Source organism: Heterodontus francisci, chromosome 6 (assembly GCF_036365525.1).
Source record: "Heterodontus francisci isolate sHetFra1 chromosome 6, sHetFra1.hap1, whole genome shotgun sequence".
Taxonomy (NCBI): domain Eukaryota; kingdom Metazoa; phylum Chordata; class Chondrichthyes; order Heterodontiformes; family Heterodontidae; genus Heterodontus; species Heterodontus francisci.
In genome coordinates this window covers 106,237,255-106,381,433 of record NC_090376.1, presented here as the reverse complement: position 1 = coordinate 106,381,433, position 144,179 = coordinate 106,237,255, and the positions used below count along the sequence as shown (strand labels likewise).

General features: G+C 44.1%; 1 long non-coding RNA gene across 1 annotated transcript; it reads left to right on the top strand.

Moving 5' to 3' along the window:
- The first annotated feature begins 75,426 nt into the window (after positions 1 to 75,426).
- Positions 75,427 to 142,848, top strand: LOC137371002 (uncharacterized). The gene is made up of 3 exons (XR_010975160.1): positions 75,427 to 75,556; positions 127,707 to 127,741; positions 141,696 to 142,848. It is a non-coding gene; the product is annotated as an uncharacterized lncRNA (long non-coding RNA).
- The last annotated feature ends 1,331 nt before the right edge of the window (positions 142,849 to 144,179 follow it).

The window sequence follows — 144,179 nt, the reverse complement described above, 5'->3', positions numbered from 1 at the left end:
GAGAAGAGAGTGACTGCACTTGACATCAAGGCAGCATTTTACTGCATGTGGCAGCAAGTTTCCCAAGCAAATTTGAAGTAAATGATATCTAGCACAAAGGAAGATGATTGTTTTCCAACAACCACAATCATCTCAGCCTCAGGACATTTCTGCAGGAGTTCCTCAGGGTAGTGTCCTAGGCACAACCCATCTTCAGCTGACTTTATCAATGACGCTCCCTGCCTCATAAGGTCAGAAGTGGGGATGTTTGCTGATGACTGGACAATGTTCAGTATCATTCGCAACTCCTCAGATACTGAAGCAGCCTGTGCCCGCATGGAGCAATACCTGGACAACATCCAGACTTAGGCTGATAAGTGGCAAGTAACATTCGCATCACACAATTGCCAGGCAATGACCATAACCCAGCAAGAGAGAACCTAACCATCTCCCTTTGACGTTCAATGGCATTACCATCGCTGAATCCCACCATCAACATCCTGGGGGTTTCCATTGGCTACAAACTGAATTGGACCAGCCATATAAATATTGTGGCTACAAGAGCAGGTCAGAATTCTGCAGTGAGTAATTCACCTCCTGATTCCCCAAAGCCTACCATCTACAAGCACAAGTAAATAGTGTGATGGAATACTCTCCACTTGCCTGGATGAGTGCAGCTCCAACAACAGTCAAGAAGCTCGATACCTTCCAGGACAAAGCAACCTGCGTAAACATTCACACCCTCCTCCACCAGTAAATTGTGTTTTCAGTGTTTATCATCTACAAGATACACTGAGGCAACTTGCCAAGGCTCCTTTGACAGCACTTTCCAAACCCATGACCTCTACCACCTAGAAGGCCAAGGGCAGCAGGCACATGGAAACACCATCACCTGCAAGTTCTCCTCCAAGCCACACACCATCCTGACTTGGATCTATATCACCATTCCTTCACTGTCGCTGGATCAAAATCCTGGAACTCCCTTCCTCATAGCACTGTGGGTGTACCTCCACCACATGGATTGCAGCAGTTCAAGGAGGCAGCTCACAATACCTTCTTAAGGCCAATTAGGAATGGAAAACAAATGCTGGCTTTGCAAGCAACGATCACTTCCCATGAATGAATAAAAAAGAGAGCGTGAGGCTTGCAGCAGTACTAAGTGTGTGAGAGTGAGGGAAAGCTATGAATGGTAGGTATGAGTCAAGATAGATAGAAATTGTTGGTAGGTGAGTGAGGGGGATTCATGAATTGAGCAGTGGGTGACTCTAGTGGTTCATTTTGTAGGATATGACAGTTGAAGATGCATTCACTGACCTTGAGCACTCATGTGAGGGCATTTAACTTCTTGCAGTTCTGCATCAAGATCCTCGGGGCTAGAATGCTGACATTGACTGCGATGGCTATCAGGTCTCAGTGCCTTCACAGTGCCTGTTTGGAGAACCTCCATGCCCCTGTGGACGGAGGACATTTCTCCTCCTCTTCACTTCCTGCACCAATGCCTCCAATGCAGCATCTGAGAACCTTGGACCACCCTCTTCCCCTGTTGTGCTAGAGTCACTCTTTTTGAAAGTCATTGTTCCCCAGCCACCTCCAGCACCTGCTCCAGCAAAAATACACCTCCCCTGTAAGAGATGTAGGCTCGTTTTAATTAATGCAGGCTAACTTTACTTTGTGCTTGCCTTGCATGAACTTGGGCCCTCTGCTGAGGTGTGCAGTCACTCAACAGCTCGTTTAGTGCTAGGCTATCCAATCTTTCCTGCTTTATGCTTCATTCCAACATTAGAAGTGTTTTTTTGCTTTACAGAATTTCAAACATTTCCTAGCACAGCCCATGCTAAGAGTCTCAAAAAGCCTGCTTGAAATGGTTGCTTGACACAATAATTCCTGTTGGTGGTATTCTTCTTTGGCAACCCTTGATCAACAAGTCAAATTGCTTCTCAGGATACAAAAATGTTTCAAGTTTTAAGATTGACCAATCATTGATGAGCATTTAGATGGCTTTATTAACCAATCCCAGAGAGGCATATTTTACCACAAAACTTTCACATGAAAGACAATCCAGTTCATGGTGTAGCTGCAGAAAACAGTAGTTTTTTCTTTTGTCTATGTTTCTTTTCTTGTTTGGCAATGCTAGCTTGTTAAAATGGTTAACTCCCAGCACGTACATAGATTGCCACAATTTGTTGTCTTTATTAAGTTCTTCCCATATATTTATGTCACTGTCACAATTCTTCAGGTTGGATTTCAAACTATCTTTATATCTTTTTCTAGCCACCAACACATTCTTAGCTCGATTTGAAGTTTTGATGAAAATAGCTGGCTTAGGAATCTGAAGATAATACCTGATTTTCGAGTCATACTTAGCTGCTAGTAATGGTGACTGTTAGCTGACCTGATCTGTGCCATTGATGTTACAAAAAATGGTTCCTATCAAAACTACACAGTAATCTGCGGCATAATAAATTTTCCAGTTTTATAGATGTCAGAAGAAAGAGGACCAACCTGGTGCTGGTTTCACTTCAATACCAACAATTTTTTTTAATTTTCTCTTTTTTTCTCTGATACAGCTGGACCCCATTCGCAACGAGCAATCACTATCAGAATGTGTTCATGGAGTGGGAGGATCTTTGTAACAAAGACATGTCTTTAGATACAACCCAGCTGCTGCTTACCTGCTCTTCTAACCAGTGCCAGAATGCCACGAGAACACTTAGGGTTATTTGAAAAGTTTAATCCCTCTATTACTGCCAGCAATGTAAAACATAGCAAATGGTAAGTAGGTGGATTCATTGGCCCTGTAACTTCATTGCCACCCACCAAGAACAATTTCTACAGCTTTATTTTTTGTAGTTAATTTGTGATCATTTTTCACAATGTTTTGGAACATTAATTTGTGAAACAGTTTGCAATACTTTTTAACAGTTTCATCCCTGTTAATGTACCGAAAAAACTTAACATCAAGAGGTTATTGTAATATTTGGATCAAAACCACTGGACACCATTTGTTAGCAAACTTTTCTCCCCCCATTACTTTTCAAATATTTGATGTAATGTCACAAACAGCATCATAATACATAACCACAACATTACATGTCGCATTATTGGCCAACACAAACATTGGCACACTTCCAGTAGAATACATAAATGCTGCTTTGCTTTGTTTCTAAATCAACTGAACTAAGCTGAGTGAGCATTAATATCCAGCAACATACTTTTGGAGAAAGGAGCTCTTCATGAATGCAGTCATTATATATAATGCCAAGTTTCCATTAGGTGTGGGATTTGCTTTTGAAACATCCCTACTGTAGAAGCTGAAGAATGAAGAGAATCAAAGAAAATATGCCAAAGAGATCAGCAGGTGTCAAAGCCAGATTTGCTCATGCTTTCTCATTATGTAATATACTTACGTAGATATATACTTAGCAACAACCAAGGAGACCTAGCTTTGCAGGTTTTGGGACAGCACAGAGGCAGTTGCAGAGCTGTGTCAACAGCTTGGAGAAAATCTGCCTACATAAGGATGGACACTGCCACTATTAGTTGAAGTCACCTTATCTTAATTTTAAAGCTTCTAGCTGTTTCCTAGGAGATATTTATCCTATCTGTTAATTTGAAGTCCATAAATAGATAGACACATGGCAACACAATATCATTGCTACAATGGAAACTTGGCTTAAAGAGGGGCAAGAATGGCAGCTCAACATCTCTGGATATACAGTTTTCAGGCGAGATAGAGAGGGGAAATAAAAAAGGAGGGGGTGTAGCATTATTAGTTAAGGAATCAATAACAGCTTTGAGGAGGGATGATATGTTCAATAAATCATCAAATGAGGCCATATGGGTGGAGCACAGAAATAAAAAAAGCAGCAGCCACAGTACAAGGAGTGTACTATAGACCCCCAAATAGTGAGAGGGAGATAGAAGAACAAACATGTAGGCAAATTTCTGAGTGCAAAAACTATAGGGCAATAATAGTTGAGGATTTCAACTCCTCTAATATCAGCTGGGATACAAACAGTGTGAAGGGCATAGAGGGCACAAAATTTTTGAATTGCATTTAGGAGAACCTTTTTAGCCAGCACGTAACAAGCCTAAAGAGAGGGGGTGCAATTCTAGATTCAGTCTTTGATAATGAAGCGAGGCAAGTGGATTAAGTAGCAGTGGGTGACCATTTTGGGGATAGTGACCATAAAAGTTAGTTTTAGCATAATCATGGACAAAGACAAGATAAAACAGGAGTAAAAGTTCTAACTTGGGGGAAGGCAAATTTTACAAAGCTGAGAGGTGACCTGTAGAAAATGGACTGGACACAGCTACTTGAAGGAAAATCAGTGGAAAACCAGTGGGAGGCATTCAAAAGCGAGATACTACAGGCACAGTGTAGGTATGTTCCCATAAAGATACAGGGTGTTACTGCCAAATCTATAGCCCCCTGGTTATCTAGAAGTTTACCGGGTAAGTTAAAGCAGAAAAAGAAAGCTTATGATGATCACAAAAATCTTAATACTTTAGAAAGCCTAGAGGAGTATAGAAAGTGCAGGGGTGAATTAATTATTGGCTGGTAAAATCAAAGAAAACCCGAAGATGTTTTATCAGTGCATTAAGAGCAAGAGGATAACTAAGGAAAGGGTACAGCTGATCAGCGATGTACAAGGGAACTTCTGCGTGGATGCAAAAGATGTGGGCAGGGTTCTTAATGATTTTTTTTGTCTCTGTCTTCACAAAGGAGAGGGTTGATGCAGACATTGTAGTTAAAGAGGAGGAGTGTGAAACATTAGATATGATAAGCACAATGAGAGAGGAAGTACTTGAGGGTCTGACATCTTTGAAAGTGGATAAATTGTCAGGGCCGGATGGGTTGCATCCCAGGTTGTTAAAGGAAGACAGGGTGGAAATAGCAGATGCACTGAGGATCATCTTCAAATCCTCACTGGATAAGGGTGAGGCACCAGAGGATTGGAGATCTGCGAATGTTATACCATTGTTTAAAAAATGTGCAAGGGATAGGCTAAATAATTATAGGCCAGTCAGTCTGACCTCGGTGGTGGGTAAATTATTAGAATCAATTCTGAGGGACTGGATAAACTACTACTAAAGGGATGGATTAATCAGGGATAGTCAGCATGGATTTGTTAAGGGAAGGTCATGTCTTACTAACTTGATTGAGTTTTTTGAGGAAGTAACAAGGAGAATTGATGAGGGTAGTGTAGTGGATGTGGTCTACACATGGAACTGTATAAAATGCTGGTTAGGCCACAGCTGGAATATTGCATACAGTTGTGATCACCACATTACAGGAAGGACATAATTGCTCTGGAGAGAGTACAGAGGAGATTTACAAGAATGTTGCCAGGGCTTGAAAGTTGCAGCTATGAGGAAAGATTGGATAGGCTAGGTTTGTTGTCCTTAGAACAGAGGAGGCTGAGGGGTGACTTAATTGAGGTGTACAAAATTGTGAGGGGCCTAGATGGAGTAGAGAGGGCGGCACAGTGGCGCAGTGGTTAGCACTGCAGCCTCACAGCTCCAGCAACCCGGGTTTGGTTCTGGGTACTGCCTGTGTGGAGTTTGCAAGTTCTCCCTGTGATCACGTGGGTTTCCACTGGGTGCTCTGGTTTCCTCCCACTTGCCAAAGACTTGCAGGTTGATAGGTAAATTGGCCATTGTAAATTGCCCCGAGTATAGGTAGGTGGTAGGAGAATTGAGGGAAGGTGGGGATGTGGTAGGGAGCATGGGATTAATGTAGGATTAGTATAAATGGGTGGTTGATGGTCAGCACAGACTCGGTGGGCCGAAGGGCCTGTTTCAGTGCTGTATCTCGCTATGACTCTATGACCTGTTTCCCCTAGCGGAGACGTTAGTTACCAGGGGGCACAGATTTAAGGTGATTGGTGGAAGGATTTTCAGGGACATGAGGAAAAACCTTTTCATCCAAAGGGTGGTGGGTGTCTGGAATTCACTGCCAGGAATGGTGGTGGAGGCATAAACCCTCAACTCATTTAAAAGGTGCCTGGACATGCACCTGGAGTGTTGTCACCTGCAAGGCTATTTACCAGTTGCTGGAAGGTGCGATTAGATTGGACGGCTAGTTTTTTTTGGCCGGCATGGACACGATGGGCTGAATGGCCTCCTTCTGTGCCATAATTTTTCTATGGTTCTATGGTCCTAAATATCTCAAACAGGTGATAGATGTACTTTTCAACAAGGCCAACACTTGCATCACCTTTCCCATTGAATACAATCAGCAACGTAACACAGCTGCCCAATTTCATTGCATCGTTGAATTGCCAGAAAATCTAAGGAATCATCTGAGCCATTAGGCATATTGACAAGGCATACATCAGCCAAAAGCTCCAACTTCATCAATATTCAACTGGGCAGTTAACAAAACCTCTGGATCCTGCAGTTGATTTTTCTGTTAACTATAGGGTATTCAATACAAGTGCACGAATCAACACTGCGTCCTATTAGTGAGCTAAAAATAAAGAAGAAAAATGGGCATTTAAACAATTTTTCAAGTAATCAATGAAAATGTAGCCTTGTGACAAAATTGATATATGAATTTTCTAAATTTTCCAATTTTTAATTTCAAAACAAATTGCTGCGTACTTTTCTATGAAAACATTGCCAACTTAAGCAAAAGATTTCACAGTAACAATAGAGTGTAAGTGGTTATTATTTTCATTTGAGTACAAAAAGATTGATTAAGTTTAAATTATCGGCTTATTTAAAACAAGGGGTAGAAATAGGTCTTCATTGCAGCCATTTATAGATGGAGAAGGGCGGTGGTTGGAGCGGAGACAAAAAGGACCAATTTTACAGGGCCATATTAACCTCAGACCATTTTCAGGGATCTGAGGCAACCACCTAAAACAGGTGTTAGGCCCCTTGCACATTCTAATGAGGGGACGACTGCCTGTTTGAGGACGCCTCAGGGAAAGTGAATTGTTGGAAGCAGAGTAGGCGTCGAGCCTTCTCCACTCAGGTTTTCCAGTCAAGGATGCAGCCAAGCAAGTTATACCACAAAAAGGTACATTTAATTTTGTGTTATTTTAATTCACGTGGAGCTAGAAAAAGCTAGTGCGTTCCACTTGGCTCCATAGCGCTCCTGATGGCTGCTGCTAAGCACCATCGGCACGCCTCTCGCTGTTGTTCTCCATCCCACCCGCTCTGAGGGCCACTGTTTCTGTTTTTGGAGATGGGAAATCTGCCTGTAACTGTGTGATAGGCACCTTCCTCTTGCTAAAAATGCCCAGGCCATAGTATAAAAGGTTAGAAGAATTCCTGCTCTGTTGCTCACAGTGGTTTGAACACGTTTCATAACAGTTGAGGCATTATTTATAGACTGCGAGAGAGAAGTGAACAGGAATTAAGTGTGACACAAACAGGAAGTATGTGTTACCCACAAGTCTTTTAATACATTTTACATTTAAACAAATTGATCTCCCATGCTATAGCTGACAAGATCAGATACCAATGCTGAATAGTCTGACAGCTGCATAAGCAGGAACAATGATTTGCCCATTGCTACAAGACAGAATCAATGCCCCATTTGAGTGATATAAATTCAAAATATCACACATCCTACCGTTACTGAAAGAGGTGGGGCCTCAAATATGTAATATCTGTTTAAACCCCTCCATGGCTTTCGCTCTCGTCACCTCCATAACCTGCTCAAGCCCTAGAACCCTCTGAGAACTCAGCATTTCTCCAACTCTGGGATATTGCACATCCACCACTTCCTCCATCACACCATTAGCTACAGTGTCTTAAGTTGGCGAGGGCCTTAGCATTGAAATTTCCTCCCTAAACCTCTCAACCTCTATCTCCTACTTTAAGATGCTACTTAAAATCTACCTTACCTCATGTCTCCTTCTTTGGCTCGGTTTCAATTTTTGTCTGATTACACAGACGTAAAGCTCCTTGAAACATTTTATTACGTTAAGGACACTACATAAATGCAAGTTGCTGTTGTTATTGTTCTATTTAGTTATTTTATAAAATGTGCTTAAGATTTGCACAGTTATTTTTCCCTCAACAAAACATTTTTTAGTCTGTTATCTATTTCCAGTGACTCATATTATACAAGCAGCATCTGTGGAGAGAAACAGAGTTAATGTTTCAGGTCAGTGCGCTTTCATCAGATGATTTTAATTTTTGATGTTCCTTCTGTTTACACATCACCCTTGTTACTTGTACATTTTCTGTAACATTTTCTGACTTGTCCCTGATATGTACAGGAACGGTCGCAGTTCAGGTGCTTCCAAATTTAACAGAAGGGTCTGATTGCCATTTTTGAAATCTGTTTCCCGGCTATAGCCAGCCAGGCTGAGAGGCTGGTTGGCTGTCGGATGGGTAGAGCTGCAGTTCCAGGCTGCAGTGGGAGTATAGAGAAGAGTCAGGGAGGAGTTGAGAAGAATTCAGAGGGCCAGAGAGATTGGGGAAGGAGGGGATAAGATTGCGAAGGGACCAGGGAGGACATGATTGTGGGGCGCAGGAGAAGATCACGGACCAAAGAGGACATTAGGAAGGCATGGGATCGTGGTAGGGAGGGGGGATTTGGGAGTGGGGGGGTAGCATTCTTCCTCCTTCTGGCCCACAAGTGGTATTGGAAAAGCACTTACTCATTCCTAACCTCCCTTTAGCTTTCGAGTTTCTCAAGACCAGATAGACCTCGCAGGCTAGCGTTAAAGCTGGAACAGAGAAAAATCTGACAAAGCGCAGCCTCATTAAACTATTTAAATGAAGAATCTGACCCCCATCCTGCCTCTGTTAAAACTGGAAGTGGGTTGGTGTGAAAGTGGGTTGGGGTCAGATTTGAAACCTTTTACAATTTTACTTCCCACCTGACTCAAACCCAACCATTTTTAGGGGTAAAAATTCTCCCCACCTTTTCAGGTCAATGATCTTTTCTTTTACTTTTTACTGTTTTGGATGATGTGGGTCAGCTTCAGTGATCGCCCCTCTGTATTGCTCAGACACTTTCAGGATCAAATCCACTAGGTCTCTTTTAGGTCCACCTCAGCTATTTCAACACCATTCATAATGTATGTTGGTTACCCAATTTTCCTTCCGATCTGCAGTCGGTGCTAGAAATCCTCAGCACTTAAGTCTTAGATTAAATTTCTAATCATGATACTGACGCAGAACTTCAGCCAATGCCCTCGTAAGAGGACCATTGCTTTGCTAAAAAATTCAAACATTAACAGTTTGATTTTATGGCTATATTTAATGATTTTTAGCATAAATTGTTGTATTTGTTGTATTTCTTATTTTATAAAAGCATTTAAAAAACAGATACTTACTTAAAATGAACTTCAGAAAAATAAATTGATCATATGTTCAGGATGGAGGGAAACATTGGATATGGTCCATTTTCAGACATGGGGATCACAATGTGTGATTACCATATACCCGGTCCCATTGGGAAAGGTTGTGCCCAATCTGGCTGCTTGCTCATCGAAATGATTTCAGCGTGTAGCCCAGCATGGAATATGCTGCTGACTGGCTGCATGCTCAGCAGGGAACACAGCAACGTGCTAGCACACAGGTAACCTGGACCTCTTTAAGGCAGCCTGTCTCTCTTAAAGTGGAGCTGCCTTCATTCAACAGAGGTTGCTGCAGACCGTCTGTGAAAGACATAGCTAATGGGAAAAGCACAATAAATGGAGTAACAGCCAAGAGAGAGGGCTCCCAGGATTTCTGATGCAGCATTGAAGGCCTTAGTGATGGTGGTCGAAAGCAGGAGAGATGCTATGTTTCCGCAGGGGGTCTGGAAAGGCCTTAAAGCAAATCATATGAAAGGAATAGCTGCAGGTGGCCAGGGAGGTCAATTCCCAGAGTCTGACCCTGAGGATCCGCTGCAGTGTCAGAAGAAGATCAATGACTTTGCACAGGTGGTGAAAGTCAGTGAATGTATCTTCACATGATATCTCCCACCCACCACACCACCAACTTCTCACACAGTTCAACGCACCACACTCATACACCATCAATCACTAGCAATCAGGACTCATGCCTAATATCCAGATATTCGACCTCACCCTCAAAAAATTTCCAATGACCCCGGTATTGCACCCACGGCTCACTGCTTCCTCATACCTCCAGCTGTTCAGCCATGACAGGTGCATTCGCCAAACACATTGCAACACACTCACCGGCATTCTTCTCTCTCTCTTGCAGGACATGGTAACCCATAACCGCAAGAAGAGGAAAAGAACCAGAGGGCAACAGGCACACCTGCATCGACTGAGCCCTCTGGGGGAGATGATGCTCCACATCATGGAATGGCTGAGACTGAGGCCGTTGCATCTGGCATCACCAAGAACATTCCGGATGATGGTATATTCCTAACTTATGCCCCTTCTCAAATTCCACCTCACCCTCGTCCTGCTATCTGGTATGAAGAGCAAGCTGCAGATGGTGTGATCATGGACCTCTTGCTTTCCACCTAACCCCTGCCCCAATTTCCTCTACTCCAACCATCACCTTTTGCATTTCTGCTTTCAGCTGCCTAAGAACTGTTCTTTGGCCAGCCAGTGCAGCCTCACGATGAAGGGCAAGAGGGACAACTGACCGATGATGAAGAAGCATGATCACTTGATCTGAAAATTGCAGCCATCAGCTCAGGTACTGGCACTGCACAAACTTTAGAGGCCAGCTTAAAGTCAGGATCAGCACGCAGTGAGTCAGCAGACACAAGTGAGTTGCAGCCAGGCCAAGGGGAAATGATAGTTCATGTGCCAATTCATCAGAGGACAAGGTCGCAGATGAGCTCTGCTACAGGGGACTCAGATGACGACTTTGATTCAGCGTATTCAGGAGAATGCTGATGGGCATGCATGCTGAGATGCTTGGTGCATTGGCTGGCCTGCCAGACCGCCTCTTGTCTCTGTCAAGGAGAATGGAGGAGTCCTGCTTCAACATGGCACAGGGCAACGTAGAGAGCTTGGAGCCCATCTTTTCCAGCATGATGATGGTGCAGTGTCCTTGGTATCTTGATCTACGGCAGCGAGGCCTGGACAACGTATGTCAGCCAAGAGCGACGTCTCAATTCATTCCATCTTCCATAATCCGGAGAATCCTTGGCAACAGGTGGCAGGACTGTATCTCTAACACAGAAGTCCTCGAGGCGGCCAACATCTCCAACATATACACCCTACTGAGCCAGCGGCGCTTGAGATGGCTGGGCCATATGAGCCGCATGGAAGATGGCAGGATCCCCAAGGACACATTGTACAGCGAGCTCGCCACTGGTATCAGACCCACTGGCCGCCCATGTCTCCGCTTTAAAGACGTCTGCAAACGCGACATGAAATCCTGTGACATTGACCACAAGTCATGGGAGTCAGTTGCCAGCGATTGCCAGAGCTGACGGACAGCTATAAATGCGGGGCTAAAGAGTGGCAAGTCGAAGAGACTTAGCAGTTGGCAAAAAAAGACAGAAGCGCAAGGAGAGAGCCAACTGTGTAACAGCCCCAACAACCAATTTCATCTGCAGCACCTGTAGAAGAGTTTGTCACTCTAGAATTGGCCTTTATAGCCACTCCAGGCACTGGTTCATAAACCACTGACCACCTCCAGGTGCTTACCCATTGTCTCTCGAGACAATGTGGCCAAAGAAGAAGAAGATGGTGCTGTCCAAAGCTGGACCTTCTAGGGTCAGAGCTGCTTGAGTTCGTCCTGCAAGACTATCTGCAGTCTTGTCCAGTGAAAGTCAGCCTTCCACCAGCCTGCAGGTCACCTGCAGCTATAGGGTAGCACTGCATAGAAGAACTAGGCCAGGCAAAGGCACCTGCGAGACTGGCACTAAGGGAATGCACAAGGGTGAATAGTTCAGTTTTGTATGTATTATTAGAAATGTTTTGTATGTATAATTGGAAGCAACCACCCAGTGAGAATGGTGGTATAGTGGTCATGTTACTGCACCAGTAATCCAGACTAATGTTCCAAAGACATGAGTTCAAATTCTGCAATGGCAGCTGGGGGAACCCAAATTCAAACAATTAAATAAATCTGGAATAAAAAGCTAATTTCAGTAATGATGATCATGAAGCTACTGGACTGTTGTAAAAACCCATCTGGTTCACAAATATCCTTTAGAGAAGGAAATCTGCCGTCTTACCTGATCTAGCCAACATGTGGCTCCAGACTCACAGCAACGTGGTTGACTCTTCACTGCCCTCTGAAATGGCCTAGCGAGTCACTCAGTTGTATCAAACTGCTAAAGAAAAGTCAAATAACTATAAAACTCTGGACTACTCGGCATCGACCTAGGTGCTGGATATAGCCTGCCCAGTCGACCCTGCAAAGTCCTCCTCACTAATGGCTGGGGACTTGTGCCAAAATTGGAGAGCTGTTCCATAGACCAGTCATGCAACAGCCTGCCATAGTCTCACACACAGAATCATACCTTGTAACCAATGTCCTAGATTCCTACATCACTGTCCCTGGGTATGTCCTGTCCCACCAGCAGGACAAACCCAACAGAGGTGGTGGCGCAGTGGTATACAATCAGGAGGGAGTTGCCCTGGGAGTCCTCAACATTGACTCTGGGATCAGGGAAAACATGCACAAGGAAACCTTCTGCTGATTACTCCCTCTTGCCCTCCTTCAGCTGATGAATTAGTATTCCTCCATGTTGAACAGCACTTGGAAGAAGCACTGAGAGGAGCAAGGTGGGGGGACTTCAATGTCTGTCACCAAGAGTGGCTCGGTAGCACCACTATTATTTATTTTTATTTTTTTTTATTTAGAGATACAGCACTGAAACAGGCCCTTCGGCCCACCGGGTCTGTGCCGACCATCAACCACCCATTTATACTAATCCTACATTAATCCCATATTCGTACTACATCCCCACCTTCCTTCAATTCCCCTACCACCTACCTATACTAGGGGCAATTTATAATGGCCAATTTACCTATCAATCTGCAAGTCTTTGGCATGTGGGAGGAAACCGGAGCACACGGCGAAAACCCACGCAGTCACAGGGAGAACTTGCAAACTCTGCACAGGCAGTACCCAGAACTGAACCCAGGTCGCTGGAGCTGTGAGGCTGCGGTGCTAACCACTGCGCCACTGTGCTGCCCTGAGTGACAGATGAAATTCAAATGGAGGCAAACCAAAAGTGCCTCACATGGAGGCCAAAACCAGGAATGAGGATAAGTCCAAAACTCATCTGCAGAAACATTGGCCCAGATTTTACAGAGCCACATGCTACAGGCCTCGAAGAAAACCTTGCTGAGAGATCTCTCTTGACATGCAATTGATTGTAATGTTGTTTAATGGGGATTCCTAGCATCAAGCTGCAGCGATGTCACCAAGATGTCCAAGCAGCCAATCATATTCAAGAATTTTCACAGACAATCAACCAGGAAATGAAAAGCACCAATAATCAAATCACTTTTTAATGATTTTGTAGACAGCAAAATAAAAATTGGGACACATGCACAGGGTTAAGGTAGAAACTGAAATATCACAAACAAACTTCGAAAAATAATTTTTTAAAAATCTAGTAATTAATCATAATGGAGTTATTTAACAATATTCCACAAATATAATTTTTTTTTTCAGCGCGAGATCAGTTGTTCAGCAATAGTTATTACTCAGAACACCATTAAAAACCCAGTTATCCCACGTCAAACAAGTCTTAACTTTTTGTGGGCTTTCTAACGGCTATCTGAGTGGAAAAGGGGAACTCCTTGCCATATCAATTGATTTCGCTGATTGCTAGCTCTAGGTTTGGTGGGGAGGGGTGGGGGCTTCCACAGCGCAGCCTGAGGCAAAGCAGTGAATGACAGACTGCAATTTCAGAATTTCCGCATGAATCTGCACTTGCTTTTGGGACACTGTATATGAGTAATTTGAGACATGACATATGACAAGTATACTTGGGAGGAATAGCACAACTAGCAGTTTTTTATCACCTCATGGCTATGTCTGTTGTCGACTAATTGATAGAGATTGATTGCTGCATCGCCAAAACATTAGAAGTGAACTAGAAGGGCCTTGCTCTTTCATTGCCTAGCAATGCCAATGTTCCTAAATATGGCTTCTTTTGAACAAAATGCTAAACCAAGGCCCTGACTACAAAAAACAGTGCTAGCCAACATTCCTCCCTCATCCACCACTACCAAAACTAGATTAACTAGTAATTCATTATTTGTGGAACCTTGCGATATCGGTGATCGGCTGCCACATTTGTCTACATAACTTACTGTGTTTAAAAATATAATTTATTCATTGTAAAGCACTTTGTATGTTTTGAGGAAACGATAGGTGCTATATAAAAGAAGTATTTTTGCTTCATTACTGATGCTCTTGGGTTGGCTGGCCGCTGTTGCCTAGAAGCAGGTCTCATAGAAGGCTATGTTTAGCTAAAAATACTAAGCACTGTTTTTAATACTAATATCAAAGGATCAAACAACCCGGCATAGAAAAATGCAAAAAAAAGTGTATAAAATGGCTGTTGTTTCTCCCAAAAAAAGCACGTAAAGACTAATTCATAAAAATTCAAAAAAAATTTGGGTTACAACTTACTTCAATTGTCTTGGGACAGAGGTAGGGGTTAGGAAAATTGTGTTTGTAAACTTCATTAGCAACAGTATTGATGTCAACTGTTTGACCTAGCTTGCTGAGTCCTGAGGACATATGTGCCAGACTGGGTCTGCAGCAGGTGGTGCGAGAACGAACAAGAAGAGAAAACCTACTAGACCTCATCTTCAACAATCTACCTGCCACAGATGCATCTGCCCATGACAGTATGTGTAAGAGTGACTACTCTATACTCCTTGCAGTGATGATGTCCTGTCTTCATACTGAGAACACCCACCATCATGTTTGTATGGCACTACCACCATGCTAACTGGAATAGATTCCAAACAGATCTAGCAGATCAAAATGGGGCATCCATGAGGCATTGTGGACCATCAGCAGCAGCAGAACTATATTCAAACACAATCCGTAACTCATGGCCCAGCATATCCCCCACTCTACGATTACCATCAAGCCAGGTAACCAACCCTGGTTCGATGAGAGAGTGGAGGGGAGCATGCCAAGAATAGCACCAGGCAAACCTAAAAATGAGATGCCAACCTGGTGAAGCTACAACACAGGATTATTTGCAAGCTAAATAGCAGAAGCAGCATGCTATATACAGAATTATGCGATTTTGCAACCAATGGAACAGATCAAAGCTCTGCAGTCTTTCCACATTTGGGTGGAGGAGGCTTCATGAACATCCCCATCCTCAATGATGGAGGAGCACAGGGCGTCAGTCCAAAAGACAGGGCCAAGGCATTTGCAACCATCTTCAGCCAGAAGTACCGAGTGGATGATTCATCTCAGCCTTCTTCTGAGGTGCTCAGCATCACAAATGCCAGTCACCAGACAATTCGATTCACCTCACGCATTATCAGGAAACAGCTGAGCGTGCTGGATGCAGCAAAGGCGATGGGCCCTGACAAGATCTGCCTGTCGTGCTGAAGACTTGTGCTACAGAACTGGCTGCACCCCTATCCAAGCTGTTCCAGTGCAGCGACAACACTAGAATTTACCTGACAATGTGGAAAATTGCCCAGGTATTTCCTGTCTACACAGAACAGAACAAATATACTCAATTACCACTCCCATCAGTCTACTCTCAATTGCCAGCAAAGTAATGGAATAAGATCAACTGTGCCATCAAGCAACATTGAGCAATAACTTGCTGACCAATGATCAGTTTGGGTTCCACCAGGACCACTCAGCTCCAGACCTCATTATGCCGTTGGACCAAACATGGACAAAAGAGATGAATTCCAGAGGTGAGGTGAGTCACTTGTCACCCAGCAGCCAGCCTCTGGTTATTGGTGGTGGCCCACAGATAGCATGTACGGCTGACTGTCGAAGGATTAATGCACATAGCTGCTGCCAGGATAATGGGTATTCTCCGAGAGGTCAAGGCCGCACACCAACTGGACATTACGAGAGTAGTAACCCTTGCGGTTAGGGACCATCTCCACATTAATATGTGGGGCCCACAGTCAACTGCACATGGTGGCATTGGGAATCCCACTAGCATGGCAAAGCCACATGCTCTCTTCTCCTGCTTCTTGCTGTTCAGTAATAAGATTATGAAGTCTCCCTCTATACAGGGCTTCTGTCACCTCCTTGATGATAGACAGCGAACTGTGAGTTGTGACTGATATTGCTTGCTCCCACCTGGAAGGATCCACTGTTGTAGAAGTTTAGGACCACAGTGACCTTGACAGCCACGAGCAGAGCCATCTTTGTCCTGCTCTGTGGCTGCAGGTTGGGTAGTGGCAGATGGCACAGTTCAGTAACCACCACATTGGTGTAATGCAGGCACCTCACATACAGCCCTTGGCTGAGGTTGAGGTAGGAGAAATGCTTCCTCAAGACCCTTGGTGGGTAGGAACTTCTATAGAGACCCATTATCCTCCTCCCCCCCACCTGGGTGTACTCCTTCCCCTCTCTGCTGCCAGTGCTCCATTTCCAGATCTTGCTGCAGCCCATGAGAGACTGCAACTGTAGCCCCTATTCCTGAAACAGACTTTCTCCTGAAAGGCCAACCAACCTCTCTAACCTCACTATCAAGATCCAGCACCAATCCCTTGAAAATAAAAAAAAAAGCAAAACTTCTCCAATAACACAGAACACGGTATTTCCACTAACGTTGCACGAGCAAAAGTAGGTTAAATGTACCTACCTGGATGTTGGATGTTTAGCCCTTTAAATACCGCTAGTTGGATTAGTGGCGGGGGGACCTTGATACAGCTGAAAGCATGTTCAGCTGGGAGTGATCATGAGAGAATGGTAACTGGAAACGGTCCAAAATGGCAGATATTTTTTCTTATTCGTTCATGGGATGTGGGCATCACTGGCAATTCAACATTTATTGCCCATCCCTAACTTCCCTTAAGATGGTGGTGGTGGTGAACTGCCTTCTTGAACTGCTGCAGTCCATGTGGTGTAGGTACACCCACAGTGCTGTTAGGGAGGGAGTTGCAGGATTTGGACCCAGCGACAGTGAAGGAACAACAATATATTTCAAAGTCAGAATGGTGTGTGACTTGGAGGGGAACTTGCAGATGGTAGTGTTCCCCTGCGTCTGCTGCCATTGTTCTTCAAGGTGGTCGAGGTCACGGGTTAGGAAGGGGCTGTTGAAGATGTCTAGGTGAGTGCATCTTGTAGATGATACACACTGCTGCCACTGTGCACTGATGGTGGAAGGAGTGAATGTTTCAGGTGGTGGATGGGGTGCCAATTAAGTGGGCTGCTTTGTCCTAAATGGTGTCGAGCTTCTTGAGTGTTGTTGGATCTACACTCATCCAGGCAAGTGGAGAGTGTTCCTTCACACTCATGACATGTGCCTTGTAGATGGTCGACAGGCTTTGGGGAGTCAGGAGGTGAGTTACCTGCCGCAGAATTCCCAGCTTCTGACCTGCTCTTGTAGCAGTTGTATGACTGGTCCGGTTGAGTTTCTGGTCAATGATAACTCCTAGGATGTTTATGGTGTTAGATCCAGCAATGACAATGCAGTTGAATGGCAAGCAGAGATGGTTAGATTCTCTCTAATTGGAAGTAGTCGTTGCCAGGCCCTTGTGTGGTGTGAATGTTACTTGCCACTTATCAGCCCAAGCCTGAATGTTGTCCAGGTCCTGCTGCATGTCGGTACAGGGACTGAACACTGTGCAATAACTTCTGACCTTTTGATTGAGGGATGGTCATTGATAAAGCAGCTGAAGATGTTTGGTCCTGGGACACTGCACTCAGGAACTCTTGCGGCAATGATTGTTCGCCAAGTCTGCATTAGAGGCTGTTTGATATCATAATCTGCCCACTCTGCATGCTTCCAGCACTCACACAGCATACCCATGCTCGCGCTTTTAAAGTCAGGGTGCACTGCGCAGGCCACGCCAGAAATGGCCAGATGCATTCCAGCCGACATTTTTTCAGTTTGGGACTTTCGCAACACTGGCACCAGCGGCACTACAGATTTCATGGCCCTGATTATTGGCGCTCTTTTGGAGGGAGATTTAACAGAGTGAAAATCAGGCAAGCTGCAAAATGGGCAAGCTATCCTCCATGTCAGATATTCTGATACTGTGTTCCAGGGTTCAAAACCCATCATGCACAATGCAGTCTCTACATGATTTTCAACAATGTAGATATTTTTAATGTAAGAGCAAGATTCCTGCTGAGAAGCCTCAAAGAGTTAATGGTTAAACTGAAAATAGTCACAGATGCTTATCAAAGTCTACCCTTGGGCCCTTCGCACATCACCGTTAACACATTTAACATGAATGGCTTGAATGAATTATATCATTTCACCTTTTTCTCGGCTATCTCTGAGGTCTATCAATTCAGATTACTTTATCTGTTGGCTGCTTTGTCTTCATTAACTACACTTACACAAAGAGACAACATTTTATTTTTGGAATTGCAAACTTGTCTGTTTTTTATTTTGCTAATGATACAATGAGATATGCATTTCTTACAGATACACCTAGGTGTTGTTCAGAAGGTGTAATTTGTTAAGAGGCAGAATGTTGTCAGTTTTACCTTCTGTTCAATTTAATCCTTAAAAACAGATGTTCACTAAGATACTGCCAATTTTTAATTGCAGTGTGAAATCCAATCACAAAAGTTTATCATCCGTGATTACTGGTGCTGTACAATCTTCCACCTTATTGCAGAATAAACTTCAAAATAATAGAAAGGATTTTTTTAACCTTCTCTTTCAAATCTTGCCAATCCTGATGGAGATGAATAACAGAAGCTATTTGTATGAAGTGATAGCAGTCACTGTGAGACTAACTCTGTGACAAAGCAAACACTAGCAAGAACAGGAAATATCATTTACACAATCATTGTTTGGGCAAAACAAGAACTGAAACAATGCGTACACGATATCAGATACCAAAGGATGGATTTAAAGCTTATAAGGATAGTAGAGAGTGGGGTGATCAAATACTCCACGGGATACAAAGGTTTCTGTGCTGTCTGTGCATGGGGTGTGTGGGAAAGTAAGTTACTGTCTGTCAAAGAGGCTAGTATTGAATAGTGTACTTGTGTAAATGGAAGAATATCGATTATATGTTAGTGATCAGCAGTATTTTTGCAAAAGTTTGCCTAGGGGGATTAAATGGGTTGAGTTGAGTCCATGATAAGTTGACTGGCATGACCTTTTCTCATAGGTCCTGATGAAAGGCTGAAATGTTGGGCTGAATTTTACCTTGGGCGGACGGGAACTCGCCACCGACTTTTACGTCGGTGGCGAACCGACTTCTGCCTAGCTTGGGGATCCGTTCCGTATTTTATGGGTCCCCAGGCTTTAATTGTCCCGCAGCGGGGCTTCCACCCACTTGAGGGAGGACGTGCCGCCTCAGTGAGCAGCTGGCCAATCAGCGGACCAGCAGCTCTTAGTCCCAGCAGCGCCACCGGGAGCGGTGGCCACTGTTGGGACTGCAGCCCAGCCAACGCCATTGTTCCTGGAGAGTGAGTGAGTTGGGCATGCCTCACTAGGGGGATCGGCCCTTCCCTGGTGAGGCTGGAGTGGTAGTTTGGGGGGGGTTGCGTCTTGGGTCTCGTGGGTGGTTTGGGAAGTGGGGGTAGCCCTCAATCGGGCACTGTGCCCGACTGCCATGTCCCCCACTCGGCAACCTTTCACATCCCCAGCACGCCCACTTTCCACGGGTAAAATACCCATGGTGGCAGGCGCGGGCCCTTAAGTGGCTGTTAAGTGGCCACTTCAGGGCCTGGATTGGCCCTGGGCGGGCGGGCCGTTTCCGCCTATGCCCAACCATCGTAAAGTGGACCGGAGGCAGGAGCGAGGCGGGGAGGCCTCCTGGAGCCTCCCGCTCAACTTTACGCCGCCCCCACACTACCAACTGGCCTGCTGGGGCGGCATAAAATTCAGCCCGATAACTCTATTTCTCTCTCCACAGATGCCACCAGACCTGCTGAGTATTTCCAGCATTTTCTGTGATTTTTGCTTCAGTTTCCCAGCATCCACACCATTTTGCTTTTGGCCTTTTGTTCTTCTTGTGCTTTCTCTGGCTTTTACACAATAGTGTACTTGCGTAGATGGAGGAATATCAATTAGATTTTAGTGATAGCAGTATTTTTGCAAAAGTTTGCCTCAGGGGATTAATCCCCTGATTAATCCCTGAGGCAAACTTTTGCAAAAATACTGCTGATCACTAAAATATAATCGATATTCCTCCATCTACGCAAGTACACTATTGTGCAAAAATATTGCAAAAATTTGGATGACAAGGCAGATTCTGTGTTCAAAAGTGACATGACAAAATATGAACATGAAACTTTAATGATTTACCTTACAATTATTCAAGAGCTTGCTAGAGTGGGAGGTTTGCATTTTTAAGGGGCGCACGGGTTTCAGGCACTGTCTGTTGCTGATCAGCTGAAGGGAGGTGGGTACAGAGTAGGGAGCCTGTCATGGCTGCCCCAGGGAATTACCCTGGCCTCATAAGAAGGTCAATGGGATAAAAGGAGACTTGGCATTTGCTGCGCAGGTGGCAGGGAGAGTGGGCATTCAGCGCTCGGGCATTGAACAGGATCATCAAACTACCCCCCCCAAAAAAAATCACAGCAGCAGAAGAGCAGGAGTCAAGGCTGCTAATCACAATAGGAAGGCAGCAGCTGGCAAGCAGGGCACAACTGTCAGATTTTGGGCCCAGTGTCCATGAGAGGCAACACATTCTGCAGGGAGGGCAGAATCCTGAGCAGCAGGAGGGAATGGGAGAGGAAAGATGGCAGGAAGGCAACGGCGACCATACCCTCAACACAGGATCTACCGCAAAAGATGGAGCTATCTAGCTTTTACCGAGACTCAGTGCCGCAGGAAACTGTGCTTCTCCAGGCAGATGGTCGCAGCGAGCTGTGCACTTGTCACTGAAGACCTCACACCTCACAGTACTAGTCAGCATACCCTGCCAGTAGTGGATGCGGTCTCGCAGATTTAGAGGGTATTAGATTTCGCCGCCATCACGAGATCCTCCCAGGTGCAGGCCTCATCGATTGCACCCATGTCGCCATCAAGGCATCCAGCGACTTCACACTCAGATTTATCAAGAGGAAAGACTTCCACTGCCTTAACGTCCAACTGGTCTGTGACCTTAACAAGAGTTTCCTCTACGTCTACACTTGCTTTCCTGGCAGCTGCCATGGCTCCTTCATTCTCCAGCAATCCAGCCAATCTCAGATCTTCACCCCAACCCCCAAAGTGCATGGATGGATCCTAAGGGACAATGGATATCTCTTGAAGTCATGGCTATCACTCTTCTACAGGAGTCCCAGACGGAGGCACAGAGGTGATACAACCAATGCCACCATGCTCAGTCGGGCAACCATTGAGCATTCTGAAGATGCCTGAAGCAGTCGGGTGGCACACTTCAATGTCCTCCTGCAAGGGTCTCAGTCATTGTGGTGGTTTGCTGTGCTCTCCATAGCATGGCCCTCCAGAGAGGTGTGGAACTTGAAGATGGTGCGATGTTGGAAGGAGACAGCTCATCGGTGGGAGGAGCAGGAGGTGAGAGAAGAGGAGGAATTGGAGACAGAGGGAGATGACACTGAACAGGGAAGTGGCCCTTCTGCACAACAAGGTGGCTGGGCACTGCTCGAGGCACAATGGGCACCTGAGGATGCCATGAATGTAATGGACCCCCTGATTCAGGAATGTTTCAGCTGAGCCCCTCTGACCCAGGTTGAGGGGCATAGCATGGAAGGTGGTCTGAGATACCTGCGTGAATGCATGCATGGAAGATGCAGTTTGCACATCTATTCACCTACCGCTAACGAAGGAAACACATCTGTGCAGAGGCTTTGCCCTCACTGTAAAGGATCCCGTTACCTCTTTCACCACTTCATACCATTTTTCCTGTTACAGCAACAATAAAAGAAGTCCCAAACGTCTGACTTGAAGTGTCATCATTTATACAGTACAAAGAAAGGAAAACAGTAGACAGAGACAGTAGAAGACACCCCAGTGACCCACTCAGTGCTCTGTGTGACCTTGTGGCCACCCCTGCTCCCCTCCCGGAAGAGGACCTCCTTCCTGTCCCTCACGGTCTCCAGCATTAGATCCAGTTTGGCATCAATGAAGCGAGGGGCAGCTCTGCACCAGGTGCCAGGCCTTTGGCACTCCTGGGGCATTTTGCTTCCCTCTGGTGCTGTGGAAGGCTTTGGCACAATCCACAGATCTCTCCCTTATGACAACCAGCAGTCTTATTGATGGCTGCCCTGGGAAGTCTAAATCAGTCCCCAACTTCATTTGACCCGCCTCCGTTCCCGCCCCCACTGGCTCTAACTGGACAGGGAGCCCATCGCCATATCAATTAAGGCCTCACTCCCATGAAAATTGGGACTTCAATCAGTTTCCCACCGGCGGAGGGTTCCTGACCTGAAAACAATCCCAGCGCCTGTTACCCATCTCCGTGGTGAACGTTCAGACCTATATCTTCATCAAATTATGTTGCAGGTTAGATGCATCTATGATGCTCCAACAACACATATTATCCCCGATCCTAAAGTAATACCTATCTACGACAGCTGTGTGCCATTTCTATATCTCAAATCAGAATTCCTGCTGGTCAATTTTGTGTCTTTTGGTGCACAAGGGAAATAATGATCAATGCCAGCCCTATTCAAAAGCAGGTAAGAACAGTGAGCACAGCCAACAAAACATTCTGTAGGCAGGAAACCCATGCGCCTCCTCCAACTCACCCCAAGCCCAGTGACCAAAAACAAATGAATCAACCACCCCACCACCCCCCGACAAATTAAAATCTGGATCACTCCCAGCCCATGCAAATTCAGTCAACGAATCTGATATGTTAATGTACTTTCTCTTACAAGTACTATAAAATCCAAATACATCATACAAATTCTTGAAAATACAAAATGAGAAAGAAACTGTGGGGACATTGTACCAAGTGATGCCATTTACACAGATAAGAACTTTTTAACAAAGTATAATATAGTGGTTGATTCAATAGCACCCATTTTACACTATCAGCCAAAGCCAAAATTACCCCCAAGGACATTTAATTGACGCACTGATACATAGAAATTCATCTATGGAATTCCATAACAGATGTCTTGCATCTTTTATAGCTGTATATTGTTGTCATTAGGATTATCAGTGAAGCTGAATGGTAAATGTCCCCTTGGACTGCAAAAAACAGTTATAGAGTGAGTAATTGAGCTCGGTAGTATCTGCTTTTTATACACTAATCAGATTCTTACAGGTTGAAATCAGATCCTAGATGCACATGCACATTTCCAATGGAAAATGCACTGGATGCCTTGTGGTACAGTAATTTATGCACATGCACCTACTGATTTGCTGGCAGCATGCAGAGCCGGTAGATTATGATGGCAATCAGTATGCAACGCTGATTTGATGCCAACGCTAATTGTGGGAATGTAAAGGCCTGCAAGTTGCTTCCAGACATGGGTGGCCTGATAGGGCTTCCTCTTGGAATTGATTATGACTGGGAAAATGAAGAGAGGCCATGCAGAACAGGACATGATGCTAGAAGAGAGAGGAGGAGGGGGGATAAGGGCTTTCAACAGGAGGCCATATGCCCCCCAGGGTCAGTAAGGAGTGATTCTCTTACTTCAAGTTCAGCAAAGACCAATACCTGAGATGTCTTCACCTCACTAAAGAGTTTGTAACTGAAATCTGCAACTGTTGCAGCCACAACTACAACCTCAAAACAGTCGCTTTTTCTGTGGCTGGCAAGGTGACCTTGGCTTTTAACCTGAATGCATCTGGCTCCTTACAGACTACAGAGTTATAAACAACATCCACAGTTTGTAATACACTTCTAAATAAAGAAGGTCACAGAGGCTCTCTATACAATGAGAGATAACTTCATCTAGTTCACTCTTGCCACAAACAAGCAGGTGAAGTAAGCACACGAGTTTGCAGGTGTCCCCATGCCATTGACTACATGCACAGTCCTTGCATGTGCCTCATGTCACCTCAGCTGTTTTCCTGAAACAAAAGGAATTCCACTCCCTCAATGAGCAGCTGGAGTACTACGACAGGCAGTGCCTCATGCATATGAATGCCCGTTGTCCAAGGAGTAGTCACAATGCCTTCATTCTGGGGCAGTCCACTGTGTCAACTGCATTTGATCCACCACTGCAAGTCAAAGACAGGCTATTGGGGAAGAAGGGTGAACCACTTATGACATGGCTCATGACTCTGGTCCGGAACCCATAAACATGTACACAGTATACAATGAGAGCCATACTGCCACAAGGAACATTGTAGAGAGAGTCATCAGTGTCCTGAAACAATGCTTCTGCTGCCTGGACTGCTCTGGAGGTGTTCTGCAGTACTCAGCTGAATAGGTATCAAGATTTGTGGTAGCATACTATATGCTGAACAGTCTGACATATAAGGTAACAGCTCTTCCCACCACCTATCAAGTTAGAAGCTGAAGAGCAGGTGCATGAGGAAAAGGAGAAGGAGGAAATGGAGGAAGTGCACAGCCTCACAGCTCCAGCGACCCGTGTTCAGTTCTGGGTACTGCATGTGTGGAGTTTGCAAGTTCTCCCTGTGACCGCGTGGGTTTCCTCCGGGTGCTCCAGTTTCGTCCCACATGCCAAAGACTTGCAGGTTGATAGGTAAAGTGGCCATTGTAAAAATAAATTGCCCCTAGTGTAGGTAGGTGGTAGGAGAATTGAGGGAAGGTGGGGATGTGAGAGGGAAAATGGAATTAATGTAGGATTAGTATAAATGGGTGGTTGACGGTCGGGCGCGGACTCGGTGGGCCGAAGGGCCTGTTTCAGTGCTGTATCTCTCTATGACTCTATGACTTTATGCACCAGGAATTGGTGGAACAGGAAGAGGAAGGGAGGATACAATGTAGGACAGCCTCATTTTGCGTGGGTTGTGCGTGAGCAAATAATTAGTGAGCATCACCAGTAACCTCAACCACACTTCCCCATTCACTAACAGTTTCACGTTCCTTACCTTTCTTCTATCAGTTACCATCACATTATCTTCTTTCCGGCATCACAAAAAATAAAAGCCAACATTCCAATCCAATTTTTATCAATTTAGAACACAGCACAAAACCCTGTGTCAAGTTAGTGCTGGACTCCTCAATGCTCCTTGGCATTGAATGTAAGCATTCTGCCAGACATTCCAGTGCACCAAACGGCTGTGTACACCAATCGCCTACGTCTGTAGCCTGGTCCATGGAAGTTCTCAGCTGAGTCCTCTGCAGCAGAACTAGTGCGCAACCTCAGCTAACGGCCTCACCAATATGGCATCCAGAGCAACTCACCCAAAATTGTGCGTGTGCTCTTCTGCCCGGTGTTACACTAGATTAGGCTAGTGGTACAATGGGTAGGATATGTCATCTGACAATAAACTCATTCATCTTGACAACTCATGTCAGATTAATAAACATCTTCCTGCACTGCATCCATGTTCTTTAAGTAACATTGCTGGCACTGAGATCTGCCACTACATGTTCCCACTACATGTTCCTGAGTAAGTGTCTGGAGAGTCTCCTGCTACCCTGCAGATATAGCCGGCTAAAGTTTTCCAGCTCGGCGACAAGCTTCAAAAATGACGGGGTGTATGCACAAGATTCACTTTGCGGAACCACCGCATTAAATATTGCGGAAGCTCATTTACATGGCCTGGGAGGGGGCGGGCGCTCTGTCTCCAGCAACGGTGTCTGGTGCCACCGAGCAGGCACCAGCACCATTTTTAAAGGGCTTCAAGACTTCCAATACATTTAAATTTTTAAAGTTATAGGGAGTATGATTTACATACGAACATACTGTTATGACCAGGTGAGAAAGAGGTCTAAGGTTCCCTTTCAGCCTTCACCTGGTCTTACCGTAACAGGACTTTACTTTTAAACACACTGTGTTTTTCGTTCCCCCCGGTGAATCTTTGTTCGCTGCTTTCCAATTATAAGGCAAAGAAACCAACACAAACAGGTTTTCATAGGTTTAAAGAAGAAAAGTTGAAATGTATTAAACTTAAACTCTAATTCGGTTGATGCCTACAGATACATGACGCGCCCATGCTAGCATGCATATGCGATACACACATGCAAAATCGAGACAGAAAAGAGCAGAAGAAAAAGTAAAGTGGAAAAGTTTGAGGCAATATCTGAAGAGTTTTTGTTATGGTTCTTCGAGCTCACTGTGGAGTCTTTGATTGTAGGTCAATCTGGCTTTTCGTTGGGGCCCAGTATTCTTCTTAAACCTTGTTCACTGTAGGAGACTTTTCTCTCTTGGGGTTCATGTGTCTTGAGTGGATTCAGAGGCTTGTGAGAAAGAGATGGGAGCAGACAGGAGAGATCTTCTCAGTCCAGGAGCAAACAGACACTCTCAGTTCAAACTGTTTGTACAATTCAGAAAAAAACCCAGGTTGCCAAGCAAGTTAGTCATGTGATTAACTGGTCTGACCACGTCTTGGATTGTATCACCTTAGCAGTCTCTGGAATGCACCTCTTACACACAATACCTGGTGATCAAGGTCCATTGTGGGTTGAATGTGTCAGGGAATGGTCCTTTGTCCTTCCAATCATCGTCTGTTAATCTGAAAATGTCTTTTCTAGCCACGGCTGATCTGTTTAACAAGTCCTTTCTTCACTCCAGCAACAGTTTAAAATCAATGTTCATGACAAAATTAATGTGCCTCATTCTTGGCAAGGGGGGGCCTCGCATAACATTACCTATACCCCAAGGACTGCAGCGGTTCAAGAAGGCAGCTCCCCACCACCTTCTCAAGGGCAATTGGGGATGGACAATAAATGCTGGCCTAGCCAGTGACGCCCACATCCCACGAATGAACAAAAAAAATTATTGTGCAGTAGAAGCCCAACATTCAGCTATTAATTTACTTGATTTCAATTATAAAATTGCTATTGCTCTTTGCTAGCTTTAATAATGCAACTTATTTCTTTATACACTTGACTAACTTCATTGATAATAAAATATGAAAATATATTAGCAAATTTGTTTTGGTAATTCTTTTTGCTCCATGATGTTCGGCTTCACTCAACATGGCTCATTTTGGCAGCTGTGTTCAAATAAAAAAATTAAATGTAATTTTAAATTATAACTTAAAGGTAATAACATAAATAGTTTTTAAAGGTGCAACACTTTGAAGATTTGTTCCTCCTTAAGTTCTAATGATGGGACTTACATTGTTTTGCTCAGTAACAGGGTGTGAAAATGTAAATAAAATTCATCTTCAAACATTCCATTGACTTTTCAAGAATACATGGAATGAGAACTGTCAAGTCTTACTCAAGTGAAATGAAGCTTATTTATTTTAGCTTGAAGATGTGAGCTGTTCTAATGAGTTTTACTCTAAAAAGTACCTTGGAACATAGTAACGGAGTAGGCCATTCAGCCCCTTGAGCCTGCATTCAATTAGATTATGGCTATGGTACCTCAGCTCTGTTTATCCACCTTAGCTTGATATCCTTTGATAACTGACACAAATCTATCGATCACAGTCTTGAAAGCTCCAATTGTTTTTGCATCCAAAAACATTGGGGAAAGAGAATTTTAGGTTTATTTTTATTTTTTAAAATTTTTATTTAGAGATACAGCACTAAAACAGGCCCTTCGGCCCACCGAGTCTGTGCCGACCATCAACCACCCATTTATACTAATCCTACACTAATTCCATATTCCTACCACATCCCCACCTGTCCCTATATTTCCCTACCACCTATACTAGGGGCAATTTATAAAGGCCAATTTACCTATCAACCTGCACGTCTTTGGCATGTGGGAGGAAACCGGAGCACCCGGAGGAAACCCACGCAGACACAGGGAGAACTTGCAAACTCCACACAGGCAGTAACCAGAACTAAACCCAGGTCGCTGGAGCTGTGAGGCTGCGGTGTTAACCACTGTGCCACTGTGCTGTTTGTGTGTTTGTACTACCCTTTGTGTGAAAACGTGCCTCCTGATTTGCGTCCTAACTGGATTTACTCTAATTTTAGGTTATGTCCCCTCCTTCTCTGTTTCCACCTGATTGAATACTTTTAACATTTTAAGCACTTTGATGAGTTCACAGAATCATAGACAGATACAGCACTGAAACAGGCCCTTCGGCCCACCAAGTCTGTGCCCACCAACAACCACCCATTTATACTAACCCTACATTAATCCCATATTCCCTACCACATTCCCACCATTCTCCTATCACCTACCTAAACCAGGGGCAATTTACAATGGCCAATTTACCTGTCAACCTGCAAGTCTTTGGCTGTGGGAGGAAACTGGAGCACCCGGCGGAAACCTACACGGTCACAGGGAGAACTTGCAAACTGCACACAGGCAGTAACCAGAACTAAACCCAGGTCGCTGGAGCTGTGAGGCTGCGGTGCTAACCACTGTGCCACTGTGCTGCCCCAAAGTTCACCTTTCAATTTTTATACTCAAGGGAACACAAGCAAAGTTTATTTAACTTGTCCTCGTAATTTAACCCTCTAAGCCACAATATCATTCTGGTGAATCTGCACTGTACCCCCTGCAATGCCAATGTATCTTTCCTGAGGTGTAATGTTCAAAACTGAATGCAAACCTCCAGATGGGGCCTGATCAACGCTCTCTACAACTGAATTATAACTTCTTTCCCTTTGTAATCCAGCACACCCCCCACCCCGCCCTCCGAGATAAAAAGCAACATTGTCATTTAACTCGGTAAATGCACTGATATTTCACCACCAGTTGGAAAGGAGGATAAACAATAACACTGCAGCTCCAATACTCCGACCCGTGGTCCCTTCAAGAACAGTCCCTAGTTGGAAGCAAGGAATCATTTGAATTTGCTGTGATATAGAGAAGTTGTCTGAACAGAACTGGATTGAACTGATGGATAATAAGCGATCAATCACTTTCCTAGAAATGTATTATAGGCCACCAAACAATGGGAAGGAATTAAAGATAAAGTTCACAAATAATTTGAAGAAGATTGAAGAAGATGATTGAATTTTACATTCAGTTTGAGGGACAGAAGAATGGGTTCAAGACTAGTATTTTAAAGTTAAATAAGGGCAATTATGAGGGCATGAAAGCAGAGCTAGCAAAAATGAACTGGCAAAGTAGGTTAAGAAATAGGTTAATAGAGATGCAGTGGCAGACATTTAAGGGGATATTTCAGAATACACAGAATAGATACATACCAACCAGAAAGAGAAATGCCAAGGGGAGGACCTACCATTCGTGGTTAACTAAAAAAGTAAAAGATAGTGTCAAACTTAAAGAAAAAGCAGATAATTGCACAAAGATGGGTGGCAGGTCAGAAGATTGGACAGAATATAAAAAAGCAGCAAAGAATGACTGACAGATTAATAAGGAGGGAAAAATTAGAGTACAAGAGAAAGCTGGCTTGAAATATCAAAACAGGTGTTAAGAGGATCTATGGATTTTTTTTAAAAAACTAGTTAACAAAGTGAGCATTGGTCCTAATGAAAGTGAGTCTGGGAATTAATAAGGGAAAATAAGGAGATGGCAGATGAATTGAACAGGTATTTTGCATCAGTCTTCACCATAGAGAATACAAGTAACATCCCAGATATAGCTGTAAATCAGAAAATAGAAGTGAGGGAGGAACTCAAGAAAATTACAATCACCAGGGAAGTGATACTGAGCAAATTGTTGGAGCTGTGGGCTGACGAGTCCCCGGATCCGATGGATTTCATCCTTGGGTCTTAAAAGAAGTGGTTAGTGAGATAGTTGATGTGTTGGTTTCAATTTTCCAAAATTCCCTAGATTCAGGATGGTTCCATTTGATTGGAAAACAGCCAATGTAACTCCTTTATTCAAAAAGGAAGTCAGAAAACTACAGGCCAGTTAGCTTAACATCTATCATAGGGAAAATGTTAGAAGCTATTGGGCTGGATTTTATAGACACCCCGACGTCGGGTTTCGTGGTGGGGGGGGCCAGAAAATGCCTCCAGGAGAGGGCCGCCATGTACCCTGATGCCAGGAGGGCCTGACCTGATATTGTCGGCGGTGGCGAGGCCTCGTGGCGCTTCGGATCAAGGCGGTTTTCACCTGTGCGGGCTTATAAAATACTGCCCAATATTAAAGACATTACAGTAGGGCACTTTAAAAAATTCAAGGGAATCAGACTGAGTGAACATGGTTTTGTGAAAAGGAAATCATGTTTAACCAGTTTATCGGAGTTCTTTGAAGTAGTAACATGGATAAGGGGGAACTAGTGGATGTACTGTACTTGGATTTCCAAAAGGCATTTGATAAGGTGCCACATCAAGGGTTATTGCAGAAAATAAAAGCTCTTGGTGTAGGGGGCAGCATTTTGTCATGGATGGAAGATTGGCTAGGTCACAGGAAACAGAGAGTAGGCATCAATGGGTAATTTTCTGGTTGGCAATATGTAACGAGTGGTGTGCCACAGGGATCTGTGCTGGGGCCTCAACTTTTTACAGTTTATATAAATGACTTGGATGAAGGGACCGAAGGTATGGTTGCTAAATTTGCTGATGACGCAAAGATAGGTAGGATAGTAGGTTTTGAAGGGGACATAAAGAGACTGCAAAGGGATATAGATAGGTTAAGTGAGTGGACAAAGATCTGGCAAATGGAGTACAATGTGGGAAAATGTGAAATTGTCCATTTTGGCAGGAAGAATAAAAAAGAAGCATATTATCTCAATGGTAAGTGATTGCAGAGCTCTGAGATGCATAGGGATCTGGGTGCCCTAGTGCATGAAATAAAAAAGGTTAGTATGCAGGTACAGCAAGTAATTAGGAAAGTGAATAGAATGTTATCATTTATTGCAAGGGGAATTGAATACAAAAGTAGGGAGGTTATGCTTCAGTTATGCAGGACATTGGTGAGACCACATCCGGAGTACTGTGTACAGTATTGGTCTCCTAATTTAAGGAAGGAGGTAAATGTGTTGGAAGCAATTCAGAGAAGGTTTACTAGCCTAATACCTGGAATGGGCATATTGTCTTCTGAGGAAAGGTTGGACAGGCTAGGCTTGCATCCGCTGGAGTTTAGAAGAATAAAAGGCGACTTTATTGAAACATATTAGATTTTGAGAGGTCTTGACAGGGTGGATGTGGAAAAGACATTTTCCCTTGAGGGAGAATCTAGAACTAGGGGTCACTGTTTAAAAATAAGGGGTCGCCCATTTAAGACAGAGATGAGGAGAAATTTTTTCTCTCAGAGGGTCATGAGTCTTTGGAATTCTCTTCTTCAAAAGGCAGTGGAAGCAGAGTCTTTGAATATTTTTAAGGCAGAGGTAGCTAGATGCTTGATAAGCAAGGGGGTGAAAGCTTATTGGGGGTAGGCAGGAATGTGGAGTTGAGGTTACAATCAGATCAGCCATGATCTTGTTGAATGGTGCAGCAGGCGCAAGGGCCAAGCAGCCTACTCCTGCTTCTAACTCGTATGTTCGTAAGAACAATTTCTATTTATAATGAAACCATTAAATTGGATATTAGAAATGAAATCTTGAATTGTACAAGACCTTCGTTGAGCTGAATTTTCAGTAATGTTTACAGTTTTCGGCATCCCTTTATAGGAAAATATAAGAAATGGAAAAGATGCAGCATGAATTCAGCAAGAAATTACTAAGGATGAGTGGTTACAGTTATGAGGAGGGAGGGGAGTCTGAGAAGATTGAGATTATTCTTCAAGATTACAAATAGTTCTGATGGAATGTTTCCATTCGGAGCAAGATAAAAATGAAGGGGCATAAATTTCAAACGGTAGCAAAAGGAATTCAAGCAGAGGTAATAAAGAATTCATTTATGCAAGAGGATGGTTAGAATGTGGAATTCACTGCCATGAAGCAGAGTTCATAAATGCTTTTACAAAGCATTAACAGTTGCTGAATAAATAATAATATTAAAAGTTTTTGGAAGCAAGCAAGGGAATAAGATTAGGCTAACTGGCTCGTGAGGAAAAAAAACACTTGCACAGACTTAATGAATCACACAGCCTCTTTCTGTGTGATTCTATGGTTTTGTTATCTCCTGATTAGACTATTCCAATGATCTCCTGGTTAGTCTTCCAACTTCCATCTTCCACAAACTTGAGCTCATCCAAAACTGCTGCCTGTTGTATGCTAACTTGCACCAAGTCCTGTGCTTACTGACTTAAGTGGCTCCCAGTCCACCAATGCCTCAAATTTTAAAATTCTCATCCTTGTATTCAAATACTTCCGTGGCTGCAGCCCTTCCTATATCTGTAACCTCCCCCAGCCCTACAATCCTGCGAGAACTCTGCACTGTTCCAGTGCTGGCCTTTTGTGCATCACAACTTCCTTCACCCAACCATTAGCAGCTGTGCCTTCAGCTGTCCAGGCCCTAAGCTCTGGAATTCCCTACCAAAGCTTTTCTGTCTTTCTACTTCTCTCTCCTTCTTTGTGACACTCCTTAAAACATACCTCTTTGACCAAGCTTTTGGTCACCTGACCTAGTACCTCCTTCTTTGGCTCCGTCACAATTTTTGTCTGATTACGGTCATGTGAAGCGCCTTAGGATGATTTACATTGTTAAGGTAGGTTGTTGTGTTATGGTCAAATGAGACCAAAATCTAACTTACTTTTTTACATATCATATCCTTCACCCCTAACATTTTCTGACTTTAATAGCTCAAGGCACAAGTCGGAAATTATAATTACCTCCCAAAACAGAAAGTCCACCAGCAGAACAATGCTTAAATCTTCAGCACAACCTTTGGGTAGATCTCCTTCTATGTTAGTACAGCAGAATAATTAGCTATATCAGTTGAAGAAGGTGAATTGGACACATCTATCGCAAATTAAAGTAATGGCTAGCAGCAATCATCTGAGTGGGATAATATAGATTAGGATGGCAATTGGCAAACCTTCAAGTACCTATGCTTTGGAACACTTACACAAATCCTCCCAGTCCACCAATGCCACGAGGATTGGATGACTTTTAGGGATTCCTCTTTGATCGGAAAAGAATATTGAAACAGATGTAGTGTAGGTCACTATTATGGTTGTTGCCCAATCCTCAGTGTCTCATTGAGCAAGGTGTCATTTAGGTGGGAAGAAATGGCAGATCAAAGCGAAGGATTGTGCTGTTGCAAGAAAGGTCTGCCAGAAATAGGAATGCCAGGCATACTGGCTTCAGCCAGCTGGAGGCTACCATGGTCATATGAAAACCATATTGGAACAAACTTTGGGGCATCTAAAACAAGACCATGACATTTAACTAACAATTTACCTTTGCCACAGGTGCTGCCAGACCTGCTGAGTATTTCTAGCATTTTTTGTTTTTATTTCAGATTTCTAGCATTCACAGTATTTAGCTTTTGAATTTATCTTTGATGATGTCTAACTGGAGAATTAAGCCTACAGATCTACATTGTTCCAATATTAGGCTCTCCCTAAAGATAGTTTGAGGCCTCCTTCACTTGATATATAATGGTCATGCAATGTTGCGATTGGATTTATTATTAAACAGCAACAGAGCCAATAAGTTATTTTCAGAGCTAATTTGATAGTTGTTAAAAAAAAAAATCAAAATGGAATGGAACAAGGGAATGTGTTCTCCACAAGGTGTCTATGAAGAACTACACTTGTGCAGCCTTAATGGGCCAAATGGCAGGAAATCAGGAGGAACTGCAGACTCACAGATTGAGATCTGGTTACCAATAGAGATTGGCAGCCAGGAGGTACCAATTAAGGTGCAAACATCTAGCCACAAAATTTGGCTATTTAGCACATCTTTTTTCGGTGATACGAGTGCCGGTTTGGCTCCAAAATGGCGTCTGCAGTACGTATGCACACTTCTGGTAAAAATTCTGCCAAATGCCATTTTGATGAGGGCATTAGTCCGTGCACAGGGAGCATCTACCGGAAGTATGCTGAGTAGGCAGATTGTGGCATCAATTAGCGTGTAATGCTGAATTAATGCTAGTGCTGCCATTTTGGAGCTCGATGCTTCAGCTAACATCATTTCTTAAAAACACACACCTGAACATGCATTCAGCAGTGGGAAGAATCCTCCATCAGTGCTGTTTAAAGAGATCATCAATAACTTTCAAGTTATTACTATAATGGTAGAAGTATTTGGCAGTTACTGAAGTTCTTTAAAGTTGTTAAAGCTTACAGGAATGGTGTAACACATGCTGAAGGATCTTGTTCAGACTTCAAGGATTCTGCACAAACCACCTGCTCCCAGACATAGGAACGGTAGTATGCAATGTGTTTAGACTACACTTTGACAAAGGAGAATGAGCTGAGGCAACACAGAGCAGGGCAAGCTGCTTGAAGAGGGAGGAGGAAAAGGAATTGAAAGGTTCTCAGTAGGTATGCATATCCAGCCAAGGTGTTCAGGGAGCAATTGTCCTACATAAACCTCAGTGAGGAACAGTATGTCAGAGATCTGTGCTTCACTCAGAACATCGTCACTGAAATCTGCCACTGGCTGCAGCCACAACTCAACCTCTGAGTAGGTTGAGGACATCATTACTAGTGGCCATGAAGGTGACCGTGGTCATGAACTTTCATGCATCCGGCTCCTTCCAGGCGGGAGCAGGTGATATTTGCAACACATCCCAGTTTACCATCCACTGGGGAGGCAGTGATGAAGTGGAATGTCATTAGACCAGTAATTCAGAACCCAGGCTATTGTTCTGGGAACATGGGTTTGAATCCCACCACGGCCGATAGTGAAGTATGAATTAAATTAATAAATCTGGAATTAAAAGCTGGTCTAATGATGAGCATGAAACCATTGTCGATTGTTGTAAAAACCCATATGGTTCACTGATGCCCTTTAGGGAAGGAAATCTGCCATCCTTACCTGGTCTGGCCGACATGTGACTCCAGGCCAGCTCTGTGATTGACTCTTAAAATGCCCTCTGAAATGGCTGAGCAATCCACTTAGTCCAAGGGCAATTAACGATGGACAACAAATGCCACAAACGAATTTTTAAAAAACTGCTGCATACGGGAGGTGGCTGAGGCTCCATACTGAAAGAGAGCTGAATGCATTTCATTCTATCTTTCCAGAGAGAAGCAGGTGGAGCAAGCACATGGCTTCATGAGGTTTGCAGGATGCCATTGACTGCACATACGTCACTTTCTGGGTGCCACACGCCAACACTGAGATGGACTGCAACCAAAAGAGATTCCACAGCCTCAACATCTAGATCATTTGCACTGTATGATACAGGTCAATGTATGGTATTCTGATAGCAGTCATGATGCCTTCATTCTATTGCAGTCCACAGTGCCATTTGCATTTGAGCCACCACAACAAACCAGAGGAGGGCTACTTGACAATGAGGGCTATCTTTTAATAACATAGCTTATTACTCCAGTGCACAACCTACAGACACATGGGCAGCGTGCATACAATGAAAGTCATGCTACCACATGAAATTTGACAAAGCAGACCATTCGCATGCCGAAACAATGCTTCTGCTGCCTGGAGTCCTGCATTACTTGGCAGAGTGTGTGTCAATATTCATGGTGGTTTGCCAAATGCTGCACAACCTCACCACCATGCGGGCACAGCCCTTGCCACCAGGTATACGGTAACCAGTTGAGAAGCAAGAGGAGGAGAAGGAGGAAGAGGAGGTGATCACCACATCCAACTGTGATACTGGTAAATGCACGCCGAATATCCATTCGCCAACAGTCCCACAGTGTCACAGAGCATCACTGTGTCTATTTGGCCACAATGCAAAAATAAAAGCCAACACAAATAAACATTCCAAACCAAATTGATAAATTAACCCATCCAATATTGCATACAAATATCAAGTAATCACCCTGTGTATTTCCTTAGTACCTGTCTTCCATGTGTCTTCACCTGCTCCAGTGCTGCTATGCAGTGCTACGCTACTGGCTACAGCATAGTTGGCCTTGCAGGACATTCTCTCCAGCGCTGGCCATAGAAGGCCTGGCTTTGGACTGCATCATTTGGCATTGGCGGCAGCAGTTTGGGCTGGCTGGCTGATGGGCGACAGCAAGGGCACTGGCAGAGTGGCAGTGGTGGAAGGACAGAGGCTGTCATCCTGAGAAAGAACAGCAGATTCGTGCTCCATGGAGCTAATGCCACTCTCCCAGGGTGATGCCTCAGCAATCCCAGTAAACAGTTGGAGGACAGTTTGCTGGCCTGCTGTGACACCCCGAAACCCCTTTAAGTACTAGTATCCACAGCCATGATGGCAGCAGTCTGAACTTGAGTGACAGCAAGCTGACCTTGCAAGGTTTCAGTCTGAGTTTCAATTGTAAAACCCAGACATTGAGTGGCTTCTGCTTGTAATATAATGGAAGCTGAGTCATTGTCCATCAGACATGGCATCATGGCTGGGTCCGCACGTCTTCTCCTGGAAATAGCCACCATTTCCACGCTGGAAAGGACAGGCTCCCAGCTCTGGTCAAAACCCTTGCCAAGTTGGTGCTGGATTCTTCCATGCTTCTTGACATTGACCGCAGACTTTCTGCTGATGCACCAAGCATTTTATTGTGCTTACCCTTTTATTCTGTATGCCACTCCATCAAAGTTCTCATCTGAGTCCTCTGGATCAGAACTCGTGTGTGATCTCACCTCATGGCGAGCTGCACCTGCTCTATCCGTGTTCCCTGCCCTCTCTGCAGGCTATTCATGCCCAGTGTCTCACCACATGCAGATTGATACTGTCATGCTAGGCCCCCACCTGCCAAGAATGAGACATATCAATTTTGTCATGAACATTGATTTTTAACTGTTGTAGGAGAAAGGAAATGACTTGGTAAACAGATCAGCAATGGCTGGAAAAAAAATTGCATACTAACAGACATCGAAGGTGAGAAAGTGCATTATAGGGCCTGCTAAGGAGGATACAATCACATGGGCCAGGACTGGTTAGACCAGCTGGTCACATGACTACCTAGCTGTTCCAGGGTTTTCTTTTGAACTGGCCACAGAGAGTTTGAAGGCAGAAAGTCTATTTGCTCCTGAACTGAGAAGATCTCTCACCTGTCTGCTCCCAACTCTCTTTCTGACAAGCCTCTGAATTCACTGAAGACATTTGAACCCAAAGAGAGAAAAATCTCCTACAGCGAACAAGGTTTAAGAAGAATACTGGTCCCCAATGAAAAGCAAGACTACCTACAATCAAGGACTCTACAGTGAGCTCGAAGAACCATAACAACAACTCTTCAGAGTTTGCCTCAAACCTTTCCACTTTATTTTTCTTCTGCTCTTTTCTGTCTCTATTTGCATGTGTGTATTACGTATGTTTGCTAGTGTGGGGCACAGCGTGTATCCGTAGGCGTTAGATGAATTAGAATTTAAGTTGAATAAATTTCAACTTTTCTTCTTTGAACCTAAGAAAGCCTGCTTGTGCTGGTTTCTTTGCCTTGTAATTGGAAAGCGGTGAACAAGGATTCACCAAGAGGGAGCTAAAAACATGGTGTGTTTAAAATTATACCCTGTTACGGTAAGACCAGGTGAAGGCTGAGAGGGAACCCGTGACCTCTTTCTTACCTTGTCGTAAAACTGTCTCTAAGCTACACTCTAAAATACGCGCAGTGTCAGTATCTGAGTTGGTGCCTGTGAGTGTGAAACCAAATGACGGTGTTTCTTCTTCATCACTATCTTCCTGCTCTCCCACTTCTTTCTCTTGCTCCACGTTTTTTTAATTCTTTCATAGGATGTGGGCATTGCTGACAGGCTAGCATTTGTTGCCCATCCCTAATTTCCCTTGTACTAAATGCTTTCTAAGCCATTTCAGAGGGCACTGTGGATCCATTGCTGTGGATCTGGAATCACATGCAGAGCAGATCAGCTAAGGATGGCAGATTTTCTTCCCTAAAGGACAGTAGTGAACCAGATGAATTTTTATGACAATCAATGATAGCTTCATGGCTCTATTGCTGAAGCTTGCTTTCAATTCCAGATTTTTAATTAATTGAATTTAAATTTGACCAGCTGCCATGGTGGAATTTGAACCTGTGTCCCCAGATCATTAGCTAGGGCCTCGGGATTACTGGTACAGTGACATTACTATTACGCCTTCCCATCCTCAGTGATTTCAACTTCCATCTCAGGTCTTCTTGTTCTCTCACTTCTGAATTTACTGTCCTCCTTTCCTCCCTAAATCTCTATCTCCATACGAATTCCTCTACCTACAAACATGGTTACTCCCTCGATCTCATCATCTCACATGGCTTCACTAAAGGCCTGCTACCCGACCTGAATCCGACGGGACCTGACGACATGTGTCGGGTTCGGGTTGGGTCGGGTTGCTCTTCCAGGTCCAGTTTTCAGGCTCGGGTTGGGTCGGGCTGGGTTCCGGTCGGGCCAGGTCCAGGTCAGGCACACAAATTAAGTATTGCTGGGAAGTGTTAAAAGTAAAAAATCTACCTGAGCTGGGAGTCCGGGATGTGAAGAAGGGAAACTCTGAGTCTGCGCAGTGAGTGAGTGGGCGTCTCTATGACGTCATCACGCTCACGCTGCAGCTTCCTGCAGGTTCGGAGTCGGAAGGTAGGTAAAGGGAACATTCCAGTGGTCGGGTCGGGCTCGGGTCAGGTCGGGGTCAGGCATGGGTTGAGTCGGGCGCGGATAAAAAATGGAGGGACTCGGGCCGGGTCAGGCTCGGATCCGATGTGGTTCTGTCGGGTTCGGGTCGGGTTTTTTTACCTTGACCTGAGCAGGCCTTTAGGCCTCACTACCGACTGTGGCAGGGGGGTGGGAACCAGAGCAGTAGGACAGCTAGTGAAATAAATGAGGAGGACATAGTAAATAAAGCCAGTAGGACTAAGAGGAAGAGCAGGCAGGGAGCTGTTGCTGAGCACAGTGGGACTGGTGGTCTGAAGTGCATTTGTTTCAATGCGAGAAGTATAGGTAAGGCAGATGAACTTAGAGCTTGGATTAGTATTTGGAACTATGATGTTGTTGCTATTACAGAGACTTGGTTGAGGGAAGGGCAGGATTGGCAGCTATCTGTTCCAGGCTTTAGAAGCTTCAGGCGGGATAGAGGGGGATGTAAAAGGGGTGGGGGAGTTACATTACTGGTTAAGGAGAATATTACAGCTATACTGCGGGAGGACACCTCAGAGGGGTCATGCAGCGAGGCAATATGGGTGGAGCTCAGGAATAGGAAGGGTGCAGTCACGATGTTGGGGGTTTACTACAGGCCTCCCAACAGCCAGCGGGAGGTAGAGAAGCAGATATGTAGACAGATTTTGGAAAGATGGAAAGGTAACAGGGTTGTGATGGTGGGTGATTTTAACTTCCCCAATATTGACTGGGACTCACTTAGTGCTAGGGGCTTGGATGGGGCAGAATTTGTAAGGATCATCCAGGAGGGCTTCTTGAAACAGTATGTAGATATTCCAACTAGGGATGGGGCCATTCTGGACCTGGTATTGGGGAATGAGCCCGGCCAGGTGGTCGAAGTTTCAGTGGGGGATCATTTTGGGAGCAGTGACCATAATTCCATAAGTTTTAAGGTACTTGTGGATAAGGATAAGAGTAGTCCTCGGGTGAAGGTGCTAAATTGGGGGAAGGCTTATTATAACAATATTAGGCAGGAACTGAAGAATTTAGATTGGGGGCGGCTGTTTGAGGGTAAATCAACATCTGACATGTGGGAGTCTTTCAAGCGTCAGCTGATTAGAATCCAGGACCAGCATGTTCCTGTGAGGAAGAAAGACAAGTTTGGCAAGTTTCGGGAAGCTTGGATAACACGGGATATTGTGAGCCTCGTCAAAAAGAAAAAGGAAGCATTTGTAAGGGCTGGAAGGCTAGGAACAGATGAAGCACTTGAGGAATATAAAGACAGTAGGAAAGAACTTAAGCAAGGAGTTAGGAGGGCTAAAAGGGGTCATGAAAAGTCATTGGCAAACAGGATTAAGGAAAATCCCAAGGCTTTTTATACGTAAATAAAGAGCAAGAGGGTAACCAGGGAAAGGGTTGGCCCACTCAACGACAGAGATGGGAATCTATGTGTGGAGCCAGAGGAAATGGGCGAGGTGCTAAATGAGTACTTTGCATCAGTAGTCACCAAAGAGAAGGACTTGGTGGATGATGAGCCTCGGGAAGGGAGTGCAGATAGTCTCAGTCATCACATTATCAAAAAGGAGGAGGTGTTGGGTGTCTTGCAAAGCATTAAGGTAGATAAGTCCCCAGGGCCTGATGGGATCTACCCTAGAATACTGAGAGAGGCAAGGGAAGAAATTGCTGGGGCCTTGACAGAAATCTTTGCATCCTTATTGGCTACAGGTGAGGTCCCAGAGGACTGGAGAATAGCCAATGTTGCTCCTTTGTTTAAGAAGGGGAGCAAGGATAATCCAGGAAATTATAGGCCGGTGAGCCTTACGTCAGTGGTAGGGAAACTATTAGAGAGGATTCTTTGGGACAGGATTTACTCCCATTTGGAAACAAATGAACTTATTAGCGAGAGACAGCATGGTTTTGTGAAGGGGAGGTCGTGTCTTACTAATTTGATTGAGTTTTTTGAGGAAGTGGTGAAGATGACTGATGAAGGAAGGGCAGTAAATGTTATCTATATGGACTTCAGTAAAGCCTTTGACAAGGTCCCGCATGGCAGACTGGTACAAAAGGTGAAGTCACACGGGATCAGAGGTGATCTGGCAAGATGGATACAGAACTAGCTCGGTCATAGAAGACAGAGGGTATCAGTGGATGGGTGTTTTTCTGAATGGAGGGATGTGACTAGTGGTGTTCCGCAGGGATCAGTGCTGGGACCTTTGCTGTTTGTAGTATATATAAATGATTTGGAGGAAAATGTAGCTGGTCTGATTAGTAAGTTTGCGGACGACACAAAGGTTGGTGGAGTTGCGGATAATGATGAGGATTGTCAGAGGATACAGCAGGATATAGATGGGTTGGAGACTTGGGCGGAGAAATGGCAGATGGAGTTTAATCCGGACAAATGTGAGGTAATGCATTTTGGAAGGTCTAATGCAGGTGGGAGGTATACAGTAAATGGCAGAACCCTGAGGAGTATTGACAGGCAGAGAGATCTGAGCGTACAGGTCCACAGGTCACTGAAAGTGGCAACGCAGGTGGATAAGGTAGTCAAGAAGGCATACGGCATGCTTGCCTTCATCTGTCGGGGCATAGAGTACAAAAATTGGCAAGTCATGTTGCAGCTGTACAGAACCTTAGTTAGGCCACACTTAGAATATTGCGTGCAATTCTGGTCGCCACACTACCAGAAGGACGTGGAGGCTTTGGAGAGGGTACAGAGGAGGTTTACCAGGATGTTGCCTGGTCTGGAGGGCATTAGCTATGAGGAGAGGTTGGAAAAACTCGGATTGTTTTCACTGGAACGACGGAGGTGGACGGGCGACATGATAGAGGTTTACAAAGTTATAAGTGGCATGGACAGAGTGGATAGTCAGAAGCTTTTTCCCAGGGTGGAAGAGTCAGTTACTAGGGGACATAGGTTTAAGGTGCGAGGGGCAAAGTTTAGAGGGGATGTGCGAGGGAAGTTTTTTACACAGAGGGTGGTGAGTGCCTGGAATTTGCTGCCAGGGGAGGTGGTGGAAGCAGATACGATAGCGACGTTTAAGAGACATCTTGATAAATACATGAATAGGATGGGAATCGAGGGATATGGGCCCCGGAAGTGCAGAAGGTGTTAGTTTAGGCAGGCGTCAAGATCGGCGCAGGCTTGGAGGGACGAATGGCCTGTTCCTGTGCTGTACTGTTCTTTGTTCTTTGTACCCATATTATAAGTATCACTGATAAGGCATTCTTTGATCATTTCTTTGTATTGCTCTCTACCCATATTCCTCTCTTCCTTCCAAGCCCACTTCTTTCTGTGTCCAACCCTGGAAAAAAAACTCTCCCCCTGGGCCCTTATCTCTGCAATCTCAAACCCCAACTATTTAGTCTTTGGCCTTTAATCCATCATGATACCTTGAGAGCTCTTGATTTGCTAAAGCATGCCCCTCCACCACCGTTGATGCCTCTGGCCCACTAGAGCTATTACACTTTCCCAATCTAATAATTTTCTTGGTATACTCCAAATCTTCACTCCGATAAACCCAACTACAATCTGTAACCTCATGGCTTGGCATATCCTTCACTCGATCATTACCATCAAACTGGGGGATCAACGCTGGTTCCATAAGGAGTATAGGAGAGCATGACAGGAGCAGCACCAGGCATACCTAAAAATGAGGTCCCAACCTGGTGAAGTTACACATCAATATGCATGCCAAACTGCTGAAGCAGCATGCTATATACAGAGATAAACAATCTCACAACAAATGGATCAGATCAAAGATCTGTAGTCCTGCCACAGCCAATCGTGAATGGTGGTGGACAATTAAACCACTAACCAGAGGAGGAGGCTCCACAAACATCCCCATCCTTAATGATGGCAGAGCCCAGCATGTCCTGTCCACAAGAAGCAGGACAAATCCAATCTAGCCAATTACTACTATCAGTGTACTTTCGATCATCAGCAAAGTGATGAAAGGTGTCATTGAAAGTGTTATGAAGTGGTACTTACACAGCAGTAACCTACTCACCGATGCTCAGTTTGGGTTCCTCCACGACCACTTGGCTCTAGACCTCATTGCAGCCTTGGTTCAAACATGGACAGAAGAGTTGAAATCAAGAGGTGAGGTGAGAGTGACTGCCCATAAAATCAAGGCAGCATTTGACCAAGTATGGCAGAAAGGAGCTCTAGTAAAATTGAAATTAATAGGAATTGGGGGAAAACTCTCCACTGGTTGGAGTCATATCTAACACAAAAAAAGATGGTACCTGGTGGTGGCCAAACATCTCAGCCCCAGGACATTGCTGCAGGAGTTCCTCAGGGTAGTGTCCTCGGCCCAACCATTTCAGCTGCTTCATCAATGACCTTCCCTCCATCATAAAGTTAGAAGTGGGGATGTTCGCTGATGATTGTAGTGTTCAGTTACCATTCTCAACTCCTCAGATACTGAAGCAGTCCATGTTCACATACAGCAAGACCCGGACAACATTCAGACACCACACAAGTGCCAAGCAATGACCATCTCCAACAAGAGAGAATCTAACCACCTCCCCTTGATATTTAATGGCAATTACCATCACTGAGTAAACATCCTGGGGGTCACCATTAACCAGAACGTTACTGGACCGGCATATAAATACTTTGGCTACAAGGGCACATTTGAGGCTGGGAATTCTGTGGTAAGTAACTCACTTCCTGACTCCCCAAAGCCTGTCTACCATCTACAAGGCACAAGTTAGGAGTGTGATGCAATACTCTTCACTTGTCTGAATGAATGCAGCTCCAATAACACTCAATAAGCTCAACACCATCCAGGACAAAGCAGCCCACTTGATCGCCACCTCATCCTCCACTTTAAACATTCACTTCCTCCACCACCAGCACATAATGGCAGCGGTGTTTACCATATTCAGGATGCACTGCAGCAACTTGGCAAGTCTCCTTTGACAGCACCTTCCAAATTCATGTCCTCTACCACCTAGAAGAATAAGGGCAGATCTGTGGGAACACCACCACCTGCAAGTTACTCTCCAAGTCACACACAATCATCACATGGGACCATAGTGCTGATCCTTCACTGTTGTTGGGTTAAAAACCTGGAACTCCCTTATTTATTTAGAGATACAGCACTAAAACAGGCCCTTTGGGCCACTGAGTCTGTGCTGTCCAACAACCACCCATTTATACTACATTAATCCCATATTCCTTACCACATCCCCACAATTCTCCTACCACCTACCTACACTAGGGGCAATTTACAATGGCCAATTTACCTATCAACCTGCAAGTCTTTGGCTGTGGGAGGAAACTGGAGCACCTGGTGGAAACCCACGCAGTCACAGGGAGAACTTGCAAACTCTGCACAGGTAGTACCCAGAACTGAACCTGGATTGCTGGAGATGTGAGGCTGCAATGCTAACCACTGTGCCGCACCCTTCCAGTGTTCTTAACAGCACTATGGGAGCACCTACACCAGATGCACTGCAGCGGTTGAAGAAGGCGGCTCATCACTACCTTCCCAAGGACTATTAGAGATTGGCAATAAATGCTGGCCTTGCCAGTGATACTCATATCCCAAGAATGTACGACAAAGATCCTGACAGCGACAGTGGAGAGGCATGGTGTAGAATTGCATGGTCAACCATGTCAAAGACTGCAGACAAGTTTTGGAGGACAAGGAGGGATAGTTTACCTTTGTTACACTCAACTATGATGTTGTTTGCGAGCTTGGTAAGAGCAGTCTCAGTGCTATGAAGGGGGTAGAAATCTGACTGGAGTTCCGAGAAAGATGGGCATGGATTTGGGAGGCGACATCACATTCATGGACTTTGGAGAGGAAAGGGAGGTTTGAGATGGCGTGATGGTTTGCAAGGATGGAGGAGTCAAGGGTTTTTTTTGGAGGAGAGGAGTGAAGACAGCAGCTTTGAAGGAAAGGGGGAACCTGAGGAGAAGAAGAAAGGTTGAGTGGTCAGTAGCTTGTTAGGAATAGGGTCAAGAGAACTAAAGATCAATCTCATCGGCAAAATGAACTTAAAGAGGACATGAGGGGTGATAGGAGAGAAACTAGAGAAAGACACAAATTCAGGGTTAGGAAAAAGGGGAATTTTACTGGAAATTACCTGCAGTGGCTAAGGGGAATGGAGGGAAGGAGCAGGGACAGCTGATCGGATGGTCTCGATCTTTGGAACAAAAAAGTCCATGAGTTCATTGCACTTGTTGTTGGAGGTGAGCGTGGAGAAGACAGGGCAGTGTGGTTTGAGAAGACAGTTAGTGGTAGAGAAAAGAAGCCGAGTGTTGTAGTTGCCTTGCTGGGTGATCTTTAAATAGTGGAAAGTTTTAGTGATGGAGAGCATTGTCCAATAATGTTTTAAGCGGTCCAGCCAGATCTGATGATGAATTGTTTGAATAACTATTTGGCAAAGGCGTTCCTTTTTCTTATTCATTCATGGGATGTGAGTGTGACTGGCATGGCCAGCATTTATTGCCCATCTCTAATTGTCCTTGAGAAGGTGGTGGGGTGAACTGCCTTCTTGAATTGCTGCAGTCCATGTCCTGTAGGTACACCCACAGTACTGTTAGGGAGGGAGTTCCAGGATTTTGACCCAGTGATAGTGAAGGAACAGTGATATAGTTCCAAGTCAGGGTGGTGTGTGATGTGGAGGGAAACTTGCAGGTGGCGGTGTTCCTATGCATCTGCCGCACTTGTTCTTCTAGGTGATAGAGGTCATAGGTTTGGATGGTGCTGTCGAAGGAGCTTTGGCTAGTTAGTATAGTGCATCTTGTAGATGGTAAACACTGCTGCCGCCGTGTGCTGGTTGTGGAGGGAGTGAATATTGAAGGTTGTGGATAGGGTGCCAATCAAGTGGAATGCTTTATCCTGGATGGTGTTGAACTTCTTGAGTGTTGTTGGACCTGCATTCCTCCAGGAAAATGGAGAGTATTCCATCACACTCCTGACATGTGCCTTGTAGATGGTGGAAAGGCTTTGGGGAGTCAGGAGATGAGTTACTCGCTGTAGAATTCCCAGCCTCTTGTAGCCACAGTATTGATATGGCCAGTCCAGGTAATGTCATAGAATATCAAAGAGAGATGGTTAGATTCTTTCTAGTTGGAGATGGCCATTGCCTGGCACTTGTATGGTGCGAAAGTTTCTTGCCACCTATCAGCCCATACCTGAATGTTGCCCAGGTGTTGCTATATTCAGGCATGGACTCCTTCAATATCTGAGGAGTTGCAAATGCTACTGAATACTGATACAATCAGCAGCGAACACCCTTACTTCTGACATTATGGTGCAGGGAAGGTCATTGATGAAGCAACTGAAGATGGTTGGATCTGGGACATTACACTGAGCAACTCCTGCAGCAATGTCCAGGGGCTGTGATTATTGGCCCCCAACAACCACAACCACCTTCCTTTATGCTAGGTATGATCCCATTGACTTGAAATTTGCTAGGACTCCTAGATGCCACACTTGGTCAAATGCTGCTTTGATGTCAAGGCTTTGACCTCACCTCTTGAATTCAGCTCTTTTATCCCTATTTGGACCAAGGCTGTAATAAGGTCTGGAGCTGAGTGCCTCTGGCAGAATCCAAACTGAACACTGGGGAGCAGGTTATTGCTAAGTAAGTGCCACTTTATAGCTCAGTCGTCGACACCTTCCATCACTTTGCTGATGATCGAGAGTAGACTGATGGTGTGGTAATTGGCCAGATGTGATTTGTCCCGCTTTTGTGGACTTTACATACCTGGGCAATTTTTCACATTATTGGATAGATGCCAGTGTTGTAGCTATGCTAGAACCACTTGGCTAAGGACGCAGCTAGTTCTGGAGCACAAGTCTTCAGTACTACAGCTGGGATGTTGTCAGGGGCCATTGACTTCGCACTATCCAGTGCTTCAGCCATTTCTTGATCTAATGTGGAATGAATCGAATTGGCTGAAGACTGGCATCAGGTCAAACATGGACAAGGAATATAAGTCCAGTTCAAGGACAGAGTGCTTAAGTCGGGAATTTGGTGAGTGTGGGAATTCAGCGTAGTGAGGGAAGAGGTGCCGCTCTAGTCATTTACAGAACAAGTAACGGTGCAAGAGAGGGGGGTGGGGCATAGCAAGACCTGAGTGTTGAAGTCCAGAGGCTTTAATTCGGTAAGCAGGTAGGTGTTTGGTTGGTGAGTATTAAGGTATCTTTTATTTTCTCTCAACAGGGGCAATAGTTTGAGCTAGTATTGGGGAAGATATAAATCCTGTATTAAATTTATAGCTTAACGACTTAAATTACTGAATATAACTGCAAATTATCATTAAGTGATATTTCCAATTTGGATATCCTAATTAGACAAACAAAATACAATTAAGATGGCAGGGCAGGTGATGTGTTGCAGCTGTAGCAAATGGGAGCTGGTGGACACCAGTGTGGTCCACTGCAACCACATATGCAGGAAGTGTCTGTAGCTCGAGGAACGTCTGCTCAGAGTTGATGAGCTGAAGTCTGAGATTCAGACACCGCAATTCATCGGGGAGGAGGAAGGTTATCCGGAAAACTTGTTCCAAGAGGCAGTCACACACCTTTGGTTAGGTACACTGATTTGGTTTGTGGTCAGGGACAGAAGGGTGTGACTGCGAGTGGCGCAGGTATGGAGATACAGAAGGTTACACTGGTGGAGCCTCAGGCCTTGCAATTGTCCAACAGGTTTGAGGTTCTTGCAGCCTGTGTGGATGAGAGCAGGGGCTGCAAGGAAGGTGAGCCAACTGAACACAGCACCATGGTACAGGGGGCCATTCAAGTGGGAAGAGTGAAAAGGAATGTAGTAGTAGTAAGGGACAGTGTAGTTAAGGGGATAAATACTGTTCTCTGCAGCCGAGTGTGTGAGTCCCGAAGGCTATGTTACCTGCCTGTGCCAGGGTTAAGGAGATCTCCTCGGGGCTGGAAAGGCACTTGGAGTGAGAGGGGAAGAATGTTGTTTTCATGGTCCATGTTGGTACCAGTGACGTAGGTAAGACTAAGAAAGAGGTTCTGCCAAGGGAGTATGAGCAGCTAGGGGCTAAATTAAAAAGCAGAACCACAAAGGTAATAATCTCTGGATTGCTACCTGAGCCACTAGCAAATTGGCATAGGTTAAGTAAGATCAGATAGTTGAATATGTGGCTCAAAGAATGGTGTGGGAGAAATGGGTTTTGATTGGGGCGGCACAGTGGCGCAGTGGTTAGCACCACAGCTTCACAGCTCCAGGAACCCGGGTTCGATTCTGGGTACTGTCTGTGCGGAGTTTGCAAGTTCTCCCTGTGACCGTGTGGGTTTTCGCCGGGTGCTCCAGTTTCCTCCCACAGCCAAAGACTTGCAGGTTGATAGGTAAATTGGCCATTGTAAATTGCCCCCAGGGTAGGTAGGTGATAGGAGAATGGTAGGGAATATGGGATGACTGTAGGGTTAGTATAAATGGGTGGTTGTTGGTTGGCACAGACTCAGTGGGCTGAAGGGCCTGTTTCAGTGCTGTATGACTATGATTCATGGGGCACTGGGACCAGTACTGGGGAAATAGGGAGCTGTACTGTTGGGATGGGCTTCACTTGAACTGCTTTGGGACCAGTGTCCTGGCAAATCTAAGGCAGTAGAAAGAGCTTTAAACTAAATAGTTGGGGGGGAGGGTGCATGTGAGGGGAGATTTAGAAGGTTAGTGAGAAAGGATGAGGCAATAATGCAGCGTAACGATATGGGCAATGGTTACCAGTGTGTGACAGGATAGGACACAGCATACAAAGAGTGCATCAGCAAATAACATCAGACTAGGGTAAAATGATAGAATTTTATCGGTGGGCCGAAGGGCCTGTTTCAGTGCTGTATCCCTAAATAAAAATAAAGGCTCTTTATCTGAATGTACACAGCATTCTTAACAAGATGAATGAATTGATTACGCAATGGGAATGATATGATAGCCATTACAGAGATGTGGTTGCAGAGTGACCAAGGCTGGTAACTGAATATGCAAGTGTAGTTGGCATTTCAGAAGGATAGGAAGAAAGGCAAAGGAGATGGGGTAGCTCTGTTAATAAAGGATGTTATCAATACAATACTGAGAAATGATCTTGGCTTGGAATATCAAGTTGTAGAATCAGTTTGTGTGAGATAAGGAATAGCAAGGGAAAGAGTCACTGGTGGGAGTAGTTTATAGGCAACCTAACAGTAGCTACACTGTTCTCAACCCATTGCCCCAAAGGACCATAATCATCTCCCCCCATTAGAGAGAGACAGTTGGTGATGTACAGCTTGAGGGTTACCACTTCTCAAGTGTGGGGCAAAGCAAGGAGGCAGTCCTCCATGAACTACCACAGCTGGTATGGGGATTGAACCTCACACTGTTGGCATTTTTCTGCATCATACTCTAGCTGACTAGCCAACTGAGCTAACCGACCCTCCGGAGCTGTAGGAGAGAGTATAAATCAAGAAATAATGAGCTCTTGTTATAAAAGTACTGCAATAATCGATTTTAATCTTCATAATGATTGGACAAATCAAATTGGCAAAGGTAACCTTGCGGATGAGTTCATAGTGTGTATTTAGGACAGTTTCCTAGAACAATTTGTTCTAGAACTAATCAGGGAGGAGGCTATTTTAGAACTGGTAATGTGTAATGAGATAGGATTAATTAATGATTTTATCAAAAAGGATCTTCTAGGCAAGAGTGATCATAACATAATAGAATTTCACATTTAGTTTGAGGGTGAGAAACTTGGGTCTGAAACCAGTATTTTAAACTTAAATAAAGACATATACAAAGTTATGAAGACAGAGTTTGCTACAGTGGATTGGAAAAATACGTTAAAAAGTAGCACAAAGGATAAGCAGTGGCAGACATTAACAAGATATTTCATAACTCTCAGCAAAGATATGTACCAGAAGAAAGAAAGACTCTACAACTAGGATGCATCATCCGTGGCTAACTAAGGAAGTTAAGGTTGCTACCAAATTGAAAGAAAAGGCATACAATGCTGCGAAAATGAGTGGTAGGCCAGAAGATTGGAAATATTTTAGAAACCAGCAAAAAAAAGGGGGAGAAATTACAATATGAAAGAAAATTAGCAAGAAATATAAAAAAACAGATAGGAAGAAAATCTACAAGTATATAAAAAGAGAGTAGCTAAAGTGTACGTCAGTCTAGAGAATAAGACTGGGGAATTAAGAATGGGAAACAAGGAAATGGCAGAGACTTTGAACATGGGGGAAAAAACATGGAAGAAAACACAAAAAATATCCCAAGAATAGTAGAAAATAAAGGGGCAAAGGGGAGGGAGGAACTTAAAACAATCACTGTCACTAGAGAAAATGTACAAGGAAAACTAATGGGACTAAAGGCTAACAAATCCCCTGGACCTGATGGCCTATATCCCATAGTCTTAAAAGAAGTGGCTGAAGAAATAGTGAATGCATTGGTTCTAATCTTCCAAAATTTCCTAGATTCTGGAACTGTCCCAGTAGATTGGAAAACCACAAATGTAACACCTCTATTCAAAAAAGAAGGGAGATAAAAATCAGGAAAGTATAGGCTAGTTAGCCTAACATCTGTCACTGGAAAAATGCTGGAATTTTCATTATTAAGGAAGTAGTAGCTGCACATTTAGGAAATCATAATGCAATCAGGCAGAATCAACCCGGTTTTCTAAAACAAAAGTCATGTTTGACAAATTTATTAGAGTTTTCCAGGATGTAACACATTGTGTAGATAAAGAGGAACCAGTGGATGTAATGTATTTGGATTTCCAAAAGGCATGCGATGAGGTGTCACATAAAAGGTAACTGGACAAGATAAGAGCTCATGGTGTTGGGGGTATTATATTAGCATGGATAGAGGATTGGCTTTAAGTAACAGGGAACAGGGAACAGGGAGCCGGGATAAATGGGTCATTTTCACTTCGGCAAACTGTAAGTAGTGGGATGCCACAGGGATCAGTGCTGGACCTCAACTACTTACAATCTATATTAATGATTTGGATGAAGGGACCGAGTGTATTGTAGCCAAATTTGCTGACGATACAAAGATAGGTAGGAAAACATGCTGTGAGGAGGACACAAAGAGTCTGCAAAGAGATATAGGTAAGTTAAGTGAGTGGGCAAAAATTTGGCAGATGGAGTATAGTGTGGGAAAATGTGAGGTTGTCCACTTTGGTGGGAAGAATAGAAAAGCAGAATATTATTTAAATGGACAGAGACTGTAGAATGCTGTGGTACAGAGGGATTTCGGTGTCCTCGTACATGAGTAACAAAAAGGTAGTATGCTTGTAGAGCAAGTAATTAGGAAGGCATATGGCATGTTGGCCTTTATTGCAAAGGGAATGGAGTATAAATGTAGGGAAGTTTGCTACAACTGTACAAGGCAATGGTGAGATCAAACCTGGGGCTGGATTTTAACAGCCCGCCGTTGCTCCTGGCGACAAGCTCAAAAAATGGCGGCTTGCACCGATGGTCCGCCGTGATCTCTTGCGTGGAAGCTGATTTAAATTGCTGGGGTGGCCCGCCCCCCCCCCACCCAATCATGTGGAGGGGGCCGGCTGTCCATCACTGGCAACGGCATCAGCTGCTTGTGCGCAGGCGTGGCACCTTTTTTAAAGTGCAGCCAGCCCTGCCAGAAAATTTTAATTTTTAAAGTGAAGCCCCTCCAAAATTTACAAAATAAAATTGTAACGCTCCTTTTCAACCCCCCAATAAAAATTACAGTAAGTATTTGCCCTTTCCCCAAAAAAACACTTACCTTTGAATTCTGACTTTCTCCCCCCAGAGTGCACAAAGTTGAAAGTGCACCCCTTCCCACCATCCCCTGCACTAATGATGCTTATTTGACTTTGTTCCCTGCCCCACACAGTAAAAATTTCCTCCCCCCTCCCTACCAGTGTCATACTGCTTTCCCCAGATGAGGAATTGGAAGTGCTGGCTGCCACGCCGAAGATTGTGGCGGGCCCGGAAGATTCAAGGTAAGTTGCTGTAAATTTATTCATTTCATTAATTTAAATATTTAAATCAGGTCCTGTCGCCCAGCATGGGGGGTGTGGGGTGTCGCCACAGAGCCTCGACATCGCCAGGAGGATCGGGTTGGGCTCTCCTGGCATCGGCCTCCGTGGCAGGCCACTGCTGGAACCATCTTCCGGCCTCCCCTGCCATGGACCCCGACATCGTGGCTCGTTAAAATACAGCCTCTAGAGTACTACATACAGTTTTGGTCTTATTTAAGGAGGAATATACTTGCATTGGAGACAGTTCAGAGAAGGTTCACCAGGTTGATTCCTGGGATAAAGGGGTAGTCTTATGAGGAAAGAATGAGCACGTTGGGCCTATACTCATTGGAGTTTAGAAGAATGAAGGTGATCTTATTGAAACATATAACATTCTGAGGGGACTTGGTAGGGCAGATGCTGAAAAGATGTTTCCCTTCATGGGGGAATCTAGAACTAGGGCGCACAGTTTAAAAATAAGGGATCTCCCATTTAAGACAGAGATGAGGAGGATTTCTTCTCTCAGAGAGTTGTTAATTTTTGGAATTCTCTTCCCCAGAGAGCAGTGGAAGCTGGGTCATTGAATATATTCAAGGCTGAGTTAGACAGATTTTTGATCTACAATGGTTTTAAAGGGTTATGGGAAGCAGGCAGGAAAGTGGAGTTAAGGCCACACTCAGATCAGCCATAATCTTATTGAATGGTGGAACAGGCTCGAGAGGCCAAATGGCCTAGTCCTGCTCCTATTTTTTATGTTCTTATCTCTCTTTGAATACAGAGTCTCAGTGACCTCCCTGTTGTAGTGGACTGCGAACTATCAAATGTTGCTAATAACTCCTGCGCCAGCCTAGAAGGAGTCGAACAGATAAAAGTTTTAAGACACGGTCACTTCCACAATCACCGGCAGTGCAGTCCTTGCCTGGTTTGAGGTTGGAGTTGTAGCTGCAGCAACTGGCAGATTTTAGTGACAACCTCCTTTCATGTCTCACACATTGATCATTGCTGAGGCTTAAGTAGGAAAGTTGCTCCCTGAACATCATGGACAGAAAGCCCTTTTCCCCCTCCTCCCCCACTCTCTTCTAGTAGCTTGTCCTGCACTGCATGGCATCTCTTCATTCTCCCACTCATGCTGTGTTCCAAGAGGATGGCCTACTAGTGTACTGATGTCTGGGAGCAATTGGTCTGTGCAGAAGCTTTGAAGTCAGCAATAAGTACTTCAGCACCTGCAACACCACTCCCTGTAGACTTTTGAAACTTGAAACAACTGTGGAAAGCACCAAAGCTTGTAGAATTGTAGCAACAGCCAAAAGAAATCAACCAGTAACTAACCAGTAGGTGGTTGATGATCCCTTTATATCGTGCCAGTGAGGGTGCCAGCAGGGTTTTTCCTGCTGCTTAATGTGTGTTCAGCTGTATGAAGTTAAGAGATGGCATTGGCTGGAGTGTGGACATCCAAAATGGCATTGCTGGTATCAAATCAGAGCTGCAGACTGATTGATATGATGATCTACCTGCTTTCTACTTCTGGCTGACATTAAGTGCATGCATGCTAGCCCCTTTACCATGTTGTTGGCTGATGCACTCTGCAGCGGAAGTGTGGGAGCGTGCCATGGATGTAATTTTGGAACCTGAAGGGCATTCATAGCACCCAGAAAAATTGTTGCTCATAAGCCCAAGTTTGCCCCCCAGGACTTTCAAACAGGCTAGTTTTATTAGCAGTGCACACTTTTAGCACCTGTTTTACCCTTTGGCCAAAATAAACTCAATTTTTAACTTCAATAGAAATAAAAATTAGGAGAGCTGTAAAGCGAGCAGCTAATGTGCTATCACCTGCTGTTCATTATAGCCCAAAGTCAAAATTACCCCCAATTAAATGATGAGATGGGGCTTGTAGTGCCTACATAAATGAATTAATTAAAATGCGTCCAAAGACTTTTATTATCCATAATAATCTTGTGTACTTAAGATGCAATGGATCAATTTTTGTCTCTGTGATCAACTGGTTTTGTCTCTTGATTAATTAATTAAACTAGTAAATAAAGTTAGCTATCCCTGATGTTTAATTAGTCTGCGTGTGGATCATTGAAATTTGAAACATCGTACAATCATCGAGCAGGTCCAATATTCAGAAAGAGCACAACCAGATGCAAAGTATAGTTTTACTTATTCTGTCCCACATTGTGTTACCTACCACACTTTCCATTCTCAGCTACACGTAGGACAAAAAGTCAGGGTCATACATCCCACCATGAGAACATGGTTACTTGCAGAGGTATCCAAAGTTTGCAATGAACCAAGATCTTACAAGGTTATAACATCTAACAGAGCAGTGCTGAGGTGGAACCAAAGCCAATTAAGAGAAGTGTGCAATACTCCAATTGCGCCCTGCGAACTCGAAAGAGCACACTCCGATGCTGAGGGTGTGACGGAACAACAGGATGACAACCAACATATTGACAAAATGTCTGCAAAACAAAAACAGCCAAGGGCAAAATTCACATCCTCAGAAGGTTATACCAAAACCTGATCTGGAAGATTTGTCAAACCACTGAAACGATATATGGACTCTTAAGCTTCTGCATGTGTAAATTTCATAACCTCTAGCCCTGTATAAATAATTTTGATGTTATCCAATTTAATGTGCTTTACTTATAGCATATGAGACTTATCTTTGGAAAGAAAGGGGATGTTGTATGATCATTCCAAGAGTGATGTCCCTTTAAGATCTCAATTTACAAATGAGCTAACTACCAGGATGTAGTCATGTAACTAGGAGCCACAGTCACTCTGCAACTGTAACTCCCCAGACAAAGGTTCTGTAAATAGTTTGTACTGTATATACTAGTTGGCTGTTAATAAACCTTTTTGAGATCTTCGAGGAATTGGAATCCATGTACTTCATTGTGTTGCTAAAGATAACACAAAGAACACATGAAAGGGGTGGGAAAGGCCAAAGACGACCTTCCTGCCCAGAGACCAATTGAGTCCCTTAAGTGGGCAACCACGAGCCACTTAAGGGCCTCTTCCCACCACCGCAGGAATTAAACAAGTGGCATGGGGGGTGGCGGCCCAGTAAAACAAGGCGGCCTTCCTGTGGCCTGGTGGGAGGGGGCCTCCTCCGTGGTAATTCTGTGTCCCATGGAGGGCCCCTGGTGGCAAAGGCTGCCCCTCCGGTAACCCAACCTGCTGCCCTTATCACCCACCCATCCGCCCCCATCACCCGGGCCTGCCTGACTGGCCCCGGTGAACCCGTCTCACTTGCCTTGGGTCCAGAGGCTCCATGGCTGATCCTAGTCCCAGGCCCCATGTAATATCAGCAGTTGCCTCCGCTCCCAATGGCATTGCCAATACTACTGAGCTGCCCACTCTCTGATTGGTCTGCAGCTCTTGGAGGCTGGATCCCCATCCTTAAAGGGACGAGCACCATTGAATCGCGCCGGGTGGGGGGTGGGAGGAGCGAAAAGACAAGGGGAAGCCCGGCCCAGTTAAGGGAGCCCTACCGGCATTACTAAACTCAGCCTATTGTGAACTATGAGGAGGATAGTAATAAACTTCAGGAGGACATAGACATGTTGGTGGAATGCTTGGACAAGTGGCAGATGAAATTGAATGCAGAACAGTGTGAAGTGATTCAGATCGTGAGAAGAATAAAGAGAGGAAATATAAATTAAAGGGTGCAATTCTAAAGGGGGTGCAGGAGGAGAGGGACCTGTGGGTACATGTGCACAAATCATTGAATGCTGTAGCACAGGTTGGAAAGTAGGTAATAAAGGAGATAGGGACATGGGCTTTATAAATAGGGGCAAAGAGTACAAGAACAAAGAAGTTTTGGCCTCAACTAGAGCATTGTATCCAGTTCAGGGCACTGCACTTTAGGAAGGAAGTGAAGGCATTACAGAGGGTGCAGAAAAGATTCATGAAAATGGTTTCAGGGATGAGGAACTACAGTTACGTGGATAGGTTGGAGAAACTGGGGCTGTTCTCTTTGGAGAAGAGAAGATTAAGAGGAGATTTGATAGAGATGTTCAAAATCATGAGGTATCTGGACGCAGTAAATAGGGAGAAACTGTTCCCATTGGCCGAAGAATCCAGAACCATAGGAAACTGATTTAAGGTGATTGGCAAAATAAGCAAAGTCGACATCAGGAAAATCTTTTTTAAACAGTGAATGGTTAAGATCTGGAATGCACTGCCTGAGAGTGTGGTGAAGGCATTCAATCAAAGTCTTCAAAAGAAAACTGGATAATTATCCGAAGAGAAAAAATTTGCAAGATGAAGAGGAAAAGATGGGGGAGTGGGACTAGGTTAGTTGCTCTTGCAAAGAGCCAGCACAGATGCGACCGGCCAAATGGCCTTTTTTTCTTCATTCATGGGATGTGGGGATCACTGGCTAGGACAGTATTTATTGCCCATCCCTAATTGAGAAGGTTGTGATGAGCTGCCTTCTTGTAGGTACACCCACAGTGCTGTTAGGAAGGGAGTTCCAGGATTTTGACCCAGCATCAGTGAAGGAACAGCGATATAGTTCCAAGTCAGGATGGTTTGTAGCTTGGAGGGGAACTTGCAGGTGGTGGTGTTGCCATGCATCTGCTGCCCTTGGCCTTCTAGATAGTAGAGATCAGGGGTTTGGTAGGTGCTGTCTAAGGAGCCTTGGTGAGTTGCTGCAGCGCATCTTGTAGATGGTACACACTGTTGCCACTATGCGCGGTGATGAAGGGAGTGAATGCTGCAGGTGGTGGATAGGGTACCAATTATGTGGGCTGCTTTGTTCTGGATGGTGTCGAGCATCTTGACTGTTATTGGAGCTGCACCCATCCAGGCAAGTGGAGAGTATTCCATCACACTCCTGACTTGTGCCTCGTAGATGATCGACAGGCTTTGGGGAGACAGGAGGTGAATTACTCGCAGCAGAATTCCCAGCCTCTGACCTGCTCTTAGTAGCCACAATATTTATGTGGCTGGTCCATTTCAGTTTCTGGTCAATGGCAATACCCAGGACGTTGATAGTGGGGGATTGAGCGATGGTAATGCATTTGGACATCAAGGGGAGATGGTTAGATTCTCTATTGTTTGAGACTGTGTGACGTGAATGGAACTTGCCACCTATCAGCCCAAACCTGGATATTGTCCAGGTTTTGCTGCATCTGGATACAGGCTGCTTCTGTAGCTGAGCAGTTGCGAGTGGTACTGAATATTGTGCAATTATCAGTGAACATCCCCACTTCTGACCTTATGATGGAGGGAAGGTCGTTGATGAAGCAGCTGAAGATGGTTGGGCCTAGGACATTACCCTGAAGAACTCCTGCAGTGATGTCGTGGAACTGAGATGTTTGACCTCCAACAAGCACAACCATCTTCCTTTGTGCTAGGTATGACTCCAATCAGTGGAGAGTATTCCCCCGATTCCCATTGACTCCAGTTTTGCTAGGGCTCCTTGATACCATACTCGGTCAAATGCTGCCTTGATGTCAAGGGCAGTCACTCTCACCTCACTCACAGCTCTTTTGTCCATGTTTGGACCAAGGCTTTAATGAGGTCAGGAGCTGAGTGACCCTGGCAGAACCCAAAGTGAGTGTCAGTGATCAGGTTATTGCTGAGCTAGTGCCGCTTGATAGCACTGTTGACAACCCCTTCCATCACTTTGCTGATGATTGGGAGTAGACTGATAGGGCGGTAATTGGCCGGGTCAGATTTCTCCTGCTTTTTCTGTACAGGACATACCTGGTCAATTATCCACATTGCAGGGTAGATGCCAGTGTTGTAGCTGTACTGGAGCAGCTTGGGTAGGGGCATGGCTAGTTCTGGAGCACAAGTCTTCAGTGCGATTGCCGGAATATTGTCAGGGCCCATAGCCTTTGCAGTATCCAATGCCTTCAGTCATTTCTTGATATCACGTGGAGTGAATCGGATTGGCTGAAGACTGGCACCTATGATGCTGAGGATCTCAGGAGGAGGACGAGATGGATCATCCACTCAGTACTTCTGGCTGAAGATGGATGCAAATGCTTCAGCCTTATCTTTTGCACTGATATGCTGGGCTCCCCCATCATTGAGGATGGGGATATTTGTGGAGCCTCCTCCTTCTGTTAGTTGTTTAATTGTCCACTACCATTCATGACTGGATGTGGCGGGACTGCAGAATTTAGATTTGATTGAGTTTTTTGAGGAAGTGACAAAGATGATTGATGAAGGAAGGGCAGTGGATGTTATCTATATGGACTTCAGTAAAGCTTTTGACAAGGTCCCTCATGGCAGACTGGTACAAAAGGTGAAGTCACATGGGATCAGAGGTGAGCTGGCAAGATGGATACAGAACTGGCTCGGTCATAGAAGACAGAGGGTAGCAGTGGAAGGGTGCTTTTCTAAATGGAGGGCTGTGACTAGTGGTGTTCCACAGGGATCACCTCACTTTTGTTCTTTGTAGTATATATAAATGATTTGGAGGAAGATGTAGCTGGTCTGATTAGTAAGTTTGCGGACGACACAAAGGTTGGCGGAGTTGCAGATAGCGATGAGGATTGTCAGAGGATACAGCAGGATATAGATGGTTAGCGACTTGGGCGGAGAAATGGCAGATGGAGTTTATTCCGGACAAATGTGAGGTAATGCATTTTGGAAGATCTAATACAGGTGGGAAGTATACAGTAAATGGCAGAACCCTTAGGAGTATTGACAGGCAGAGAGATCTGGGCGTACAGGTCCACAGGTCACTGAAAGTGGCAATGCAGGTGGATAAGGTAGTCAAGAAGGCATACGGCATGCTTGCCTTCATCGGTCGGGGCATAGAGTATAAAAATTGGCAAGTCATGCTGCAGCTGTACAGAACTTTCGTTAGGCCACACTTAGAATATTGCGTGCAATTCTGGAATTGCAGAAGGATACCAGAAGGATATGGAGGCTTTGGAGAGGGTACAGAAGAGGTTTACCAGGATGTTGCCTGGTCTGGAGGGCATTAGCTATGAGGAGAGGTTGGATAAACTCGGATTGTTTTCACTGCAACGACGGAGGTGGAGGGGTGATATGATAGAGGTTTACAAAGTTATGAGTGGATAGTCAGAAGCTTTTTCCCAGGGTGGAAGAGTCAGTTACTAGGGGACATAGGTTTAAGGTGAGAGGGGCAAAGTTTAGAGGGGATGTGCAAGGCCAGTTCTTTACACAGAGGGTGGTGAGTGCCTGGAACTTGCTGCCGGGGGAGGTGGTGGAAGCAGGTACGATAATGACGTTTAAGAGGCATCTTGACAAATACATGAATAGGATGGGAATAGAAGGATACAGTCCCCGGAAATGCAGAAGGTTTTAGTTTAGGCAGGCATCAAGCGTAGGCTTGGAGGGCCGAATGGCCTGTTCCTGTGCTGTACTGTTCTTTGTTCTTTGATCCATTTGTTGTGGGATCAGTTAGCTCTGTCTATCACATGCTGCTTCTGCTGTTTGGAATGCAAGTAATCCTGTAGCTTCATCATGCTGACACCTCATTTTAAGGTATGCCTCGTGCTGCTCCTGGCATGCTCCCCTGCACTCTTCATTCACTCTTCTGTGCTGTAACCATTCTATGATTCTATTTGGAAGTAATTTGTTTCAGCCAAAGCTTTTAAATCAACAAAGAATTACATCAGCACCTGCCGGACCACTCCCTATATAGAAATAAAACTTTACGAAAGTAAAGGAAAACTCCAAAAATGCATAAAATTGCATCAACAACTAGAAGTAATAATTCAGCAACTAACCTGTAAATAGTTCATGATCCCTTTAAGTAGTGCTTGTGGAGGGGTTCCTTCATGCTGCCTAATAACATTTGCAGTTATGTTAAGACAGGATGAAGGTTGGATCGTTGCATTTGAAAATGGCAGCACTGACATCAGATCAGCATTGCACGCTGATTGACATCATAATCTGCATGCTGTGCATGCTGCTGGGGGTCATTAGGTGCACATGTGCAAACCCCTTTACCAAAATGACACCTATGCACTTCCTAACGGAAGTGTGCATGTGTGCACTCAGACCCCATTTTTGCAAGATCGGAGGCTGTGTATCACCTTAACAATGGGCGCTACAGAGTCCACTTTCTCCCTCATAGTTTGAATGCAATTCTAATGGAATTTGACCACAATCCCTCAAACAGTTAATTTTTGATTAATCTACAGAATAAGCATGACATGTTCTTACAAACAAATGAAATGTTACTGTAATAAAAAGAGGTTTGATAGGATGAAAGGGTATATTATTCAGCAGTAATTGCAGTTTCAAATTCTAATCTCTATAAACAGCAGTATAATTATTGTACTTAGTCCTTTCTTATCTACGTAATGGAATAGTGAACTGGGAAAGTTGAGGGGAATCTCAGCTGAATAAAGTTTTCATTGGTTGGATAAAACTGAAAGAGTTGGGCAAATAAAGGGAAAGTGTTTAGTGACATCTTGTATTGTGTAATGAAATCAAATTATAACATAAAAATCAGTCAAGTAATTTCATGCAAACATTTGTTCCAATAAAATTCAGTTTATTTAAAGATGCAAGATCTTTTGTGCATTTGCCAGGATTTTTTCTGGATCTAAATGCCTGCTGAAATTGATTTCCCGAGGTGAGTTAGCTTGATGGTTCAAAGAATTCTGTCTAATTTACACTAAATGAGAAAATGAATCAAACCCTCCAGCTGCATCAGAATGGGCAGCAGTTCAAAACTCTAACTGTTTTAATTAACAAAGTACAAATTCCTGTGTGCTTTATTCTACGTGGTACAACCAAGGGATGATTGCTTTTCTTCCCGTCATTGACTGTGAGGACATGAGCCTTAGTGTAACCCACTGTCTAGTAAACACTACAACAATAACTAGAACAATGAGTATCAAGCGATATTCCCCTCTTGTGTGTTTTTGTTTGTTATTGGTTGAAATACCCCTACATGGCTGTTTAATACAGATTTATCTATGAGACACAAGCATGTTAGAACAATGACAGAGTTCCTGTTTGTATGTTTTTTTTTCTGAAAGATTTTTTTTAAGGGATTCACTACAGTATTTTGAAAATCCCCTTTGTTGTTATGTTTACATTAATGACTCAGTCGCTCTCTCTCTCTGCACAACATCAATGAACTAAAGAAACTCCAAACCTTCTGGTCAGGCATCCCAACTAGGACTGGCAGTCTCTATACTCTTAAACAAGGTCATTTAACATTAGACGATGGTGTAAAATGGGTGATTGTGAATGAGCTACCCATTATACACCCCATCTGATTTTTACTTCTGTTGACTTCAAGAGATACGATAATCAGGCGGGATGTATCATGGGCAACCAATTTGATCTTGTCCACTTTATAACATCACTGAATTTTAAAATTACCCCCAGCACAATCTCTAGAATAAATTATATGAGATCTAGCCTAGAAATTATACCATAATAGAGGCACAGTGGAGTTGATTTTCAACGTACCGCTTGGGTACGAAACCAATGTTGCGGATTGGCTGCCCATGATAGATACTGCTCCATTTTCACTTTCACAGATTACATGGGTGGCAAGGTGGAGACCTACCCAATATGGCTCAATCAAGATTGAAAGCTGTAGTTTATTTTTTTCCCAACATTTATTTAGTAAAGTTTCTTTGGTTGCATAATTCACCCAATCTCCCTCTTTAGGGTCCTGAATTTATACCATTCCCTTACTGAGTGAGCCAGCTGGCAATCTTTACCCAGCTCTGTGCCCATGCCATTCTCTGGCTGATACACTGGACAGACAACCTGTTCCCAGGTTCCTGCCAATTTTTTGGGCTGCAACCTAATTCCAGGAGGTGTGTAAGTGCAGCCCCAGTTGATTTGTCCTCTAAGTACCCTCCAATTCCCAAAGGACAACATTAAAATGGGAACCCATCACATAGCCAATTCCAACACTAAACCATATTCTGCACCCCTGCAGCATTCCATGTTGATACATCACTGAGCCACCCAAAACTTTCACTTTTTAATTAGCTGTATCTATCTTGGCTACAGATATAATGCTAATTGACATCTCATTAACTCTGCTGGCAAAGGTGATGCTGAAGACTGCTTTGAACGTCCCAAAATGCCTTCTCATTAATGTTCTGTCAGTCATGTGCACAGACTGAGTTTTGCACGTGTATTATTTAGAGAATAAGGAAGGTGCTTTGCTGCACGAGCAGTATGCATTCCCATTTCAATCACAGAAACCAGAGCCATGAGCTGAAACCACAAATCAAGTTCCATATGCTGTGGCAAAGTCAGCCCTCCTCCCCAAAACAAAAATAAAATTGCTGCTTTAAATCAGTAAAATCATTGAGCATCAGCCAAACGTTTAGAGAGAAACAAACTAAGATGGATGGGACTCAATGAATGACTGATTAACAGATCTTGACCTTCATTGGGAACAAAATCCAAAAAGCGTGTTCAGCTTTTTACTGACAACTGCAAGTAAGGAAAATAAATAAATAAATAGAAAACTAAACAATTTTGGCCCTGAATTTCCTCTCTCATCTTTTCCACCAGTGGACAACTCTATTACGACACCACGCAAATGAGGGAAACCAATCATACAATATATTTCCCTACATTAGCCATGGCTCATGATAGCACTTTTACCTCAAAGTCCTGGGTTGAAGTTCCACTCTAGATTCTTGAATTCATAAACTAGGCTGACACTCCAGTGCAGCACTGAGGAAGTGCCGATGAGAGATGTTGTCTTTCAGATGAAACATTAAAACTGTCAATCCTTATTGGTGAATGGAAGAGATCCCTTGGCACTATTTCAAAGAACAGCAGGGGAGTTTTCCCTGGCGGCCTGGCCAATATTTATCCTTCAATCGGCATTGCTAAAAAAACGATTAGCTGGTCATTATCACATTGCTGTTTGTGGGGTCGTGCTGTGTACAAATTGGCTGCCGCGTTTCTTACATTACGATAGCAATTACACCTCAAAAGTGCTTAGTCGGCTGTGAAGCACTTTGGAATGTCCTGAGGCCGTGAAAGGCACTATATGGGCTGAATTTAATGCAGCCATTGAAGGCGGGTATGGTGGCGTGGGGGGATGGAGAATTGCATCGGAACCTTCCACCCAGAGATCCGGCATCGTGACGTTGGTTCCAGATTTTGCCAGTGGCGGGAAAGCAGCATGGCGGCTTTGCTGCCCCAGCACAACAGGAAGCTATTTTAAATTGCTGAAATGCTATTTTAAATGCATTTAAATGTAATTAATTCTGATTTAATGATTGGTCCTTGATTTTGTGAACAGCGGGCTGCGCTAACGTGCCTTTGGGTTCACGACGGTTAAAACCTGGCTGTACTGAGGTGAGAGGCCACCTGGCCATGGTGGGAGGCAGCCTTGAGCATTGCTGCATAGGAGAAGAAATGGGTTTGGAGACCATTGTGGCACTATTGTGCTGCATGCTCTGCAAGGGGATCCGGGACCTCGGGGGCCCTGCAAGATGGGTTAAGGCCTTGGAGTCGCTGCAAGGGGCTTCAGTGTGGATTTGGAGGGAGCTTTACTGGGTTGGCAAATTGCCATGATTTGTTTGATCACCCACACGGCTGGAACAGAGGGAGGGGCATCAGCAAGGTTGGGGTCTGGGGTCTATCAGCGACTTCGGCGAGAGAATTGTCAGAACCTCAGTTGTCAAGGCAGGATTGTCTCTACATCGACAGCGCTCTGCAGGCCCATGGGTCACCTAGCATGGGTCTCATATACCCTGGCATTTTGGACACCCGTGGCATGATGCAGCACCACTGACAGAGAGGGCCAGGAGGCTTCTGCGCCTATCTGTGCAGCTCCACGATGAGAACAACAGCAGCCTGCCATGCCAAGAACGGTCCATGTATGCCAAAGATTGTACTGGACTCAGATCAGATACCTGGAAATGTCTGAGTGCCACTATCAGCAAAGCCTGCAGCTCTCCAGGGAGGCCGTTACTGACTTATGCACAATAAGATTTGTGATCTCTGGGATTTGGGAGTCACCCAATGCCAGTGGCCCTGAAGATCACCTTCGCACTAAACGTCTAGACATCTGGATCTTTCCAAGGATGCACCAGGGACATGTGTGGCATATCCCAGGTAGCAGCCCACTGCTGCATCAAGGAGGTGACCTGTTCAAGAAGGCCAGTGACTATGTGCACTACCGGACTGACCCTGGAAGTCAGGCCGAGAGGGCCATCAGATTCAGGGCCATTGCTGAATTTCCCCAGATGCAAGGTGCTGTAGATTGCATGTATGTTGGCATCAAAGCTCCTAAGGATTAGCCAAGTGCCTTCATCAACAGGAAGGGCTTCCATTCAATCAACCTTCAACTACTCTGCGACCACTGAAAGCATTTCCTGCAGGTGTACGCCTGCTTCCCGGGAAGCAGCCACGACACCGACATACTTCGACAGTCCCAGGTGCCACAGCTTTACAGGCCCCCTGCTTGCCTTCAGGGATTGATTCTCGGGGACAAAGGATACCCATTGAAGACATGGCTACTGATGCCTGTGAGGAGCCCTCACAATGCAGGGGAGGAGAGGTACAACAATTGCCACAGCTGCATACGAGCAACCATCAAGCAGGCCATTGGGCTACTGAAGAAGAGATTCCACTGCCTTGATTGATCCGGTGGAGCCCTGCAGTATGCCTGGTCAGGGTGTCGTGTATTGTGATGGTCTGCTGTGCTCTGCACAATCCAGCACTGCAGAAGGAGCAGGCCTTACATGTTGAGGACATGCCTGAGTGACACTCATCTGACAAGGAGGATGCAGAGGAGGGAGAGGGGTAAGCAGCAATGGATGGTGGAGACCCTGTACAGGAGACCAGGCAGGTTGATCGACACACAAAGGAGGCAAGAGACAATCTCATAATGACCCATTTCCAGTCACCCTAATGTCCATTCACAGAGAGTCAAATAAAGACTCACCTTAATGCATGAACTCTGTCACCTCATTTCCATTTGTGTTCCCTGTCTAATTGCGACTGGCTGCAATGTGTGCTGGTGCCCATGGGAGACCATATGTTAACGAGGGTTCTCATCACATTGGCATGTTAATGAGGGCTGTGGTCACATTGGCATTGCTCTAAGGGGGAAGGGAGAAGTCAGCAGCTTACAATTAAGGTATAATGGATCATGGCTTTCAGACAATGATGGCTAATGATTTGAACAAAAGAGCTTTTAATTAATCACTACTGAACATATTAGCTACACCCATGAGACCCAAAGTGTAGCTAGGTGGTCTTTTTAATACATTTGTGAGTCCTCCAACGCTGTGTTATCCCTGTGACAGCAGCTGGGCTGGAGGCTGGCTGCTGATCAGGCTTTCCTTGGCCTTTAATGACTTTGGCGGGTGTCCTCTGGATGCCTGAGGCCTGGAGGGCCCCGGCTCCCTTAAGGTTTACTGTACTGGTGAAGGAGTCTCCTCAGGCATTGCGGCTGCTGGAGCTGGGCTCACTGGCAGAGGGGCCGAGGAGCCGGTGTCCACACACGGAAAGCCCTGAGTGACCCCCCCAGCTGAGAAGGTCAACCTCTCCTCCTCCCTTTCTCGGCTTACTTGCATCTCTCTGCTGACCAGAGAAGGAGGAGTGGGAAAAGTCCCCGGGCTCCTATTCCTACTCTCACCTTGCCACATCTGCGTCAAGCTCATGGCCAAAATGATGGTGTGCAGGTCTGCACATGTTTGTGGGATCTGGCTCCCCATTAGGGTCGCCAACCACTTGATGGAGGAAGCCAAGCACTCACACACCTGAGACATAGCAGCACTCATAGCATGGATGGTCTCCTCCATTGTCTGCTCATGACTGCGCTTGGCCACTGGCAGCTCCACCAGATGTTGCTTTACTTGTCTCTGCAACTCCAGCATGCCCTGTGCTGCTGACACTAGAGGCTCATCATTGTCCTGGGCCTCAGAATGGGCCAAGCCACTCACAGTCCTCCAACTGTCAGTGACCTCGGCTGTCAGCCTCTGCCAGCTGCTCAAATGCCTGTGCGGTGCTCTCAGCTGATTCTAAGACCGAACACAATCCCACCGAGGTGAATGCCTCTGCGCTGGTGGAAGGTGTAGGAGAAACATGGGATGGTGCATCCTCTGAGTGGTCGTCCTCCTAAGAGGTTGATGGCTGTCCCCTCGTGGCTGTGGTTCCTTGCGGACGCTGGCCTGCAAGAGAGAACACAAAGTCTGTGCAGATCTCGTCATGTCAACCATGCGTGATGTGGGTCTCCAACATTAATGAGTATGTCGATGGTAGCTAATCATCACTTTCTTGCGCAGGGATTCCAGTCTCCCCATCCAAAATAGCACAGCCGCCCTGTGTGCCCACCAGCTCCAAAGGCTCTTCCTCGGCGGAGGTGAGACAATGCAGATCTGGCACTCCTCTGCCATTCCAAGCGGTCTCCTTCCTATTGTGGGCCCTCTTGTCTTGCAAGAGGAAGGATGGAGATAGTAGAGATTGGCAGAGAGCTCAACATGACAGTTCTGCTAATGTCAGACCCTCACCCCCTACTGGGTGATCTGATGTATCTCATTCTTCCACACAGTGTCAGGGGATTAAGGGGGTGGGGGGTGGTGAGCTATGAAGGAAGGTGGCCTGTGGCCAAGATGTAGCCATGCAACTGTCAGGATGAGTTAAGACCCTATCCCCTCTGCCATCGCCATTGTAATGCTACCCTCCCCATGTTGCGCACCCTCCCGTATAGTCACATGCACTCCCCAAAAGGAAAGTGGTATGAAGCACTCACCTTGGCCGAACGCAGGAGGTCGTTGATCCTGTTTCAACACTACACCCATTTCCAGTAGGTGACCTCCTCTGCGATCGCCAGGCTTGCTTGGTCAGGCGGGAGGACCTCTTCTTGCCATTGCTGGAGAAAAGAACCTCCCATCTTTCCCCTGTAGCCTGGAGGAGAATCTGCAGAGAGGCATCACTGAACTGTGTGGCCGCCTGGGGTCTTGCTTCAGGCATCCTTTGATCCTCCTCAGGGTATTGTGTCCATTTCTGGGCAGCACCCTTTAGAAATTATGTTAAGGCATTAGAGAGAGTGCAGAAAAGATGCATGAGAATGGTTCCAGGGATTAGGAACTTCAGTTATGTGGACAGATTGGAGAAGTTGAGGCTAATTTCCTTGAAGAGAAGGTTGAGAGGAGATTTGATAGAGGTGTTCAAAATCATGAGGGGTCTGGAGAGAGTAGATAGGGAGAAATTATTCCCATTGTTGGAAGGATCGAGAACAAGAGGGCACAGATTTAAAGTAACTCGCAAAAGAAGCAATGGCCATATGAGGAAAAACTTTTTCACGCAGCAAGTGGTTTGGATCTGGAATGCACCACCTGACGGTGTGGTGGAGGCAGATTCAAGTGAGGCATTCAAGAGGGAATTGGATTGTTATCTGAAAAGGAAGAATGTGCAGGGATACAGGGAGAAGCCATATCTTTTCGGAGAGCTGGAGCAGATATGACAGGCCGAATGGCCTTCTTCTGTGCTGTAACAATTCTGTGATTCTGGTTTAGGGGTTCCATGGATGAGCTTAGCAACTTTTTCACAGGTTAAATTAATGTTGCCAGTGACTCTAAGGCAGGAGTGATTGCAGGACTGGCAGGCCTTTAAATATGGTGCCAGCACCTGCCCCAGACTCATCTGATGCTGCAATCGGTGACTCGCCTCCTGAGCTTGGCTCGTGAGTTGGGAGGACCCGCGTCTCCACTATGCAAAATGGCCATCCACCGCGTAATCACAATGAGTCAGCCACCCGCATGACAGACTAAAACGGCGCCCTTTTCTGGGCCTGCCACCGGGTCTCATTAAATTCAGCCCTATCAATGCCAGTCTTTCTTTTCTTTTTACATTGGTGCCCAAGAAAAACTTGAGATAATTATGTCTTCAGGTAGTAGGGTAAAGCCGGCGATATGCATTCGGCTCATTATACTTGTCTCCTGATTTTCATTTACATTGACTTTGAGCAATATTGTCTGTTTTTGCACTATCGTACAAAGTCAAAATTACAGCCACTGAATGTAAAGCCATGTAATTGCATCCTTTTGGGCTGAATTTAGTAAGCCCGTTGTGGTTCCCAGCGGCGGACCCAGAATTGTGCACCGTTCTCGCTAGTCATGTGACGGCAGGCCCACTGTGGTCATGAGGCAGGCAGCCACGTTACATAATGGAGGCGCGGGCGTGGACAATCACACAGCGGGGGCAGGTTGTGAGATGCCCAATATGGTGCCAGCTGACTCCAGAGCAGGTGCCGGCACCATATTTAAAGCCATGCCAGCTCTGTTTGTATTGCTGCCTTAGACTGATTTGCTGCTTGCTGTTCACTGCTGAGACCAGTGTTGGCGTGACTCCTGGACACCTCCAAGCCCCAGAGCCACACCCCACAGGATGGCAGAGGCACGTCAAAGGGTGGCCCCAAGCTTTAGCGACACATTCCTGGAGATTCTCCTCCAGGTTGCAAGGGAAAAGCGGGAGGTCGTCTTCCCCAGGGATGGCCAAGCAAGCCTGGCTGGAGATAGCTCAGGAGGTCAGCAGCCATGAGGTCACCCACCCGGACATGGGTACAGTGCCGCAAGAGGGTCAATGACCTCCTTCGTCTGTCAAGGTGACTGCTCCATAACTCTGACCTTTTTAGAGATTGCAATTGGCTATGCAGGAGGAATGGGACATTGGGAGACAGGCACTACAACTGGGCTGGCAGTGGGGTTTGGCATTACCTCATCCTGACAGCTGCATCTCAGCCACAGGCCACTCTCTTTCACAGCTCACCCCCTTAACTCCCCTGGGAGCGGATGGGAGCATGAGCTATATGTGATACCTCAGTAGGTAACGAGGGGCTGCCACTAGCAGAACTGTTACGTTGATCTCTCTGCAAAGTATGACTATCTCCCTCTTTCCACTTGCAGGACAAGAGGGCTTATAACAGCAGGAAGACAGCCAGGACTGGCGGAGGCATTCCAGATCTTCAGCTTCTCTCCACAGCTGAGGAGGAGGCACGAGAATTGTCAGGGACCAAGGACGGCCGCTCTAGATTGAGAGAATAGATTCTCCATGCAAGAAAGTGAGGATTGTCTTCCATCGACATGCAGTTCACTTCTGGAGACCCACATCACGCATGGTTGGCATGACAAGATCTGCACAGCCCAACCCACATATGTTTATGTTCTCTCACGCAGGTCGGCATTCACAGGAGATTCAAGCAGAAGGGAAGCAGCCGTCGATCTTTGAGGAGGAACCCCAGTCAGAGGAAGCACTCTCCTGCAATCTCCACCAGCACAGATACTTTCACCTCAGTGGTTTCTGTTCGGCTGTAGAATCAGGATGTTATAACCAGGTGATAAAGGTGTCTAGGGGTCCCTTTCAGTCTTCACCTGGTCTTACTGTAACAGGGTTTTGTTTTAAACACACTGTGTTTTGAGCTCCCCCTTGGTGAATCCTTGTTCACCACTTTCCAATTATAAGGCAAAGAAATGAACACAAACAGGCTTTCTTAGGTTTAAAGAAAAGTGAAATTTATAAACTTAAACTCTAATTCAGTTAACGCCTATGGATACATGCTGCACCCCATGCTAGCATGCATAAGCGATACACACATGTAAATAGAGACAGAAAAGAGCAGAAGAAAAGATAAAGCAGAACAGTTTGAGGCAATCTCTGAGGAGGGTTTTTTTGTTACTGTGCTTCAAGCTTGCTGTAGAGTCCTTTTGTAGGTTGATCTTGCTTTTCATTGGGGACCAGTATTATTCTTAAACCTTGTTCACTGTAGGAGACTTTTCTCTCTTGGGGTTCCTGTGTCTTCAGTGGTTTTCAGTTCTGTGAGAAAGAGATGGAAGCAGACAGGAGAGGCCACGGCGAGCCAGCCATGAGAGGTCTTTTCAGTCCAGGAGGCAACAGCTTTCTGCCAGTTCAAAACTCAAAAGCAAGTTCAAATTCTAAAAAGTCAGGTGGCCAGGAGGTTAGTCATGTGACTAGCTGGAGTGACCACATCTGTTTGTGTATTCGGCCATCTTGGCAGTCAACCTGGAATGCTAGCTCCTCCACCTTCAACGTCTGGTAATCAAAAGTCCATTGTGGATTAAATTGGAGCAGGGAGTAGCCATTTTGTCGTTTCCAAGTACTGTCTGTTAATATGCAAAAATGTCTCTCCAGCCAAGGATCCCTTGTGGGTTTTTTTAACCAGTTCTTTCTTCACTCCAGTAACAGTTTAAAATTAATGTTCATGTGGCAAAATTAATTTGCCTCATTCTTGGCAGGTGGGGGCCTAAATGACAAGGGTCACAAGCTCATGAAAGCATTGTACACGCAGCTGAGCAACTGGCTGAGGCTGAAACAGCTGAGGTCACTTAAAGTCGGAGGACTGTCTGTGTCCAGGCCCATGCTGAGCCCCAGGCTGATGATGAGCCTCTGGTGTCGACAGCACAGGGCATGCTGGAGTTACAGGGAGAGGTAAGGCAACAGCTGGAGGAGATTCTAGAGGCAATGCACCGCCATGAGCGGACAATGGAGGAGTCCATCTATGCCATGAGTACTGCCATGTCTCAGGCATGTGAGCGCATGGCTTCCTCTATCAAGAAATTGGCGACTCTCATGGAGAGCCAGATCCCACAGATGCCCGCAGATCTGCACACAATCACCTCGGCCATGAGCTCAACTCAGCAGTGGCAAGGCAAGAGAAGGACGAGACTGCTAGAGTCTTCTCCAGCTCCTTGTCTTTCTCTGTTGAGCAGGGATGTTCATGTGAACATTGAAAGGGGCTTCCCTCAGGGCTTCTCAGCCCCGCTGTCAGTGAGCCCAGCTCCAGTACCCACGACACCTGAGGAGAGTCCTGCACCAGTGCAGAAAATCCTCAGGCTGCCTGGGCCCTCCAGGCCTCAGCCTGCCAGAGGACGGCCGCCAAAGTCATCACAGGCCAATGGGAAGCATGGTCAGCAGCCTGCATCCAGCCCAGATGCTAGCAATGGGTTTACACCTCATAGGAGCACTCGTAAATGTGTAAAGAAAACCACCTAGAGATACTTGGTGCTTCACGGGTGTTTGAAAATTGACATCTGCTGCATCATATAAAGTTCTTCTGTTCTTGCACTTGGCCTTCATTGTGTAAAAGTGATTAATCTATCATGCATTAATTGTGACCTGCTGACTTCAACATTAGTGGATGCCAATGTAGGCACAGCCGTCATTTGATTAGGCTATCCCACGTGGTTCAGCTGGGTGCTAGGCACGGAACACAAATAGAAAGGAGGCAACAGACTTCATGCTGCGACATGAGTCTTTATAGTTTTCACTGAGTAGCCATCATTGTTGCTAGAAGCAGGAAAGTATGAGACTGTCTCTTGTCTCCTTGGCCTGTCACTTAATCTGTCTGGCCTCCAGTGCAGGTGCTTCAGCATCCAATGCTGCTTGCTCAACTCCCTCCTCCGCATCTTTCTCGTCGTTCAATCATGTCCTCATCATGCAAAGCCTCCCCCTCTATAGTGCTAGACAGTGCAGAGCACTAGGGGCGGCAAAGTGGCGCAGTGGTTAGCACCGCAGCCTCACAGCTCCAGGGACCCGGGTTCGATTCCGGGTACTGCCTGTGTGGAGTTTGCAAGTTCTCCCTGTGTCTGCGTGGGTTTTCTCCGGGTGCTCCGGTTTCCTCCCACAAGCCAAAAAGACTTGCAGGTTGATCGGTAAATTGGCCATTATAAATTGTCACTAGTATAGGTAGGTGGTAGGGAAATATAGGGACAAGTGGGGATGTTTGGTAGGAATATGGGATTAGTGTAGGATTGGTATAAATGGGTGGTTGATGTTCGGCACAGACTCGGTGGGCCGAAGGGCCTGTTTCAGTGCTGTATCTCTAAAAAAAAAGCACAGCAGACCACAATGATGCACAAAACCTTCACTGGGGCATACTGCAGGGCTCCACCAGATCGATCGAGGCAATGGAATCTCATCTTCAGCAGCCCAATGGCCGGCTCAATGGTCGCTCAGGTGGACCCATGGCAGATATTGTACCTCTCCTCCGCTGCATTGTAAGGGTTCTTCATCGGCGTCAGTCTTCAATGGGTAGCCCTTGTCCCCGAGAATCCATCCCTGAAGACATCAGGGGCCTGAAAAGCTTTGGCACCTGGTACTGTCAAAGTTTGTAGGCGTCATGGTTGCTTCCCGGGAAGCAGGCACACACCTGCAAGAAACGTCGTTGGCGGTCGCAGACCAGTTGAATGTTGATGGAATGGAAGCCCTTCCTGTTGATGAAAGCACATGGCTGGTCCATTGGAGCCTTGTTGGACACATGTGTGCAATCTATCACACCTTTCACCTGGGGGAATCCAGCTATGGTCCTGAATCTGATATAGAATCCAAATGTAGTGAATTTATGTTATACTTGTATAGGACCTTGCCCGGGCCATACATAGAGAGCTGTGCTCTGCTGGTTTCCAAATTGTATAAAGGGCATAGAAGCACTGGAGAAAATGCAAAATGATTTATAAGGATGATACCAGAACTGAAAGATTACTGCTGTTACAGTCAAGTGGTAAGGGGTGTGTGTGTTCAATTCCCAAATGACCGCAGCAAGTGTTTTTGTAACCTCTTTGTGTTTTATTTATCAAATAAACAGAGAGTGACAGATTTTCTTGTAGGTTTAAAACAGAAGATTAACTATTTATTGAGCAATACTCATTCCCGAAATGGTCGCAATCGCACCCACTTTTGCATTCACTCACTTGCACACACACGAGGGATAGATAGAGAGGAAAAGGGGTAAGCGGTTTGAAGTGTGATAGGTTTTCAGGGTTTCACGATAAACCTGTTGAATCTTCTCAGAGGTCAATTTCTCTTTAAAAGTTGGAGGCCTGGGTTTTGTAGATTTCTCTGGTAGCTGAGTCTTTAATCTAGAGATGGAGGATCACCTTCAGTTCTCTGTTACACAAGTTGAAGTGTAGAACTCACAGCAGGGCACCTTCTTTGGTTTTGGCTGGATTTCTCCCAGCTCCCATCTGGACAGGCTTTCATGATGTTTGTCCTTCTCTCCCTTTCTCTCCAGAGAGCTACTAATAAGGTCAAAATTGTGTCACATCCTGCCTTTGTTGGGAGACATAGATCTCCCTCCCTGTGGTGACCCACAATGGCCCAGGATGTTGCTACTTCACACCTTCTTTGTTTCAGAAGAATCCATTCAATTCAAGAATGTCTCTTGATGAGTTCGGGATGGGTGGAATTGACACCTCTTAGCTTAGAGTTTATCCTTTTGTTCTTACAAGATAGTAAGACAGTTTGAATATACAGGGCCAGCTCTTTTAAACTTCAGCAACCATTTTTTTCTAGCACAAAGTCAATTTTTGAAAAGTCAAAACTCTTTAGTTTTGGTTCTTGTAGTTTCAATTCAAGTGAGCGTAACACAGCTATCGAGAAAGATTTAACAGGTTGGGTTTTTTTTCTTTAGAAAATAGAACTCTTAGAGGTGAATTGATAGAGGTTTTAAAATTTTGAATGAGTTGATACTGATATTAAAGCATAAGATAGAATGGTATCAGGAAAAGCCTTTGGGCCTTCCAGTCTATTCGTTCCTCTTATGACCAAGGTGGGAGGAGTACACAGTCTTTTCTAGTTCCATTTCTCCACAGGTTACAACATATACTTAAATGTTTATGCAGTTACCGATACGGTCAATCGTAGACTCTACTCTTTCTCCCAGAATAAAATACAACAACCAGGTTTCTTTAATAAACAACAATTATCAGTTTATTATAAAACATAACCAGTAATGAAGCAAAACATTATCAGACCAAGTGAAATATGAAAGTTCCCTTTTACCTTAGCCCCTCACATACACACACACACCAGTTTATTTATTTTGAGATACAGCACTGAAACAGGCCCTTCGGCCCACCGAGTCTGTGCCGACCATCAACCACCCATTTATACTAATCCTATATTAATCCCATTACCCTCTCACATCCCCACCTTCCCCTATCACCTACCTATATTAGGGGCAATTTATAATGGCCAATTTACCTATCAACCTGCAAGTCTTTGGCTATGGGAGGAAACCAGAGCACCCGGCGAAAACCCACCCCGGTCACAGGGAGAACTTGCAAACTCTGCACAGGCAGTACCCAGAATCGAACCCGGGTCACTGGAGCTGTGAGGCTGCGGTGCTAACCACTGCGCCCAAAAAAATAGAGATTTTCTCTTTAGAGCTCTGTTACCAAAATAAAAAGACAAAAAAGAATACTTTGGCCAAATACTTGCTTATTCTTGAAGAAAAAAGTGAAGATATGGAAAGATGTCAGCTGTCCCTTTTTGCTTTGGCGTCCCAAATACACGTAGCCAGCTGTCACTGGGATCTTTCTAGTACAGTTCTTTTCAGGTAATGTTGAAGATCAGTTTGGCAGGTTTTCCAAGAGAAATGTGACAACAGGAGTTTCTGGCAGGCTTTTCAGAAGAAATGCAGCATCAGTTTCTCTATTTCTTACACTTGATTCTCAGAAAGTTTTCAAAGAGATGGAAGAGGAAACTGATGGTGACCGCTCTCTTGGCTGGTTTTCTTCAACTGCCTTCAAAACAGTTCACACCCCCAACACACTGTCTAAAGCAAAACCAAAAACAATATCTCAAGAGTCAAGCCTCCCAACCCCAATAAATCTTGAATTGTCGCTTCTCTGTAAACATCTCCCCCAAGTCAAAAGCCCCTGCTGGGTATTTATCGGAAGACAGGTGACTTCCAGCAAGTGTTGTTTTCAAACAAGACCTCTCAATGTCCTTTCAATGACCCCAGTGGAAAAACATCCATAGATGTTTCAGTTTTCACAAATGAAACAATGTCCATAATTATAAGATACATGAATCATCAAAAAAAACTTAACAAAAAATATAGAAGCACCGCCATAACACTTCCTCAGATTGATCATATTACGTTGAAATTTTACAGCACAGAATGAGGATATTTGGTTCATCCTCTCTGTGTTGGTTCTTTGGTAGAGCAATCTAAAACTAATTCCTCTACTCTGCTGTCTCTGCATTACCCTGTATCTTGCCTTATATCAAAAATGTATCTAATTTTGCCTTAAAATGCAATAGTTTCTGGATCAAACATTCCCGATGACAAAGAATTCCAAAGACTAACAATCGTCTAAAGATATTTCTCCTAACATCTCCTCCTATTTGTGATCATTTTAAATTGATGATGCCATGTCACAGATTCCCCAAATAAAGGAAATATTATTTTCCTATTCACTCCATCGAAACCCATATTAAATCTTAGTCTTCTCTGCTTTAATGAAAATAGCCCCAGTATTTCAAACATTTCCTTATAATTGCAGTGTCAGATCCCTGAAATCATTCTGATAAACATACACTGTACACCCTCAGTGGTTTTAATGTCCTTTATATAATAGGGCTCCTAAAATCATACTTCACATGTGGCTGAATTAATACTTGGTACAAATTTATCTTCAATTGTTTATTATAGTACTCTAAAGCCCTTTTGTAAAACCCAAAATGCTGCTGGCCATTTTGATAGCTTCATCCACCTCTAGTTGCATGTTTGGGGAACTTTGTATTTGAGCCCCATGTCTCCTTGTTCATCTGTACCCATCAGCATCTTTCCATTAAGAGTATATTCTCATTTTTCTTCCCAAAATGTATTACCATGCATTTCTCCACATTAAATTCCATCTACCATCTGACTGTCCCATACTAATCTGAGGGAACGCAGTGAGAACATACAGTTGCCTGAGTGAGAGACATTTGCCTGAGTGAAGTTGGAAATTTGGTGCAGATGGTAGGTTCTGGTAAGTTTTTGTCCAGTTTAAATTTTAGATTAAGAATCAGGCTTTAAATCTGCTGGTTAGGTAAAGAGCCTTGTTTAGACAAGAAGCAGTCAGCAGTGACAGTTATCTGTCAATCAGTTGGAAATAATTAGCTGAGCTAGCTAGTGAGTCATCAGAATCCTTATATAAAGCAGACCAGTTTCTTAGCCAAACACTGTGAGGGGACGCAGTAATAAAAGACAGTTGCCTGAGTGAGAGACATTTGCCAGAGTGAAGTTGATTATTTGGTGTACTTGGGAATTCAGTGCAGAGGGTGAAAGAGAGGCTCCTTTTCCCATCTTTTTCAGCCTCCAGCAGCTGGTGAGTCTTCTTCTTTTGACTCCAAGGTAGGTGAATGCAATTTTCCATTACTACAGCTTAAATTATAAACTAATTGACTAATTAAAAAAATAAGGTTGTACAGAGATGGCAGGGTCAGTGGTGTGCCTCAACTGCAGCATGTGGGAATCTGTGGAATGCACTGCAATCCTGGACAACCATGTCTACAGTAAGTGTATGCAGCTTGCATGATTTCAGCTCAGAATTGCTGAGCTGGAGACTGAGTTGCAGACATTGCAGAGCATCAGGGAGGGGGAGAGTTACCTGGTCACTTTGTTCCAGGAGGCAGACACACCCCTTAGACTAGGGAGATCATTAGAAATGGCCAGGAGGGTGTGATTGTGAGTGAGGCAGAGAGGGGGGATCAGCATTTATGATGAAGCCTCTGACCTTGTCCAATAGGTATGAGGTCCATGCTCCCTGTGTGGATAAAGAGAAGGACTGCAAAGTGGATGAGCAGACTGACCATGGCACCATGGTGAAAGATGCCATTCCAGTGGAGAGAGTGAAGAGGAATGTGGTAGTGATCGGAGACAGTATAGTCAGAGGGATAGATACTGTTCTCTGCAGCCATGACCAGGAACTCTGAAGGCTGTGTTGCCTGCCTGGTGCCAAGGTTAAGGACATCTCCTCGCAGCTGGAGAGGAACCCGGAGTTGGAGAGGGAGGATCCAGTTATCGTGGTCCATGTGGAAACCAATGACATAGGTAAATCAGAAATGATGTTCTGCTTAGAGAATTTGAGGAGCGAGGGTCCAAACTAAAATGCAGAACATCAAAGGTAATCATCTCCAGATTTTTACTTGAGCTATGTGCAAATTGGCACAAGGTCAAGCAGATTAGAGAACTAAATGCGTGGCTCAAAGAGTGGTGTGGGAAGAAGGGGTTTTGATTCTTGGGGCACAGGCATCAGTATTCAGGGAAGAGGGAGCTATTCTGTTGGAATGAGCTTCACTTGAAGCGGGCTGGAACCAGTGTCCTGGACAATCGCGTAACTAGGGCTGTGGACAGAGCTTTAAACTAACGGTGGGGGGGGGGCGGGAGGTGGGGGCGAGGGTTTGGGTAAAGGGAAATTTAGAAATCCAAAGAGAGTGGTCAGGGCATCGGAGCAGGATAGTGATGTGGGTAGCTCCCAATAAAATGGGACAGGAAGGGACAGAGAGTTAAACAAAAATTGCACTTTGGCAAATAAGGACATTGCAGGGAATAGAGATAAAAAAATGAAATTGAAGTTCCTTAATCTGAATGCACGAAGCATCTGTAATAAGATAGATGAACTAGTGGCACAAATAGCGGTAAATGATTTAGATCTAACTGCCATTACCAAGACATAGTTACAAGGAGATCAAAGTTGGGAAATGAATATTCCAGGGTACACAATATTTCAGAGAGATAAACAGAATGGCAAAAGAGGAGGAGTAGCCCTGATAGTAAGGGAGAGCATAAGGACATTAATAAGAAGGGATCTGGCCTCAGAAGATCATGAAGTAGAATCAGTTTGGGTGGAAATTAAGAATAGCAGGAGTCAGAAAACACTGGTGGGAATAGTTTAGAGTCCCCCTAACATTATGTTATTGGACAGAACATTAAGCGGGAAATTATTGGAGCATGTAAAAAAGGTAATGTATTAATTGTAGAGGACTTTAATTTGCATATAGACTGGGACAATCAAATTGGCAACAGTGGTCTAGAAGATGAATTTGTAGAAAGCTTTCATGACAGTTTCTTGGAGCAATACATTGTAGAACCGACTAGGGATAAAGCTAGCTTAAATCTTGTATAATGAAGCAGGGTTAATAAGCAATGTCATAGTAAAAGATCCAGTAGGAAATAGTGATCATGATACCATTGGCTTTCATGTTAAGTTTGAAAGTGACACATTTCAATCACAAATCATTCAGGACTGAGATGAGGAGAAACTATTACACTCAAAGACTGTGAATCTTTGGAATTCTCTACCCCAGAGGGTTGTGGATACTCCATCATTGAATATATTTAAGACTGGGATAGATAGATTTTTGGTCTCGGAGGGAATCAAGGGATATGGGGAGTGGGCAGGAAGGTGGAATTGAAGCCCAAGGTCAGCCATGATCATATTGAATGGCAGAGCAGGCTTGATGGGCCATATGGTCTACTTCTACTCCTATTTCTTGTGTTCTTGTGTTCTTGTAACTTGAGAGTTAAGTACATAACCTAGGTTGACACTTCAGTACAGTACTAAGGGGGCCCAGCACTGTCAGAGATGTTGTCTTTCAATTGAGATGTCAAAATAAGGCCACATCTGTCTGTTAAATATATATGGGATTGTTCAAAAATGAGCAGGGAGTTCTCTGTCATTTAACTCTCAACCAACACCACAGAACAGGTAATCTGATCTTTTATCTCAATGGGATCTTGCTGCATCCATATCGCCTGCCAAGTTTCACTATATTGTAACAGTGATTACACTTCAAAAAGTACTTCATCGGCTGTGAAGTGCTTTGCGATGTCCTGAAATTGTAAATGGTGCTATATAAATTCAAATTCTGACATTCGTTCTAACATCTTCTTAAAATCTTTGACAATATTCCATCTATTTAATTCCTTGATGGAAAGTTTTGCTTCTACACTGCTTGATTCTCAAAGGTTATCTTGCAAAATCCAGAATACTCTTCCACATTCACTATTCCCATTTCCATTTATGACCTTCTCCAGATGATATTGCCCCATCCGACCAAGCAAGAATTTGCTTGATCAAGTATCAGCTGGGTTAAAAACAACTGTTTCAATTTTAATGGAAAACCATTCCCACTTCAAAATCAGGTAGCTTTACTCTGGAAGTAAGGGAACAGAGGATGGCACCAATACAGTATGCAAACCAAACATGAAAGACACATGTTTGTGAAGAGGGAAGAAGGGTAACACAGGGGAGGTAGAGAAGCTAAGTGTACATTCAACTAAATGTCAAATTGGCAGGAACCTTTACTGCTATCTTGCCCTTTCGAGAGTGTTCACCCAATTAGGAAAAAAGGAGCTATAATCAATCTGCTGCCATTTTGTACAGCTGGCACAATGAACATCTTTACAGGAAGTTGTTTTTCATAAAATGTCACTACTTAAGGAGCTCTAGTGTTGCAAAATTACACAGTACTAGGAGTCTTCTAATCTCACTGCACCAGAAATCTCACTGCACTGGGAGTCTCGCTGCACCAGGAGTTTTATTGCACAAGGAGTCCCGCTGTATCAGGCACCAAGTATTGAACATCATTGACTGGCTGTTTCACAGGAAGCAATTAAACATTTGCTGTGATATTATTTAAAAATCAGCTCAAATTATTCACTTTATAGACAAAATAGGAGGAGGTTTTTCTTAAAATCAAGAGGACAGTAACCTTAGTTTGATTGCTAGCTGTATGATTAAAACATGCAAGAGCAAACAGTAAAATAAGAGATGAAGTGTTCAAGCAGATTTTGAACTTGCCGCCTTAATGTAAAACTGGCAATGAGGTTGCTGAAAATGAAATTTGTAGTTTCTATAATGGATGGTTGATCTGCAATGCCAGTTTCACATCTGGGTAGCAAGTTGAAAATCTACTCCATGCACCAAGAAGATTAAAAGCAGCAAAGAGATTTAAGGAGTCTGGTGCAAACATGCTCCAGTGGACCTCCCTGTTCTACTTTGAAAAGTTCCCGGGAACTTTAATATCCACCAGAACAGCTAGAACAAACAGACTTCAGCCCACAACCATCTGACCCAGAAGGCAGAGAGCTACCAACTGAGCAGAGGTCAGTAATACTAAAGCATATTTCACTGCACCTTGCAGGGATATAAAACACCATATAGAACAGGTCATTGGAGTTGAGGATTGTTGTGTATTTGTTCTGCTCAATGTTGCAGAAAGAAGCCTCAGCCTGAAGCAAGAATGCTGGCTGCGGAGTAACCTAGACCCCATCATTTTTTTTTAACTGTAATAAAATATAAAATCTTGCTCATTATCTTAGTAATTTTGTCTTTACAATGAGGGCTTAACTTCCTCGTTTGCATTCATGGCAGAGAGCTTTAGTGCTGAGAGTACATGTTGCACACTTTAGCATGCACTATTCACCATTTTCCCCATCATTTTAAATGGTCAGTAAATTGTGCTTGGTGCAATGCAGAATGTCTGATATGCGCTCCCAGCAGGTATGATGCCCACCTGCAGTGTGAAGTGAGATATGTGCCAATAAGAAATGTTTAAAAAGCCCCATTTTATCCTCTCCTACCTTGTGTGATCAGATTTGATATAGTTTAAAATCAGAATTCGACCCTGTCTCCAGGTTGTGATGTTACCTGAATGAAATATGATGATTTTATTGGAATGCGGCATTCAAATCAGCTTTTCCTAACAAGTAAACTGCACAAATGAACTGTTAACATTGTAATCAAAAGTGATAGATGAACAATGTCACAGGAAGAAAATTACAGGCTTATTCCTCCATTATTACAGTCCCATAGTAGCTGAATGCAAAACTGACAAGTTTTGATTTTGAAAATGAACAGCAGTATTTAGAAGCCTATAAATAATGCAGCAATTTGATGCAATGCTGCACAAAAAGCATGAGCTGTAGTTGAATCTTCAACTTTTCTTGACCTTAAATTAATTCTGAGAAGAATTTGGCTTGCGTACTAAATATTCTCATACAGGAAACGGAAGTTTGCCTAAGTACCTGCAATAATAGCAGTCAGTGCTCTAGATATTGAATTCTCCATAGGCTAGGCACGATGTGTCCTGTCAGCAGTTGGCAAGTGTGAAACTTCCTGTCGGTTATACTTGTTTGCTATTCACATAAGAAGGGCCAAACAAACACCAGATTTTTGTGTTTACTATAACTCTGCCTTAGATGATGTATGGGCAGTAATGCTGATTGGTATTGATAAAACCCAACCATTCTTTTAGGCTGGTTAAAATGATGGTATCACAGGGTCTGCTTTCTGTTCGCTGTTTCCCACAGTTGTTTACTCTTTCATGTTAGTCAGGTTCAATTTAGTCATCAGCAGCTGTTTGTGCAGTTACGCCCAATGGTCCAGCATATGGGCCTGGATTTACCTCCTGGCAGGCATTAAAGAAAAAGCAGAAGGAGCCCATTTTAAAAGAGGGGGTCGGGATCCTTGGAAGTAATCCTTGTTGTGCTCATCCACTTAATACAGCCTGAATGCTACATGAAGGAATGGCTGGGTCCCTGCTGCTGACAACGAGAATCCTGACAGGTCTCAAGAAAATAAAATATTCATCTTGTTACATCTTGAAGCTACAGAAATCAGGCTAATTTCTAATGGTCCTTGTTATCAAAATAATATTGCAGTCAATAATTCTGCCCTCAACCACCAATTATCCAGTTTTGCTCCTTAACTGTTGATGTTAATTAGATACTTTCTTTACTGTGTGAGAGCTGTTATAACTGGTTAAAACTCTTGAATGACAGGAGAATCCTACCAGGGTAAGCTTTTACCTGCAGTGCTCCTGACACACAGAGCATCAACGGCAATTCAAATGGACTCGAGTGAAAATCATGCAGGCGTTCACACTCCCATTCCTGATGTGAAGTACTGACATAAAATTTCTGCACTGAGATAGTAAAGAGCCGCAAAGCAACAGTGTCACCAGCTAAAAATGTCTGTTCCTCTGTGGGTTCCACTAAATCTATGGCACCAGATCAAGGAAAACTCTGTAAAATTTCTCCCCCAGGGACAACAACTTGTTGACCAAGGTTTCCTCCTTGCCTCAGTGGTAACATTTTTGCCTCTGAGTCAGAAGATCGTGGGTTCTTGGTCAACTCCAGATATTTGTGCATATAATCCCAGCTGACACATCCATCAGTACTGAAGAAATTCTCCCCTGTGTCCTGGCCAATATTTATCCCTCAACCAACATCATCGTAAAGCAGATTATCTGATCATTATCACATTTCTGTTTGTGTGATATTTTTGTGTGCAAATTGACTGCTCCATTTCAGTGGCGCAGTGGTTAGCACCGCAGCCTCACAGCTCCAAGGACCCGGGTTCGATTCTGGGTACTGCCTGTGCGGAGTTTGCAAGTTCTCCCTGTGTCTGCGTGGGTTTCCTCCGGGTGCTCCAATTTCCTCCCACACGCCAAAGACTTGCAGGTTGATAGGTTAATTGGCCATTACAAATTGCCCCTAGTATAGGTAGGTGGTAGGGAAATAGATAGGGACAGGTGGGGATGTGGTAGGAATATGGGATTAGTATAGGATTAGTATAAATGTGTGGTAGGAATATGGGATTAGTGTAGGATTAGTATAAATGGGTGGTTGATGGTCGGCACAGACTCGGTGGGCCGAAGGGCCTGTTTCAGTGCTGTATCTCTAAACTAAACTAAACATAAACTACTACAACAGTGACTACAGTTCAAAAGTACTTTATTGGTTGTAAAGTGCTTTGAGAAGTCCTGAGCTCATGAAAGGCACTATATGAATGCAAGTCTTTCTTTCTTTACCTTAATGTGCCTTTGTACATAAGAAAATCTCAGTTCAATGTTAAGGGTAACACCCTTAGGTACAAAGGGTAGTTTGTTAGAATGCTGGCTGTAAGACATCGCTTCAAACAATACTTAAATGGCTATATTTTGTTCTGGAGAGTATGCATATCATAATGCCAGGTGAGGAGGGGGTCTCAGGCTCCCCTTTCGCCCCTTCTCCTGTTTGACCGCAACAAGATTTATCCTTTTTTTTTAACACAGCTTACCACCTCAGTGAGTGTTAGCTCCTGTTCCTCTAACATAATTGTATAAGAACCAATCAGACAAGTTTTTTTGAGTTTAAACAAGAAAGATGTAAGTTTATTACTCTTAACACTCTAACCCGGTTAAAAATACTAAACATACGCTACACATTCACACACACATTCACACGAGAGTCACACACACTCAAATAGATTACAGAGGGAAAACATTTTTGGTGATTGCATTAAAGTCTGGAATAAATGGAAATTAAATACAGTTGGTGAATCCAATAGTCCTCAGATTGTATTCCTGCAGTTCTCACTGGGCCACAGGCACGGTAGTGGGCTTGCTTTACTCAGGGCTCCTGAAGGTAGAAGAGGAGGTTAATTATCATCCCCTGGTTGGGGGCTGTGCCGGTCTGTAGGCTTGAGGGGTTTTAGCAGTCACAGCCAGATCTTGTCTTGATACGTTCTGGGGAGAGAGATAGAGAGCCTGCTTTGTTGATGGCTTTTCAATTACTGCCCTCTGCTTTCTGTGTGACAAAGCTTACACTCTCTCCAGAGCTGTGCAGGCAGTCACATGACTCTATCAAGCCCCTTTGTTTTTTTAATTAAGTTTTTCTGGAATCTTCTCTGAGGTTCAAGGTGCTACACCTCAAGATATCCAGTCACACTTGGAGGGGATTGGCTCTTTCAAAGTCAATGGGTTTAGATGGCTGTGCCGACTGTGTTGATTAGGCCATTCAAGGGAATTTAATCACTGAGAGCACCCCATTGTTCTGGCTAGGCTGGATGAGACTTGTCATCTCCAGGTTGATCTTTTGGTGTTTCAAATGTAAATGGCAGTGGCCATCTTGGTTCCAGTTTTTTAAAAAGTTACTTGTAAACTTTTTCCATTAAAAGTCTAATGTAAGGTTCCAACCAATGAAATTAACATTTCCCCTTTGGCATATAGGGTTTTCATGCCAATGTGAAGAAGTGAGTGAGTGAGTAAAGAAAGAATTACAACAAATGAATGGTACCAACTCTCAGTTTGTGAGGAGCTGCTGGCTCCCCCTCTTCAATCCCTCTATCCTCTTCTATCCCAGAATATGGAGAACAGCCCATTCAAAGAAACTGAGAAGGCTCAAAATTGTGGGACCCTGCTTCCATTGGGAGTTTCTTACCTCCTAGTGTACAATAACTTGTTCTACAAGTGTAGCTGTGTTGAGATAATAGACGTCTGAAATGCAAAGTGACATCCAGCTGTCCACCCTGATTTTCAGTGCATGTGAGAAAATGGACATGCATCATGCAGCTAGGTTTTGTTGGAAGCTTGTTCTGTGGACTCACTTTCACAGATGCTAATAATGCGACAGTTCTATGTTTAAGTTGGATTTACAAAGTTTACCCTGCTGCAGTTTATAAACGTATGTGAAGCTGATAAAAAAAAAAGAACAGTAAGGTTGTTTGACTGCTTTGCATTCAGCATCAGGCCTGCCCAAATAGGTTTATGGCCTGTCTACTTTCCCTATCTATTGGTTCTTTGAGCCATCTTTTCCCAGGCTATCCAGATGACTCTCCTGTAGGAAGGGTGGCCTTCAGGGCCAAACAGGACAATTCTTCTTCCATCCACTCCATACAACACCAGCTCCATTTAAGGAATGGTGAGCTTCTTTGGGCACACTTAGCCATTTAAAAAAATATTCGATCTCCTCAGCCACTTGTACTCCATTTCAATGCATTTCGCGTTAATGCTCTTTAAAAGCAATAGCTGTCTCCCCCACTCCACCTACCACCACTATTAGTGAGTTGCCAATATCACTAAAAAAAAATTGGTCATTATCTCATTGCTGTTTGTGTGAGCTTGCAGTGCATAAATTGGCTACTGTGTTTCCTAAATTACAACTGTGACTATACTTCAAAAGTAATTCATTGGATGTAAAGTGCCTTGAGAGTTCCTGGGATGGTGAAAGGTGTCATATAAATGCAAGTCTTTCTTTTTTCCCAGCTCCGAATGATCTGGGATTAACCATTCACAATTCTCAACAATTACAACAATAACTCATATTTATATAGCACCTTTAATGTAATAAAACATCCCAAGACACTGCACAAGATCATTATAAAACAAAATCTGACATCGAGCCACAAAAGGTGATATTCGGCCGATGACGAAAAGCTTGGTCATTTAGGTAGATTGTAAGGAGTGTCTTAAAGGAGCAAAGTGAGATAGAGAGACAAAGAGGTGTAGGGAGTGTATTCCAGAGCTTGGTCCCTAGGCAACTGAAGGCGTGGCCACCAATGATGACACGATTACTGTATAATCAGGGATGCTCAAGATGCTAGGATTAGAGGAGCGTATATACCTTGGAGGGTTGTGTGACTGGAGGAGATTACAGAGATAGGGAGGGACAAGGCAATGGAGGGATTTGAAAACAAGGATGAGAAATTTAAAATCAAGACAAGAGTTAAAAGCTGACCATTCCAGTTTGTGTCACTTTGCCCCTCAGTCCTCTTCCTTTGCCCAGTTTGAACGCAAGTTGATCGCAATGCAGTTCAGTAACAGCCCAGAAAACACAATTATATGAAGCCTGAAGACATTTGTACCAAACTTCACTCTCTGATATTTTAATGGAGGTGTTAACCTTGTTATTTTAAGTAGCAGAGTGAGGAAACCAATACATGTATGTTTAGTAATCAAAATATATCTGTGCTGAGTCATTTGCCTAGCCTTATATTATATGCAAAAAATTAAAATCAGTTACAAGGAGTATAATAATGGCACAGATTATCACAAGCTCTGCTTGATTGTCTGATTTAAATCATTACTGTCATTTTCAGGCAACCTGTCTTCAACTATTTTGTGGTTTGTCTGAAATGGATAGAAAAGAAAAGGAACAAAAACTTTTCCTATTCAATAGAAAATTAATACTTGGAGACTCTGGTGGGAATTATAACTTCTGAATGGGAAAGCAGCCCAGTGAGTTGTCAGCCAGTTCGATTATAACACCTGGGCCTCATTAACTTGCCCCTGGCCAACTTCCCAAATAAATGGCCAGGAAGTCAGCAGGAAGTGGCACACTGTCAGTCAAACTGTAAGCTGGGCCAAAGGTAAATATAGGGATGGGCGGGGGGAGCTTTTAGGATCGGAATCCCCTCCAATTGGGAAATTTGTGCAATATTAGGATACAAGCCCACGGACATGTTTTGACCTCATGTTTGAACTATAAAATGCAAAAGCCAAGTTTTAGCACAGGGCTGGACAGCAAGGGGTTAATTTGGACATTTAGTAAAAGACAGTGGCTCATCAAAAAGGGATTCAGACATTGACTGAGTGCTATCATGGAACACTGATACCAGAGAAAAGCTATTACCTGCCATTGGCTAATGCAATTAAGAGACTGATTACCCAATGGTACAAGGGACATACCATCAATATGATAATAAAGCCAGTATCATAGACAATAGTATTGGAATTTGGCCATTGTAACTATGATTGGTTCTTCTTGAGGAGAGAGGTGGGACATACACCTTCATCAACCTTGGAGCCAGGTGCTTTTACTGTATTGCGTCAAAACAGCAGGAGGACTGTTTAAACAATCTGGGAGCTGATTATATCCATCTGGGTTATTTCTTCCATGGTAGGACTGTATTGTTGCACCCAATATGAGCTGATCATATTTGTCTGGACTATGCGTGGAATAAACTAAGAGGTGTTACCTGCTGGACATTGAACAGCATTAACAACAGGAAATATATTTGAGATGTTCTGAGTCATATTATTATAAAAAGAAAGCACATCAAAGTGACTGTGCTGTAGTCAAGTGAAGAAGGACAGCCACTGGTCATCTCCAGATCCAGGCCTACAGTCAACATCGGTAATTACCAGCCGTTTAGATGATTGTAAGTTTTCAGTCAAATCTTGAAGGGGTTTGTACTATGGGGGCTGCGGTCGAAAGAAGTGTCAGGATTGGTCATCTTGACTCAAGACCTACAATCAACACCAGACAGACTAGCTGTGTTGGGGGTTCTAAGTATTTTCAGCCAAATCGTAGTAATGTTGGTCTGAGAGTTTTGTAAGGTTTTGGGACAAAAGAGTAGTGTATTTGCTTGTAATTTGTTCATGTTTCAGCCAAATCATAGTGACATTGGTCTGAGGGTTTAGTGAGGTTTTGGGACAAAAGTGTAGTGCTTTTGCTTGTGTTTTGTAAATGTAAACCAAGTTGTAATGACTTTGTTTGGGTAACTGGGAACAGTGGTCAAATCGCAGAAAGGTTCAGCTGGGAATTGGAGGAGTTAATTTTCGGTAACCGCAGAAGGTTTTGTACTGGGGACAGTTTTGTTTGATTTCACTAATAGAATCACAGAATCGTTACAGTGCAGAAGGAGGCCATTCGGCCCATCAACTCCACACTGGCTCTCCGAAAGAGCAATTCCCTCAGTTCCATTCACCTACCTTCTACCCATAACCCTGCACATTGTTCCTTTTCATATAACAATCCACTTCCCTTCTGAATGCTTCAATTGAACCTGCCTCTGCCAAGTTCTCAGGCAGCGCATTCCAGACCTGAACCACTCACTGCGTGAAAAAGATTTTCCTAGTGTCACTTTTGCTTCTCTTACCAAATACTTTAAAGTTGTGCCCTCTCCTTCTGATCCTTTCACAAGTGGGAACAGTTTCTCTCCATCTCCATAACCAGACCCCTCATGATTTTGAATACCTCTATCAAATCACCTCTCAGCCTTCTCTTCTCCAAGGAAAACAGTCCTATCTTCTCCAATCAATCTTCATAACTGAAATTCCTCATCCCTGGAAGCATTCTCGTGAATCTTTCCTGTACTCTCTAATGCCCTCGCATCTTTCCTAAAGCGCGGTGCCCAGAACTGGATGCAATACTCCAGCTGAGGGTGAACTAGTGTCTTATACAAGTTCAACATAACTTCCTTGCTCTTATATTCTATTCCCCTATTAATAAAGCCCAGGACATTGTCTGTTTTTTTGACCACTCTCTCAACCTGTCCTGCCACCTTCAATGACTTGTGCACATATACACTCAGGTCCCTCTGCTCCTGCACCCCCTTGAGCATTGTACTTTTTGTTCGATATTGTCTGTCCCTGTTCTTCCTACCAAAATGAATCACTTCATATTTCTCTGCATTGAATTTCATCTGCCACCTGTCTGCCCATTCCACCAACTTGTCCATGTCCTTTTGAAGTTCTACACCATCTTCCTCACAGTTCACAATGCTTCCAAGTTTCATATCATCTGCAATCTTTGAAATTGTGCCCTGTATACTAAGGTCCAGGTCATTAATATATATCAGGAAAAGCAAGGGTCCCAACACTGATCCCTGGGGAGCTCCACTACAAACCTCCTCCAGCCCAAAAAACATCCATTAACCATCACTCTTTGTTTCCTGTCACTCAGCCAATTTTGTAACCGTGTTGCTACCATCCCTTTTAATACATGAGCTACAGGTTTGCTCACAAGTCTGTTGTGTGGCCCTGTATTAAATGCCTTTTGAAAGTCCAAGTGCACCACATCAAGAGCATTGCCCTCATCAACCCTCTCTGCTACCTCCTCAAAAAACTCCAGCAAGTTAGTTAAACATGATTTTCCCTTAAGAAATCCATGCTGGCTTTCCTTAATTAACTCGCATTTGTCCATGTGACTATTGATTTTGTCCTGAATTATTAGAGGTGCCTGTATCAGGGATATTAGTGGGTTCAATAAAACAGCAAATTTATAGTTGAGCCAAACCCTGTGTCATGTGCATTTTGTCCTTATGACTCCTGAAGTCCAAGAACCATCGTACGGGGAAACGGGAATGTAACCTCTTATAGGGTGGTTCGTGTGAATGAGGGCTTGTGAGCATTTAGCAGTTCAGGAAGGATGTGGAGTATGGGAAAGGGAGGCATACACTTCTTTTTTGGGGATCAAAGAAGCACACTTCCTCTTTCTGACCCCACAAAGGAAAGTTTTATATTTACCTGATTATGCCTTTTCGGTGTCTGAGTAGGCTTCTGCTGTCAAGGTAGCTGTTGCATGCCTTCCGCTGACCTCCTGTTTTAGATGGTGCCATGGTCCTACTGACATAATAGAACCCTGAACTGCTAACTGAAGCCCAACCCCAGCTGGGATAGATTCAGCAGTATGCCTCCCTAACCCATTTCCTTCTATTTTCACCTCGTGCAAGCTCCTGAAAACGAGCAGAACCCAGGAGGAAAATTCAATGCCTTATATTGTCTATGCAAATTATTAAAATTAGTCCATAGGCCATACACATCCTGTCCACCACCTCACCTCCTGTTAATGTCATTGATTTGGGCCTTGTTGCCGAGTCTCACCTCTGCTTCCTGCTTTGTGAGATTTGCTCCCATCATTTGGCCTCTGGCTAATTCATTTAAAAACAAAGTTAGGCTCCAGTCTTGTCCGACCACTTGCACCTGCTTCCCCCCTCCGTGGTCTTCTAGTGGTCTAAGCCTGATGGCTGGTCTTGATCCTGCTACCAGCTGCTGACTGCTTGGCCTCACCACCAATCCCCACTCCTTGGTCAAACAGTAACTGTTGGCTAGGCTTCAGCTGTGTCGATTGGCTTGACTGTTTGCCATAAATTGCTCCTGGAGCCTCTCTCGATGATGGCTGTAAACGCAGCTCTGAATCTCAGTGTCACAGAAAAATATTACCCACTCTTTCCATTTCACTCATTTCAATTCAGCTCATTTCAGATCACCATCACTAGGGAAAAAGTACTGAGCAAACTATTAGGATTGAAGGCAAACAAGTCCCCAGGGCCTGATGACCTACATCCTAGGGTCTTAAAGGAAGTGGCAGCGGAGATAGTGGATCCATTGGTTATCATATTCCAAAATTCTCTGGATACGGGAAAGGTTTCAGTGGATTGGAAAAAAGTTAATGTAACGCCCTTTACAAAAAGGGAGGGAGGCAGAAAGTAGGAAACTAAAGACCAGTTAGTTTAACATCTGTCGTTGGGAAATTGTTAGAATCCATTCTTACTGAAGTAATAACAGGACATTTAGAAAGTCAAAATGCAATCCATCAGAGTCAGCATGGTTTTATGAAGGGTAAATCGTGTTTGACTAATTTGCTAGAGTTCTTCGAAGCTGTAACAAGCAAAGTGGATAATGGGGATCCTGTAGATGTAGCTTATCTGGACTTCCAGAAGGCATTTGATAAGGTGCTGCACAAAAGGTTAATACACAAGGTAAGATCACATGGGGTTAGGGGCAATTTATTAGCTTGGATAGAGGATTGGCTAACCAACAGAAAACAGAGAGTCGGGATAAATGGATCTTTTTCTGGTTAGCAAGATGTAACTAGTGGGGTGCCACAGGGTTCGGTCCTCGGGCCCCAACTATTTACAATCTATATAAGTGACTTGGATACAGGGATAGAAGGTACTATAGCCAAATTTGCAGATGACACTAAAACAGGTGGGACAGTAAATTGCAATAAAGAAATAAGAAATCTACAAATGGATATGGATAGGTTAGGTGAATGGGCCAAAGTTTGGCAGATGGATTTTAACATGGATAAGTGTGAGGTTATTCATTTTGGTCAGAAGAATAGAAAGGCAAATTATTGTCTAAATGGAGAGAAACTTCAGAGTGCTTCGGTGCAGAAGGATCTGAGTGTCCTCATGCATGAATCGCAGAAAACTAGTTTTCAGGTACAGCAGATGATGAGGAAGGCAAATGAAATTTTGGCATTTATTGCTAAAGGAATAGAATATATAAAGTAGGGAAGTGTTGCTGCAACTGTACAAGGCATTAGTGAGACTGAATCTGGAGTATTGCGTACAGTTTTGGACCCCTTCCTTGAGAAAGGATGTAGTTGCATTGGAGGCAGTTCAAAGGAGGTTCACTAGATTGAGTCCAGAGATGGGGGGCTTGTCTTATGAAGAGAGATTGAGCAGTTTAGGCCTTTACTCTCTGGAGTTTAGAAGAATGAGAGGAGATCTAATTGAGGTATATATGATGATTAAGGGGATTGACAAAGTAGACATAGAGAGGATGTTTCCTCTTGTGGGGCAGTCTAGAACGAGAGGTCATAGTTTTAGGATAAGGCGTAGCAGATCTAAAACAGAGATGAGGAGAAATTACTTCTCTCAAAGGGTCGTGAATCTGTGGAATTCACTACCCCAGAGTGCGGTGGATGCCGGGACATTGGGTAAATTTAAGGAGGAGATAGACCGATTTTTAATTAGAAATGGGTTGAAGTGTTATGGAGAATGGGCAGGAAAGTGGAGTTGAGGCCAAGATGAGATCAGCCATGATTGTATTGAATGGCAGAGCAGGCTCGAGGGGCTGAATTGCCGACTCCTGCTCCTTGTTCTTAGGTTCTTCGTCCTCAGCTTTTAATTGTTTTAAAAAATTCTTCTTTAACCACCGCCCCACCCTTCCCCCCCGCTCCCCCCCCACACACCCACCGCCCCAAACCCCAACCCAGGTCCATTCTACAACCTAAGTGCCGGTTTACAGGGATGTTGACAGATCAGGCCTGGGGACAGACAGGATTGTGGACGGAACTGGGAGAATGACATGCAAGTCAAGACCAGAAAACAGCATTGAGCAGGCCTGAGTGTTGGAAATACATTTCATTTTGAAGAGTTCAGGGCGAAATATCAGAACAGAAAGGGACTGCCAATTCCCTAAAGTTTAGTGACCCATTCTCCTCTCTTTCTCAAGTACTCTCTTTTTATAGATGATGTGGTGCTGCGGACTAAAAATTTGCTTAGTGGGCTGTATATTGAAGTCCAAAAGCTTGCTCCTGGGGTGGCAGGCTTGTTTTCATTGATGAAACTAAAAGTTGTTGTTCCTTTGTGTTTCTTGGCAGTCAAAGTGAACATTTTAACCAATTCCTTTCTAAGCAATTAGTCATGCAACATTATGCATATAGAGCCAACTTCAGCAATAATAACATTAGATTTCAGACCACTAACTGATTTTAACATATTGTAGCGTTTAATTGATCTAGGTTTGATTGTATTAGTCTGTCCACTTATCTGTGTTCACTGTGTTTGATTGCTTAAGCCTATGGGTGAAGCTTAAGAGTTGAAACTGAAACCAAAAGACACAGACTGTTCTGAAGAAGACATTGTACTGAGATCTTTTAAGAGCTGAGATACTTTAAAGTGCTGTAAATAAACCAGTTAATACAAGTGTCATATCTGCATTTAGTTGAACCTCGGCCTTCAATTGTCTGTATACCTGCTATTCTTTCGTCGGAAGCACTAGTCTGCATCTTTGCATGTGAACATTGGCACATGTATCTTTCTGGTAGAAAGATTACTCTCCGCACCGATCACCAAGCATTGACTGCATTGTTAGCTATGTCAGGATCAGGTCATCAACCGCTATGCATCTACAGATGGTCAGACCATCTTCATTAGTATAACGTCGAGGTCGAGTACCTTGCAAGGTTCACACAACTGAGTAGCTGATATGCTTAGCTGATGGGCAGCACAGTGGCGCAGTGGTTAGCACCGCCGCCTCACAGCTCCAGTGACCCGGGTTCAGTTCTGGGTACTGCCTGTGTGGAGTTTGCAAGTTCTCCCTGTGGCTGTGTGGGTTTCCACCGGGTGCTGTGGTTTCCTCCCACAGCCAAAGACTTGCAGGGTGATAGGTAAATTGGCCATTGTAAATTGCCCCGAGTGTAGGTAGGTGGTAGAATGGTGGGGATGTGGTAGGGAATATAGGGTTAATGTAGGATTAGTATAAATGGGTGGTTGTTGGTCGGCACAGAAGCAGTGGGCCGAAGGGCCTGTTTCAGTGCTGTATCTCAAAATAAAATAAAGTAATCCTGTCACAGATATTGTTCACGATAGCAAAGCAACTTGCAATGTTAAAGACTAAATGATCGTAGTGATTTTGCATGTGATCATGAATCTTGTTACGCAAGAGGAGTTGGAGGCTGAGTAAGCAGCAGACAACGTACTGCAGCAAATAAGTTAGTACCTCAAAATTGAGTGGCCTCCTGATATAGGGGAAGAACTGATCCCTTTTTACAGAATACACAATGAACTTCATTGTTTGGTGATAACTGTATTGCACGTGCAACTTGAGCAGTTATCCCGAAGGCACTACAGCAACATATATTACATCTTGCCCATGAAGGACATCCGGGTGTTGTTACGATGAAACAATGATCCCATGAAGCATAGCTTGTACACTCAGCGAAAGATCTGTTAAACCGTGTCCCGCACCTCTACAACTGACCCCATGGCCAATAAAACCATGGTAACAACTCCAAGTTGATATTTTTGGAGAAGTGTAAGCAGCCCCTAGGAATCAACATATTTTGTTCATGATCCACATAGCAAATGGCCGGAAATCGCTACAACAAATTTCATTACAACCACTTCAGTCAGTGACATTCTGGACAAGTTATTTACAAAATGTGGTTTGCCGGAATCTATTACTACAGTCAATGGACCGCAGTTTACTTCAAGTCAGTTCACGGAGTTCCTAGCAAGTTATGGAATTCATCACCATCTGACATCACTCTACAATCCGCAATCAAATGGTGGCGTTGAATGATTTATCAGGGTAAAAAAGTACAGTCTGAAAGCTAGTATGTCAGAGGGGAAAACATTCGAACAATCCATTCACATCCTACTCCGCACATATCGATCCATCCCACACTCTCTGACGGGAAAGACACCAGCCGAACTTACGATAGGTTGTAACTTTCACATGCCACTGACCATTCTTAAGCCATCGCTACCAGTTAGCGAGAATGTCAGAGCGAATGCAGACAAAATCGTAAAGTGACAAGGTAAAGCAAAACAAGATTTGACAAACGTGCAGGCGCAAGAGAATCACAATTTAAGATTGGAGATTGGGTTTGAATCAAATGGCCAAATCACGACCACAAACTTGCCTCAACAGTGTCAGGTCCAAATCAGACTAAACGTTTGCTAGGTACCAATGCTTATCTGTTGGATGACAACACCAAGCAGAATGTGAGATGTTTGATAGGGAGCACACCAAGATCATTTGAGGATAGTGGTTATGAGGATACATTTCTTTTTCCTATTAATGATGTTAATAATCCGTGTCATCAAGCTGTTCAAACAGATCCACAACCTTAAATTTGTAAATCTAATTGCAAACCTAAGAGACCTTCCTATCTCAAAGACTATTTCTATACTTAGAGGAAACAGGCAGGTTGAACATGAAGAAATAACTTGATGTATATATGTTTGATGTTCAGAATATTTTAATTCAAAAATAATGTCTTTAGTTAAAAGGGGGAAAATATAGTGTTTGGTTTGATTTGGGTGTGAGGTTATCCATTTTGGACCAAAAAAGGATACAGTAGGGTACTTTCTAAATGGGAAGAGGTTAAGTACAGTGAATGTTCAAAGAGACTTGGGGGTTCAGGTGCATAGATCTTTAAAATGCTACGAGCAACTGCAGAAAATAATCAAAAAGGCTAATGGAATGCTAGCCTTTATATCCAGAGGATTGGAGTATAAAGACATAGAGGTTATGCTGCAGCTGTATAAAACCCTGGTTAGACTCCACTTGGAGTACTGTGAGCAGTTCTGGGCATCACACCTTAGGAAGGATATATTAGCCTTGGAGGGAGTGCAACGTAGGTTTACAAGAATGATACCTGGACTACAGTTACGAGGAGAGATTACACAAATTAGGCCTGTTTTCGCTAGAATTTAGAAGGTTAAGGGGTGATCTGATTGAGGTCTTCAAGATATTAACAGGAAAAGACAGGCTAGATAAAGATAAGCTATTTCCACTGGTTGGATATTCAAAAACTAGGGGGCATAGTTTACAAATTAGGACCAGACCGTTCAGGAGAGATGTTAGGAAGCACTTCTTCACGTAAAGAGTGGTGGAGGTTTGAAACTCGCTCCCACACACAGCAGTTGAAGCTAGAACAGTTGTTAATTTTAAATCTGAGATAGATAGATTTTTGTTAAGCAAAGATATTAAGGGATATGGGCCAAATGCAGGTATACGGAGTTAGGCCGCAGATCAGCCATGGTCCCATTGAATGGCGAGACAGGCTCGAGGGGCTGAATGGTCTACTCCTGTTCCTATCTTCCTATGTTCCCATGATTGTATTAGTCTGTCCACTTATCTGTGCTCACTGTGTTTGATTGTGGGTGGAGCTTAACAGTTGAAACTGAAACCAAAAGACACAGAGCCAAAATGTTCTACTAAACACAGACTGTTCTGAAGAAGACATTGTACTGAAATCTTATAAGAGCTGATATACTCTAAAGTGCTGTAAATAAACCAGTTGGTGATTTAATACAAGTGCGATATCTGCATTGCTCTGAGATAAATCAGATATACATAATATATTCAGCAACCCAGCGTCAACATAAAACATATAATGAAAAACATCTTTTTTTTCTGGCATTGCCCCCATTCTTCTCTCTCATTCTCTCACGCGTGCTTTATTTTATGGTACCTATATTTTGCCATATTTTGCCCAACTCTCTTTTTCAATGATCTGGTTCTCTGGCCTTTTTTTTTAAAGTGTATAATTCTGTTCAGTTATTTTATCCAACCTCCTTCTCATTTTTAATAGTCCTAGGGCTAAAAATTGGATTGCTCCCCATCTCAGGCACAGGGGTCACGATTCACAATTAGCTCACACCAAGTCCCATTGAGACAAGCAGCATGCAAATTTTCTGCTGATTTTTCATTTCTATGGTTGAAGCATTTGGCCAAGCACAGCCCATGCTGCTGGCTGGCTGCATCTTCAATATGGAGCCCAGCAATGTGCATGGTTAGCAAATGGTTCAGCTAGCCTGAGCCTCTTAAGGCAGCCTTCCCATCTTAAAGGGGAGCTGTGCTCATTACAAAGAAGCTATTGCCAACCGCCCATTGAACAAGTGGCTACAAGGATAAGGACACCAAATGGAGCAACAATCAACAGAGAGCTCTCCCAAGTTCTCAGATGCAGTACTGGTGGCCTTAGATCAGGAGGTCTACAGGAGGGGGGTCAGGAGGCCCTCAAGGAACTCCTTCAGAAGGGAATAGGAGCAGGTGGCAAGGGAGATTAATTCCCAGAGCCTGGCCCAAGGACCTGGCAGCAGTGCACAAGAAAATTCAATGGCCTCACGCAGATGGTGGTCAGTGAAGGCATCTTCACATGACAACTCCAACCCACCAAACCACCAAATTCCCATGCTGCTCAATGCACCACAACCCCATCACTCACCCATCAGCAGTCCTGACATTCAGGACTCAGGCCTTACCACCTCACACTCACACACCTTCCAATCATGCCAGACTCACACCCTACTCTTGCAGTCACCACATATTCAGCTGTGAGAGGCAAATCACCCAAACACAGTGCAACAAACTCACTGACCTACTTCCTTCTCTCTTGAATGGCAAGATTTCCCATAACCACAGGTAGCAGTGAAGAATTGGACGGGATGGGGAGAACTGCATCACTTAAGCCCACTGGAGCAGATTGTGCTCACCATCATGGCAGGCTGTCACAAAGGTCGCTGAGAACATTCAGGATGATATCTATGCTCCTACCTTATGGCCCTCCTCAAATCCTACCTCACCCTTATTTGCGATCTGGCATGAAGTACAAGGTGCAAAACGTGTGACTGTGGGCATCTTGCTTCCCATTCCCTCACCCCAACCCTCCACTTCTAATTTTCTATATACAGATAACAAAGAACTGCTGCCTAGCCAGCCACTGCAGCCTCATGAGGAAGGGCAAGAGCTGCATCAGACCTCTGAGGAAGAAGCACTGTCACCTGATCTGGCACTCGCAGCTACCAGCTCAGATATTGGCACAGCATGTAGGTTAGCAGCTAGTATAAAGTTGGGCTCTGCATGTAGTGAGTCATTGGGCACATGTGGGCTGCAGCCAGGCCAGGGAGAAAGGACAGTTTATTTGCCAGCTCCCCACAAGGGGAAGTTGTAGACAAGTTCTGCTAAGGGAGACTTTGATGAATCGGACTACATAAGAACACTGATGAGCATGCACAACAAGATACTTGGTGTAAAAACAAAAATGTTGGACAAACTCAGCAGGTCTGGCAGCATCTGTGGAGAGAGAGGCACAGTTAACGTTTCAGGTCTTTCATCAGAACTGGCAAAGATTAGAAATGTAATAGGTTTTAAGCAAATAAAGCAGGGTGGGGCAAAAGATAACAAAAGGGAAGGTGTTGATAGACAGAGGGTCACAGAGAACAACTGACCAGAAGGTCATGGAGCAAAGGCAAAGGGTGTGTTAATGGTGTGGTGAAAGACAAAGCATTAGTGCAGAGAGGGTGTTAAATGACAGAATAATGAACAGCCCTGGCCAAAAGCACAAACATGAAAAAAAGTGGGCAGGCACATGGTAAAAAAAAAGAATGATGGAACAGACTAAGATAAAATAAAAATAATAATAGAAAAGTAAAAGAAAAAGGAGGGGGGGGGCGGGAACAGTCATGCTCTGACATTATTGAACTCAATGTTCAGTCCGGTAGGCAGTAGCATGCTTAATCGGTAAATGAGATGCTTTTCCTCGAGCTTGCGTTGATGTTCACTGGAACACTGCAGCAAGCCCAGGACAGAGATGTGGGCATGAGAGCAAGGGGGGTGGTGTTGAAATGGCAAACGACAAGAAGCTCAGGGTCATATTTTCAGACTGAGCGAAGGTGTTCCGCCCAATCTGCGTTGTGAGCAGCGAATACAATATACTAAATTGAAAGAAGTACAAGTAAATAGCTGCATCACCTGAAAGGAGTGTTTGGGGCCTTGGAAAGTGAGGAAAGAGGAAGTAAAAGGGATATTACTCCTCCTGCGATTGCATGGGAAGGTGCCGTGGGAAGGGGACGAGGTGTTGGGTGTAATGGAGGAGTGGACCAGGGTGTCATGGAGGGAACGATCCATTCGGAATGCTGACATGGGAGGGGAAGATGCGTTAGGTAGTGGCATTATACTGGACATGGCGGAGATGGCGGAGGCTGGTGTGTGGAAAGTAAGGACAAGGGAACCCTGTCGCTGTTCTGGGAGGGAGGGGAAGGAGCGAGGATAGAGGTGCGGGAAATGGGCCAGACATGGTTGAGGGCCCTGTCAACCTCAGTGGGAGGAATCCTCGGTTGAGTACAAAGGAAGACATATCAGAAACGCTGTTGTGGAAGGTTGCATCATCAGAGCAGATGCATTGGAGATGGGGAAACTGGGGAGGCAGTGGCGTAGTGGTATTGTCACTGTACTAGTAACCCAGAGACCCAGGGTATTGCTCTGGGGACATGGGTTCAAATCCCACCAAAGCAGAAGGTGGAATTTGAATTCAATTAATAAATCTGGAATTAAAAAGCTAGTCTAATGATGGCCATGAAACCATTGTCGATTGTTGTAAAAACCCATCTGGTTCTCTAATGTCCTTTAAGGAAGGAAATCTGCTGTCCTTACCTGGTCTGGCCTATTTGTGACTCCAGACCCACAGCAATGTGGTTAACTCTTACATGCCCTCTGAAATGGCCCAGCAAGCCACTCAGTTGTAACTAACCGCTACGACGTCAATAAAAAAGAATGAAACCGGACGGACCACCCGGCACCAAAATAGGCACCGGAAATGACGACGGCAAACCCAGCCCTGTCGACCCTGCAAAGACCTCCTTACAAACATCTGGGGGCTTGTGCCAAAGTTGGGAGAGCTGTCCCACAGACTAGTCATGAAACACCCTGACATAGTCATACTCACGGAATCATACCTGACAGACAATGGCCCAGACACTGCCATCACCATCCCCGGGTATGTCCTGTCCCACCGGCAGGACAGACCCATCAGAGCTGGTGGCACAGTGGTATAAAGTCGGGAGGGAGTTGCCCTGGGAGTCCTCAACATCGACTCCAGACCCCATGAAGTCTCATGGCATCAGGTCAAACATGGACAAAGAAACCTCCTGCTGATTACCACCTACCACCCTCCCTCAGCTGATGAGTCAGTGCTCCTCCATGTTGAACACCACTTGGAGGAAGCACTGAGGGTGGCAAGGGCACAGAATGTACTCTGGATGGGGCAATTCAATGTCCGTCGCCAAGAGTGGCTCGGTAGCACCACTACTGACCAAGCTGGCCGAGTCCTAAAGAACATAGCTGCTAGACTGGGTATGCAGCAGGTGGTGAGGGAACCAACAAGAGGGAAAAACATATTTGACCTCATCCTCACCAATCTGCCTGCCGCAGCACAGTCCTTGTGGAGACGATGTCCAGCCTTCACATTGAGGATAACCTCCATCGTGTTGTGTGGCACTACCACCGTGCTAAATGGGATAGATTTTGAACAAATCTTGCAATGCAAAACTGGGCATCCATGAGGTGCTGTGGGCCATCAGCAGCAACAGAATTGTAACAAACCACAATCTGTAACCTCATGGCCCAGCATATCCCCCAATCTACCATTACCATCAAGCCAGGAAACCAACCCTGGTTCAATGAAGAGTGCAGGAGGGCATGCCAGGAGCAGCACCAGGCATACCTCAAAATGAGGTGTCAACCTGATGAAGCTACAACAGAGGACTATCTGCATGCCGAACTGCATAAGTAGCATGCGATAGACAGAGCTAAACGATCCCATAACCAACGGATCAGATCTCAGCTCTGCAGTCCTGCCACATCCAGCCGTGAATGTTGGTGGACAATTAAACAACTAACTGGAGGAGGTGGCTCCACAAATATCCCCATCCTTAATGATGGAGGAGCCCAGCACATCAGTGCGAAAGATAAGGCTGAAGCATTTGCAACAATCTTCAGCCAGACGTGCCTAGTTGATGATCCATCTCGGCCTCCTCCTGAACATAGGAACATCGGAAGATAGGAACAGGAGTAGGCCATTCAGCCCCTGAGCCTGTACCGCCATTCAATGAGATCATGGCTGATCGGCAGCCTAACTCCATATATCTGCCTTTGGCCCATATCCCTTAATATCTTTGCTTAACAAAAATCTATCTCAGATTTAAAATTGACAACTGTTCTAGCTTCAACTGCTGTGTGTGGGAGCGAGGTCCAAACCTCTACCACCCTTTGCATGAAGAAGTACTTCCTAACATCTCCCCTGAATGGTCTGGTTCTAAGTTTTTGACTATGCCCCCTAGTTTTTGAATCTCCAACCAGTGGAAATAGTTTATCTTTATCTAGCCTGGCTTTTCCTGTTAATAGCTTGAAGACTTCAATCAGATCACCCCTTAACCTTCTAAATTCTAGCAAAAACAGGCCTAATTTGTGTAATCCCTCCTCATACCTTAACCCCAGTAGTCCAGGTATCATTCTTGTAAACCTATGTTGCAGTTCCTCCAAGGCCAATATATCCTTCCTAAGGTGTGATGCCCAGAACTGCTCACAGTACTCCAAGTGGAGTCTAACCAGGGTTTTGTATAGCTGCAGCATAACCTCTGTGTCTTTATACTCCAATCCTCTGGATATAAAGGCTAGCATTCCATTAGCCTTTTTGATTATTTTCTGCAGTTGCTCGTGGTATTTTAAAGATCTATGCACCTGGACCCACAAGTCTCTTTGCACATCCACTGTTCTTAACCTCTTCCCATTTAGAAAGTACCCTACTCTATCCTTTTTTGGTTCAAAATGAATAACCTCACACTTGCCCACATTGAAAGCCATCTGCCACAGTTTTGCCCACTCACCTAGTCTGTCAATATCTCTTTGCAATTTTATGCTTTCATCTAGACTGTCTACAATGCCGGCTAACTTTGTATCATCAGCAAATTTGGAATTATGACTCACAATGCCATCAACCAAGTTGTTAATCAATAATGTGAATAATTGAGGCCCCAACACAGATCCCTGCGGGACATCACTAGTCACATCCTGCCAATCAGAGTACTTACCCATTATCCTCACTCTCTGTCGCCTACCACTCAACCAACTTTCTAACCATGTCAATAATTTGCCCTCAACTCCATGGGCTTCTACCTTAGTTAACAGTCTCTTCTGTGGGACTTTATCAAATGCCTTCTGGAAGTCTATATAAATAATATCCACGGACACTACCATGTCCACTACCTTCGTCACCTCTTCAAAACATTCAATGAGATTTGTCAGGCATGGCCTTCCCATTATGAATCCATGCTGGCTGTCCCTGATTAACTGACATTTTTCTAGGTGTTCAGTCACCCTATCCTTGATTATAGACTCCAGCAACTTCCCCACCACAGATGTCAGGCTAACTGGTCTGTAATTTCCTTGGTTTCCCCTTTCACCCTTCTTAAAAAGTGGAGTGACGTGTGCAACTTTCCAATCCAGAGGGACCACTCCTGAATCTAGGGAACTCTGAAAGACTATAGTTAGGGCATCTACAATGTGCTCCCCTACTTCCTTTAACACCCTCGGATGGAAACCGTCAGGTCCTGGGGATTTCTCACTCTTTAGTTCCATTAATTTCCTTGTTACTGATGATTTATTTACGTTAATTGTATAAAGTCCCTGTCCCCTATCAACTATTAATTTTTTCGGGACTTCCAGCAAGTTATCCTTCTTTTCAACTGTAAATACTGAGGCAAAGTAATTGTTCAACATGTCTGCCCCATTATCAATGACAATATCTCCATTTTCAGCTTTTAGTGGGCCTACATTGCTCTTGACCACCCGCTTTCCCTTTATGTAACTATTCTTCTTTTTGATTTTGATGTCCCTTACAAGTTTCCTTTCATAATCTCTTTTAGTAGCTCTTATAAGCTGCTATGTGACCCTTTGCTGGTCTTTGTATCGATCCCATTTGGCTGGATCTGTGCTGCATTTTTGAAAGCCATTTCTTTTTGTTTTGTGCTATCCCTAATCTCTTTAGTTGTCCATGGCTGTTTTTCTGTGAAGTGGAGCTTTTTCCTCTCAGGGGTATAAACTCGCTCTGTATTTCGTTAATTGTTTCTTTAAATATTCTCCACTATTCTTCAGTCGTTTGACCCATTAACAGATCTACCCACATTACCGTGGACAGTTCTGTCTCATCTCAGTAAAGTCAGCCTTACCCAAGTCTAAAATTTTAGGAGCTGATATGTTCTTTTCACTTTCAAACGCTACCTTGAATTCGATCATGTTGTGATCACTATTTGATAAATGATCACGCACAGTTAGGCTACTAATTAAATTTGGCTCATTTCTCATAACTAAATCTAATATTGCCTGTCCCCTTGTTACATCTAGGACATATTGCTGTAGGAAACTATCCCGGAAACATTCCAGAAATTCACTACCTTTCTGACAGGTGCTAGTCTGCTTCTCCCAATCTATGTGTAAGTTAAAATCCCCGATTAACACTACTTGCCTTTGTTACACACTTGCCTAATTTGTGCATTTATACAATCTAACACCTCAGAACTGCTATACACAACACCCATTATGGTTTTAGATCCTTTTCTGTTTCTCAATTCCACCCATAAGGTCTTCCCCTCATTATATCCTCCCTCACCAATGAGGTGATATTACTTCTAATCAGTAAGGCTACTCCACCCCCTCTGCCATTTTCCCTGTCCCTCCTGTAAACTTTATAACCAGGTATATTTAGTTCCCAGTCCCGGCCACCCTGCAGCCACGTCTCCGCAATGGCCACCACATCATCATCTTCCATTTGAATTTGCGCCTGCAGTTCATCTAGTTTATTTCTTACACTCCATGCATTTGTATTTAGAACTCTTATTTGGGCTATACCCCCTAACCTGTCCCTCAGCACTGATGCTTTATTTGCCTGTTTATTACTTCTCTCTTCTGGTTTAACCAGTATACTTCTTGCAGTTTGGTAACAATCAGCCTCACCACTAACCTGCACTCCTACCTTCTCCTTTAACTTCCTGTGTTTCCGTGTAACTGAACCACCCCCCACCCCCCCACCACCCCTACTATTTAGTTTAAAGCCCTAGTTATATGATTCGCCAGGACTCTGGTCCCAGCATGATTCAGGTGGAGCCCGTCCCATCGGAACAGCTCCCTCCTTCCCCAGTACTGGTGCCAATGTCCCACGAATTCAAACCCATTTCTCCTACACCAATCTTTCAGCCACACATTTACCTCTTTAATCTTATTGACCCTTTGCCAATTTTCTCATGGCTCAGGTAGTAATCCGGAGATTATTACCTTTTTGGTTCTGCTTTTTAATTTAGCCCCTAGCTGCTCATATTCCCTCAGCAGAACCTCTAACCTCATTCTACCTATATCGTTGGTACCTATGTGGACCACGACAACTGGATCTTTCCCCTCTCACTCCAGGTTCCTCTGCAGCCCAGATGTCATATCACGAACCCTGGCACCAGGTAGGCAACAGAGCCTTCAGGACTCTCGATCCTGGCCACAGAGAACAGTGTCTATGCACCTAACTATACTATCCCCAATTACGACTACATTTCTCTTTTCTCCCCCCACTTGAATGGCTCCCTATAGCACGGTGCTATAGTCAGTTTGCTCATCCTCCCTACAGTCTCTGCTCTCGTCCACACAGGGAGCAAGAATCTCGAACGTTTTGGACAAGGACAATGGCTGAGGCTCCTGCAGCACTACCTCCTGAATCCCTCTACCTGCCTCACTCATAGTCACACCCTCCTGTCCCTGACCACTGGCCGAATTCACGGTAGTTAATCTAAGGGGTGTGACTGCCTCCTGAAACACAGCATCCAGGTAACTCTACCCCTCCCTGATGTGTCTCAGTGTCCGAAGCTCAGACTCCAGCTCATCAACTCTGAGCCGGAGTTCCTCGAGCAGCCAACACTTGCTACAGATGTGGTCACTAGAAACCACAATGGGGTCCACCAGCTCCCACATCATGCAGGTACAACACAACGCCTGGCCCTGCATCTCTATTTTATTTAATTAGATTTTAATTTGTTTTTTTAAATTACCGACTGGTCTCTAGCTTTTAATCTGTAAAATATTTCTCCTATTCACCTTTAATTTGAAATCAACTTAGAATAGGTAATTCTAATTAGCAATTACTTCCCAAGCAATGAACTTACAGTTTTCCTGTGATGATACTCTTTGTTTTATTTTTCACTCTGTTTTTACTCCCTTAAATTACCCAAAAATTAGATTTACACTAGGTACCTTGATTCCCCCCCTAAAAAAAAACTACCGACTATATCAGAAAGAACTGCAGACCTTTCTCTTTACTTTAGTTACGAAACCAACTATTTAGAGCTATTCCCTAACAGCTGCTACTCACCAACCAATCACCTTCCAGCTTTCCTGTGATGTCACTGTTGACTTTTTTTTTCAAATTTCCAGCGCGCCTGGACTGCTCCCGGAAGGTAAATGAATGAACTCTCACTCTCTCTCTCTCAGTCTCTTTATACTCCGGCTCTGCTCTCGCTGTTTCCCGCTGTCTGAGTGAACTCTTTCTCTCTCTCGCAGTCTCTTTATACTCCGGCTCCGCTCTCACTGTTTCCCGCTGTCTGAGTGAACAAACACTCTCTCTCCCGGTCTCTTTATACTCTGGCTCCGCTCTCGCTGTTTCCCGCTGTCCGAGTGAACTCTTGCTCTCTCTCCCGGTCTCTTTATACTCTGGTTCCGCTCTCGCTGTTTCCCGCTGTCTGAGTGAACTCTCTCTCTCTCTCCCAGTCTCTTTATACTCTGGCTCCGCTCTCACTGTTTCCCGCTGTCTGAGTGAACTCTCTCACTCTCTGCCGGTCTCTTTATACTCCGGCTCCGCTCTCGCTGTTTCCCGCTGTCTGAGTGAACATCACAGATGCCAGGCTTCAGCCAATTCGATTCACTCCGTGTGATATCAAGAAACGACTGAAGGCACTGGATACTGCAAAAGCTATGGGCCCTGACAATATTCCGGCAATTGTACTGAAGACCGGTGCTCCAGAACTTGCCGCACCCCTATCCAAGCTGTTCCAATATAGCTACAACACTGGCATCTACCCTGCAATGTGGAAAATTGCCCAGGTATGTCCTGTACACAAAAAGCAGGACAAGTCCAACCCGGCCAATTACTGCCCCAGCAGCCCACTCTCAATCATCGGTAAAGTGATGGAAGGTGTCATCAACAGTGCCATCAAGCGGCACTTGCTTAGCAATAACCTGCTCAGTGAATTTCAGTTTGGGTTCTGCCAGGGCCACTCAGCTCCTGACCTCATTACAGCCTTGGTTCAAACATGGACAAAAGAGCTGAACTCATTAGGTGAGGTGAGAGTGTCTGCCCTTGACATCAAGACAGCATTTGACTGAGTATGGCATCAAGGAGCCCTAGCAAAACTGAAGTCAATGGAAATCGGGGCAAAACTCTCCGCTGGTTGGAGTCATACCTAGTGCAAAGGAAGATGGTTGTGGTTGTTGGAGGTCAATCATCTGAGCTCCAGGACATCACTGCAGGAGTTCCTCAGGGTAGTGTCCTAGGCCCAACCATCTTCAGCTGCTTCATCAATGACATTCCTTCAATAATAAGGTCAGAAGTGCGGACGTTCGCTGATGATTGCACAATGTTCACCACCATTCGCAACTCCTCAGATACTGAAGCAGTCCATGTAGAAATGCGGCAAGACTTGAATAATATCCAGGCTTGGGCTGAAAAGTGGCATGTAACATTCGCCCCACACAAATACCAGGCAATGACCATCTCCCCTTGACATTCAATGGCATTACCATCGCTGAATCCCCCACTATCAACATCCTCGGGGCTACCATTGACCAGAAACTGAACTGGAGTAGCTATATAAATACAGTAGCTACAAGAGCAGGTCAGAGGCTAGGAATCCTGCGGCGAGTAACTCACCTCCTGATTCCCCAAAGCCTGTCCACCATCTACAAGGCACAAGTCAGGAGTGTGATGTTATACTTTCCACTTGCCTGGATGGGTGCAGCTCCAACAACACTCAAGAAACTCGACACCATCCAAGACAAAGCAGCCCAATTGATTGGCACCCCATCCACAAACATTCACTCCCTTCACCACCGACCCACAGTGGCAGCAGTGTGTACCATCTACAAGATGCACACAAGATGCATTGCAACAACGCACCAAGGCTCCGTAGACAGCACCTTCCAAACCCGCGACCACTACCAACTAGAAGGACAAGGGCAGCAAATGCATGGGAACACCACCACCTGCAAGTTCCCCTCCAAATCACACGCCATCCTGACTTGGAACTATATCGCCATTCCTTCACTGTTGCTGGGTCAAAATCCTGGAACTGGGTGTACCTACCCCACATGGCCTGCAGTGGTTCAAGAAGGCAGCTCACCACCACCTTCTCAAGGGCAATTAGGGATGGGCAATAAATGCTGGCCTGGCCTGTGATGCCCACATCCAATGAATGAATAAAAAAAACTGGGAGAATGGAATGGAGTCCTTACAGGAGGCAGGGTGTGAAGAAGTGTAGTCGAGGTAGCTGTGGGAGTCGGTGGGCTTATAATGAGCTTCCTGTTGCTTGACATTTCAACACACCCCCCTGCTCTCATGCCCACATCTCTGTCCTGGGCTTGCTGTAGTGTTCCAGTGAACATCAATGCAAGCTTGGGAACAGCATCTCATTTACCACTTAGGCACGCTATAGCCTACCAGACTCAACATTGAGTTCAATAATTTCAGAGCATGACTGGCATCCGCCCTTTTTATTTTTAGTTTTATTTTTTATTTTTGATTATTAGTTTTATTTAATTTTAGTTTGTACCATCATTCATTTTTTTATCACGTGCTTGTCCACTGTTTTTTTTTCATGTTTGTGCTTTTGGCCAGGGCTGTTCATTATTCTGTCATTTAACACCCTCTCTGCACTAATGCTTTGTCTTTCACCACACCACACCCTTTGCCTTTGCTTCATGACCTTCTGGTCATTTATTCTCCGTGCCCCTCTGTCCTATCAACACCTTCCCTTTTGTTATCTTTTGCCCCACCCCTGCTTTATTTGCTTCAAACATTTCTAACTTTTACCAGTTCTGATGAAAGGTCACTGACCTGAAACGTTAAGTCTGCATCTCTCCACAGATGCTGCCAGACCTGCTGAGTTTTTCCAACGATTTTTGTTTTTATTGCAGATTTCCAGCATCTGCAGTATTTTGCTTTTATTTAAGATTCTTTTTGGTATTGGCAAGACGACCAGACATCCTGTTGACACTGTAGGAACACGGAGAGGTCCAGCTCCAACTTGGTACAGGACAATATGCAGAGCTTGGTACCCATCCTTTCCAGCATGTAAGTGGCGGCCAGCTCCATTACAGCACTTCTGGACCGAGCTATGAGTGGAAGGCACCCAGTGCTGTAGTGGAAGCTGAAATAAATGACATGAGATCCATGCTTGCTGCCATGCAGTCTCAGACTGCTGCCATCATGGCTGCAGAACCAGTGTTCAAAAGGGCATGAAGGCTCACACAGCAGTCCAGCAGCCTGATCTCCATCTGATTACTTGGATTGCTGAGATACTGTCCGTGGGTGTAGCAAGAGCTTCGTGAAGCACGAACCTGCTATCCTTTCTCAGGATGACAGCATTTATCTTCTCACAACTGCCATTGCATCAGTGCCCATGCTGTTGCCTCTCAACCAGACAACTCAGACTGCTGCCGTCCATGCCAAGGTGGTGCAGTCCAAAACCGGGCTTTCAAGGCCCAGTGCTGCTCAAGGGTGTCCTGCAAGGCCATCTGTTGTCTCCGGCAGTGAATGTCAGCAGCCTTCCACCAGCTGTGCTGCAAACATTGGGTTATCGCATGAAAAGCCACTAAGGCAGGCAAGGTTACCTGCAAGACAGGCACTAAGGGGATGCACAAGGGTAAATAGTTCATTTTTGTTTGTATTATTGGATGTGTTATCGGATAAAGATGTTATGGAAAGGTTTTTTTGGTGCTAGCATTTATTAGAGGATTTTGGCCAAGAGAATGCTGTGATGGGACTTCACAGATGAATTGAAAGGTGGGCAATTGTCAAGCAATGATGATAATGGGATGAAGTCTTTGGGAGCCTGAGTTTGAGTAGGAGGTCACAGACAGCCCATCTGGAGTGAAGGAGTCCCGATGTTAATCTGTTACTTGTGCATCAATTGTTTCATTATATGCAGGTGGAGGGTGTTAATTGGGGTCTTACTTGAGCACTTATAAGCAAACCCTTACTGAGACTGATGGAGGGTTTGAGTGAGGAGCTACTTGTTTGTAATCCTTTACTCTGTACAATAAATGTGAAACTGAGTAAAGATACGCTCCAGCATTATCCTTCCATAACAAGCTTTCTGGAGTTCAACAGCCGATGCCACCTTCCTGCCGCATCTTGCTCCACCTTCTCCTCATCCTCCTCCTCTTCCTCCTTCTCCTCTTCCTATGGTTACCTGCACATGCCTGGTGGGAAGAGCTGCACCTTGATAATAATGAGATTGTGGTGGATGCAGCAGACAACCACAGGTTTGGAGACCTGCTCCAGTGAGTATAGTAGAGCTCCCCCTGAGCGGTCAAGGCAGTGGACCGGTTGCTTGAGAATGCAGTTAGTCTGTTCCACGATGTTCCTGTGGCAACATGTCTCTCGTTGCAGGCCCATTGTCCTTGAGTGGGTGAGTAGCGAAGGGGAGTTATGTGTACAGAGGATATCCCATATCTCCAAGCACCCAGCCTCTGGATCTTCGTGGTGGCCCAAAGACAGTAGACTTCCACAGGATGAAAGCATCATGGCTGCTGCTAGGATAACAGATATTCACTGACATGATGGTCACACACCAACTGCATGTTAATGAAGTAGAACCCTTTGTATTCCTGTATCTCTCTCCCTATTTAAATGGAGGTCCCACAGAACCCTGTTCATGCAGTTGATGGCTCTCTGCACCATTGGGAATTTTGCCACCTTAGCTAAATCACCTGCCTGTCCTCATGCTTCCCTCTGGGTAGAGTGATGACAATGAAGCCCCCTCTTCTGGCATACAGGGCCTTTGTTACCTCTCGAATGCAGTGATGGACAGCAAACTCATTAACATGCAGCTGGCCAACTTTCTGACCAAAATTGCCGAAAAATCGGAGGAAAGCAGCTGTCCTACTGATAAAATAGGGCAGCTTCGATGCCGCTGAATACTAGGTCAGTGTGGGGAATGGGACGGTCAGCGGTTTAGGAAGTGGGGATTGTGCAGGACAAGCAAGGGCTATAATTATCCTGTGAGTGGGAGCGCCTCTGTGAGCCACACAAATGTAAGTAATGCACATACCCTGAGAAGCCTCTTTGCCCTGGCATCACAATCGGGCAGCTTCAGCCGGTCAGGCAAGCCGTAACTGTTTCCCCACTCAGGCCAATTGTAAAACATCATCTGGACCCAATCTGCATATTTAAAGGACCCCACCAGGCAGGTGTTCTCGGCACCTACAGCTTAAAATTGCAGTCGGCAGGATCAGGGCAGAAAGTCAGCGGATAAGTTTGTCACACCATTTTAACACCCCCACTGCCACACCACCCCCACCACCTGCCCCGACACCATCACAACCCTGCCGCCTAGTTTCCATCAAGCGTGTAAAAATTTACACTAAAATTTAGTTTGACGCTTTTGTATAATACTGAGGGAGTCCTGCATTTTCAAAGATGCCCTCTTTTGGATGGGATACTAAACTGAGACCTCAGATGAACGTAAAAGATCCTGTGACACAATTTCATGAGCAACAGACTCCTTGCTAATATGTATCCCTCAATGAACACTATTAAAACAGATTAACTGGTCATTTATCTCAGTGTTGTTTGCTAGACTTTGCTGTATGCAAATTGGTTGCTGCATTTCACGACAATACAAATGGTGACTAAATGTGAAAATATTTAATTGGCTATTAAGCACCTTGAGATGTCCTAAAGACATGAAAGGTGCTAATTACATTCAAGTTATTTTTCTTTGATCCACTGGAGTTTTGTATTTGGCACACAGTTCCTGTGATTGTCACACTTGCTTCCTGTTATGCTACAGTAATAACACCCTCATCAATATAAAGCAATGTATCCTCAGACACTCCATGATCAAATCCATGGAATATTAAAACAGAGATCATTTAGTAAGCTAACGTCATGATTCAGATGATAATTAAAAACTGACTGCTCACTCTTGACTTGCATTCTGAATCCCTCAATTAGATACTGCCTTATAATCACTGACAGGTATTAACTATTGTATTTATATCATTATTTTCTATACAAATCATACAATCCTTTCCTTTAACTTTATAACTACTCCCACGTATCTATATATATTCTATCTATACCCTTCAATTAAATCACTGTCTAGTAATTAATGTTAGGCATCTGTTATTCTACATTTTTATTGTGTTTATTAAAGTGCAGTAAAATAGAATAACTGGGCTTTATAATTTCACGCAATAATAGATTAAAATTTAAATTGTATTAAACATATTAACATTTTACATATTGCATTTAGGTGAATTTTATAAGGAACCTTTAAGTAAATTAGGAAAACATTTAGATGTAATGACAAACATCCAGACAAGCTGCACATTTAATGAACAACTTTACCACAGCGATTGCTATAAAGCTTCAGGTTACTAATCAGATCTTTCGGGACGTGGTTATTAAAGGCAATCAGGACTCTCAATGTTAAGCATTGCCTCAGGATTCAATACTGTTGAAATTACTCGGATTAGCAGTTTAATATCATTTTGATAAAGTTAATTCATAAAAAGCTGTTCACTAACAACAAATTTTTGTTTCTGAAACAAATTTATACAAACGTGGATCAAATCATACGTTTGTTGCCTGTTCTAGTGAAGTTGGTCAAAGAATAAATATTGGCCAGCACACTGGGATGAATTCCCCTGCTCTTTTACAAAAGTGTCCTTACATCTTTTATGTCCACCTGAGAGGACAAACTGGGTCTCGGTTTAATGTCTTTTCTGAAAGATAGCACTTCCAACAATCCTGCACTCCCTCCGGAATGGGGCCTCTTACTCAGAGGCAAGTGTGATACCATTGAGTCACAGCTGACACTAATAATTAATCATATCACACCCCGCTGGGCTTCTGAATATCCATGAACAACCAATACCCCCATAGTTAATGATTGCCATTCAGACAGCTGCTTCCCAATTTTAGGTAGCTACCCGACATTGATCTCTAGAAATGACACATGTCATGCTGAAATGCATGTCCCCCTGGCACAACACTGCAACTCTCCAAGGACACTGGGCAGGTGGGAACCCAACTCAAAGTTGTTCATTAAATGTGCCGCTTGTATACATATTTGTCATTACACCCAAATGTTTTCCTAATTTACTTAAAGGTTCCTTATAAAATTCACCTAATGCAATATGTAAAATGTTAATATGTTTAATACAATTTAAATTTTAATCAATTATTGCTTTTTTCTTCATATAGCCAGAAGTCCTGTGGTATTGCTCACACAAAATAAGTGGCTAGGCTGTACTGTAATAGGGGGTCTATTGTTCTAAAACAGCACATCTTCTGATGAACCAACCACTGCTCAGGATATTAAGGATTTTCACAGTAATACTTTCTGGTCTTCAACATGTCCCTTATCTTTAAACGAAAGTAATGGAGAAAAGACATGCTTATATTTAGTTATGACCATAAGCTTCACATTATACTTCTAGTGGAAATAGTACTCACTTAACCAGCTGGCAACCCAAATCCTGCTTGTGTTTGCAATTTCTTAAAGTATGGATCCTGATGTCACATGTGTTCATCCTCATTTTCCCATCTCTCTCCTTGAAGACACTCCTAGAAACCTTGACCAAGTTTATGGCCACTTGTACTAATGTCTCCCTCTTTGGCTCAGTCTTGTTTCTTTTTTGTCTGATTACACGTTAATGAAGTGCCTTGGAATATTTTACTATGTTGAAGATGCTACATAAATACAAATTGTTGTCAATCTTTAGTAAATTTTGATGGTCTGTACTTCTGATTTGTGCCATATCATGTTGCCTATCTAACAACAGCCTTATTGTGGAACTAGAGCAGCCTGACAACAGAAGAACTGGCTCTTACTGGGGAGCAACCTGACAGGCATTTAATGTTTCTCTTGCAACAATAGCTCACACTCACTTCAATTGTGCAGCTGTGTAATCCAAGCAGCTATGCAATCCACCATCATCTGCTGCTGCTTGAACATGAGCACATAGGCTATGAGCAAAGGGCTTCTCAGATAGTTGGCACGTAGATGAAGAAAGAGAATAGAGCTTAGCATGAACTTGGGGCACTTCAACGGTGACCGTATGAGAGGAAAAGCCATTGTGAAGATATGTAGGAACATGTAGCAGTAGAATCATGCAGGTGGAGGAGAATGAAATGGTAAACCTTAATGAATATCATGGAGAAAATAAGAAGGCATAATGCATCATGGATTAAAATCATAGAATAACCATTGGTGTCTTTATCTAGGTAGAGCTCAGTAATATGAAATGGACAGAAGTCGGACTGAAGATTCAAACAGGGAACTTTGAGAGGCGTGAGCTCAGAGTTGTGTGGTAACAATAAATTCCAGGGTCTAAGACAGGGACTGCGGTTATATATTGGATTGCAATTCAAGAGGATAAAGTGGTTTTTTTGAGGAGAGTGAATGATAATGCCCATGCTAAGGAGCCATTTATGATGTTGGTGAACATTAGGGAAAGGAATGGTTGTGAAGTTCTCACAAGAGAGGGAATTGCAGGTGTAGGAAATGTTTAGTGCATCAGATATTGATCCAACATCTGCTTTATGATGTAAATTTCTCACAGGCCTTTCATTTTGAATAGATTTTAAAAGATTAAGCAAGTTGGGTTAGTGCCAGTGGATAGAATGGTCTGTCCTTGCAGCTTCCATTTAGTCTCTTTCTCCTTTTCTTTCATTTATGATGCGCCTCTGTAATTAAAAAAATCTTCTTTCTCTACCTTACATTGGCTGACAATGAGTGAGAACCAACAAAATCAGTACTGAAATATTATATGATATTTTCCACACTGTTTTTTCAACCAATTTTTTAGTTAATATACAAGTTGCTTGGTGCTATTACAAATGTCATGACACATGGGGATAATTAGTACTGAGTGCTTACAGGCCTTGCTAAGAAGCAAACTTGAAAAGAACTAACACCACAAGAATATGAAACAGCATTGAAAGAAAAAAGGTTATTTTAGCTATCAAGATAGTTCCTTCCACAAACCACATACAGCTCCCTTTATTTTGGACTCTCAACCCATTTAATTGCTCGAGAGAGAAAGTTTCCCTTGACCCTCAAGTAAATTGAACCAAATTGCTTCCTATCTCTGTAACCTCCTCCGGCCCTACAACCTTCCAAGATCTCTGCACTCCTCCAATTCTGGCCTCTTGAGCATCCCTGATTTTAATTGCTCCACCATTGGTGGCTGTGCCTTGAGCTGCTCAGGCCTTAAATTGAAATTCCCTCCCTAAACCTCTTCACCTCTCTACCTCTACCTCCTTCTTTAAGTCAATCCTTAAAACCTAGCTCTTTGACTAAGCTGTTGATCACCAGTTCTAATAACACTTTATGTGGCTCAGTATCAAATTTTGTCTGTTCCTGTGAAGCACCTTGGACATTTTTACTATTTAGTAGCATTGATGGTGAAACTGTCAGCATTTGGCAACATTACTCCTCTGAAACTGACAGAAGCTTCTGGAGTCTGCACATGCACAGTTAAATACGGAAATCCAGAAGGTGCTGTCAGCAATGCTATGTTTCTCCATAGGGTGCACTGTTAAAGTTTTTGCAGATTTTAATCAATTAGGAACTATTGAACTGATAGGAACTTTCTTGCCTGTTGCACTGCTAAAAACGCCTGAAAATGTTGTGCCTTGTTAATGGTATGTAATTGGGTTGTAATGTCACACTAAGTCATAACTACTGCTAAAGAACCACTGTGGCCCTGGAATATTAACTTTATATTTGAGTCAATATTTTCCATTCTGATACAAATTCCAAGTTTTTTAATATGCTGCTTACCATGCTTAATGACATCACTGTTGCTGAACACCTGGAGATCCCCTTGACTTGGCGCCAGATTCAAAATTACATCAGGTAAGGTGAAATCCATACCACAGAGATTGCTAGATCTTTGTGGGTAGCTTCTCTCGAAGTCAGCGGCAAGCTCCATTGCTTCACTGCTCGCAACTAAATTAGGGCCTATGTTAAAGGCGCAATATAAATGCAAGTTTTTTGTTGATGTTATACCTATTACAGAATTTATTCTTGACTTCTTACCTTCCTGAGTGTGAAACCTAGATGGTGCAAGCTGTAATTTACACAAGATTAATCTAATTTACTTAACCTTATAATAAAATTTTCTTGAGGTAAATTGCAGAATCCTCAAGAACAGAGTGTTGCCAAAGGAAATCCTTTCACATCTTGTGCCTGTTTGATGTTTCTTGGCCCAATATGCATGACCTTACCTTTATTTACACTGAAACCCACACTGTTGCCTAAGTGCATAATTGGTTTGGCTCCCTTTGAATCTTTCGCATATTCAGCATCTGACAGCATAACTTCAAGTCATCAGCAAATGCTTTAATATGACAAGACATTCTTTCCGACAGATAAATAAAACAAACAATAGAAGCTGCAGAAAATAATCCTGTGGAACTCAACTAGTCAGTGCTAACCCCCAGTTCTGCTATCCTGGCCAACACTCCTTTCTCAGCCATCAGCAAAAGTAGATTAATTGGTTATTAATCAGGTGGCAGGACCGTATCTCCAACACAGAAGTCCTCGAGGCGGCCAACATCCCCAGCTTGTACACACTACTGAGTCAGCGGCGCTTGAGATGGCTTGGCCATGTGAGCCGCATGGAAGTTGGCAGGATCCCCAAAGACACATTGTACAGCGAGCTCGCCACTGGTATCAGATCCACCGGCCGTCCATGTCTCGGCTATAAAGACGTCTGCAAACGCGACATGAAATCCTGTGACATTGATCACAAGTCGTGGGAGTCAGTTGCCAGCGTTCGCCAGAGCTGGCGGGCAGCCATAAAGATGGGGCTAAAGTGTGGCGAGTCGAAGAGACTTAGTAGTTGGCAGGAAAAAAGACAGAGGCGCAAGGGGAGAGCCAACTGTGCAACAGCCCCGACAAACAAATTTCTCTGCAGCCACCTGTGGAAGAGCCTGTCACTCTAGAATTGGCCTTTATAGCCACTCCAGGCACTGCTTCACAAACCACTGACCGCCTCCAGGCGCTTATCCATTGTCTCTCGAGATAAGGAGGCCAAAGAAGAAAAACAACAGTTATGAATTGACTGCACACAGCAAAGAAGAAATCTCTTTCCCGTAGTCTATAACGCAGCCTATGGTTTATATTTAAATTCACGTTATTATAACAGGTGTGAGATTTATGTTGGTGACTTGTGCTACACTGAATAATAGAGTACACACCTGGAGAGTAACATTTGAAACCCCCTTCCTTCTCACCCCTCGCAAATAACGTATCCATGTGCACATGGCAATGTTTTTTTTAATACTCACAGTCCACAGATTGGCTATAGAGCATCTGCTAGGCTCATTTTCAATTTGAGATTTCCTCTTTTTACACCTGGTTACATTTAAAGAGGTAATTGAGATGTTACATGAAGATTTTTTAGCTTTTACTTTTAATGGCTGGAATGCAAACTGAAAAAAAAACTGTAAAACCTGTCTTGCTGTTTTAATAGTGAAGCTAAACTGTAGGGTTCTGCTCATCACTACAGTATGTTTTATTGAATATGAATTGCACGTTTTTTCAAACAATGGAACAGATGTATGCTGCTTACGTTACTGTAATAAGAAATCAGGGACAGCAGAAGAAGGTTAAAATGGCTTGTAGAATGGATTTTCATTTTTAAACAGCTTTACACAATTTCATTTCCCTCCTGGTTTTTGCATGCCTCAACTGATACAGTTAACCTCTGGGTTCCTGCTTGATGAGAAGAGATTGTATAATAAAAATGTAGTTTGACCTTGGACTTAGAGCTGGAGTTTAATTTGATAAAGGAACTCTATAATTGCAGAGGTAGCCAGGAATAAGGCCTCAGTGATAACCACAGGATGACAATTTAATTTCCTTCGACCAAACTGACTTTCATATTCATTCAGCTGATCTACTGTCCTGTTGAAATCTGATGCTTCAATATTTGACATTTATTTTTTGAAGTTGATATAGAGGAAGGTCTTGAAACATGGAAGCTGAGCTGAGAAGAAGCCATGAAAGGCTACTAGCTAGAGGAATGGAGCAGTTGAATACTCCAGATTGCTGCAAGGAAGAAGTTATTATTCAGGAATCATGAGACAAAACATAAATGTACAAATGTGGCGAGTCGAAGAGACTTAGTAGTTGGCAGGAAAAAAGACAGAGGCGCAAGGGGAGAGCCAACTGTGCAACAGCCCCGACAAACAAATTTCTCTGCAGCACCTGTGGAAGAGCCTGTCACTCTAGAATTGGTCTTTATAGCCACTCCAGGCACTGCTTCACAAACCACTGACCACCTCCAGGCGTGTATCCATTGTCTCTCGAGATAAGGAGGACCAAAAGAAAAAAGAAGACAAATACACTAAAATGCATTTTAATTATGTTAAGCCTTGGATGTAATTTTGATATTTTTTACCAACTCTCTGCTCCAGTTACAAAAGACAATAATTTGATATTTTATGAGCAACTTTCTATTTCTATCCTGTTGTTGCATTACACCCACTTTTAATTTATTTCCTTCTTCAGCCATTAGTGCTACCACAAATTTTGGTGCTTTCACTGAGAGAATTCAACAGGATTGGGGAATATGCCAATGCATTTGGCACTACAAGTACCAGTAACAATATTCTATATTTATTTTCAGTATGGAGCCTATGTGCACTCCTCACAGGATTGGTTTAAAGATGTCAGTGTAGATAATTATATTTTTAGGTACTTGTTTAAAAGGAGAAACAATGTGAATCATCCTATCCTGTCTTGAACAGCACTGAAGTCATTTCTACAACATGGTTTACTATAAGCTGACAGGGTTGAAGGTTAGGCGTGAAGGGCGAGGAGTTGGTGGAGGGGAGAGAGGTAGCAGGGTTAGTTTGAGAAAAGGGGATGACCTTTATCTCTGGAGAATCAAGTGACCATTTCATTCTGGTGTTCTGTTATCAAAATTGAGGAAAGATGTGGGAGAAAATATGAACTAAAGGTTGCACATTTATTGAGTAATATTGAATACTGTTATGTACAATTGTGCACTGGATAATTACAAGCTAAAATTAAAGGACTTATAGATCTGTATTCTGAAATCAGTATGAGAGCTGCTCCGACAGTACGTTATTTATTTTCTCCTTATCTTTTGAAGGTAGTGAATTATTATGATTTAGGGTTACAAGCAACTCTCTGATCCTTCAGCCAGGTGGCCGTTTCCAATGTGTAAGCAAAGGCAAAGAATGTTTTTCCAGGCTGATACATGACAACAGGTCTTGAGGCCTCCAGCATCTGTCACTGGACAGCCATCAGAAGTGGAAACCTTGGCTGATTGACCGTTAGGAGCATAGCAACTGAAATCATTCCACCAGACACACTGGGGTGGATTTTGTTCTCAGCCTGCGTCGAGTTCTGTGGCGGGGGGGGGGGGGGGCAGAGGGTGGAGGGCACGCGGAGAATCGGAGCTAGCGGCTGCCAGAGAACCCGATGCTGGGAATTCTGGAGCCGATCTTCCCAGGGTCGGGATAGGCTGACAACAGCCTTCCCGCACAGAGGCCAATTTATTTTTTTTATTTTATTTATTTAGAGATACGGCACTGAAACAGGCCCTTTGGCTCACTGAGTCTGTGCCGACCAACAACGACCCATTTACACTAATCCTACATTAATCCCATATTCCCTACCACATCCCCACCATTGTCCTACCACCTACCTACACTAGGGGCAATTTATAATGGCCAATTTACCTATCAACCTGCAAGTCTTTGGCTGTGGAGGAAACAGAGCACTTGGCGGAAACCGACGCGGTCACAGGGAGAACTTGCAAACTCCACACAGGCAGTACCCAGAACTGAACTGGGTCACTGGAGCTGTGAGGCTGCGATGCTAACCGCTGCGCCACTGTGCCACCAAATTGAGGGGCCTAAGAACAGAAGAACAGAAGAACTAGGAGCAGGAGTAGGCAATTCAGCCCCTCGAGCCTGCTCTGCCATTCAATACAATCATGGCTGATCTCATCTTGGCCTCAACTCCACTTTCCTGCCCATTCTCCACAAACCTTCAACCCATTTCTAATTTAAAAATCTGTCTATCTCCTTAAATTTACCCAATGTCCCGGCATCCACCGCACTCTGGGGTAGTCAATTCCACAAATTCACGACCCTTTGAGAGAAGTAATTTCTCTTCATATCTGTTTTAAATCTGCTACCCCTTATCCTAAAACTATGACCTCTCATTCTAGATTGCCCCACAAGAGGAAACATCCTCTTTATGTCTACTTCGTTAATCCCCTTAATCATCATATATACCTCAATTAGATCTCCTCTGATCCTTCTAAACTCCAGAGAGTAAAGGCCTAAACTGCTCAAGCCCCTTATCTCTGGAATCAATCCAGTGAACCTCCTCTGAACTGCATCCAATGCAACCACATCCTTTCTCAAGTAAGGGGACCAAAACTGTACGCAATACTCCAGGTGCGGTCTCACTAATGCCTTGTGCTGTTGCAGCAACGCTTCCCTACTTTTATACTCTATTCCTTCAGAAATAACTGCCAAAATTCCATTTGCCTTCCTCATCACCTGCTGTACCTGCAAACTAGTTTTCTGCAATTCATGCACGAGGACACTCAGATCCTTCTGCACCGAAGCACTCTGAAGTTTCTCTCCATTTAGATAATAATTTGCCTTTCTATTTTTCTGACCAAAATGGATAACCTCACACTTATCCACATTAAAATCCATCTGCCAAATTTTGGCCCATTTATCTCATCTATCCATATCCATTTGTGGAGTTCTTATTTCTTTATTGCAATTTACTATCCCACCTATTTTAGTGTCATCTGCAAATTTGGCTATAGTACCTTCTATCCCTGGATCCAAGTCACTTATATAGATTGTAAATAGATGGGGCCCGAGGACCGAACCCTGTGGCACCCCACTAGTTACATCGTGCCAACCAGAAAAAGACCTATTTATCCCGACTCTCTGTTTTCTGTTGGTTAGCCAATCCTCTATCCAAGCTAATAAATTACCCCTAACCCCATGTGATCTTACCTTGTGTATTAACCTTTTGTGCGGCACCTTATCAAATGCCTTCTGGAAGTCCAGATATACTACATCTACAGGATCCCCATAATCCACTTTACTTGCTACATCTTCGAAGAACTCCAGCAAATTAGTCAAATATGATTTACCCGTCATAAAACCATGCTGACTCTGATGGATTGCATTTTGACTTTCTAAATGTCCTGTTATTACTTCCTTAATAATGGATTCTAACAATTTCCCAACGACAGATGTTAAACTAACTGGTCTATAGTTTCCTACTTTCTGCCTCCCTCCCTTTTTTGAATAAGGGCGTTACATTAGTTTTTTTCCAATCCACTGGAACCTTTCCCGTATCCAGAGAATTTTGGAATATTATAACCAATGGATCCAGTAACTCCTCTGCCACTTCCTTTAAGACCCTAGGATGTAGGCCATCAGGCCCTGGGGACTTGTCTGCCTTCAGCCCCAATAGTTTGCTCAGTACTTTTTCCCTAGCGATGATGATTGTTCTAAGTGCCACCCTTTCTATAACCTCTGCATTACCTGGTACTATTGGGATGGTACTAGTGTCCTCCACCGTGAAAACTGAAGCAAAATACTGATTTAGTGTCTCTGCCATTTCTGAGTTCCCTTTTATTAACTCCCCAGTTTCATCCTCCAATGGACCAACTTTAGCTACTCTCTTCCCTTTTATATACTTATAGAAGCTTTTGCTATCCATTTTTATATTTAGCGCTAGTTTTCTTTCACAATTTACCTTTGCTGTTTTTATTACTTTTTTAGTAACCCTTTGTTGATCTTTAAAAGTTTCCCAATCTTCCAGCCTTCCACTGGCCTTTGCAATATGGTATGCTTTAGTTTTTGTCTTTATGTTCTCCTTAACTTCCTTGCTTAGTCATGGATGCTTTTCCCCCTCCTAGAATCTTTCTTCCTCTCTGGAATATATTTTAGTTGGGATAAATTGAATATCTCCTTAAACATCTGTCACTGCTCGTCAACTGTCCTACCTTATCGTCTTCCTGCCCAGTCCACTAGGGCCAAATCTGTCCCCATGCCTATATAATTACCTTTGTTTAACACCAGAACGCTTGTGTGGGACTCCAGCTTCTCGTCCTCAAACTGAATTTGAAATTCTAGGATGCTATGATCACTTTTCCCTAGAGGATCCTTAACAATGAGATCATTTATTAATCCCACTTCATTACACAACACCAAATCTAGAATAGCCTGCTCCCTGGTTGGTTCCACAACATATTGCTCCAAAAACAATCTCTAATACATTCAATGAACTCTCCCTCAAGGCTACCCGTGCCAATTTGACCAATCCAGTCTATATGCATACAAAAATCACCCATGATTATTGCCATACCTTTCTTACAAGCCCCCAGTATTTCCTGGTTTATACTGTGCCCCACTGCGGAACTACTGTTTGGGGGCCTATAGATTACTCCCACCAGTGACTTTCTGTTTCTTATTTCTACCCAGACTGATTTTACGCCTTGATCTCCAGTGCATTTCCTTAGTGCCTATCTTGCAGATGCCTTTACCTGTTTTTGTGCTCCTACGCAATGCTATCCCAGTGGCTGCAGAATGGCTGTTGGCAGGCTGAAATCTTTCACTGGGAGAGACTGCAGATGGCCTTGCAGGATGACCTCAGGCAGCTCTGAGCCTTGAGGGTCCAGCTGCAGACTCACAACCTCGGCATGAGTGGCAGTAGTCTGGGCTTGCTGAGAGGCAACAGCAAGGTCACTGCAGAGTGGCAGTGATGGGAGCATGAATGCTGACATCCTGAAAGAGGACAGCAGGTTCATACTCCACGTAGCCACAGACACTCCCACGAGACAGCACCTCATCCATCCTGCTGGTGAACAGGTTGTTGGACTGCTGTGAAAGCCTTCATGCCCCTTTGAGCACTGAGATCTGCAGATATGATGGCTACAGTCTGAGCCTGTGTAGCAGCATGCACAAATCTCATGACCCCAGTCTGAGCTTCGACTGCAGCACTGAGATGTTGGGTGGCTTTCATCTGCCCTGCAGTGGAAACTGAGACACTGATCACCAAACACTGCATCCCGGCTGGTTCCACAAGTCCAGTCATGGAGTTGGCCACCACCTCCATGCTGGAAAGGATGGGCTCCAAGCTCTGCATGATGCCCTGTGCCATGTTGCAGCTGGACTCCTCCAGGTTCCTTAACAGTGGCAAGAGGCTGTCTGGCAGGCCTGTCAATGCACCAAGCATCTCGGTGTGCATGTTCATTAGCATTCTTCTGTATGTTGTCCTATCGAAGCCTTCATCTGAATCCCATGTAGCAGAACTCACATACAACCTTCCCCTCTGATTAGCTGGCATGCAAGCTATCCTTTCCCCCAGACTGGCTGCAACCTACTCATACTCAGTGATCCACAACGTGTAAATCCCGACTCTACACTACCTTCTAAAGTTCACACAATGCCAGTATCTGAGCTGATGGCTGTGAGTGTCAGATCAAATGATGGTGATTCTTCCTCACTGGTGTGGTGTTGCTCTCACCCTTCATGATGAGGCTGCACTGGCTGGCCAGGCAGCAGTTCTTGGGGGTCTGAAAGTAGAAAAGCAGAAGGGGGATGAAATAAACTGGGTTCAGTGAAAAGTAAGAAGTCCATGGTCACACCAACAGCATCGTGCACTTCATGCCAGATAGCTGGATGAGGGTGAAGTGGGAGGTGAGAAGGACATAAGGCAAGAACATACCATCATCTTCAATGCTTTCGGTGATACCAGATGCAATGGGCTCTATCACAACCAGCCCCAAGATGCTCCGTAGGGCTCAGGAGTTGCAGACGTCCCTGGCCCCCACCACTTCTGCTCTGCTCCCTATGATTGTATGCTACCTTGTTCAGCAAGACAGAGGAATGAATGTCAGTGATTGTGTTGCACTGCATTTGGGTGAAATGTCTCCCACAACTGAATAGCTGGAGGTAGGCAGAGGCTGTGAGAGGTGGGTGAGAGCTGGCATCATTACAATGTGTGTGAGGGTGAAGTGTATCATCAGAATGCTAGGCCAGAGTCCTGACTGCTAGGAACTGTTGATGGGGAGAGATGGGACTGTGGTGCATTGAGCAGCATGAGAGGTTGGTGGAGCAGTGGATATGTGATGCACTTTGAAGATGCATTCATTGACCATTACCACCCATGTGATGCCATTGAACTTCTTGCGGCACTGTGGCCAAGCCCTCAGGGCCAGACTCTGGGAATTAACTTCCCTTGCATCCAACCCCCATTCCCTTCAGAGGGTATTCCTTGAGGGCCTCCTAGCTCTTATGTGGAAACATAGTCTCTCTCCTTCCATTGACCTTCATCATTAAGGCCCCCATTGCCACAACTGTGAACCTGGAAGCACTTGCTTCTCCCTGCTGCTCCATTTCATTTTCCCTTCCACTTGCAGCCAATTCAACTTCAGGCAGTCGACAGCAGCTTATTTGTAATGAGTGCAGCTCCCCTTTAAGCGGGGCAGGCTGCCTTTAAGAGCTGAAGGCTAGCTACAACTGATGCATGCTGCCAGCCAATAATGTGGGTCGCACTCAACTGAATGCTACAATCATGGAAATGAGGAGGCAGCATCAAGTTTGCATGTTGCCTGTGTCAATGGGACTAGGCCTGGGCAGATAATGAGTCACCAGCCCCACGCCCAAAAAGAGGCAAAAACAAAGTTTTTGCACCAGATTTATGGCCTGTTTATGTCCAGTTCTGTGTTTCCCTGATTTCTGGATTGTCTGAACACAATGCCAATCTGTAATTCTTGTCTGATTCTCTTCATAATTTTTCCCTCCTGCCCAGTGCTACAAATGCTCTTCAAATACTATACTGCATTTTTATTGCTAGTTGCAGCATCTACTTTGAGCCTGTCATAGTGTTTTAATTTGATGGTATGTTTATTTGAGTTGGGCCAATGTAGTTACATAATATTCTAACTGGTATTCCCGACTCGCATAATGAGTGATAAATGAGTGACACTTCAGAGACAGTGTGAGAATATACAGAAACTCCTTGTCCGCTCTCAAATTGGAGGTGTGCCAAGATGCAATGGAAAGACATAAAAGACACACAGTCATCTGAGAGGAAATAGCAGACAGATGACTGACCAAAGGTATGAGTGAAACATAAAGTGTCATTGTTTACATGTAAATCTGCTAAAACTATATATCCTAGCATAAATATCAATAATAACTAGAGGGAGGGATGGAAAGAAGGAAGGAAGGGTTTGGATTTATATAGGAACATGGGAATATTAGGAAGAGAAGCAGGCCATTCAGCACCTTCAACCTCCTTCGCCCTTCAATTAGATCATGGCTGATCTATACCCGAGTCCATTTAACTGCCTTAGCTCAATACCCCTTTGATACCTTTACCTAACAAAATATGGTAAGCTTCAATTGTCCCAGCATCCACACCCTTTTCAGAGAAATAATTCATACTACCCTTTGTATGAAAACTTGCTTCCGGATTTCCCTTGTAAATGGCTTGACTCTAATTTTAAGATTATGTCCCCTCATTTTTGATTACCCTATCAGAGGAAATAGCTTCTCTTTATCTCCCCTACTAAATCCTTTTACCATTACATAGTGATCTCAAAATGTCCCAAAGCACTTTGCAACCAATGAAGTACTTTTGAAGTGTGGTCACTGTTACAATGCAGGGAAATGCAAATAGCCAATTTGTGTATGGCAAGGTCCCGCAAATAACAAGGAGGTATTGACCATATCATCTGGCTAAATGAAGTTACTTGAGGATTGGCCAAGAAACTGGGAGAACTTTCTTGCTTTGCTTCGAACAGTGTCATAGGGTCTTTTACAACCACCCCAGAGGACAGTATGGCCAATATGTCCTGGGCCCTCAAAGGAAATCAAAGTTGCCCAATTTGACAGTAGATGAGGGAGATGGGATATTATTACAGAGGCACCAGTTAGATCCACACCAGACTGAGCATCCCCTCATTACCATTTCAACCATTTAAAAAATGTTTCCTATTATGTCACTCAGTCATATTAGGGGCATTTGACTATTTTCTCTTCTCAATACCAGGCACAGGTTTATACCAAGGACTATTCAAAGAGGAAACACTGTTCATCCAATTGAAACAGATGCATCTGCTAACTGCTTCAGCCACTGTAATGGCTTGTGACTTGGCTTGAAAACTTTGTCCAAATAAAAGGAGGGAAAAATTTTGTGAAATGGTACGACAGAAGGGGTCAGGAGCAGAAGCTGCTTCCATCAATTACCTTCCCTACATCATAAGGTCAGAAATGGGGATACTCATTGATGACTGCACAATGTTCAGTACCATTCGCAATTCCTCAGATACTGAAGCAGACTGTGTCCATATGCAACGAAACTGGACAACATCCAGGCTTGGGCTGATAAGTGGCAAGTAATATTTGCACCACAAAAGTGCCAGGCAACGATCATCTCAAACAAGAGAGAATCTAACCATCTCCCTTTGACACTCAATGGCTTTACGATCAACATCCTGGGGGTTACCATTGACTAGAAGCTGATCTGGACCAGCCATATAGATACTGTGGCTACAAGAGCAGGTCAGAGACTGGGAATTCTGAGGCGAGCAACTCACCTCCTGACTCCCCAAAGTTTGTCCACCATCTACAAATCACAAGGCAGGAATGCTCCCCCCTTGACTTGAATGAGTGCAAATCCAACAACACTCAAGAAGCTTGACACCATCCGGGACAAAGCAGTCTGCTCTATCGGCACCCCATCCACCAACTGATTTTACTCCCTCCACCATCAATACACAGTGGCAGCAGTGTGTACCATCTACAAGATGCACTGCAGCAACTCGCCAAGGCTCCTTCAACAGCACCTTCCAAACCCGCAACCTCTACCACCTAGAAGGACAAGGACAGCAGACGCATAGGAACACCACCATCTGCAAGTTCCCTTTCAAGTCAAACACCATCCTGACTTGGAACTGCATTGCCATTCCTTCACTGTCAATAGATCAAAATCCTGGAACTCCCTTCCTAACAGCACTATGGCATATGCGCACCAGATGGACTGCAGCAGTTCAAGAAAACAGCTCACCACCACCTTCTCAAGGGCAATTAGGGGTGGGCAACAATGCTGGCCTTGCAAACAACACTCATATCCCATGAAAGAATAAAAAAGTAAACAGAGGGATTGAAAGCAAGTGCAAATGTACAGCAAGCGCTACCAGTGGAACAGCAATGTCTGAAGCTGAAAGACTAGCATTCAAAATAGAAACAATTGGTGGAAAAGCAGCAACTGGATCAGGAATACCCAAATGTGAATAGAACAAACTCACAGCATATACAATAATGCAGCCCACGACCTGCACAAATCTTGCACCAACCTACCCAAAAGGCAAAAAATGTGTTGTGCTGAAAGTATCAAGATCATGGAAATACCTTAATGCCCCTTATAAATTGGCTTTCATTTCCTTTTGCTTCCATATTTAAGTCGAATTTAGTTACTTGCACAGCCTACATATTTGTCCCAGGCTTAGTTACATTTTTTTTATTTATAGCATTTGTTACAACGTATTACATTTATCCCAAGCAAGAAAACTTATATATCGAGCCCTTCTGTTCTTACCTGTAATTTCTTCTCATTGCGCATCTTCCCACTGTGAAGGGTGCAGATGAAGTCTCCCACAAATCAGCAACAAATAATTTGTTTTTCCTTCTTGAGGACAAATGTCCTGGCATTGGGAAAGGGATCTGTGCCAACTTCCAGTGAAGCAGCGGGGGGAACTTTAACTTCCAAGAACAAGTGTGTGTCAGTGCAGGTGGGGGATTAATAGTGCTAAAATTGACAATGTGACAGGAAACCAGCTCCAAACTGCCAACTTCCACATTTAGCTGCAGCATGTTAGGCTGTGTTCGAGAAACTCCCTCAGGAGAGGCGGGTTTATTTAAATATGTTAAAAGCTCATTAAACGCTAACTTACCAGGAGTTTTGGAATTTAACTGTGGTTGCATAGGTTTCTTGAGCTTCTTGGAACTCGTCAGTGAAAGCAAAGCGAGAACAAAATGGCAATTGAGAGGGCTGAAGAAGTGACAGGCAAAAATTCCCATAAGTACTGAAACCTCACAGCTGCTGCATTGTCTAATTGTGTGAAACTGCACTTGTTTGAGAGTTTATATTCCCTACCTTACAGGTTAATTTCATTACTTTACAGGAGATTTCTAGTACTTTGGAGATCACTTTCACTAATTGGAAGGTTTGTGCATCTGATCACAACTTTTTTATCTTTGATATATCAGATCAGCATGGGTGTTACTTATGCTGTTTTAGCCTGGACCTCAGATGATGAGCAAGTGGGGGGGGGGGCTGCATACTCTCATTCGAATACAGCATTTGATGCTCCATGCTGGTGGCCACCCTTTCCATGAATGAAGACATCATCCAAAGGTTTGCAATACCATGCCACTCATGCTTGAGATGGACTCCTGCAATCGCTCAGCAAGCATGCACAACGCATCTGGAATGCCTGCCAGTAGTTTATATTGCTCTGCTGTTATTGGCCCCCAAGGTTCAGCATCTTCATCCACCTGAGCAGAGCTTGGAATGTTCTGAGCTCTACAACATGGACCCTCCACTTCTGTCCCTGTCTCTGCCATCTGCTCTTGCTCACTTGTGATGTGTGAGACACCAGGTGAAAACTCAGCTACCTTCCTTACTGGTCCCACCAAAGTGTGAGTATTTGAGCTGGTGCATGATCTGCATGAGCCCTGTGAGTGTGAGGTCTCCTCCAAGGAGTCATCGTCATTCTCCTGGACCAACTCCTGTGGGATGTTTGAAGGCCCAATGTGAGATTAAAGACATGCATTAGAACTGTTAAGGTAAGAATGATTTAGTTGATCATTATGAACATGATCATATTTCACTGACTGCTGTCATCAAGTCAACATGAGTGAGTGTTGTATCTCACGTGCCTGTATAATATTTAATACTGTCACCAATTACCTGGAGGCCTCCATCTCTGATGGCCTACTACATGGAGACTCCTCTGACCTCTAGGGCCTCTTCTTCTGCAGATGTTAATTGCCAGATTGATGGAGGACCACCTCCTCTTCTCTGCCTCTTCCTGGTGTTCTGTGCTCTCTTCCCCTGCAAGGAGGGAAAGAAGAGATGTATGAGTAAAAGTAATATAATGTGCTAAATGGATAGATGCACAACATTTGTTGAGGGTGACTATGAGGGAGAGGCATGACATTGCATTAAGATGAGGATAACTATCAGTGGTGGATGATCAGATGGAGATGTGAGGAAGTGCACAGACAAAGAGCAATGGGTATACCTGTAAGGTAATTTGGTGTGAGGTCGATGTGCTGTGGTAGGGTAGGGAAAGTTGAGTGAGGTAGTTAGCATGATGCGCACAGCAGGATGTAGTTGAATGTGCCAGCATACACACCTATACTGCCTAGAATAGGTCATTAAACAGCTTTCAGCACTGAATCCAGGAGTGTGACACCATTCTCCTGCTTCTCACCTCCTGAGTAATCTCCAGCCACGCCTTCATACTTTCAATGGCAGGCTTCTTCCTCCTATCAGTGGGGAAGAGTATCTCCTTGTCGATGTTTACAGACCACAGCATTAAATCCAAGGAGGCATCAGTAAAGCATGAAGCAGACTTGGCATGCTGGGACTCCATTGCAACACTTGCTTCTTTTCTTCCCCCACCTCCACAATCCATCGGATGTCATGTTTGCAGAGTCCCTTTCAATACTGGAATCGGGTCATCATTGGGTCATCATCACACCCATTCCTGCTAATTAGTCAGGAAACCCAGAAGACATTCATTGGCTGGCTTAAAACACCACTGATAGATATGTTGCACTTACTTCTGGGTTCGCCATGCGCTAATGGATACCCATTCCCCGCACCACTCCCCCGCCCCACTTCCAGCACGTCGTTAAGTTAAAATTTAGTCACGAGAGGGAGGAAGCATGGAAACACTTACCTTATCTGTTTGCATGCAACTTGGGTCCAAGAGGTGAAAGATACTGTGTTTAACCACTGCACACACCAACCCTGATATATTTGCATTGATAAACAATATTAATTGGTTTAATACAGTATTATGCATTGACCAAAAATAATTGCAGCACTTTTGCTGTAATTGCATTTGTTTTTTTGTCCCACTTACTAATTATTTTCCTGTGTACCTCTCTTTATCTTTCCATTTGTCTTTCAGTCTTTTTCTATTCTTATGAATTTCACTCAGTTTTCTCTTTATGACCCCTGTATCTCCCTAATTGTGCACACCTTTTCTTTTCCTTTCAGTAAGTCTCTGCTTTTTTTCTCTGACATGTCTCATAATCTCTGTGACGTTCACAATTTTTTTTTTTACAGATGGACCCAATTTCTACCTTAGAGCTTTTTTAAAGGTATGGTGGGAAAGTTATTAAAACTCAATTCAATTCTCACAGGTGGTGAAGAAAGCAAATTAAGTGCTTGGATGCATAGCTAAGGATATGACTTACATGGCTACAGAGGTGGTATTGAAGTTGTACCTGGCTTTATAGGCCAAATCTGGAGTGCTCTGTTGAGTTTTGGTTTCCATATTACTGGAACTAACTCCTGAAGGGAGTTCTAAGGCTCAATGCTGAATTTAAAGAGCTAAATTATGAGGAAAGGTTATTGCCCCACAACCTCATGCTCTACCAAGTCTCCAATCATCCTCCTTTTAATCTTGAGGTCTCTATGATCTTGACTAATTCAGGAAGCTTCTGTCAGGCACCGGAATCTAGGATTGGGGAGTGCAGTTTAAAATTAGAGATGTAAAAAGAAAATAGACAATTTAACAAACACTTTTTTAATAAGATGGTGATACAATTGTGGAAAAGAATACCACTGAATCACAGAACTGTTACAGCATAGAAGGAGGCCATTCAGCCCATCGTGTCTACGCTGGCTGTCCGAAAGAGCAATTTACCTAGTGCCACTCCCTGGCCTTCTCCCTGTAGTCCTGCACATTCTTCCTTTCAGATAACAATCCAATTCCCTTTTGAATGTCTCGATTGAACCTGCCTCCAACACACTCTCAGGCAGTGCATTCCACATCCTAACCACTGGCTGCATGAAACAGTTTTTCCTCATGGCACTATTTCTTCTTTTGCCAATTACCCTAAATCTGTCCCCTCTTGTTCTCAATCCCTCCACCAGTGGGAACAGTTTTTCCCTATCTACTATGTGCAGACCCCTCATGATTTTACATACCTCTATCAAATCTCCTCTCAACCTTCTCTTCTCCAAATAAAACAGTCCCAACTTCTCCAATCTATCCATGTAACTGAAGTTCCTGATCCCTAGAACCATTCTCATCAACCTTTTCTGCACTCTGTCCGATGCCTTCATACCTTTGCTAAAGTGTGGCGCCCAGAACTAGACATATAACTCCAGTTGAGGCCGAACCAGTGTTTGATACAAGTTTAACATAACTTCCTTGCTTTTGCACTCATTGCTACTATTAATGACACCTAGAGTGCTGTATGCTCTACTAACTGTTTTCTCAACCTGTCCTGCCATCTTCAATAATTTGTACACATATACACCCAGGTTCCTCTGCCCCTATACCCCCTTTACAATTCCACCCTTAATTTTTTATTGTCTCTCTGCATTCTTCCTACCAAAATGAATCACTTCACACTTCTCTGCATAAAATTTCATCTGCCACTTGTCCGCTCATTCCACCAACCTGTCTATGTCCTTTTGTACTTCTACACTATCCTCCTCACAATTCACAATGATTCCAAGTTTTGTCTCATCTGCAAATTTTGAAATTGTGCACTGTACATTAAGGTCTAGATCGTTAATATATATCAGGAACAGCAAAGGTCCGAGCAACAGCCCTTGGGGAACTCCACTACAAACCTTCCTACAATTCGAAAACCATCCATTAACCACTACTCTCGGTTTCTTGTCACTCAGCCAATTTCATATCCATATTGCTACTGTTCCCCAGGAACTCTAACTTTGCTCACAAGTCTGTTGTGTGGCACTTTATCAAATGCTTTTTGGAAGTCTCTGTATAGAAACATAGAAACATAGAAAATAGGAGCAGGAGTAGGCCATTCGGCCCTTCGAGCATGCTTCACCATTCATTGTGATCATGGCTGATCATTCATCTCAGTAACCTGTTCCTGCTTTCGCTCCATATCCTTTGATCCCTTTAAACCTAAGAGCTATATCTAACTCCTTCTTGAAAACATACAATGTTTCGTCCTCAACTGCTTTATGTGTTAGCGAATTCCACAGATTCACCACTCTCTGGGTGAAGAAATTTCTCCTCATCTCAGTCCTGAATTGTTTACCCCATATCCTTATACTATGACCCCTGGTTCTGCACTCCCCCACCCATCGGGAACATCCTTCCTGCATCTACCCTGTCAAGTTCTGTTAGAATTTTATAGGTTTCTATGAGATCATCTCTCACTCTTCTGAACTCCAGTGAATATAATCCTAACCGACTCAATCTCTCCTCACACATCAGTCCCGCCATCCCAGGAATCAGTCTAGTAAACCTTCGCTGCACTTCCTCTATAGTAAGAACATCCTTCCTCAGATAAGGAGACCAAAATTGCACACAATATTCAAGGTGTGGCCTCACCAAGGCCCTGTATAATTGCAGCAAGACATCCCTGCTCCTGTACTCGAATCCATTCACTGTGAAGGCCAACATACCATTTGCCTTTTTTATCGCCTGTTGCACCTGCATGCTTACCTTCAGCGACTTGTGTACAAGAACACCCAGGTCTCGTTGCATATTCCCCTCTCTCAGTTTATAGCCATTCAGTTAATAATCTGCCTTCCTGTTTTTGCTACCAAAGTGGATAACCTCACACTTATCCACGTTATACTGCATCTGCCATGCATTTGCCACTCACTCAACTTGTCCAAATCACCCTGAAGCCTCTCTGCATCTTCCTCACAAATCACCCTCCAACCCAGTTTTGTGTCATCTGCAAATTTGGAAATATTACATTTAGTTCCCTCATCTAAATCATTAATATATATTGTGAATAGCTGGGGTCCTAGCACTGATCCCTGCGGTACCCCACTAGTCACTGCCTGCCATTCGGAAAAAGACCCAATTATCCCTACTCTTTGTTTCCTGTCTGCCAACCAATTTTCGATCCATCGCAATAGACTACCACCAATCCCGTGCGTTTTAATTTTACACTCTAATCTCTTATTTGAGACTTTGTCAAAAGCCTTCTGAAAGTCCAAATAAACCACATCCACTGACCCCCCTCATCATCAGCATTGTCCTGATTAACCTTCTTTGTTACTTCATCAAAAAACTCCTGCAAGTTAGTTAAACACAATTTGCCCTTCACAAATCCATTTTGCCTTTCCCTAATTATCCCGCATTTGTCCAAGTGACTATTAATTTTGTCCCGAATTATCATTTCTAGAAGCTTCCCCACCATCGAGTTTAAACTGGCTGGCCTGTAGTTGCTGGTCTTATCTTTACACCCTTTCTTGAACAAGAGTGTAACATTTGCAATTTTCCAGTCCTCTAGCATCACCCCTGAGTCTAAGGAAGACTGGAAAATTGTGGTCAGCCCTTTCACAATTTCCACTCTCACATCCCTGATTATCCTTCGATGCATCTCATCTGGTCCTGGTGCCTGATCAACTTTAAATACAGCGAGCCTATCCAATACCTCCTCATTATCAATTTTAAACCTTTCAAGTGTCTGAATTACTTCCTCTTTCACCATGACCTGCACAGCATTTCTTCCTTGGGAAAGACAGTTGCAAAGTATTCATTTAATACCTCAGCCATGTCCCCTGCTTCCATGTAAATCCCCTTTTTGTTCCTTAATCAACCCCACTCCTCCTTTCAGCACTTTTTTACTATTAAAATGCCCATCGAAGACTTTTGCATTCCCTGTTTTATTAGCTGCCAGTCTCTTTCCATACTCTCTCTTTGCTTCTCTTTTTTACATTTTCACTTCCCCTCTGAATCTTCGATATTCTGCCTTGTTTTCAGTTGTGTTATCCAGATTATTATAGTGTGATAGCGAGAGGGCTGAGGGTGATGGTGCGATGGTAGAAAGCTGAGGTGTTTTGTGGAATCAGGAGGAGATTCGACTCCACAAAAACACAATTTTGCAAGATTTTATTTCAGTGGCCTCCAGTGGGCTTTAAGGACAACTGGTCAGGCTGCTCACGCCACTTTTTTTCTATTCAATCATGGGATGTGGGCATCGTTGGAAAGGCCAACATTTATTGTCCATCCTTTATTGCCATTGAGAAGGTGGTGGCCACCTTCTTGAATGACTGCAGTCTATGTGGTGTAGGTACAACCACAGTGCTGTTAAGTAGGGAGTTTCAGATTTTGACCCAGCGACAGTGACATGTTACATGTCAGGATGTTTTCTGACTTAGAAGGGAACATGTAGGTGGTGTTCCCATGAGTCTGCTGCTCTTGTTCTTCCAGGTGATAGTGATTGTGCTTTTAGAAGGCACTGTTGAACAAGCCTTGCCATGTTGCTGCAGTGGATCTTGTAGATGGTAAACACTGCTGCCACTCTGTACTAGTGGTGCAGGGAGTGAATGCTTCAGATGGTGGATGGGGTGCCAAGCAAGCGGGATGCTTTGCACTGGATGGTATTGAGATTCTTGAGTGTTGTTGGAGCTGCACTCATCCAGGCAAGTGGGAAGTGTTCCATCACACACATGACTTGTGACTTGTAGATGGTGGACAGGCTTTGGGGAGTCAGGAAGTCAGTCACTTGTTGCAGAATTCCTAGCCTCTGACCAGTTCTTGTAGCCACAGTATTCATATGGCTGGTTCAGTTTAGTTTCTGGCCAAATGGCAACCTCCAGGATGTTGATGGTGGAGGTTTCAGTGATGGTAATGCCATTAACTGGCAAGGGGAAATGGTTAGATTCTCTCTTGTTGGAGATGGTCATTGCCTGGCACTTGTGTGGCATGAATGTTAATTGCTACTACTCAGTCAAAGGCAGAATGTTCTCCAGGTCTCGCTGCATGCAAGCATTGACTGCTTCAGTATCTGAGGAGTTACGAATGGCACTGAGGACTGTGCAATCATCAGCGAGCGTCCCCACTTCTGACATTATAGTAGAGGGAAGGTTATTCATGAAGCCCCTGAAGAAGATTCTGCATAGTTCACAGCCCTGAGAAACTCCTGCAGCACTGTCCTGTGGCTGAGATAATTGGCCTTCAACAATCACAACCATCTTTCTTTGGGCTGGATGTGACTCCAACCAGTGCAGATTTTCCCCCGATTCCCATTGACTTCAATTTTACTTTGGCTCCTTGATGCCACGCTTGGTCAAATGCTGCCTTGATGTCAAAGGCAGTCACTCTCACCTCATCTCTGGAATTCAGCTCTTTTATCCACGTTTGCGCAAAGGCTGTAATGAGGTCTGGGGCCAAGCGGCCCTGGCAGAATGCAAACTGAGCATTGTTGAGTAAATTATTGCTAAGTAAATGCCACTTGATAGTACTAGGCGTTTACAGGCAAGGCGGTGGCACAATAGTAATGTCACTGGATAGTAATCCAGAGGCCTAGGCTAATGCTCTGGGGACATAGGTTCAAATCCCACCACACCAGATGAATGAATCTGGAATTATCTGGAAAAGCTAGTCAAATGGTGACCATGAATGTATTGTTGATTGTTGCAAAAAAACCATCTGGTTCACTAATGTCCTTTAGGGAAGGAAATCTGCTGTCCTTACTTGGTCTGGCCTACATGTGACTCCAGACCCACAGCAGTGTGGTTGACTCTTAAATGCCTACTGAAATGGCCTAGCAAGCCACTCAGTTGTATCAGAACTGCTACAAAGCTTAAGAAAAGGAATGAAAGTGGATGGACCACCCGGCATTGACCGAGGCCCTGGAAATGACAATGGCAAAACCAGTCCTGTCGATACTGAAAATTCTTCCGTATTAACATCTGGGGACTTGTGCCAAAATTGGGAGGGCTGTCCCACAGACTAGTCAAGCAACAGCCTGACATAGTCATACTCACGGAATCATAACTTACAATGTCCCTGAAACCACATCAACATCTCTGGGTATGTCCTGTCCCACCGGTAGGACAGACCCACCAGAGGTGGCGGCACAGTGCTATACAGTCAGGAGGCAGTTGCCCTGGGAGTCCTCAATATTAAGCCGAGACCCCATGAAGTCTCATGGTATCAGGTCAAAAATGGGCAAGGAAACCACCTGTTGATTACCACCTACTGCCCCCCGCCCCCCTAACCTCGGCTGATGAATCAGTGCTTCTTCCAATTGGTGTTCAACATGGAGAAGCACTGAGGATAACAAGGGCACAGAATGTACTCTGGGTGGGGTCTTCAATGTCCATCAGCAAGAGTGGCTCAGGAGCACCACTGCTGGCCGAGTCCTAGAAGACATAGCTGTTAAACTGTGTCTCCGGCTGGTGGTGAGAGAATCAAGAAGAGGGAAAAACCTACTTGACCTTGTCCTCACCAATCTGCCTGTCGCAGATGAATCTGTCCATGATAGTACGGGTAGGAGTGACCACCGCACAGTCCTTATGGAGACAAAATCCCATCTTCACACTGAGGATACCCACCATCGTATTGTGTAACATTACCAGCGTGTTAAATGGGATAGACTTCATACAGATCTAGCAACTCAAAACTGAGCATCCATGAGGTGCTGTGGGCCATCAGCAGCACCGAACTGTATTCAACCACAATCTCTAACCTCATGGCATGGCATATCCCCCACTCTACCATTACCATCAAGCCAGGGGAGCAACCTGGGTTCAATGAAGAGTGCAGGAGGGAAAGCCAGGAACAGCACCAGGCATACCTAAAAATGAGGTGTCAGCCTGGTGAAACTACAGCACAGCACTACTTGCATGCCATACAGTGGAAGCAGCAGGCGATAGACAAAGCTAAGCGATCCCACAACCAATGGATCAGATCAAAACTCTGCAGCCCTGCCACATCCAGTCGTGAATCGTAGTGGACAAGAAAACAACTAACAGGAGGAAGCTCCAGAAATATTCCCATCCTCAGCGATGGGGAAGCCCAGCACATCAGTGCAAAAGACAAAGCTGAAGCATTTGCTACAATCTTCAGCCAGAAGTGCCGAGTTGATGATCCATCTCAGCCTCCTCCTGAATTCCCCAATATCACAGATGCCAGACTTTGGCCAATTCGATTCACTCCGCGTGTTATGAAGAAACGACTGAAGTCACTGGATACTGCAAAGGCTATGGGCCCTGACAATATTCCAGCAATAGTACTGAAGACCTGTACTCCAGAACCTGCTGCGCCTCTAGCCAAGCTGCTCCAGTACAGCTACAACACTGGCATCGACCCTGCAATGTGGAAAATTGACCAGGTATGTCCTGTACACAAAACGCAGGACAAGGTCAACCCGGCCAATTACCACCCCAGCAGCCTACTCCAATCATCAGCAAAGTGATGGAAGGTGTCATCAACAGTGCCATCAAGTGGCACTTGCTTAGCAATAACCTGTTCAGTGATGCTCAGTTTGTGTTCCTCCTCAGCTCCTGACCTCATTACAGCCTTGGTACAAACACGGACAAAAGAGCTGAAGTCAAGAGGTGAGGTGAAAGTGACTGCCCTTGACATTAAGGCAGCATTTGACTGAGTATGGCATCAAAGAGCCCAAGCAAAACTGAAGTCAATGGGAATCAGGGGCAAAACTCTCCACTGGTTGGAGTCATACCTTGCGCAAAGGAAGATGGTTGTGGTTGTTGGAGGTCAATCATCTGAGCTCCAAGACATCACTGCAGGAGTTCCTCAGGGTAGTGTCCTAGGCCCAACCATCTTCAGCTGCTTCATTAATGACTTTCCTTCAATTATAAGCTCAGAATTGGGGATGATCGCTGATGATTGCACAATGTTCAGCACCATTCGCAACTCCTCAGATACTGAAGCAGTCCATGTAGAAATGCAGCAAGACCCAGACAATATCCAGGCTAGGGCTGATAAGAGGCAAGCAACATTTGCCCCACACAAGTACCACGCAATGACCATCTCCAACAAGAGAGAATCTAACCATCTCCCCTTGACATTCAATGGCATTACCATCACTGAATCCCCCACTATCAACATCCTAGGGGCTACCATTGACCAAAAACTGAACTGGAGTAGCCATATAAATACTGTGGCTACAACAGCAGGTCAGAGGCTAGGAATCCTGCGGTGAGTAACTCACCTTCTGACTCCTCAAAGCCTGTACACCATCTACAAGGCACAAGTCAGGAATGTGATGGAATACTCTCCACTTGTCTGGATGGCTGCAGCTCCAACAACACTCAAGAAACTCAACACCATCCAGGACAAAGCAGCCCGCTTGATTGGCATCCCATCCACAAACATTCAATCGCTCCACCACCGACACACAGTGGCAGGAGTGTGTACCATCTACAAGATGCACTACAACAACACCAAGGTTCCTTGGACAGCACCTTCCAAACCCATGACCTCTACCAACTAGAATGACAAGGGCAGCAAATGCACGGGAACACCACCAACTGCAACTTCCCCTCCAAGTCACACACCATGCTGACTTGGAACTATATCACCGTTCCTTCACTGTCACTGGGTCAAAATCCTGGAACTCCCTTCCTAACAGCACTGTGGGTGTACCTACCTCACATGGACTGCAGCGGTTCAAGAAGGCAGCTCACCACCACCTTTTCAAGGACAATTAGGGATGGGCAATAAATGCTGGCCTGGCCAGCGACGCCCACATCCCATGAATGAATTTTAAAAAAGAAGAATGATAGGGCAGTAAATGGCCAGATTGGATTTGTCCCTCTTTTTGTGGACAAGAGATACCTGGGCAATTTTTCACATTGTCAGGTAGTTGCCACTATTGCAGCTGTACTTGAACAGCTTGACCACGGATGCCACTAGTTACGGAGCACAGGTCTTCAGCACTACAGCTGGGATGATATCGGGGCCCATAGCCTTTGCTGTTTTCAGTGTGGTGAACCCTTTCTTGATATCACATAGAGTTAATCAAATTGGCTGAAGACTACCATTTTTGATGCTGGGACCCTCGGGAGGAGGCCAAGCTGGATTACTCATCACTTCTGACATAAGATGGTTGCAAACACTTCACCCTTGTCTTTTGCACAACATGATGGGCTTCACAATCATTCGGGATGGGAATGTATGTGTAGCCTCCTTCTCCCGTTAGTTGTTTAATTGTCTACCACTATTCAAGACTGAATGTAGCAGATTGCAAATCTTTGATCTGATCCCTTGGTTGTGGGATTGCTTAATTCTGTCTTTAGTATGCTGCTTCTGGTGTTTACCATATTTGTAGTCTCATGTTGTAGCTTCACCAGCTTGGTACCTCGTTTTTAGTTAAAGGCAAGTCAGATCTTCTGAAGTGCAAGTTCCATCCAGCAGAAACGTATTTAGCAAACCAGGTCTGTTATGAGCGCATGAGTTTTGAAATGAGGCCTGTGTTATGTTCAAACAGTAACCAGGCCTGTCAAAAAAAAATGCCCGATCAATTTAGCAATGGTCTAAACTCCTGTGCATTTTGACCTTGGGACTCTGCACTGCTGAATTGCTTATTGTTGCTCCCCTTTGAGGTACATAGATAGGCACAATGATATTAAATTTAGACGCCAACATGTTTGGTTTTCAAAATGTTTGTGTTTTTTTTTGATAGGTTGCATAGAAGTTGAGTCAATAATCTTATAATCATCAAAGTGTTAAAAACACCTTGGAGATAATAAAGTGGAGCTTGTAAGGGAACTAAAAGTCAGGGCACATTTGGGTAATGATGATAAAATATAAATCAGTTTAGCGTAATAGAACAGAAAAAGAAAAGGTAAGGATAAGGATACTTAACAAGAAAGGGGAAAAAAAATTAAATTTTGGCAAGATAAAACAGGGACATTGCCAAGATAAAATAGAATAGAAAACTGAAAGATAGAATTTAGATTTGAAATGGGAAATATTTTAAATAGGAGACAGAAATGGTGCAAATGAAAGATATGCTAGTAAAGAAGAAAGGTGGTATATCAAAGGCTGGAATTCTATTCATGAATAGAGCTATTACGTCAAATTTGAAACTGAAAAAATATTTAGCACTTATAGAACATATAATAAAAATAAAAGATTGTACAAATGTAAATAATATATAGGAAACTACAACGGAGATTAGAAAGGCTAAGATGGAGAATGAGACAAAAATAGCAACAAAAAAAAAGAAAGGCAGTAAAAAGACTTGGTGAGTACACAGTCAGTGTACTGGCTAGGATTGGGTAGGACCACCATGTGTTGAAGGAGGAAAGCTTTTAGTGCCGAGTGAGGGAATCGGAAAGTTACTAAATATATATTTTACTGCATTTTCCAAAGAGGAGGTTGCTGTTAAAATTGTAGAACAATCCAAAGTGGGCATAGGATTGTGAAGTGGAGATTATTAAAGAGAATGGGGACTATTTTCCCCAGATAGTTTAGGCACTAAAGAGTGTTTGAGGTGGCCAAGATGGAGTCTGATCTATAAAACCTGGTTAGCCATCTTTAGCCAAAACGCTATCTTGGTAAAAGAGTTGAAGTGTGTGCTAGGAACGGCCACCCTGGGGACAATTAAGGCACTGGTAACCAATTAATTTGGCTCCACGGTCATCAAAGAGGCTGCACACCATTTTCTGGCTAGAACTGCAATTAACGACCTCTCCTTACCACGACCAGCTGAACAGGAGTAAAGAAGTCATTGAAGCGAATTGCAAGTACCCCTTAAAGCCACGCTCAGCTTTCACTGTTCACTTGCTGCTGGAGATTGACTGGTTGCATTGCGTTTTAAGAGGACTTTCTGGGATATTTTATCAAGACATCACCAACACTGTACTAACATTTATTACAGAAATTGTCTGAGGACTTCATCTAAAGAGTGTGAGTGCTGTGCTACTTTACATTATTGGAGTCTGTATAGGAGTCACCAGGAGAAAGGGAGTAGATGGTCATGGAATCTTACTAGGGGTCCCCCTTGGTCATGAGGAGGAATGGAAGGAAGAGATGAGCCAGGCAGAACAGCGCCAGCTGCTGGAGAAGAGAGAGACATGAGGAAAAGGAGGGCTACAGATATGTGGTGATTTGCTGTATGCTCCACAATCTGGTGATCATGAGAGGCTAGCCGTTGCCCCCAGTAATTGTGCCAGAAAGTCAAGCTTAGGAGCTACAAGAGGAGGAGGAGAGAGAGGAGGAGGATGATGAGGAGAAGTAATACAAGGAGGACCAGAGGGAGCACCAGAGGTTTCCAGGTGCACAGCCCTCACTTAGAAGGGATGTCCACCACCATGTAATTGATGGGCTGTTTTGAGAGATGACCTTCAGCATCAGACTTCAGAGCACTGTTGCCAAATGCCTTACCTCCACAACTGAGGATCTATCAAGAAGTCCACCATCTGCGCTCAATCCTTGCAACCCCCCATGTAAAGACCACCAATTCCGCTACTGCCCGGTTACCATCATTACTCTTTATCTAGAGTTTAAACAAACAATGAAAACATGATATGACCAACAGCATTTACAAATATTAAACTATTCACCCTGGTGCTTACCCTTAGTGACTATTTATAAGTGCTGTTGCCTACTCTGGTGCTTCTATGATGTGCAACCCGAGTGGCAGCACTGTTTGAGGTGGATGGCTGCTACGAACTTGAAGAGGACAATTCAGATGTATTCCTGGGATACCCTCAAGAGGCTGTGGACTGTGATGGCCCTGCCACAGATGGCACCATCACAGCATGGCTGGAGAAGTCTGGGCTGCCTGGCTGACAAGTAACTGTAAGGGCAAAGATGGAGTGGCAGGGGAGGGAGGAGGAATGCTGACATCCAGAGAGATGAGGAGGCTCCTGCTCCATGATTCCTATGCCACTACCTCATAGCTTCTGTTCAGCCAGCCCAGTGATCTGTAGGAGGACAGATGTTGGGCTGTTGAGCTACCCTGCAATTGCCTTTCAGCCAAGGACCCCAAAGCCACCATGACAGCTGCCTAATCTTCCATGGCAGTACTTTGCCATTCTGTGGAAGATGCGAGCAATGCAATGGAAGCTGTTTGGACTTTCATGCAAGCTGCAATGACTGCAGTGGAAGTTGCAACCTCAGTCATCAGATACTGCCGATGTTGGCTCCGCAAGCCACTAGGTTAGAGACGAACTCCTCCAAGCCCATAGCCATGACTCGTAAGGTTTCAGACAGGCTCTCCTGTGCACCAAGCTTTTGGTTTGTCAAACCCATGTGCCTTTTTCTGAAGCTTGGCCCTGCGAGGTCCTCATCTGACTCCTCTACAACAGAGCGAGTATAGAACCTTGCCCTCTGGCAAGGTGACATTTGTGGTTTCCCTTCCACCCAACATGGATGTGACCCACTATTGCATGCGACAATCCAAGTTCTAACCTAGCCTTTAAGTTATAGGGGGTGCCAGTCTCTAAGATAGTGCCTATGACAGTGGTAGCAATTGATGCAATGCCCTTCCTCTTCCTCCTTATTTTGCTCTGGGGGTGGGGGGAGGGGCTAGGTGGCTCTTCCTCCTTTTCCAATTCTTCCAGAAGGGAAGTGGCTCTTACTCCTGGGCGCCTGCAATGATGAAGCTGGAAGGGTTAGGGTGCAGTGTGTGTGGCCACTATAGGAGCATGAGACCGTATGGAGGTTGTGAGTGAGGATAGGTTTGGGGATTAGGGATCAGGAATAGTTGTGATATATGTGAAAGCTGGCATGGCCACATACCTCTGAATCAAATGACCCTGTTCTGCCTGTGGCCAAGGCATCTGTCGCATTCTTCCCAGTCATGCTAGTACTGCCTCCTCAAGGGAAGTGATGTCAAGCAGCTGTGCTTCCCCTCTTCTGGTCAGGACCTGTTGCTGCCTGTTATGTGCTAACTCATCCTGGAAGAGAAATAGTGGTGATTGCGAATGAGTGTATTGGCATGTCTTTTGTGCATGTGTGAGATGCCTCACATGGTTGCAGAATTGTGATATGTCTGAAGTGCCTGTAAGGGATGCTATAGTATTGGGCGTGTGAATGTCAGTGGATAGATAGATGGCAGGTAAATGTGTTGAGGTTTTAATACATATGGTGGTACAGGTATTGTTACAACCAAGGCAGGCGTATGCACTGTTAATTCAGTCCCACTACTCCACAGGTCATAGAATATCAAATAAAATTTCCTGCCTACTAGAAATTAGCCAAATTAAACACCGTATTTATTCCCCAGAATAAAGCACACTAAACCAGGTTTCTTTAAACAACAAAAAATTAACTATTTATTAATAAACCAATTTTAAATGATAATGATAATTTAAATGAACAGATTTTATGGCTTCTTATTCTTCCTAACCCTCATACATTCAAAACCCGATTGGTTAATCTGTTTTTAAAAGATTGGTTTAAGTTAGAACTGTTTCTTAGGAATAATAAAATAACTGGGTTGTAACTTCTGGTAGAATATTTCCAGATCAGTGATGTTTCCCAGAGTCGAATAGTCAGATGCCACTCAAAGTTTCCAGGTAAAGTTAATGAACAGTCCATGGTGGGTAGGCATTCAAGGCAATTCGTCTGCAGCAGGTGTCACACAGATCTCCCATCAAAAGGTGTAGCAACAGGTCTACTTGGGTTTCTAAGCAGCAATCCAACAGTAGAAACTTGCTTGATATTTCAGGAGCTTCCAAAAAATACAACAATGCAACACGACTCACACTTGAGGTAGGGATTTTTCAGAGACTGGAGACTATCTTCAGCAATGTAGGCTTCCTATCAGCAAAGGAGCCTTTCTGCAAAGCAGTGATTCTCCACAGAGTGTTGAAACTCCTCTTCCTGGGTCTTTTCTCTCTCTCTTCAGGCATAAACAGCGGCAAACATTTTAGCTTCCAGACCTTCAATTTTGCAATTCCTTCAAATATCTTTGAACTTCATGAAGAGATTAGAATTTCCCTTGATACAGGAATTATTTTTCAAGAGAAAGCGTTTCTGGGCTGTCATCCTACCCCTTCTAGCAGTAAACTGGTCTTTTGATTTATTTCAGAGAGAATTCTCTTTTTCCGGTCTCCAAAACAGGTTCCAGCCAAAAGTATTTTTTTTCTTGCAAAAGGGAAACAAAAAATTCCCCAGCAGACAGTCATTTCTCTCTGCTGAGTGGCTTGGAAAAACAGATTGCCTTTCAATCTGTGCCCCACCCAGTTCAGCATTCACTGTTCTCAGAGAAATCTTTTTCTCAATCTTAAAGGCACACACCTATTTTAAACAAAACAAAGCACTTGTAACAGTATTGAGAAATGTGTGGTAGAATGGGAGCTTACATTGACTATTTGTGTTATATTGTTTTTTTTTGGCAGCACTGGAGACATGTACTGAGAGCGGGGCTCCCAGCTTGACCTTGTTGGTGAGCACCTCCTACATCTGCTGTACTAGTTGGATGGATTAACTGCAGATACTGGATTTCCATCCTCCTCTCTAAATACTACACTAGGACCTCCACTGCCACAACTGAGAATCTGTGAGCACTCTCGGTCCATGAGCCATCCTGATACACAAAGCAGTCCACACTGTTATGAAAATAGTTCCGTTTTTAAATATTTTTATGAAGACTTGTGTTTTAAAATTGTGAAAATAGATTCCTTTGGAGGACTGAAGTGTTTCCATGGATGCTAGACTTTGTTTTTTTTTAAAGGTCATGAGAAGGACTTTCGACTTTGTTTCAAAACCGTTACTGGAAGTCACATGTCTTCAACTAAATAAACAGTAGGTGGCTTATGACTATAGGAGTTGTTTACGGAGAAGTGACATGTCAAAATTTTTGGTGGTGAAGATTTGGTTTCAGCTTAGCTATTGTTTTGAGTCAGTTGGATTTTCAGCCTGCTGAGAGAAGCACCCAGCTCATCCTTTCTCCACCTCTCTGAGAAACCCTGAGAATCCAGTGTGTGATAGCTAAAACCCCTGATGCTGAATTTCTCCTGGAAAGCCTGCCAGACTAATTCTCGAAGTTACATAAGAACATAATAACATAAGAACTAGGAGCAGGAGTAGGCAATTCAACCCTCGAGCCTGCTCCGCCATTCAATAAGATCATGACTGATCTCATCTCGGCCTCAACTCCACTTTCCTGCCTGTTCTCCATAACCCTTCAACCCATTACTAATTAAAAATCTGTCTATCTCCTCCTTAAATTTACTCAATGTCCTGGCATCCACCGCACATTGGGATAGTGAATTCCACAGACTCATGACCCTTTGAGAGAAGTAATTTCTCCTCATCTCTGTTTTAAATCTGCGACCACTTATCCTAAAACTATGACCTCTCGTTCTAGATTGCCCCACAAGAGGAAACATCCTCTCTACATCTACTTTGTCAATCCCCTTAATCATCTTATATACCTCAATTAGATATCCTCTCATTCTTCTAAACTCTAGAGAGTAAAAGCCTAAACTTCTCCTGAAGCGAACTGCTCCAAAAAGATCCCAGTGACAGCCGTCTTCACGTAATTGGGATGCCAGAAAAGGGACAAGTGATATCCTTCCATATCTTATCCTTTTCCTTCAAGAATTAGCAAGTATTTGGCCAAAGTATTTTTTTTGCCTTTTATTTTTGTAAAGGTATCTCTGCAGAGAAAATCTCTATTTTTTTCTTTAACCAGTGTGTGTATGTGTGTGAGTGTTGGGCTAAGTTAGAAGGGAACTTTTAAATTTCAATCTGTGTGTTAATGCTTTGCATCTTTACTGAATATGTCTTGTTTTATAATAAATTTATAATTTTGTTGTTTATTAAAGAAACCTATTTGGTGGATTTTATCCTGAAATAAAAATAGAGTATATAATTGGCCGTATCGGTTACTGGGTAAACATATGTTGTGACCTGTGGAGAAGTGGAACTAAAGAAAAACAGTGCAGTCCTTCCACCTCAGTCGTAACAACATCTTCAGGGAAAGTGCTAGTGTGAAGGCTAGATTTACTCCATGAAAGTTGCTCCTTTTCAATGATTGAGTGCGAAACATGCAGGTGTCTATTTTACTATCTCCAATCATGGTAATCTTTAAGTAACCCCAAAATAGCAGGCTAAAACCAAACATTTAAACAGGTTTATTAGCACAGCACCCACATAATACTAGTTTTCATCCTTTCCCCAAAATAACCCCAGTTATTCCTAAAGAACATATTCAAACTTAAAATAGGTTATCACCCAAGATGGTTTAAATTTGACAAACCTGAAGAATACAAGGGAAGAAATAGTGTAGGTTTTAACTCCAGATTTCTACAATTCCACAGCAACATAAATTGTGCCACTGGATTAGAGAGTGACAAATTTGATACCTTTTAAAACAGGAGGCAAGGACAACGCAAAAATTGAAGACCAATTAGTGTTGCTTTATTTATTAATAAATTACGTCCATTGATGATATGGGATAAAATTACTAAGGACTTGGAAAAACATTAGTTAATCCAGTCAATCAACACAGATTTTTAAAATGCAAGTCATATTCGACAAATCTGAGAGAGTTCTTTGAAGAAACAGACTAGGTAGAGAAAGGAAATGTAGTTTGGATTTCCAAAAATAACTTGATACCACACCATTTACGGCAAAGATACTGGCTCATGAATTAAAGAGAAATATGGTCATGTGGATAAAAAGTTAATTCAAAGGCATAAATGGTCCTGTATCAAATGATTTTTGAAAATCAAAGCATCATTGTGCAGTTTGGCCTATCAATCCTTCCTGCCATTTATTTTACCTGTTTCAGTTGTATCCTTTTAATCACAATTTGTTATCCATTCTGCATCTTCTTTAAAATCCTATTTGCAGCCTTATCATCTGACTTGCTGTGA